Genomic DNA, 144179 nt, shown 5'->3' with positions numbered 1-144179 from the left:
TTCAACCTTTTTTGTAACCCAAAATCCTGTCTTTGGAATGGGGTTTAAACTTATGGTCAACTGATGGTACAACGCTGTCTTTAGATTTCGATCAGTGTGTTTTGCAATTCCATTTCTTGTTTGTTTCGATGATTTCAACTTTTTCAGAGTACAAAATTCTATCATTATTTTTCTACGTTCCTTAATTAGGCCTTTAAACTTTGTAGACAAGTGACGGTACAATTGTATCATTTATTTTGGATTGGAGGGTATTTGGCACCCCCGTTTTTTATTTGTTTAGATGGTGATTTCAACCTTTTTCAGAGTACAAAATTCTATCATTGTTTTTCTACGTTCCTTAATTAGGCCTTTAAACTTTGAACAAGTGACGGTACAATTGTGTCATTGGCCTTTAACTTTGTAGACAAGTGACGGTACAATTGTGTCATTTATTTTGGATTGGAGGGTATTTGGCACCCCCGTTTTTTATTTGTTTAAATGGTGCTTTCAACCTTTCTTGGAACGTAAAATTCTATCATTAGGTCTCTACTTTCCTTGGTCAAGCCTGCAAACTTCTGAACCAGTTATGGTACAATTGTATCATTTGATTCGGATTGGAGGGTGTTTTACCACCCCACACTTTCATTTTTTTATGATGCTTACTCGTTTTGGAATGTAAAATCCAGTCATTGGTTTTCTACGTTCCTTAATTAGGCCTTTAAACTTTGTAGACAAGTGACGGTACAATTTTGTCATTTATTTTGGATTGGAGGATATTTGGCACCCCCGTTTTTTATTTGTTTAGATGGTAATTTCAACCTTTTTCAGAGTAAAAAATTCTATCATTATTTTTCTACGTTCCTTAATTAGGCGTAAACTTTGTAGACAAGTGACGGTACAATTGTGTCATTTATTTTGGATTGGAGGGTATTTGGCACCCCCGTTTTTTATTTGTTTAAATGGTGCTTTCAACCTTTTTTGGAACGTAAAATTCTATCATTAGGTCTCTACTTTCCTTGGTCAGGCCAACAAACTTTTGAACCAGTTATGGTACAATTGTATTATTTGATTTGGATTGCAGGGTGTTTTATCACCCCACATTTTCATTTTTTTTATGATGCTTACTCGTTTCGGAAGGTAAAATCCAGTCATTGGTTTTCTACTTTCCTTAATTAGGCCTTCAAACTTCTGGACAAGTGACGGTAAAATTATGTCATTTAGTTTGGACTGGAGGGTATTTTGACACCCCCATTTCTTATTTGTTTCGATTATGCTTTCAATCTTTTTAGAAATGGAAAATCGTGTCATTGGTTTCCTACTTCTTCTTAATTAAAGCTTCAGAAGTTTGAACAAGTGACGGTGGAAATGTGTCAGTTGGTTCACATTGGAGGGTGGTTTGGCACTCCCATTTCTTATTTTTCCTATGATACTTTCAATCTTTTTCGGAATACAAAACCCTGACATTGGTTTTCTACTTACTTTAATTAGGCCTTAAAACTTCTGGACAAGTGTCGGTATAATCTTATCATTTGATTTGGATTAGAGGGTGTTTTGTCCCCCTCCCCGATTTTTCATTTGTTTATGCTTTCAACCTTTCCTAGAATGTAAAATCCTGTCATTGGTTTTCTATTTCTTATTTGTTTCTATGATGCTTTCAACCTTTTCTAGAATGTAAAATCCTGTCATTGGTTTTCCATTTCTTATTTGTTTCTATGATGCTTTCAACCTTTTCTAGAATGTAAAATCCTGTCATTGGTTTTCTATTTCTTATTTGTTTCTATGATGCTTTCAACCTTTTCTAGAATGTAAAATCCTGTCATTGGTTTTCTATTTCTTATTTGTTTCTGTGATGCTTTCAACGTTTTTTCGGAATGCAAAATCCTATCATTATTTATTCTTCTTTTCTTGGTTAAGCCTTCAAACGCTTGGACAAATGACGGTACAATCGTATCATTTGATTTGGATTAGATGGTGTTTTGGCACCACCGGTTCTCATTTGTTTATATAATGCTCTCAACCTTTTCGAGAATTCAAAATCTTCTCCTTAGTTTTTCACTTTCCTCAACTTTCAGACATCTCGACAAATGACGTTACGATTTTATCATTTAATTTTAATTGGAGGGTGTCTTTGCAACCCCATTTCTCGCTTGTTTCTATGATGCTTTCAACAGTTTGTAGAATGCAAAATCTTGTCATTGGTTTTCTACATTCCCCAATCTTCAAACTTCTGGACGAGTGACGTAACAAGTGTGTCAATCGGTTTGGATTGGAGGGTGTTTTAGCGTAACCATTTCTCATTTGTTGTGAGGATGCTTTCAACCCTATGCAGAATACGAATTCTCATTAGTTTTATGCTTTTCCCATTCTTCCAGACAAGTGAAGTTACAATTTCTATCAGTTGGATTGGATGGTGTTTTGGGAACCCTTATATCTTATTTGTTTCGATAACACTTTTTTTGTCAAAATTCTTTTAAAACGACTGCTGAAATACAAGGACCATTGAACTAGAATGATAATTTTCTTAAGACACCGTAGTCAGCTCATTCAGTAGGAACTGGTTAAAAATCATGCTAAATATTAAAGAGCGCACTGGAACTTTTTATTTAAAATTGAATGAGCTCCCTCCAAAGTTCATTCGACCAGCCTTCCCATAAAAACCTTATATCAAAAAAGGGGCAACTTGCATAGCTTACAACCCTTGCCCTGGGGGATGGAAGGGGAGTTGTCGAAACCTGAGGCATTGTTATTTTGGTCTATTTAAAAAAAAAAAAAACGTTTTAATTGACGAGGGAGCGAACTTTCTCATATACGTGATTGACATTTTGAGGTACAAATTTATTACTTTCTCTTTGGTTGCTCAATTTTGCATATGGAGGAATTTTTTAAGGGGTATTTTCCACAAAAGGGGATGGGTAAACGCCGACTCATGGTGGAAGAGACATGGGAGGCAGAAGAAAACATGGAATATTTAGAGCCGGCCTGGAATCATTTTTGGTTTTAGAAGATATGAGAGGAGACTGAGCAGATCAGAGGCTTGAGCAGGTCAAACCGCTCATGAAAAACAGAGACTCTTGGCACAGCACCATATTAAAGTTGTTGGGTTCCAGGAATTGCTTGTGTTTATGTCTTGCTTCAAGTACAAGTAGTCAATATGAGGATTTAAAAAAAAAATCAACTTGGATGCAACAGGGAAGCCACACAAAAGTATGCTAGCTAATAAATGCATTTTTTTCCCAAAAAGCTTATGTTTTTGTGCTAATGGTTTTGCCATAAAATATGATATTATTATACTTTTTTTGGAAGTGGTCAATAGCTATTGTCCATTTTAGACTATCATAAAACCTTAAATTGCATGTATAGCGAGATAAGGTGGTGTTGAACCGCCTGTAAAATTCTTACTGGTTGCGAGATACGCAAAGGTAAATCAGGTGGGACAAAACCAAAATAAAAAAAAGGTACACAAATAATCTTTTATGGCTGATTGTATCCATAAAAGGAATAAACATATCAAGCTTTATCAAAATCTGTGACCATGGATGTCAGAGCCTGGTTAACTGTGCCAAAATTGTCTATTTGCCCTCCGACAGACAAGTTTAACCTTTGATGAAGCTTCTTTGAGCAGTAAAGTTGGTTCTATTGAAGGATTTTTTGGTCTTCCTTTTGACTTTTACGTCTTCCATGCATTCTTCATACCATCATCACTAGAAGGATTTCTTCCCTGCGAAAACATAAATATTGCATGAATAAGATAGAGCAATTAGCTGCTTTTTAGCAGAGCCTTTATTAGCAGAGTAGTTAAATCATTATCATAGATAAACCATAAATTGCCTCGTTTTAGATTAAATAAAAATAGACTTATTTTTCAAAAGAAATTAAAGACCAACATTATAATTTAAAACGATCAAAAATTGTTCCGTGTATCAGGGGCTCCTCACATCTCACATTTTTCACCCTCCTCAATATTCCGCAAATTTTGACATTCAAAATTTGACATTTAAAACTTAATTAGACAACATTTCAGTTCCTCTGGTGAATAGTCATAGCTCGCGTTGTCGTTTAGGGACAAAACGTCAAACTTTAGTGAGAAGAGTGACGGCTTGAGGAGGAGGCATCTACCCTAATATTTGGAATAACTTCTGATCGTTTTAATTTTTAACGTTGATCTTTACTTTCATGTGAAATTTTTTTTATAACAATAAGACAGTTTAAAGTTTTTTAATGATAATTCCTTGACTATTTTCAGCAATAATGGACCCTAGGCTTTAGAGGCTTTACTGAATCTGTTATTTTCTTGGACTTCTGCCTGTGGTAGACCTGAAAGATGTACTAGATACTTGATACAATTTAGGACTTGGTTTTAGAGTTTTAGGTTTTAGTAACAATGGTTAGTAACAATTGGTTTTAGCAACAATGGACCCTAGGCTTTAGAGGCTTTTTTACTTTTTTACCCACTGAATCTGTTATTTTCTTGGACTTCTGCCTGTAGTAGACCTAAAAGATGTGCTAGATACTTTATATATTTCAGGACTTGGCTTTAGAGTTTGAGGTTTTAGCAACAATGGTTAGTAACAATTGGTTTTAGCAACAATGGACCCTAGGCTTTAGAGGCTTTACTGAATCTGTTATTTTCTTGGACTTCTGCCTGTGGTAGACCTGAAAGATGTGACAGATACTTGATACATTTTAGGACTTGGTTTTAGAGTTTTAGGTTTTAGCAACAATGGTTAGCAACAATTGGTCTTAGCAACAATGGAACCTAGGCTTTAGAGGCTTTACTGAGTCTGTTATTTTCTTGGAAAATAACAGACTCAGTAAAGGCTTTTACTGAGTCTCTTATTTTCTTGGAAAATAACAGGTCTACCTGTGGTAGACCTGAAAGATGTGCTAGATACTTTATACATTTTAGGACTTGGCTTTAGAGTTTCAGGTTTTAGCAACAATGGACCCTAGGCTTTAGAGGCTTTCCTGAATCTGTTATTTTCCTGGACTTCTGCCTGTGGTAGACCTGAAAGATATGCTAGATATTTTATATATTTTAGGATTTGGCATTTTCCTAAGAACTCGGGTGAAATCATTAGAAAAATTATCTGATCCAGTCCAATAGCTTTCCACGCATCGCTTGGATGAAACCGGTCAATATAGAGACTAGGTCGCACAGGGCTTATACAGTCTCAAATTTTCCTGAACATTCATCTTTATTTGACCTGGGAGACATGCTAGGCATTGTCTTTTCTCATACGAGAAAAAGAAAGGGGTAACCTATGTGACAAGATCTGGATCTGTTATTTTGTCAATCAATGGTGGTTCTAGGCCTGGACAGGGAGGGGGCAGTTGCCCATAATTTTTCCGATATCTGATATTAAATTCCTCTTATTTTATATTTGTTACAGTCCTAAGAGCTACCCCCCCCCCTTAAATTATGAAGCCTAAAACCACTACTGGTGTCAATCCTCAAATGTATCATGGTTGCGGCACCAGATACAATCTAGTAAATACCGAGCTCTAAGCTATATTAACCGAAAATTTGGAAATATATTTGAAAAAAAATGTCATATGAATAGTCGAAGCTGACTCAGGAATGGTAATTGTCATTTTGATTAATGTTAATGGTAAAACTTTATTGCAAAAACAAATTATGCAAATTTTGAAAAACATCTTGAAATCTCTTGAAAATGGTTTCTGATTGAAATTGAAAACCGCATTATTCGAATCACCATAGTTAGAAACCTTACATATATTTCTGATCGAAATTAAAACCGCATTATTCGAGTCTCCACAGTTAGAAACCCCATAAAGAAGAGTTTCAGTCCCGCATCTGAAGCAACAGGGAATATCATTTTTTGTGTTTCCTTTTTCATCCTTTTTTTTCTTCCGTGTGGGGGATGAAAATTGCAAAAGGAGCTATTTAATAGCTCATTTGAAAGCTAATATTTATATCTACTTTGTGTCTGTTAGTAACAAAATATGCTATTAAAATAAAAAGGAATTTTCGACAAAACTGTGTCTTCATATATGCAATTATGCACTACACGTATCTTTTGACAAAATATTACACATATCTTCTGAATTCCCTGCAGTTTCTTATGTTCCTTTTGCTGTTGTTCCTTTTACGGGCGGTTTAAAAGTGATAACACTAAATTAAGAAACATTTTTTCGCCGAAAATTTAAATAAAATCATTACCTCTGAAAAATCTTCAGTTTACTAGCTATGCAACTCTCTAAATTAAAAATGACGTCATACTAAAACTTACAATATCATTGGATCATAGTGATCTTAAAAAGTATGATGTCATTTGCCTTATGACGTCATGCACAATATAAAATTATCTGTAAACTGAAACACCACTTATTATTACGTGGTTACACATGAATATAACATGATTGGAATTATATTTTTTATTTTTCTTGGATTATCTTCAGCTGCCTCCATTTATGGACCATCATCAGTGCCTCTGGATGCATCCCATCGTTTTATTGGAACATGGGAAAAAAAGCTTTACCTAAAAGAAATATCTTCTGCTGTGGTACAGCCAGAAGATCCTGTGCCTGAGTACTTGAACCCTCTTGAAGAAATAATGCGGGTGCTCAACGTGGATTTTGATCACACGACTGAGGATATTAAATGCTGCTTAAGAATGCGTTTGCCAGATTCCCTCAGTGTTGAAGAAGAAGTAAATTTGAAAAATTCAATTACCAAGGAAATACAGCCCATTCAAATGCTATTGAAACTTTTAATTACTAAGTACTTTGAGGAGAGAAGAGATGATCCGTTTTTACAAACACGAAAACAGGTTCATTTAATACTTAACGAACTAAGGAAAAAGGCATATTTCCTGGCTTACCTGAATCACCCTCATATAGAAAGACTTTTAGAAGTGAAAAAGGACGGTCAGTGTCCAAAGTGTTCAAAAATTGAGCCTCTTCTTGAATCTGAGAAATATTACGATTTAGAAAGGAAAGATATAAATCTACATATGTATGTACAAACCGTCTTCTACAAATTGGGACGAGACAATCTTCAATTTTATAATGAATACCCTTTGAGGCTAATGAGGCAGTTTAACATGAGCTATGACTACTCGTCAGAAGAGTTAAAATGTTGTCTAAGACAAGCTTTGCTCGAAGGAGATGAAACAGATTTAGCAGAGTTCCTGATGAGAAAAATAGAAGCATTACGACAAAGGCTAAAACCTCTCATTTTTGATGCCTTATTCATAAATAACTACTTGTCACCATTGGCAAAGGAGGTTCAGATGATATTAGAGGGCATAAGAAAAAACACAGACTTCCTTATTTTATTGGGTGAAAACAATATAATGGCGGGCACATCTGGGCAGAGTAATGACAGCTCTTGTTCAAAATGTCAAGGATTCGACCGACCACCAAGTGCTGAGGTTGTATTGGTGGATTCTCTATTCCCAGTGAACGCCACAACTCCAAGCAAAGATGAGAAAAAAAACAATGATAATGTAAATTCTGGCAGCAGTGACATCCTCGATGATTCTATTGTTTTATTGCAGGAAAAAACTCAATATCTTTCAATAGAACATGCTGTCCTATTTGTATTGTTAGCACTACTGCTGTTTGTTGCATGCTTTCAAGTTGTATATCAGATTATTTTCCTTCGAAATAAGAGATTGTCCCGTGTCGAGTACGAACTGCCAATAACCAACTATCGAAGAAATTCAATGGCCAATATGTGAAGGTCCTGAATCACAATTATTTTAAACTTTAGTTTTTATTATTTTGATTCTCCTTTTGAATTGAAAATTATATAATATCACAAGAACATTCATGAATTATTTACAATTTAGTATCAAGGTCAATTTACATGAAGTCTCAGCACTGCATAGAAGCGAATCTTGTCTGGCATGATAAATTTTACTGTCATCCATTTGTAATCCGCTAAAGGGTTCTCCCATAAGGGCTATTACATAGGCAATGTTTTCGCAATGCTTAATTTTTTGGATTTTAGAATGGATATGTTTGTCTTTGAACATGCTCTCTTGTAGTGTTATGACAGAGCACCTTTTTATGCTGAAGAATATGTGCTTCAATACAGAAAAAGAAAGAAAAACAAAAGCGATAACACAGCATAATAATATTTGGGCTTATATATAAACAAGCTAATAATTAAGCTTTAGATCAGAAAAATATGGTCTTTCTTTGCCAAACATATTAGTCTACGTAAGGTGGATAGCGGTAAAATTTCTCAGTGTCTCCTGGCAGTTGTCCTTGAAACTGTAACGAACTATAATGCAATGGTGGTGGACGTAGTTATGATCAGTGAGCGGCTCCCCGTCAGTTGATTGGCGTTTGCTTTAGTTTTATAGAATTCTCATGCTTTTATTTTTTTTCTAAAACTAAACTGACATCAGTTGTCATCGGAATTTCTTCTTGGAATCTTAGAAACAGAGTTCTTGGAATCCACATTTCCTTTTCAGCTTCATTATCATGATTGAACCTCGAACACAATTAGGACGGGACATCATTCTTACCTTTGTACACATATTCTTCTAATCCAATTGATTGACAATGAGAGCTTAAACTGCCTGAAAAATTAAAACTGTCTGAGAAAAAAACAGCAATAATGCAAATTTTACAGCAGATGATTGTATTGTTTGTTACATAACAAACACTTACATAACAAAACATAACAAAACACTTGTTACATAACTGTTACATAACAAAACACTCAATATGTTTCAATAAAACACGCTGCAGTAATTGTACTGTTACTATTACTGCTGTTTTTTGAATACTTTCAAGTTGTATATCTTAGGATATACACTCGAAACAGCAGATTATCATGTATCAAGTATGAACTGTCAATAAAGAAATATCAAAGCAATTTAATTGCCAATAAATCAAAAGATCATAAATCAGAATCTTTTTGAACTTGAGTGTTTATTATTTCATTCTTCTTTTGAATTGAAAATTATATGGTATCACCAAAACGTTTATAACCTGTTTACAATTTAAAATCAAGGTTAATATACATAATCTACAACTTTACGTCGTGTAATCTACATCTACATCTACATCTCAGCACTGCACAAACGAAAACCTTGTGTCGCTTGGAAAATCTTATTCTCATTCGTTTATAATCCATCAAAGGTTTCGCCCTTGAGCGCTATTAGGTGATCAACTTTTTGGCAGTACCTTATTTTGTAAGATTTTAAAATGGATATGATTGTATTTGAATGTAATGGTATGACAAACCACATTTTGATGCTGAAGAATATGTACCTTAACCCTGCTAAGGAAAGAAAAAAAACAGAAGCGATAACACAGCATAATAATGTTTTTGCTTATAAACAAGCTAACAAGTAAGCTTTAGACTGGAAACAGATGGTCTTTCTCTCCAAAATATGTTAGTCAGTGTAAGGTGGATAACCTTGAAATTTTTCTGTGTCTCCCGGCAGTATTCCCCGAAGCCGCGCTGAAATAAAATTTACTGGCGGTGGAAACAATTATGCTTGGCTGCAGCGTGCCGTCAATTGATCAGTGTTTGATCTAGTTTTATAATTCTCTTGCTCTTTTTTTTAAGTTTCATAAACTAAATTGGTATCATTTTTTTTAACTTCTTCTAAGTAAGTTCTTGGGACCCACGATTCCTTTTCAGCTTCATTACCATAACCAAATCTCGAGCAAAACAAGGACGATACATCAACCTTATCTTCTCCTGCACATTTTTTTTTAATCCAATTGGTCGAAAGTAGTAGTATGCCAGTAGCAAATACAGCCGCCACCCTATCCCTTCAATTCCCAGTAGAGGAACTTTCTTAATTTACTGGATATTTGGCAATGTTTAGAAATATTAGAAAAATTTAATTTGTATTTAGAAATAGAAAAAAAGATCATTAAATACGTATTTAAATTACTTGATCTAATCTTTAAAAAATTATTTCCGAAACACTGGGTGTAGTATTGTTGTCATGTCTGCACTAATAAAAATGAATTTAACTTTCCATGGCATAAAAATAATAGTTCAACAGGGAAAATTTTGTTTTTGTTTTACAGTGGAACAACAAAAAATATCTGAATATTCCGGTCGCATATACAGTGACTTTCATGAGAAGATTAAAGTTTATATGCTCATGACGACCACTGTATATGTGATTAAATAAAAACACAAGTTTTTTAACTGAAAGTAAGGAGCAATATTAAAACTCAAAACGAACAGAAATTACTCCGTATATGAAAGGGACTGGTCCCTCCTCAACACCCCGCTCTTTACGCTAAAGTTTTACTCTTTCTGTCAACTCTACTTTTTAAAACAGTAAAAAACTTTAGTGTAAAGAGCGAGGCGTTGAGGAGGTAACAGTCCCTTTAATATACGGAGTAATTTCTGTTCGTTTTAGGTTTTAAAATCGCTCCTTACTTTCAGTTAAAAAACTGGAGCGGGGAGTAGGCCTAGTTACCCTCCAATTTTGGTTATTTAAAAAGGCAACTAGAACTTTTAATTTTTTACGGAAATTTTTATTAGTAAAAATATACGTAATTTACGAATTAACTTACGTAACGAACTTCTATATTCATATGTTTTTATTACGTATATGAGGGGGTTCATCCCCTCGTCAATACCTTGCTCTTTACACTAAAGCTTAAATTTTGTCCCAATTCCTTAAGAATGACCGCTGAATCACAAAGGCCGTAGAATAAATAGTTGAAATTAATAAAATTACTTTAGCGTAAAGAGCGAGGTATAAGGAGGAGGTGAACTCCTCATATGCATTATAATTTCTGTTCATTTTAAGTTTTAATGCTGCACTTTACTTTCAGTTCAGGAAATTTTTTCATATTCGATTTTTCATTTTTCTTTAAAAAAATGCTAAAAATCCTGCGCCCCCTTTATGGAAATTTTTTCCCCCTTGACAAATTCCTCCATGGAAAGTTCACCCGCGTAGCCCCGTCCCCTCAACTCCTCCCTCAACCAAAAATTCCCCCTGAAAGCGTATGTACACTTCCCAATAACCATTACTAAATGGAAACACTGGTCAAAGTTTGTAACTTGCAGCCCCTCCCACGGGGACTGTGGGGGAGTGAGTCGTCCCCTAAGAAATAGTTATTAGATTTTTCAGCTATGTTGAATAAAATGGCTATCTCGGAACTTTGATCCGGTGATTTCGAGAAAAAGATGAGTGTGGGAGGGGGCCTAGGTGCCCTCCAATTTTTTCAGTCACTTAAAAAGGGCACTAAAACTTTTAATTTCCGTTAGAATGGGCCCTCTCACGACATTCTAGGACAACTGCACACGTGATCTGTCTTGTGGCAAAAAATGCAAAATTCCATTTTTTTGTAGATAGGAGCTTGAAACTTCTATAGAAGGGTTCTCTGATACGCTGAATCTGATGGTGTGATTTTCGTTAAGATTATATGACTTTTAAGGGGTGTTTCCCCTCAGGCTCGTAACTTTTGATGGGTAAGTCTGAACTTAATGAAACTTATATATTTAAAATTAGCATAAAAATGCAATTATTTTGATGTAGCTATCGTTATAAAAATTCCGTTTTTTAGAGTTTTGGTTACTATTGAGCCGGGTCGGTCCTTACTACAGTTCGTTACCACGAACTGTTTGATAAATATCGAGAGATTTTTTTGTTGTTTCACTGTCAAATAAAAGGATTTCTCCTATTGAACTGTTATTTGTATGTCATGGAAAGGCAGTGTGGTCTTCAAAAATAACTCTGTTATTTGTTGTTTCTAAGCCCAATAGGAAATAATTAATGACTATTATACGTACGTTGAACCTGTGACCTGCGAGTTATGGTTGGCTCTTAATACATTGAAATATAGCCCTAGCCCTGAATGCAAGAATATTCCAAAATCCTGGTTAATTTGTTTTTACTCTCATCCTAAAATGGTGAATAACAACATATATAACCTCTTGTAGGTCCATAATGATGGATATAATTATAGTGTTTCGGATATTTAAAATAATGATACTAAATTCAAGCTTTCTGTTACCTTTTGTGCTTGAATCTAATGAGAAATTAGGAATTAAAATTAATGGTTGATTTTGAATATAGTATCGATCTGGCTGACGAGTTATAGTTAGCTCCTAAAGCATTGAAATGCGATCCTAGACCCAGATATTAAAGTATTTGGTTTGTTTGTCATTCCTTTCATTCGAAAATGGCAAAGATCAATAAATTTAGCCCCTGGTACGTTCAAACTAAGGGCTAACACTGTAGTGTTTCTTCCATTTAGAATGCACTAGCAATAAATTTAGCCCCTGGTACGTTCAAACTAAGGGCTAACACTGTAGTGTTTCTTCCATTTAGAATGCACTAGCAATAAATTTGGACTTTCTGTTATTAATTGCTCTCTGTAAAGTATCCTCAATGTAACTGTCTCAGCACGAAGAATGATGTTGTTCGTTTTCTATATAACTAGAAGCTTTTACCTTAGTAAAGACACCTACACCACAATAGACATAAAACGAAGCAGTACGATCTCATATATTTAAGATTTTTGCCATTTAAATGGAATTATTAGTTTAAATGATCGTTCATAGCTTCATGTGTGTCATATAACCGCTGGTGTTATCACGCGCTACTCCCCTGCCTGGCTTGTGATTCTGTGGATGTTTGAGCGGGGGGACTGGATTTTTTTCACGTTTTTAGCTCCTTTTTCCCCCTTCTCTTTCCTGGCTGTGGAGGTTTACCGGGAAGTATATTTCGATGTTGTATTTTGTTGATGTAATTCTTTTGGATAATAAAATAATTCAAAACAAAAAGTCTTTAAAGCAGTTCGAAAGAAAAAATGGCGTGTCAGGGGAAGTCCACGTTATAGACTGAAATTGATTGATGACAAGTTTTGTCAGCTAAATATCATAGTCTCTCTTACCTAATCTCACATCTGCAGAAAAAACACAAATTTTTTGTAACGCTTTTATTTTTGCTTCTTTTGTTTAGAGGATTAAATCTTCAAAAGAGATCAAATTTCAAACAATTTTAAATGTCCGATTAAAGTAATGTTTTAATATTCATTTTGTATTATGGCTTTTGGCTATCTGGAGAGAACTTAGGAGCAGTCATCTTACGCTTAGCTCTTTAGAATTAAATTTGAATATATGACATATTTCATATTTTATAACAGTTAAAGGAGGGCCTTCTGTGTCCGGTGTAACGACTTTTTTTTTATCCTTTTTTTTATCCTTTTTTTTTTATCAACTTAGGAGCAGTCATCTTACGCTTAGCTCTTTAGAATTAAATTTGAATATATGACATATTTCATATTTTATAACAGTTAAAGGAGGGCCTTCTGTGTCCAGTGTAACGACTTTTTTTTTATCCTTTTTTTTATCCTTTTTTTTTTATCAACTTAGGAGCAGTCATCTTACGCTTAGCTCTTTAGAATTAAATTTGAATATATGACATATTTCATATTTTATAACAGTTAAACGACTTTTTTTTATCCTTTTTTTTATCTTTTTTTTTTTTATCAACTTAGGAGCAGTCATCTTACGCTTAGCTCTTTAGAATTAAATTTGAATATATGACATATTTCATATTTTATAACAGTTAAAGGAGGGCCTTCTGTGTCCAGTGTAACGACTTTTTTTATCCTTTTTTTTATCTTTTTTTTTTATCAACTTAGGAGCAGTCATCTTACGCTTAGCTCTTTAGAATTAAATTTGAATATATGACATATTTCATATTTTATAACAGTTAAAGGAGGGCCTTCTGTGTCCAGTGCAACGACTTTTTTTTTATCCTTTTTTTTATCTTTTTTTTTTTATCAACTTAGGAGCAGTCATCTTACGCTTAGCTCTTTAGAATTAAATTTGAATATATGACATATTTCATATTTTATAACAGTTAAAGGAGGGCCTTCTGTGTCTGGTGTCCGACTCTTTTTTTATCCTTTTTTTATCCTTTTTTTTTATCAACTTAGGAGCAGTCGTCTTACGCTTAGCTCTTTAGAATTAAATTTGAATATATGACATATTTCATATTTTATAACAGTTAAAGGAGGGCCTTCTGTGTCCAGTGTAACGACTTTTTTTTATCTTTTTTTTTATCCTTTTTTTTTATCAACTTAGGAGCAGTCATCTTACGCTTAGCTCTTTAGAATTAAATTTGAATATATGACATATTTCATATTTTGTAACAGTTAAAGGAGGGCCTTCTGTGTCCGGTGTAACGACTTTTTTTTTTAGCCTTGAATACATTTTTGTGTGTGTGTGTTTGTCTAGAGATTGTGACTTTTTTTTTGTTATTTTTCATTTAATCCTTGAAGTAAAAGAACTTTATTTTAAAAACCACAAAAAGGAAATATGTGGTAATACAACTAGGGCTAGATAAGGAAAAGGGAGGAAAACTGTTATCATATGATGATACAAGTCCACTATATGGAAATACTGGACTTTCCACCTTTCGTAGCTAGTGGAATTAGTAGACTTTCTCACATGTGGGTTAAAAAAAAATAGAGAGAATCAAAATATTAATAAATAGAGTAAATAAATAAATTATAAGTAAAAAGATAATCACAAATACAAATAGTCTAGCCAAAGAGCAAAGAACCGAAGATGCCATGGAAAGGTCCTCAAACCATCAAGGTCGCGCCCCTCCCACTTTGTTCAACCTCAGGCGTGGAGCCCCCTCCCCCTGATAAAATTTGGAAGTCAATCATAATAAAAATGAATTTAATAGTTCATAATAAATTCGGTAATAGTAATAATAATAAGGCTGGTATTAGTAATAAATTTGATTGGTTTAAACAGCAGAACTTTTGTAGATAATGGCTCATGTTGATTGTTGCTGCCAATTAATATTATTACTCAATTTTTACAAATCCTTTTCTGTCAAGCCAAAATAATGTTGATTTTTTAATTTTTTGCATACCCCTCTCTAGAGGGTTACACTTCACACTGTGAGAACTTCTGTCGTAGCCTAAGAACCAAGTAAGAAAAATATGAAACAAAAACAAAAAAAAAATCCTTGGGAGTAGGTATGCACAGCGTCCCAAATCTGCCAATAGCAGAACTCGACAAAATTCTAAAGGCTGGAGACACTAAGCAGCACAACTTGTGTTTTGGCAGCTTTTCTTTGAACAAAAAGTATTTTTATGTGTAAAAATGATATTTCCAGACAAAGTCTGCCAACAAATTGGAAAACTGCCAAGTAGCATGCTACTTTACTATGGCACTTTTTGAACGCCTGCCGGGAAGTTTTAATTTGATCCTTACAAAATACCCTTTGCTCTCTTGTAACGATTAGAAACCAACTAAATATTGGATATAAAAGTATTTCAAAAAATATCGGTATCATTTACTTTTTTTTATAACCAAGCGTAATTGGCTTCATGCTACGGACATTTACCTGATCATATGAATGTGATAATGATTCTGTTTTACAGGCCGGAGTGGTGTGGTTAAACTGCTGGCTCATACGAAGCTTAGACATGCCATTTGGTGGAACCAAGGCAAGTGGAACGGGTCGTGAGTCTACAAGACATTCCATTGACTTTTACACAGAGGAGAAGACTGTTAGCATGAAATTCAAGTAAAAGCGATCCTAATAAAAAAAAAGACTTATTCTAAAATTTTATGAAAATAATAGAAAATATCGTTGCCAAAAATCGCATTGGAATACCACTAATTTAGTTATTTTTTCGTGAATATTTCTTGCTTTTGTTTTGTTTAAAAAGTTTTTTTTTCTTCTTTTTTTTCATAGAAAAATAAAAATCCTTCCAAATTTTCTTTATTTTGAATGATATTTCTTGTACTAATTTTTTGTGCAGTTAATGTCACTGTTACTTACACCACCTGCACTTACTTTTGACTTCACTGCAGTCTCGTCTGACCTCTGTGGCTTTGTTTGGGTCTCTTCTTCTGAAAATTTGATGAATAAGTTGGACATATGCTGGTCGATCTGGCGCTACATGCAATAGCTGGAAGGCTATGCGTCTGGGTCCATCTGTTCTTCACTCATCACTTATCCAAGGGCGTATCCAGGATTTGTGTTCAAGGGGGAGGGTGCAATTTTTTTAACGCTTCAGTTTTTATGCATTTCATTACAATTTTACGAGTCCAACAAAAATTTCAGGGGAGGGGAGAGGGTTTAACCCGTAACTCCCCCCCCCATCTCGTCTGGATACGCCCTTGCATCTATCAATCTTTATTGACAAAGTTAAGCTTGAGCATAGAACGATGACGATTATCATAGTTAAAAAGGTGGACTTATTTCGATAGAGCCTTGGCTTTCCAGTTTGGTTGTAAGCCCTTGAAGCTGGCCAGGCTGTCTTCGCCTGACCAATCTTGAATTATCCTTGCCAGGAGTTAGCAGGCTGTCTAGATATACGAAGGATTAACGTTATCAAATAGCTGTCCTTTCATTGTTAGCAGCATAGTTTTTAATATCGGAGTTCTAGGCACTCATGATCTGGGTTTTATATGTACTAACGGTTACCCCAAACTCTTCAACTACTGATCGTATTTTGATTTTGCTTGAATTAAATCTTCCTCGCTGTAAGTTCGACAGCATCGATATCGCAACCAGTTTTTTTTGTTTAGTTATTAATAGAAATAATTAAATCGATCTGGATATAAAGCAAGTTACTGGAAAATGTTTAGTTTTGTCGGCATGAAAGGGTTGACTTAGTTGGTCTTCTTTGCCACCCAAATAGGAATTTGAAAGTACCTACTAAAGCTGTAATTCATTTGGGTTTATTAAGCCGTTTACTTGTCTATTTCGAAAACCCCTGAAATTCCGTCATAAATTCCGAGCCCATCTTTAAGGCTTATGTTATCTGAGATATTTTGACATGTTATTTTTTTGATCTCCTATGATTATAATATATGAAGGAAAGCCAACAACCTTGCTATCATTCCATAGTTAAGATTCAGCTCTAACCATCTACAAAAATACATTCGTGAAATTTGGTTTGCATGACTGTGTAGATTGAAAATACGACGAATATTAGTTGATAATGGTTAAAAAAAAAACGACACTTTTCCTTCTTTACGTGAGGTCAGACTTTTTAGGAAAAAGCCTATATTAAAATTCTGGCTCGGTGGGGTTGTCACGAAATCGCAAGTTTCAGAAGGAACGAATGATTCACAACACATAATTACCTTAAATAATACCTCAAAATGCATATCCTTAAAATATACCATATAGCTACCCCAAAATACATAATAGCAGTATCGCTGAAAGCTAAAAATTTGCTACTTGCTTTGCTCGCAGTTTCCATTCTACGTCATTACGTTTTAATTGTACGTTTTTATCTGTTGTTCGAAAATTTTTACAAGTTTTCAAATAAGAAATTTCTACAAAATCACATTTGAATAAAATTAAATAGTTAATAAACAATTTAAATGTAATACATATTATCGCAAACGTCAAGTGTTAAATATTCATTTTTGTTCTAAAATGTAAGAAACAATGATCTATGGTAAAAAATACGAGGTACTTGTGTATTATTCAGAGCACACACAAAATATGATGAAAATATAATACTTTATTAGGAAAATTGTAACCTAACCTAACCTTTCAAACATGACCTATTGTTACACTTCCAAAAATGTTCCTTCTCGTAAGAGTATAAAGTTTTGTTGTGGGCAATAACCCCTTATCCTGGAAAAATATAATTGCCTCTTTTTCAGTCTTTGGCAAATCCCAAATATTCATTTCAAAATACATGATCAGACACTATCTTCTATCCCTATGCGTAGCAAACTAAATTGAGTTTTGTCTCTGTGGCTTTGAAACCGGATTTTCTCATAAAATATACCTGCATCGTAGTTTTTTTCACGAAAGGACCTAACTTCACTTATTGAGTGTGTTCTGAATAATACACAAGTACCAAATATGAAGTAACCAAAATGTGCAACTATTTCTAACTGAGAAATAGCAGTATTCGTTGCCAATTGAAATAAAATCAAGTTGGTGGACTACGATAAATAAACAGTTAGAGCCGTGGCTAATTGGAGAAAAGGCTTTTTCAGAAGTGTATAATAATGATCTCATTTCACTTGTTGATAGGTAGTCCATCCATCGTATGGCCAGACTAAGGTAGATAATCATGGAATAAGGGTAAATTCAAATTGTCTATGAGCCATTTGAAGGCAATTGGAGACCCCAAATAAAAGGTGTTCAAAGATTTATGACAGACCATGTCCACAGGAATTTGATGACAATGGGCAACTGAGTTAGTTCTTATATCAAGTTTTGCCTACTGAGAAATTCCATTGGAATTGAAATGGGGATGATCGAGATCGACAAGTCTGAAAAAAATTATGAGGGGAGTTAATCCCTCTAAGAGTAAGCTAAATCTTGCTGAAAAATTTATCATTTTAAGTATTAATGCCCAGTTTTAAAAACTGCTAAGTAATTAAGCAGCAATTACGATTTTACTGGAAGTACCACCTGAACGTCTCCATATTGCATGATTGTGCTCCTATAAGGATTGTCTCTTGGTTCTATGACATACTCACTTTTTTTCTAATTTAACGACAAGAACTACAGATAGTTTGAACACTTGATTAGAAAAAAAACGACTATAATTTATTCTTTCAGAACCTCCTCCCCTTTTATATGAAAATTATATATCTGAGAAGACAATTTGTAGCTAGCGCAAAACCTTTTATAATCAAAATAACGAAATGCCAGAGGCAAACAGAAAAATTTAGAACTCAAATCAGAATTCTTTTCCCCACAGAAAGCAAAATCTTGAATAAACAAAAAATCCCAAATGGAGCGGATAAAAATAAAGATTTATACGGCGTAAATAACAATTTTTCTTAGTGAAATCTACAATACACTTAGTAGTATATGCTAAGTACTAAACGAAGCTTCATATTTTATCGTGATTTAGTTATTCACTATATTAACGTTTTCCTCTGATCTAAATCCTTCGAACAAAATTTTCCCATAGAAGATTAAAAACCATACTATCTGTCGAAAACTTACAAAAACATCAGATATTTAGGTAAAATTCTAGTTAATTGACTTCTTGCTATCTCAGAAAGGGTTTAGGTTAGGAAAATGAAACTTCAGGGATGAATCTACAGACTAAGTATGTCCTGGGAGGGTATTTTGAAGCAACTACATCCACTCCTTCTCCCTCTAGAGGGCCCTGACCTTTGATGACACTTAAAAATATGTGTGTTATAAAAGTGAAACTTTGCAAAATAGATATTCTGCTTAATTGAAGTACAACAAAATTGTTTTCAGCTTCATAACTTTGCTCAATTCTATTTTATAAGGTTTTGAAGATATGCAAATACATTTCCTAAATTTTGGAAAAAAACATTAATATCGCTCAAAATTTTACTCAAATAACAGGAATTGCATTTTCAGAACTAAAGACAGAAAAAAAGCAACTAGTAACTGAAAATTAAGGTAAAATGCTGTTTTGTCAAAATTTCAGTAGGTGTAGACCTATCATGTAGGCACATTTCGGGGCCCTCTAGAGGGAGAAGGAGTGGAGGTGAGTACTTTAAAATACTTTCCCGGGACATACTTTGGTCTGTAGACCCATCCCTGAAAGTTTCATTTTTCCTAACCTAAACCCTTTCTGAGATAGCAAGAAGTTAATTAACTAGAATTTTACCGATATTTAAAAGAGCTACTAATTAATGCTGGTATGACCATCTGAAAGGCCAGCCATGTCTTTTTTTCAGTTAAGTGGCAAAGCCGCGAGAAAATTCTTATACGGTTCAGATTACTAAGAGATGTAACACGTCCACCTCTTTCTACTAGAATTTATCCACAAAGCCTCTGCATTGTAAGGCCTATGAGAATGATATCAGTTGTTGTTGAGTTATTGTTTTGTTCCATCAGTGGCAGCAGCAATGGTTAACTTCTGCCTGTGACAGATGTGCTAGATACTTTAGGACTTGGCTTTAGAGTTTTAGCAACAATGGACCTTAGGCTTTAGAGGCTTTACTGAATCTGTTATTTTCTTGGACTTCTGCCTGTGGTGGACCTGAAAGATGTGCTAGATACTTTATATATTTTAGGACTTGGCTTTAGAGTTTTGGGTTTTAGTAACAATGGTTAGCAACAATTGGTTTCAGCAACAATGGACCCTAGGCTTTAGAGGCTTTACTGAATCTGTCCAGGAAGCCTCTGCATTGTAAGGCATATGAGAATGATATCAATTGTTGTTGGGTTATTGTTTTGTTCCATCAGTTTTTCTTTTTCTTCATTTTTTGTTTCTTTCTTGACTCCTTTTTGACGCATCCTGTCCTAATGGGCAATAAACTTGTTGCTTATTTACTCCTAGATTACTCGTCACGCGTTGCGATGATTTGAAAAGAAAGGGTATGCTAGAAAAATTTCCCCATTGAAAATTCAGCATACGCTTCCCCACGAATTTACAACAATCATATTTTTAAATTTAAAATTTTGCTCTGCGGACAATTCTCTCTCGAAAAATTCCCCCCTCCGCTGAAATTCTCTCCCTCTCCGATAATTCTCCTTCTCTCAGGGATCGAGTCCATAAATCTAAAAACAAGATAATGCACTGAATCGATAAGACACTAATATCTTCTCTTTCTTTCTTTTATATCATGCTTTTCACAATAAAGTTAATTCCAAACTGAGTGAAGTTGTTCTTTGTCCGATATTTTACAAATTACCTAACTAATTTTGATAACACATGCAAAGAGTGAAGAAAAGAGATACAAATCTAATTCATTTTATTATGGAGCCCTCCTCCCCGCACCACAGAAAATAGCTATAACCACAAAAATTCCCCCTGGAAATTATTTGACATGCAAAATAAGGATATTATTTCTAAATTTCGACAGTGCTTAAAAAATTAGGTTGAATGACACATTAATAGAACTGTTGAATACCAAATTCAGAGAAAATACTGAATAAGAAATTCTATAATTCCAGACGTGTATGAGAAAATATGATTAATGGAACCGTAAGAGACTATATTTGTGATGATTGGTCTCTAATTTCAGGCACTGCAAAAATTATGAAGATGGCCTAAAGGGGCTGGGGAGGAGGAAATTTATATCTAAAACATTCGCAAGAATGTAATCAACAACTTCTCAAATGTTCCTTGGCGATCGGATAATGCCTGAAAAACAGACAGAGAGACAGACGTCCTATCTTATATAATCTATAATCTTATTATATATCTAATCTATATTATATATATAATCTAGCGCACATGATGCTGCAGTTGTCATTCTATATTATATAGATCAATAATATCAATAATATTAATATAGATCAATCTATATTATATATATATAATCTACCACACATGGTGCTGCAGTTGTCATTCTATATTATATAAATCAATAATATTAATATAGATCAATCTATGTTATATATATAATCTAGCGCACATGGTGCTGCAGTTGTCATTCTATATTATATAGATGAATAATATCAATAATATTAATATAGATCAATCTATATTATATATATAATCTAGCGCACATGGTGCTGCAGTTGTCATTCTATATTATATAGATCAATAATATCAATAATATTAATATAGGTCAATCTATATTATATATATATATAATCTACCACACATGGTGCTGCAGTTGTCATTCTATATTATATAGATCAATAATATTAATATAGATCAATCTATATTATATATATATAATCTACCACACATGGTGCTGCAGTTGTCATTCTATATTATATAGATCAATAATATTATATAGATCAATAATATTAATATAGATCAATCTATATTATATATATAATCTAGCGCACATGGTGCTGCAGTTGTCATTCTATATTGTATAGATCAATAATATTAATATAGATCAATCTATCTATATATATAAAAATAAGTTGTCTGTCTGTGTGTCTGTCTGTGGATCAGGTGACGTCATGTTTCTGTGTCAGCTGACGTCATGAAGTTAGTTGTCGTCATTTTTGCTATGACGGTGACGTCATTAAAGATATTTAAGACATATGTGTTCACGTAGAAATCTATTAATGTTTCAAGTTTAAAATGACTGATGAACTTACAATGGCAAAAGCCGATGAAGATGCTCAAAGAGTCTATGCCAAAAAACTTGCTGCTGATAGAGAAAGTCAAAAAAGAAAGCGTGCCGAGGAATCAAAAGAACAGCAAGGAAACAGGCTTGAGGCTAAAGAACGCAAAACCGCGCAGTTAGATGAAGATCCACCTGGACAGCGAGAGTCAAAACATATCAAAACTGAAAATGATAGCGATGATGATTGGGTTTGGGATTTTGACTCGGATAAGGTCATCAATGCCTACCAGATTTTAGTTAAAAAAACAAAGGTTCGGCGATATGTATTTCATAGTGAAGCTGAAAAATAAAGAAGAAAAAGAAAACTGAAAAAAGAAAAAATGTAAAAAACTAAAAAATACTAAAAAGAAAAAACACTCAAAGAGAAATTACAGACCGGGACACAAATGACGACCGGGACAGAGGGAATATAAATAACGACCGGGACACTCAAAGAGAAATTACAGACTGGGATACCGGGACACAAATGACGGCCGGGACACAGGGAATATAAATGACGACCAGGACACAGGTATTTAAGAATATCGTTCAAAGACAAATTTTTAATTGTAAGAAGACCGTTGAAAGAGAAATTTCTAATTGTAAAATGACTGAAGAACCTACAATGGCAACGGTACCACCATCGAAGTAGATAACCAGTGGGTTGTTCCATATTCCCCATTAGTGCGAAACGTCAACCCCAAGTCAAATTCGTGCATTGTTTGGCATCATTTTAACAACTTGCTCTCCATCAGCTCCTACAGAGTTATGGGAAAAATATAAGTCAAAAATGTCCGAAGATATACTCCATCGAAAACAGTTAGAGACGTCAGATATGACTTTTGATTTTACATCAGAAATTTATAACTACACTTTAGTTATTATAGAAGATTTGTTCGTACGCATGGCAAACAAACCTTTTCAGGATTTGGGAATGCCTTCACCTAACCGTATCGCTGTTGTTTCGACATGTGTAGAATTGGATCGTGAAAAAAGTTACAGTACGAATGATCTATTGTCGTATGTACAAAATAACATTTCCAAGTTAACGTCGGAACAAAAAGACATTTATGATACGATAGACTCAATTTCAGGACGTATACAACTACCTGCTGATTTCTGTAATTTAGTGACGTCCAAAAATTAATTGATTGAAAAAGTATTTCCGAATATTCTAAAAAATTATAAAAATAATAAATGGCTAAGTGAAAGAGCGATTCTTGCACCCAAAAATATAGACGTCCACGAAATCAACAATATTGTTTTGACCAAGATTCGAGACCAGGCAGTCCTTTACAAGTCAGTCGACACAGTTTTGGAACCAAATGAAGCGGTTAATTATCCATCTGAATTTTTAAATTCCATAGATCTTTCAGGGTTTCCACCACACGTGCTACAACTAAAAATAGGCGTACCAATAATACTTTTAAGAAATATCAACCCACCAAAGCTTTGCAATGGCACGCGACTTGCCGTAAAAAAAACAATGGAAAACCTAATAGTGGCCACAATCTTGACAGGGCCTTTTGAGGGTGAGGCTGTTCTTATTCCTCGCATTCCCATGATTCCAACGGATCTGCCTTTTCAATTTAAAAGATTGCAATTCCCAATTCGATTAGCATTTGCAATCACTATTAACAAAGCTCAAAGTCAATCATTAGAAAAATGTGGTATAGATCTTAATACTGATTGTTTTTCCCATGGACAATTGTGCGTTGCATGTTCGAGGGTCGGTAAACCTGACAATCTATTTATATGCAGCGACAATTGGACAGCAAAAAATGTTGTATATTCGCAAGTTTTACGCAGTTAATTTGTATTGTATCTACCTATCTATCTATCTATATAAAAACGAGTTGTGTGTATGCATGTTTGTTTGTTTGTAAAAAGAGCGTTTGCATATGACGTCATTATTAGTGCATACGGCTTTGTATATGCACAGACAATGGGAAAGCCAAGAATGTTGTATATTCGCAATTTTTACGTAGTTTAACTCCTGCAGACGAAATGAATGCTTGCCTGAAAAATTCTAATTTATGGGCACACGTAAAAATATTAAAATTAACTACAAATATGCGTGTCCGATTGCAAAACGATGACTCTGGTCAAACATTTTCAGATCAATTGCTGGCAATTGGAAACGGAAAGCTCCCAGTAGTGGGAAAGCCAAAAATGTTGTATATTCGCAATTTTTACGTAGTTTGAAATACATATATAAATCTATCTATATTCACAGGTGGGACACAACTACAATGGCGCGTAACTAATATGGCGCGTAACGACTTACGCGCGCGGGGGGGCTTGGGGGGGGCGCGAAGCGCCCCACCAACTAGGTGTTGGGGTGGCGCGAAGCGCCACCCCAACAGCTAGTATTATATATATATAATCTACCACACATGGTGCTGCAGTTGTCATTCTATATTATATAGATCAATAATATTATATAGATCAATAATATTAATATAGATCAATCTATATTATATATATAATCTAGCGCACATGGTGCTGCAGTTGTTATTCTATATTGTATAGATCAATAATATTAATATAGATAAATCTATATTATATATATAATCTACCACACATGGTGCTACAGTTGTCATTCCACCAGTGAAGGCATATTTTCCAGACCTTTTGACAATTCTGGATAAAATTGTTCTTGTGATCTAATACGACGAGGAGTTACAAAGGCATAATTATTGATGATGAATGGAAATTATGGGACTCCTTTAAATTAATTCGCAAGTGAGACTGATATCGTCTGATGTTAATTCACAACATAAAACACTTATATCCTGTAAAAAAAAGTACTCAAACCAATTTGATGCCATTTATTTGCCTTTTGTCATTACATAAAGCACTTTATAAGGGAGAAAATTCCCCCTTTAAAAGGCAAAGGGGTCCAGCTAACGCACAGGAATGTAAAACCAGATGGCATTCAAATTGAGGTAAAACTGGCTTAATAGTTAGCTGTCTGACCCCCCTGCTTTAGAAAAATGTTTACCCCAATATAAATGTAAAAAATTGCAACACGATATTGGTCAAGATAGAATAATACCTCTCCACAAATCCTCAATGAAGATGGCCTTCAAGAAGAAGCATAAAATGATCAAATTGCTCATATTCAATATTAGAAAAACTTAAGACAAACAGAATGTTATTTTTGATTGAAATCTCTACGAGGGCAATTATGAAAAAAAGAACTGCCAAGTCTTTAAAAATATTTAATTTTGCCTAAAATTGTTCTTCTTCTCAAAAGTGACGTCTACACTGAAAAATTGCGAAATCGGCAATTGTTGCAATAATACTAAAATACAAGGAGATCCTAGCGGCCAATACAAATCACAATTCGTTAAACCATAATCATCAACAGGAGCAAATGGTTGTCAGGATAAAGGCAAGCCCAAAGGTGTCATAATCACACCAATGTCTTTTTAAATCACATATCTCACTTCAGTGAGCACCCACTTCTAAATCATAGCACAATTCACCAAAAGAATCAATAATGACTCCACTTTCGGCGTCTGAGAGGCTGGATGTGCTGTCGGTATCAAAACTGGCAGCGCTGTTAAAAGCTGAATGGGTGATAAGACCGCAAGGATGAGAAGCTGATGCATATTTCTCTTCTTCCTTGTATGTGTTTCTGATCATTTCGAAAACTGCAGCATCAGAAACGAAGCCACCTTCCATGAGAGGGTGAAGTTCTTTCAAATAACGCCTAAAAATATTGAAATAAAACCTCAGAAATTGGCCCCTCCAAGAGTCTTCATTCGTAATTAAAACGGACGCTAGCCTTCCAGAAGAAGAAGAAAATTATAATTTCATTAACCAAAGACAAAAAATTGTGCCAAAAAGAATAGTCATTGTTTTAGTTAACCTAAACAGAAAGTAACGTTTAACTATTTGAACTAAAATAAAACTTAAGGTGTATTGACTTCAAAGTCAAAAAGTTCTATAGAGAGAGTAACTTTAAAAAATAAATAAATACTAATTCAAAATCATAATCAAAACAGACGTTAACTTTCCGAAAGGAGAAAATCATGAAATTAACATCAAAGTAATAAATTACGCTAGATATTATATTTATAACTATAATGAAAGAAGAAACTGCCAATGCAACAGCACAAACACATAAATAAACATACACCACAAAAAAAGAGAGGCAGAAGGAGAAAAGGAAGAAACCTTTCCTCCTTTAGTAATTAATATTACTAAAGAAAATGAGGCCATAACCCTACTCATCCATCCAATTACATAGGTCAAACAGCATAACCATACACAATCAACCATAAAGAATAATACATGGACAGGCAGTCGTGTCGTAACTAAGTATAAATCGTCATTTACCAAATATTAAAAACAATAAATTTGCATCCAACATTAATGCCCTTTTCTCAAAAATGGATAATTTACGAATTTGTGTAGCAACCTATGAAAAACTAATCATATACACAATCATCACCACTACCAGACTGGGCCAGATTAGGCAATTCATTCGTCACGTTCAACAATGGCTGCAATAATTTTAGCTTGCTTATGTCTGCTAATTTTAGCATAAAATTTTCGATTTACTAAAAATATTAAGAAAATTCGGTTAATGAAGAGCCGATTTTTAAAGCTTTATGTATATATTTAGTACAACAAAACATAGTCTCTGACTTGAAGCGTAGACTTAAGATAAATCTGAATAGACAAAAATAAAATGAGTCAAACACCTATAACATGAGAAAAGGAAAAGAATCATGTTACTGAAAATAAGATTCGTAGTTTAGTTTTTGTAGGCATAAAAACTTCCGTCTCATGCTTTTACTTTCTCCTTTATTCACCTCTTTTTTATTCTCACTTTTCAGCTTTATTATTGCCATCATTATTGTCACGACTTCTTCTTATTATTTACAGTTAAACCATTAAATTTTAGGTGTTATAAACAGCCTACATATCTCTGTTTTAGTGGTCAGGGGTTGTCATACAAACTTGTAGAGACAATGACATGTTTTATTTTTGGTGGCTGGCGTTTATCCCTCCGGAAACCCCCCCCCCCCCTGTGGAAAATATGGATTTACAAATTTGAGAATTTTATTTGATTTTTTTTTTTTTATTTCCTTATGGGGAAGAAATTTGGTACTTGTGTATTATGCACCACTCACTCAAGTTTACGCTGTGTTTAAAAATCGAGAACAAACCGGTTTTTTGGTTAGTTTCTTCGTTAATTTAGAAACAAATTTGGGCTACAGATTTGCAAATTAGGGGGGGGGGAGGTGTTAGGTATACCGAGTCTGTATGCAAAATGTGTTAGGTACTATTATGCTGCATATTATGAAGTAAGAATGGTTTTGACTTCAAATTGCCCAAATACTTATCCGGTCAATTTAATCCATTTTCTCCCATTAAACTTGGTTCACAAGACATTTCATGATTTTTGAATCTTTCCCAGAATAGAGTATACCCCCATTCCTTTACTCACAAAAATAGTTTCAAAGTGGACCTTTTTATAGCAAAATTACTTCTCTTATCTTTAATATCTATAAACGAACACTATTTTGCACCAATAAATGATCCATAATATAACACAACAAAAAAAAAAAATCCGTTTTCCAGTCTACTGTAAAATTTATGTTATGCATCATACCACTGGCACAAATTGAGGTTTTACCTCTCCTCTGGTTTCAAAAATAACCTTTTTCTTATGGAATTTTCACTGACAAAAACTATCCTCTCTAGACTTTGAAAAATAAATTTGCCCTCCCTTCCCAAACACTTTCATAAATTGGAGCTACTACATCATACCCAAGCCTGTAACAAGGGTTGGTGGTGCCCAACCCAAAGGTGTGATAGTCACACCAATACCTTCTCAAATCACGAGTGTCTACTTCTAAATAATTGCATAATTAATCCTCTACCCCCAAGAAAAATTTATTGTGAAGCAGTAAAGCAGCAGACCGGCCCTAGAAAAAAAAACTCGAAAAAATACATACAATTATTATAGTTATATAGATTTGAGAATTATTCTATATGCAAAGCCATTTATAAGTTTTAGTCTTCATAATGAAAGCAAATCCTAGCTATAAAACTCGAATTGAAAATAAATCGAAACATAAGTTTCTACATAAGAAAGATATTCCTGATTTTTTAACACAATATACTTTTATCTTACCAAGTATGCTCAAAGGCGACTGGAAATACTTTAGCAACATCAAAACCGTTGAAGGTTCCAGCAGCTGCCATAGTATAAGCGCCCATATCTTCCCAAACAAGCCAATCACCAACCTCCAATAATGGATAGTCAACACTTTGGGCCACACAGTCAAGACCATCACACGTTGGCCCCCAGATGGAACATTTATAAAGGGGGCCCTCTTTTGGATTCATAAGCTGTGAATTACAGACAGCGTGGTCGTAAAGGAGGCAATTGAAGCTACCATAAACACCGTCATTGATGTAGTACATATACGATGGTAATGGGTTGTCTTCAGTGGTAACTTCTCGACGGCCGTGTATACGGGTGGCGAGTGTGAAGGCTGATGCCACATAGTATCGACCAGGCTCAGCTGAAAATAAAACACGACTCAAGAAAGCGTATATTCAAAGGACTTAATCATACAAAAGATATCACACACAGCAGAGAAACTCAGTTTTTCTGTTTTGGAAATTTTTTAAGAACAAAAGGACATTTTTCGCAACTCTCTCTCTCTCTCTCTCTCCCTCTCTTTCTCTCTCTATGCACAAACCACAAAACACAGATAAAATAAATACATTCAGTACTGCATGGGTGCCAGGCAACGTTTTTAATGGGCAACAGCTTAATGGGCAATAGATCAAGAGAGAGAGAAAGAGCGAGAAAGGTGGAGACGGAAAGAAATTGAAGGGACACCGAGATCGTGAAATCTCTTAAAATAGATTTTCATTCATACAGAGATTTATAAAGCTAAAACTGGGGAGGGGCACAGATAATTATGAAGGAAGATAGATATGCAATACCAAAAGGTGCGCTTTGGGGTATAGTATTTCTTTTTGATTGCAAGTAAGAGGAGCCGTGTGAACCTATCTCATGGACAAGGAGACACATACACCCTTCTTTCTTTCTGCAGATACGAATTGACGGCAAATCAAGCTCCTAAGAAAAAAAAAATACTGTAACTTTTAAATTCAGCATTTAAAAAAATTAGCATTTTTCGCTATTAAAGAAGGACAATAATAATAATAAAACCGGCGACAAATATTTTAAATAGTTTTAGTTATACAACGCCATTTTTAGGGGAGAGGAAATCATCTTACCAATTATTTGAACGCCACTTGTTTCGGGGAAGAATTCGTCAATGGCTGCGTTCACGATCTTTGCAACATCATCAACTGACGACCCTCTATTGCCGGAGTAACCTCCACCCAAATCCAACAAATTCATCTGGAAGCCCAGCGTTGCAGCATACTCAAAAAGATCCTTAGCTGTTGAAATAGCACGTTGAAATACTTCAGGCTCTTGACAACCAGAGCCAACGTGGAAGCTAATGCCAACAAGATCGATACCAAGTTCATGTGCGAGCCTGATAAGGGCAGGCGCATCCTTTGGAAGGGCACCAAATTTAACTCCCAGTTGGCATTGAGCCTTTTTGGCGTCGCAACGGATGCGGAGTACCATTCTGAAAGAAGAAGAAATTAATTCCCAAGAAGTATTACATAATATAATTGTAGATGACATAGTTATGAAATCGCTATGAGCCAAATTAAAATTTGGTTTATAGGGGGATAAATCACTAACAATTATTAGATCGTTTGGGATTAAATCATTTTAATTATTAAAATATTTGAGACTTACGAAATAGAAGAGCAAGCAAGAGATTCGACATCTGAGACACGGAAAGAAAAGCAAAAGAATGAGAGCTCAGCAAAAGAAGTCTATAGGACAAAAAAAAACAAGGTTTTTTTTTTATCTAACTTTTTGTACAAACTTGTTCCAATGCTAATACCAGATCTTCCTCCATCCTACTCTCTTAAATACCGTCTTTCTTCACTTTTTAAAGAATCCCCAGAGGTTTAAAGTCATTCTCCTTCATTTTCAAGTTAAATCCGGACGTCTGCCCTTTCATATACCACCTTGCAATAAAATCGTTTTCTTCTTTTTTTGTGAGGAATTTTTCAAAGCTCTCTGTCAGAGTTTCTGATTCAGCCAAATTTCTCGTTCCGCCAAACGCACCAGTCACATCTCCCATGACGACGTCGAGTGGTTGTGGTTTCCCTCGACACAATTTAGTGTCCGAATCTATCCTCATAGCTTGCATTTATTGCAACAAACTCATCTTTGCACTGCGCCACTGGAAGCTTCCAACGTTCCTCCTTTCTTTCACTGATTTCAAAGCTGAGGCAACCTTCCAAGAAATTGATTCTGGCCATTTTGAAGTTTTATCCCCGCTAACTTGAAGCATCCAGCGTTTTTCTTATTGCCTTTAGGACTACTTAGTAAGACTACTCAGTCTTTGGTCGTTCAAATGACATACCTCAGTCATCTCAACCTCTCTTTCAACTGAGTGAATTCAAATTACTTTTTTCACAGTCACGTTGTCACCTCATCTTGGAGCTTTATGTACAAATTATCCTTAAACAATTTACCTGAAATAAAGTCTAGCTTTTTATTATATTTTATTTTAGTAATCAGCCTTCGGTGCCGTCCTCAGCTACACTCATTACTGTTACCTTAAAATACTCAAAGTTAACCTAACCATCTATCTTGGCTTTACTTTAAGTAGCCATGGCTCTTAAATTTTTCACCGCTTCCACCAAGCTGATTATAATTCAAAAATCAACAGACTTAGTCTCACCCTCATCTAAATACTTTTATTTTCAAATACGATCGTTTTCAACTAACTTACATCAGAAGATTTATCTTTATACAGACAAAAATATAGATTCACAAGCCTAGGCGTCCTCATAAAAGAGAATATCAGTTTAATTTTGACAGAACACGGTAACCCCCTACGGACTAGCGGACCATTTACCCTCTTCCCAAGTGAAAATTTCTAGCTATGTCCACGAGAGTAACACAAATATAAGGACACTCACCTAGCGTCTGGATGAACTTGTTTGATCTTATAAAGTTCAGTGTCATTATCATATGTCATTGTACGAACACCACTGGCAGCGGCATATCGTATATGCGACATTTGTTTGGCAGGATTGGCAAAAATAATCCTATCGGTGGAAACACCGAGTCCAGTCACCTTGGAGATCTCGGCCTAGAGAAAAAAGGCAATTATTTACCTGAGCTAGGGGGCTGAAGCCCCCGAATCCATAGACATGACATTTTAGAATGATAAATAATTTGATCAATGTATGAAAAGAACATGCAGAAATTGGATATTTTCAAGGTCAGTCCCCTCGTTTTTTAAAAACTACTTTGATATTTTAAACTGTATATTTTAAATTTGTACATATCTTAATTTGTATTGTAATGCAAGTATGAAATGCATACGTATTATTATGACACCGTGATACAAAAGAATTAAGTACAATTAATTTAATTGTTGAGAAAATAAGACAATTCGAATAATTTACGGTTCAGACAACCAAGTTCCATCCAGGAAACAGAGCCTCAGTCTACACTGGGCGGCGGAAAATTTTATCCGGGGTGGTCGTCTACAAGGATCAGTCAGTAGTTGTTTTTTTCCAGCTCAAGGTGGCGTCTATACTGCTGTTCTTAAAGAAATCAATTTTCTCAATTCTGCAAATTAATGTTTATTCACGTAATTAGCGGAACGCTGCATGGTCAATAATTATACTTCAGTAAAAATCGTCTAAGCTTGGAAGCAAAGGCCAAGCTACTGGGGGCAAGGGATTGCCTACAATTGTCTTCGGGCGCAGCATCTCTTGAGGTGCGATTTAAGTGTATAGCTTATGAAATATAGACCCATTAAGTTTTAAGGATAGTGGGCGCAAAGGTAAAATTCCACTTTAGTGACTTCTTGCTATCTCGGAAGGGGTTAGGTGAGGAAAATGGTTAGGTACAATGGCTAGGTAGGTTAGGTATAGGCTAAAGTATGGGCCAGGAAGGTATTTTGAAGTATCTACCTCCACCCCTTTTCCCTCTAGAAGGCCCTGAAATTCACCAACATGACAGGTCTATACCTATTGAAATTTTAACAAAACACCATTTTACCTTAATTTTCAGTTACTAGTTCCTTTTCTCTGCCTTTAGTTCTGAAAATGCAATTCCTGTTATTTGAGTAGAATTCTGAGCCATATCAATGTTTTTTTTTCAAAATTTAGGGAATGTCCTTGCATATCTTTAAAACCTTATAAATTGGGATTGAGCAGTCGTGAAGCTGAATACAATTTTGTTGTGCTTCATTCAAGCTAAAGATCTATTTTGCAAGATTTCACTTTTATAACACAGATATTTTTAAAGGTCATCAAAGGTCAGGGCCCTCTAGAGGGAGAAGAAGTGGAGGTAGGTACTTCAAAATACCTTCCCGGGACATACTTTAGCCTGTAGATACATCCCTGGAAGTTTCATTTTCCTAACCTAACCCCTTTCCGAGATAGCAAGAAGTCACTAAACTAGAATTTTACCGGCGCAAAAACTGATATTGTCTTCTGACGCTGAAAAACCTATCTATGCCTCTACTTGGGAAGCAAGATTTTTTGAAAGTGATGGAAAGGGCTTGGCAGTTGGCAGTCACCATCTTAGTTTAAAAGACTACAAATTGAATTTCACGCTCATTTTTTTTCTTTTTTTTTTTTTTTTTTTAGAAAAGTCAAGGAAACTCGGATAAGATAGTACAATATGTATTAATACAACATGAATTTTACAAGAAAGTAGAAAAACTAACAAATGGCAAGTTATCTGTACAAACCTACTCTGATATCACATTCCCCATTTCCTAACTATTTCTATGAGCGAGAGAAGAGTAAGTACAACGTTCGAAAAAAAAATACGTCTAAACATTTCAAGAGCCCAATAATATGAGAAAATGAATACAAAAGATTGATAAACATCGCTTAATTTAAGGTTGTCAACCTAAGTCACGGAAACATCTTTAGATACCCATTCCATATCTAAAAATATTTTACATTATGGCAATGAACGCAAAACTTGCATTTTTTTTTTCGGACATATTGGAGGCTCATCATGTTGAGCATACGATAAACGCATACTGAAATACAATATTAATGACCACTGAAGAAGCAGTTCATTCTTTTTAGCCGAGTGTTGAGCCCCTCCCCCCTTCAAAAAGCCCCCAAGGGGCTTTGAGTCCCTGCCCCCGCAACATTCTGCAATTACGATCCCAAGTGTAAGATGGCAAACAAGCCACCCATCCCCTCTTCTTACTTGCCTGGCCATGCGCCTATGCTAAGGTCTTTGGGTACCAACATTTATTAGGTATTATATAAGTTTTTAAACCTTGTAACCGCGTTAAAACTATTAATTTGGCGGAGGTAGATAACCTTTTCTCTAGTACGATTGAGGTTTAGATTTTGATACGTAATATAAAAATGGAGTGAAATAGTTCCAAAATGTATTTCCGGAACTCAGAATACTCCTCTTGTTTCAATGGGAGACAAACTGAGCATTTCTAACGTTGAAATAGAACTCAAAAATTAGCCAAATTCCAGACAGCAAACTTGTATTCAAAAGACACAAGATAAGCATTTGAAAGAATAAGAAAATAAATGATATCCTATCTACATATTTTTTGGGGGGAGGGGGCAGGGGGAACTAAGAAAGATTTTTTTACGTTATTCAAATAAAGTCTTTCTCACTCATTTAGCTATGTGGTGGGGACATTGATCCTGTACCGAATAATGTATCTTCAAGATAAGCGGGAAATATTTTAATGAATGTAAGCAAACAAATAAAAAGACGTAACGAAAAACATAAAATTACTGATACCCACAGGTTTTTAAATGAAAATTTGAATGGACTGTCTACTGCGTAAGATAGATTTATTTGGGCAGTCTGAACAGTTCTTTTACGGGTTGTGTCGTTACCATATTTTCCCTGGAGTGGCAGAACAGCTTTACAGGGCTAAATATTGCTGGGAATGCACTATAGCTTTTCACCAATTTAAAGAAACATGTTTTTGTCTAAGTCCTGTTCTCTGAATGTATCCGCGGGGTGGGTGGGATGGCACTCCCTCTCCTCCAATGGTTTCCATTCCAGATAAGCATAGATGTAACACATAGATAGGAAAATAAGATAGGACTATATAAATACCATAATCCTAACATGTTACCTAGAAATGCCCTGTAAAATGAAAAGGAATGGAGAAAATGAAGAAAAAATTGAAAAAAAAAGATGAATACCTTTGAAGCACAATCAAAGTTAGCGCCCAGTGAAGCAAGAACTTGCAAAACAGTTGAGTTATCATTGCATTTGACCGCTAGAAAGTGGTAAGACAGCATTAATGACGTACAAACATTTTGACATAAATATAAAAATACATACCTCGTCACCGCAAAAAAACAGAAATCCCGAATGGATGACGCACCAAATGAAATTGCTTTAGTTTTTATTGGAAAATTATGAAAATGGTGCCAATTATAATTTGTGTCAATTTACAATTACAATTAATAACTATAAAAAATTTGTGAAGGATTAAATCGACCATTGATACTTAAATATATACGGACCAAATTAAATATAATATACAAGGAACAAATTTAGGATCTACTAAAAATGAAAATAAAACCGTATTGAAAAAGCCAAACGCAAAAATTCTTCATAGTCAAGAATAAAAAGTGTACTTCAAAACAAATTCTTTTGAGTTGATTAAGTGTGCGAGAATGTTAGAGCAATTTTCCATGAAAAGAACGGATTTTTTTTTACTTTTTTGTTAGCTTTGAGATTTTTTAAACCAGCACCGCCAACACAACAGCTATAGCCAGTCAAACAAAGAAGAACCGAATCGCAGGTCAATTTCTCCCCATAAACGCTCCTTAGATATATGCTATCTTTTACATTTTCGAAAGGAAATTAAGAGAGTGATTCCCAAAGAGCTTATTCGCCATAGAAAATTATAGCCTTCATTGCTAGCTGGCATCAGGGGCAGATCCAGGGGGGGGGGACTTTGTTCAACTTTTGAGGAATTTAAACATTTACTACAGTTACCATAAAATATCCCTGTCTTTCAACCTCAAAATCTTATTTGTCAGTTCGTTAACGTCTGATTGGCTGATGATGACACAATGATGCAATCTAACAGGTTTACACTTAATTCTCGAATTTTCGCAATGCCAAATTTTGAACCTTTCAAAACAAAATCCAAACTTACTTCATTCACTTTGTTATTGAATTTTAACAAGGACCTTTATATTTTCGTGCTAGACACGCCATATTACCCATGTTTAGCATAGTATATATGGGTGTGCTCAAAAATCATATGCTATTGGACTCCACATGTCGAAAATTAATGATTTCCTTGACCACTTAGCCTTTCAATTTACGGTTTAAATGAAATATAAACCAAAATGTGAAATCGAACAAATATTAAATGCCAATGAGACCAAATTCATTTAAATAGACATTCTCCTCAGTTTCTAAGTAATGTGGCTGCATTACCCCCCCCCCCAAAAAAAAACAACAGAATTTTGCACTTTTTGTACATAAAGTCACAGGTAAAACTTTTAATTAAGAGAGAATATGGAATAATATATATATATATATATATATATATATATATATATATATATATATATATATATATATATATATATATATATATATATATATATATATACTAGCTGTTGGGGTGGCGCTTCGCGCCACCCCAACACCTAGTTGGTGGGGGCGCTTCGCGCCCCCCCAAGCCCCCCCGCGCGCGTAAGTCGTTACGCGCCATATTAGTTACGCGCCATTGTAGTTGTGTCCCTATGTCCCACCTGTGAATATATATATATATATATATATATATATATATATATATATATATATATATATATATATATATATATATATATATATATATATATATATATATATATATATATATATATATATATATATATGTTTTTAACTACGTAAAACTTGCGAATATACAACATTCTTTGCTGTCCCATTGTCTGTGCATATAAATAGATTTTCAGGTTTACCGACTCTTGAACATGCAACATATAATGGTCCATGGGAAAACAATCCGTATTCAGATCTATACCTCATGATTCTAATGATTGCCCTTGAGCTTTGTTGATGGTGATTGCTAATCGACCATTCCCTGAGTCGCCATCGTCATTTATATATCCCCCTGTGCACCCCGGCGTCCCCTTTGTAGTTATGTCCCTGTGTCCCGGTCGTCATTTATATTCCCTGTGTCCCGGTCGTCATTTGTATCCCGGTGTCCCGGTCTGTATATACATTCGTTTTTTAGTTTTGTTTTTCTCCTTTATTTTTTTCCTTTTTTCTTTTTTTTTCTTTTTTAGTTTATTTAGATTTTTAGATTTTTTAGTTTTTTTATTAGTTTTTAGTTTTTTTGTAGTTTTTACCATTTTTTTAGTTTTTTTAGTTGTTTTTTTTTACTTATGTCCTGGTCGTCATTTATACTCCCTGTGTCCCGGTCGTCATTTGTGTCTCGGTGCTTTGTTGATTGCTAATTTATATTATATTTATATTTTTTATATTTATTAATATTTTTTTAGTTTTCTTTTTCTCTTATTTTTCAGTTTTTTCCTTTTTTTTAGTTTTTTCTTTTTTAGTTTTTAGTTTTTTTTTTTGTTTTTTACCTTTTTTTAGTTTTTTTAGTTTTTTAGCTTTTTTAGTTTTTTTATTAGTTTTTAGTTTTTTTAGTTTTTGCCTTTTTTTTAGTTTTTTCAGTTTTTTTTTAGTTTTTAGTTTTTTACCTTTTTTTAGTTTTTTTTAGTTTTTTAGCTTTTTTAGTTTTTTTTCTTTTTAGTTTTTTTTTGTAGTTTTTACCTTTTTTAGTTTTTTTTCTTCTTTTGTATTAGTGTGAAATAATTCAGACGTCATATGCGGACAAACACGACGTCACTCGACAGACAGACAGACAGACATAACCCACAAACAACTTATTTTTATATATATTTATTCATATTTTTTTAGTTTTCTTTTTCTCTTTTATTTTTCAGTTTTTTCCTTTTTTTTAGTTTTTTCTTTTTTAGTTTTTAGTTTTTTTTTAGTTTTTTACCTTTTTTTTAGTTTTTTTTAGTTTTTTTAGTTTTTTAGCTTTTTTAGTTTTTTTATTAGTTTTTATTTTTTTTGTAGTTTTTGCCTTTTTTTATTTTTTTCAGTTTTTTTTAGTTATTAGATTTTTACCTTTTTTTAGTTTTTTTTAGTATTTTAGCTTTTTTAGTTTTTTTTTCTTTTTAGTTTTTTTTTGTAGTTTTTACCTTTTTTAGTTTTTTTCTTCTTTTGTATTAGTGTGAAATAATTCAGACGTCATATGCGGACAAACATGACGTCACTTGATCCACACACAGACAACTTATTTTTATATATATAGATATATATATATATATATATATATATATATATATATATATATATATATATATATATATATATATATATATATATATATATATATATATATATATATATATATATATATATATATATATATATATATATATATATATATATATATGTATTATGTTTTCTCGATAAAAGCTCCATATTCTTTCGGGAAAATTGGCATCCTGGGATATTCTGACATAAGAAAAATGATCTAGATAGGTCAGAAGTTTAAGAAAATTCGTTATGAGCCTTAATTTTAGAAGAAAAAATTAATTGAGTGACGTCATTTTTACATACATCAGTATTGCGATGACGTTGTCACACTTGTCACGATTATCAGGAAAATTTGAAGACTTTCATGCATGTAAAAATTTCCATTAAATTGCTTAAAGAGCAAAAACCTGTTAATTGCAAAAATAATTGTACATATTTTGACAAGGGATTGCAACAATTCAAAAATCTTAAAAAAGAAAACCGAAATTTGAAGCTTAGTTTACATAGAGCGCCAGATCATCCTATTTTCACTTAATAGTCCTTGAAAAAATTTTTGAATTAAAAAAAGTTAAAAAAAAACACCTCTTCAAAATCTATTCATTCTAAAAGGGAAAAAAAAATCCCGTTCAGCACTGCTCAGAGTTTGGCCCTCTTGTTGGTTCGTCAGTTCAGAATCGCTTAAGTTTTTATGTAAACCGCAAAAATATTTATGGTACTAGAGCAATAATCTTAACGTTTTAGTTCAAACATGAAAAATGCCTGAAAATTATTAAATTAGTTTTTTATTAGATAAAAACAACTCACTACGTGGGACGCAACCAGTTATATAATGTCAGTAGGAAGGCCTAAAATCGAAAATTTGCGATTATCACAAATGATGGTTCAAGCAGCAGGTATAAGCAGGAGCTTTTTCAAAAAATGTTATGACGGCTCAGACGAAAGTATTGTTGTTTATCAATGTTTGAATCGTTATTTGCCGGAGTGCTCTTGGGAAATTTTAAGTCTACTACTACTACTACTAATAACTCACTGCAGCACCAAGCCGCCTGAGGCCAACACAGCTACGCACGCTCCTCCTCCAACCTAATCTATTTAAAGCCTCCCTCTTTACACCCTCCCAGGAAATTCCCATTTCCTTTAAATCTTTATTTATGACATCCTCCCAATCCAGACAAGGACGACCTGCTTTCCGTGTAGCCCCAGACGGTTGGCCAAAAAGGACAATCTTCGGTAATCTGTCATCCTTCCTCCGTAGAACGTGGCCTAGCCATTTCAACCTTTCTTTCATTATAGCCCCAGAAAGCGGGATTGAACCACACTTTTCGTACAACCTACTGTTTGAAATACGGTCAGTCAGCCGGGTACCTAGGACAATCCGTAGGCAATTTCTCTGGAATTTTTAAGTCTGACCCGTTTTATCATTCTTATGAAATTAGATATTCTTCAGGGATAGTGTCTGAGGCTCGGAGTACTCAACGAAGATCTTTATTTCCGCATTTTGAAGGGCCACAACTTTGGAATTCTCTCCCGGAGGGTATAAAGGAAGCTGATAATGTTGGCCAGTTCAAGAGCGGATTGAAACGCTACCTTCTGGGAAGTTGTTAACGATTTTTTTCTTTCATCAGACAATTAAATCTATTCAGTTGACTTTTTTCTTACAAAAGAAACAGTAAATATTAGGTTTTTAAATCCCCAGTTTCTGCAGCTGAAAATATAGACCTTTTCTTCTATTGGCCAATATTTCTGAATTGATTGAAAAATTTTTAAGTAGGACTAACTTTTTTCGAGTACCCAGAGGAACTCTGGAAAAACATTTATTTAATTTATGAAAAACTTTCATGTACTTTTCTGACGTCCTGTGAGCCGGCTATAACAAACCTGGACACAGTTTATATTCATTTACTACTGCTAGAGCACTTGAGTGTTCCTTCATACGTGTTCATTTGCATGTCTGATTTAAATTACTTTTCTAGTGTAATGTCTGATCAGGTATGTGTCTCCAGACATATCACATGCACACGTAGCATTTGATACGAACATGAATTCTGAAATTGGTTGACAATTTTGTTTTAAATTGAATTTAGCCAGGCCGAGTCCGGTTGGAAATTGGTAATAGACGAATCAAACAGAACTTCATAAAAAATTACGTTCTAAACCAAAATGAGCAAAATTTGGTTGAAAGTTTGGTTCTAAACTGAACTATGCTTAACTTGTTGGAAATTTGGTTCTAGAATGAATTAAGCTGATTTTTGTTCTAAACGGAAACTAGTTATCATTCAAGCATTCAGTTATCATGCTTGACACTTGGTAGATTGCAAATTCAGCCGATCAGGAAGTTCCGCTTGCAATTTTATCATTCGTGCTCATATTTCATATCAAGCAAAAGTTCATGTGTATGCATATGTGGACTTTAATGCTTAGATAGATGTCTGACCAGATGTAGCTAGGCATAGAAGGCAAGCAAGAGATGTATCAGAACAGTTCTTTCAAGTTTCGAATGCTGGGTTTCATAATATTCCAATCTATTTAATTATTGAATAGCATTTATCTTGTTAAAACTAATAGGCCTAATTCGTCAAGCTAATTTGTCAAATGAATAGTAAAACAGGCATTGTGTATTGTCAAAAATTCAGGAAAATCAAATGCGACCTTGAGGGAGATGCCCATTGAGAAAGACAGAAGGGATGAATTCCCAGAAGCAGACCCTCCACTGACTTCACTAAGAGAACCTCGCATATTTTAACAAAATCCTCATATCTTCCCTCTTAGCACAAGCGGTTTTAGCGGAAGGAAGGAGGGACTTACCCCGGGCGCAGAAATTTTAGGAGCGAAAATTTTCAAATAAATACCCTAACGGTTACAATTATTTTGTAATTTTTGAACTTTTATCCTTACCAAAATAGAGTAAAGATCACGGTTAATAAACATAAATAATTAATAAAATATAAACTAACTCATAAAATAAATAAAAATAATAATTATTAACTAATTGATAAACTGAAAACAATTTTGTTAATAAATTAAAATTTCGTTAAAAATTTGGCGTGAAATTAGTTGTGAGAAATAGGAGGGAGGAGGGGTGCTATTCTAGGAGGGGTCACTTAGGCACAAAAGAGGACAGAGCCGCCACTGCCTCTTAGAGATAATCTTCGACAAATCAATACCTTCAGCTTATACTCCTTCTCAGACCAAACTGGAAAGTAAGTTGTTCCACAGTACGCCTGCGAATGCACTCTACCAAAACCCTTCTGCCTCTGTTGAGCCCCTCATCAACCAACACTGCACATTTAATCAGAACATTGGCGAAACACTCGACCATTTAGTGTTTACATGCAGGCACCCCGCTATCAAAGCTCATAATTGAGTTAAAAAATTAACCCAGCTTTTTTCAAGGTGTAATCTCACACATTCAAAGGGTCACTAAAATATTTACAAAACCCAGACGAATAAATACAGATATACAAAATCATTTTTTGCGTCCTCAAAAGCCTCAACCTCTATCACATCACTTAGCTTCAGAATAGCATGAAGCAAAACACAGAGGACGTTAATAGATTTGTTCTCGAGCTGCATAAAAAAAGAGAGAAAAGAATAAACAACCTCTACACACAAAAACTTTCCATAAACCATATTTACCATAAAAGGGTGTAACACGTGGCAGCTTCAATTTCCACTCTTTGTGTTTGCGAACAATGTCGCCAACATCAAGCACATAAAATGCTTCTTCTTGAACCTGAAACAAAGATTGAAAATTAAAAACAAGCGAAGTTGATTAAAAAAAAAAAAAAAAAAAAAAAAAAAAAAAAAAAAAAAAAAAAAAAAATCAGCGTTCCATATTTTTTGAAGCAGGCGACCATTAATGAAACACAATGTGGATATTCTAAGATAACGAACCGTAGAAGAGAAAGATAAAAGGAAAGGATGCGATACTAGACCCTTGAGGTCCGAATCGGCGGCGCTAATCTCCGTCCCAAGGCCCTTCAGCCAGGAAATGCTATGGGGGGATGGGGGCCAACCTTCCAGTGCTTTCACATACCCTTCCTGTTTACCTTCCTCAGGTTTCTCCTGGTACCCATTTAGAGCTGATTCGACTCTGGCTAAGCTTACAGAGTCACGCCACTGATCTCTGTCCCAAGCCAAATAGTTGGGTACAGTAGGATTCAAACTCTCCAACTGTAGATGAAAACTAATTGAACCATTCGGTCAATTAGTATATCGCAAGTTGAATTTTACCGTTATTCTATTGTTTTGTTTTGGCTGAGGACGGCCATTAGATATATGTCCCGAATGTGCAATTACCTCTCTTCTACGAAACACTGTCTTTAAAACTTCCTCATTGCGTTATCCTCTTTACTGTTTGTATAAAGGAAAGGTAGTGCGGTTTTCGCCGTTATCAAACAGTTCGTGGTAACGAACTGTAGTAAGGAGCAACCCGGCTCAATAGTAACCAAAACTCTAAAAAATGGAATTTTGATACCAATACCTACATCAAAAGAATCGCATTTTAATGCTGATTTTAAATATATAAGTTTCATCAAGTTTAGTCTTACCCATCAAAAGTTACGAGCCTGAGAAAATTTGCGTTATTTTAGAAAATAGGGGGAAACGCCCCCTAGAAGTCATAGAATCTTGACGAAAATCACACCATCAGATTCAGCGTATCAGAGAACCCTACTGTAGAATTTTCAAGCTCCTATCTACAAAAATGCGGAATTTTGTATTTTTTGCCAGAAGGCAGATCACGGATGCGTGGTTATTTGTTTTTTTTTTTTTTTGTTTTTTTTCCCAGGGGTGATCGTATCGACCCAGTTGTCCTAGAATGTTGCAAGAGGGCTCATTCTAACGGAAATGAAAAGTTCTAGTGCCCTTTTTAAGTGGCCAAAAAAATTGGAGGGCACCTAGGCCCCCTCCCACGCTAATTATTTTACCAAAGTCAACGGATCAAAATTCTGAGATAGCCATTTTATTCAGCGTAGTCGAAAAACCTTATAACTATGTCGTTGGGGACGACTTACTCCCCCACAGTCCCCGTGGGAGGGGCAACAAGTTACAAACTTTGACCAGTGCTTACATATAGTAATGGTTATTGAGAAGTGTACAGGCGTTTTCAGAAGATTTTTTTTGGTTGGGGGAGGGTTTGAGAAGAGGGGGATATTCTGGGGGAACTTTCCATCGATAGTTTGTCATGGGGGAAGAAAATCTCCATGAAGGGAGCGCAGGATTTACTAGCATTATTTAAAAAAAAAAAACAATGAAAAAATAAATATGAAAAAGTTCTTTCAGCTGGAAGTAAGGAGCAGCATTAAAACTTAAAACAAACAGAAATTATTACCCATTTGAGGGGCTCACCTCCTCCTAATACCTCGCTCTTTACGCTAAAGTATTTTTAGTAATTTCAACTATTTATTCTACGGCTTTTGTGATTCTGGGGTCATTCTTAATGAATTGGGACAAAATTTAAGCTTTAGTGTAAAGAGCGAGGATCTGACAAGGGGGCGAACCCCCTCATATATGTAATAAAAATATGAGAATACAAAAGTTCTTTACGTAAGCTAATTTATAAGTTACGTAAATCTTTTACTAATAAAAATATTCGTAAAAAATTAAAAATTCTTGTTGCCTTTTTAATTAACCAAAAAATTGGAGGGCAACTAGGCTTCCTCCCCCGCTCTTTTTTTCTCAAAATCATTCGATCAAAATTATGAGAAAGCCATTTAGCCAAAAAAAAAAAATGCAAATTTTGTTTTAATTATTCCTCTGCGGAGAGCCAAAATCAAAACATGCATTGATTCAAAAACGTCCAGAAATTAAATAAAAAAAAACAAGTTTTTTTTTAACTAAAAGTAAGGAGCGACATTAAAACTTAAAACGACCAGAAATTACTTCGTATATGAAAAAGGCTGCTTCCTCATCAACGCCCCGCTCTTTACGCTAAAGTTTTTTACTGTTTTAAAAAGAAGAATTGAGAGAAAGAGTCAAACTTTAGCGTAAAGAGCGAGGCGTTGATGAGGAAGCAGCCTCTTTCATATACGAAGTAATTTCTGGTCGTTTTAAGTTTTAATGTCGCTCCTTACTTTTAGTTAAAAAACTTGTTTTTTTATTTAATTCTTTAAAGCAGTGGGGTCTTTGGAATTTGTCTCGGGCTAGCAGCCCATTTATCTGGTAAATGTTTAATTTTCGAGAATTGTATTCCGAAGACTCTTCTAGAATAGCACATTACCGACCACTCCCATTCAAATGTTCTGTCAAACTGAACACAAAGAAAATTTGAAAATTAAATCTTCAAGAACAAAATTGTACCTTATAAGAATAGCTACTCAAAAGTACATGTTCACTCAATATTTTATTGAAAGAGGCCCAAAAGATTCTACGATAATTACAGGCGAAAGAATTAAACCTTAATGTTGTTGACCAATCTTCAGAACTAATCATGTATCTGGACAATATCTTGTCACTAGTAAATATTCTTTATATTACAGGAAACCATCATATTCATTTAGTTTGTGATAATGTTTCGAACAATGACTACATGTTTTAAGAATAAATGGGAATCAAAGACTAGATCTATTCACGAACTAAAATGATCTATTTACGAGCTATGTTTTGTAGCTTGTCTGTCAGTTATTTTTACATTGATTCTTGCTTTATTTTGGTTACTTTCTACATTAAACAGAAGGAACTCAAGAATTTTATTTTATTTCTCAATTTTGATTTTACATTGATTCTTGCTTTATTTTGGTTACTTTCTACATTAAACAGAAGGAACTCAAGAATTTTATTTTTATTTCTCAATTTTGATTTTACACTGATTCTTACTTAATTTTGGTTACTTTCTAGATTAAACAAAAGGAATTCAAGAATTTTATTTTTATTTCTCAATTTTGATTTTCCTTTTTCTATCTTGATGATCTGATTAGTCCGCTTCTCGTAGTTTCAATCTTAATTTTTATTCTTCTTCAGTTTGCTGAAGACACCTTAATGATAACAGGCGAAATATCTACGGTATATATTTCCCCTGTGAAACAAATTACCCGCAGACCCGATCTTTTTTTCTCTTTAGAATTTTTTCATTGTTGTTAAGTTTAGGCTTATATATTATACTCGCGTCGTATTCATAAAATTGTAATAAGCTAATTGCTATCAGAGGTATCAATCCATGGAAATTGACAGAGGAAGGCGGGGGGGGATATCTGTCCCTTTTTCAATTATTCAATTCAAATAACAAGTAAGGTATTTTTTCATAAAAATACCACAAAAAGGTATTTTTCCAAAGTCTAGGGAGAGGAAATAATCTTGAAGTGAGGGGGGGGGGGAAATGCCCTATCCCAATTAACACTAGTCGCTTGCCACGAGTAGAAGCATATCATGAAGCAATTGATGGTACCACAAATCTTTCTATAAAAAAAAAAGTTTGACCTTTTCAATACTTACATAAGGAGTAGGGACATTGGATCAGTACCCTCTCAAAAATACTAATATTTTTCCAATTAATCCTGTATTTCTGATATTCTCCATGACGTTCATCTACATTCCAAATTTCTAAGCTACCCCCCCCCCAAAAAAAAAAAGAACAAATATCACCTAGGCGACAGATTTTGAACGCATGTACTTTACAAATAAAGACAAAAAATATTTATCGTCAGATACCAATTTAAAAAAAATTATAAGGCCTATAAGACTAAGGCGCAAAAAAAGGAAAAAAATGCAATTTTAATTCCTTTATACTTCATATATTTAAAAGGGTTGCATTCAAACCAGAATAGGGAACAATCTACTACAAATTTCTTCTAAAATTTATACATTTTTCTTAATGCAACTCAAGGTGGAATAAAAAAAATATGTCCAATTCTTTTTCTTTGGCATCAATAGCTTTGAAGCGTATAATTTCTACCACTTTTCTACTTCAAAAGTCTAAATAGGAAAAAAATACAGAGAACATGATCCTGTCTACAGTACTTACCCCAGAGTCCGCAATTTCACGGATCATATTGATGATATCGCATCCTGGCTGCAGGACGTAAATAGGGTCAAGGGTAGATGTTCTAACGGGGTTGAACACGTCGGGTTTCATTTTCAATCAGACAAGACCAAGAACCGTTTCCAAAAACTTTAGCAGGTCAGATAGTCAACAAGTTCAGTGAACCTACAAAAAAAAAAAAAAAAAAAAATGACACCTCCCCTGTTCATCTAATTCAGCTTAATACCAACGCGTCACTTTTCTGGTAAAAAAAAAAATAAGCAAAAAGATGGGGCATTAAGGAAGAATGAAATAAAAGTGCCAAAGGACTCGACATCTCAGAAGCGTTTTAATATACTACGTAGTGTGTGCAAGCCTATGTGCATACGTTGAGTTATATGAGAGATAGGAAGTAAAATAAAAAAAGGGGAAAAATGGATAAAAAGAAACAGTCAGACTGACTACTACCCAAAAGAGGATTTACAGCCCGATCCATTTGGAACATTTTCAGGGGCATCGGAAAGGACAAAATTCAGCGAAATACCAATGCGTTACTTTTCTGGTAAAAAAGAAAAAAAAATAAGCAAAAAGATGGGGCGGTAAGGAAGAAAGAAAAAAAGTGCCAAAAGGACTCAACAACTCTAAGAAACTTTTTAAATTTTGACCTTTCACTAAACTTTTTTTTACCTGAGAAGCAAGAATTTATGCAAAAACATAAACGAGGTCTTCCATAAGTTTTCTTCTATCGGTAGATGGATAGACAAGCCTCTTGTTGCGATGTATTCTGCTATTGATTCGCTAGCAAGATCCAAACCATCTTTTCTTTCGTTTTCGCATTCATGCCTGAGAACATTTTTAGGATCAAACTAAAATCCTAAACCTATTCATTTGGTCAATTGCTATAAATATTTGGTCGTGATTAGCCTAATACGTCAAGAATTACTTACTTCAACTAATATTTCATTTCAGACATCAAATTAAGTATTCTTATATTAAACTTTCTACTGTTCAAGCAAAAGAGGGGAAGTATTTCAGGTCATGGCTACGTTTATCCAGAAACATACGAGCGCCCAAGATGAAAAAAAGGTGTTATTTTTGACATTCTTTTCATTTACATCAAAAATTGTATTAAATCAAAAAATTCTTGATGTACAAAATTACGTGGGAGGATCTTTCCATGGAGGAATTTATTATGGGGGAAGGGAATTTCCATGAAGATGGCGCTGAATTGCTCAGCATTATTTAAAAAAACAATAAGAAAATAAATAAATAAAACAAGTTTTTTCATATGAAAGCAAGGAGCAGCATTAAAACTTAGAACAAACAAACTATTACGTATATGAGGGGGTTCGTCTCCTCCTCAATACCTCGCTCTTTACGCTAAAGTACTTTTAGTAATTTCAGAAGAGCTATTTATTCTAATTAAACGGCCTTTGTCATTCAGGGGTCATTCGGGCAACTAGGCCCCCTCCCCCACCCTTTTTTCTCAAAATCGTCCCATCACAACTTTGAAAAAGCCATTTAGCCAAAAATAAAATTAATATGCAAATTATGTTTTAATTATTCATGTATGGTGAGCCAAAATCAAAACCAGCATTAATTCAAAAACGTTCAGAAATTAAATAAAAAAAAACAATTTTTTTTACTGAAAGTAAAGAGCGGTAAGTACTTACGGTAAAGTACTTTTAGTAATTTCAGAAGAGCTATTTATTCTAATTAAACGGCCTTTGTCATTCAGGGGTCATTCGGGCAACTAGGCCCCCTCCCCCGCCCTTTTTTCTCAAAATCGTCCCATCACAACTTTGAAAAAGCCATTTAGCCAAAAATAAAATTAATATGCAAATTATGTTTTAATTATTCATGTATGGTGAGCCAAAATCAAAACCAGCATTAATTCAAAAACGTTCAGAAATTAAATAAAAAAACAATTTTTTTTTACTGAAAGTAAGGAGCGACATTAAAACGTAAAACGAACACAAATTATTTCGTATATGAAAGGGGCTGCCCCCTCCCCAATGCCCCGCTCTTTACACTGAAGTTTGACTCTTTCTCACAACTCTACTTTTTAAAACAATAAAACTAGCGTAAAGAGCGGGCGTTGAACAGGGGACTACTTACTTTCAGTTAAACAAAAAACTTTTTTTAATCTTATATAGCATCGAGGATCATAAACACATTATCAAAATTGACAAACAGGCAAATAATACAAAAATTACGAGGAAAATACAAAATAAAAGAAAACAATGGAGAAATTTGTGAAGACAGTAAACAGCTGATTTTTTGCTAATTATTAGGATGGGAAGGAATTTATTTCATCACGATTTTTGTACTTATGCACGATTTTATTTATAAAATAATGTCTTCGTCATTACTTAGGAGAAAAATCGAGTAACTCATGAGATTCTGGCAAGGAGACCTGAACCCTCCTTCCAACATTTTTGCTTTTCCTCTGAAAATCCCTCATTTCAGTTTTTTTCCAGTTCTTACTTATCAGTTTTCTCCCTTGTCTTATTTCGCCAGACTATAATTTATAGATCGTGCTTTATATTCAAAAACTGTCCTTTAGAACTTTCGTCAATGAACCAGTTTTGAGTGCGTTCCTGAATTCAATTCATCACTAATGATCCTTAATTAAACTGGGAACATAGTTCTTGTTCAAGAAATTTATTTTCTATCCAACTTTTCACGCTGAATTCAAATTTGGAATCACATCCTTTTGTCATAGCCCATAGTGTCAATGAAGTTCTAAAATGCTTTTCACTAATCCGGAAAGGTGTTTTGCCAGGTCATTCAAACTTCAGGAATCGATACTAGAGTCTAGGAGACTGACATGTTTTAAAAGACCCAACACCGCCCCTATCGAACTCGAGGACGACACTGATATTTCAAGAACTTGGAAATTTGTTGCTAGGTGAACAAACAGTGCTTTCAAAAGGGTGTACAACTCCAACAAGGGTCCGGGGAAGGGCTTTCTGGCCATTATCTCCATTCCTTCCCTACTTGCAGCGTTAAAAAGACTCGAAGTAAATATGTCCTAATTTGTAATGAAAATTCAAATCTGGCTTAAGATCTCGTTCAAATCCTGGGAACCGCCATGCTAAGGCCTACAGTTCAAAACAAGCCTCTAAGACCTGAAAAATGTATTGAGAGCCTCCAAGAAAGGAAGTGGCAGGAGCTTCCCTACTTAAATGGCTTTGAGATCCTGTCGTAATTTGAAAAAAATAATGGGATTTTTTCAAGTTGGGAGAACTTAGCCTGCCTTACCTGGGCTCTCGGTTTGGGCTGGGTTGTTACTTTAACTTGATCTTGGAGTTTTATCTATATCTGAGTTTTTGTTCATAGCTATGAGCCATTTTTTAGTTTTTCAAACCTTGTAAGTACGGAAGGAGTAGTGGCATGAGGCTGAAAATACCCTCTGTGCCTACATTTGAGCTGCAGGTTTCTTTTCTAAGGGTTGCGTTCATACAGCAGAGTGAGTTTTTTCCATGTTTCTGAAGTCAGCACCCTCGAAGGGAGGAAGAGGTTGAGTTAGGAGCTTGAAAAGAAATATCGGGCCCTAACTTGTATTGTATATCTGTGTCTAAATCCTATTCACCTAGCACAGCTACTTAAATAGTATTCCAAAAGCCAATCCTCTACACTTCTGATAGACATCTTTTTCGATGGTTGTCATTAATGACAAGAAAGAAACGTAAGAAAGTACCAATCGGAAGAGGTTGCGAAATGTTAGAACAAAGTTCGAGAAATAATACAATCCAATCAAATAGCTTCTCATCATCTATAAAAGGTATTTTCAACCATCACCAAATCCATTTGAAAGCAAACATTTTAGCAAATTCTGGTTTCTTGTTCAAATTATCAGCAAATCTCAGGAAAATGACATTGGAATTATCAATGTAAGATATGAAGGAATTGTTCAAAAAATACATCTAGAGTTAGTAGAAATTCTACAATCAGCATAATCTTTCGAAAAATATATATATATTGTCAACTTAGTTTCGGTTCAGTTTTACTAAAACATTAGAGGGCACGCTCCATACTAAACTATTTTCCTTTTGTTCCATACTAAACAATTTTGTTTTTCAAGACAGAAGAATCAAAACCTCTGGTTCAGTTTTTGACAATGGTCGATTTAAGGGTTCACTTTTTACCTAGATCCACTGTCATTTTCTAGGAGTTTCAAGCTCTTTTCAAAATTCCCAAAAATCTGTTTTCGCAACGAACTTATACTATTATGATAAAAATGTATAACAGTTAGCATTACCTTAATCAAACAATTTCTCTCACTAGATCGTTTTTTAATACCTTTTAAACTTCCGGTTACTATGGGCTGTGGTTCACTCTTTCCTACATTACAGCTATTGCTGCAACCCCGATTAACTAATCCCCGAGTAAGCTCCACCCCACTTTTATGACAGTATCAACAAATACATACCCTAGCACGAGCTGGCTGGGAGCACCAGGAAGTTAAAAGCAATTGTGGATTGGTGATAACAAAGAATAAATTGAATCACTGAAAACAAACAAAAAGATGGCAAGATTAAAATAAATAAACAATCTATGCTTAGACTAATATAACTATAGACATATTATATGACATAACAAGATACAAGAGTTCATGCACATTCTATTTCAAGAGATTCTAGAACAATCTAGAAATTCTACTGCAATCTAGAAATTCTATTACAATGCACCCGGCTGACTGACCGTATTTCAAATAGTAGGCTGTATGGAAAGTGTGGTTCAATCCCGCTTTCTAGGGCTATAACGAGAGAAAGGTTGATATGGCTTGGGCACGTTCTGCGGATGAATGATGACAGATTGCCGAAGATTGTCCTTTTCGACCAACTGTCTAGGGCAAGACGGAAAACAGGTCGTCCGCGGTTAGGGTAGGAGGATGTCATAAAGAACGATTTAAGGGAAATGGGAACTTCCGGGGAGGATGTAAAGACGGAGGCTATTAGATTGGGATAGAGAAGGAGCGTGCATAGCTGCGTTGGCCTCGGGTGGCTGGTGCTGCGGTGAGTTATCAGTAGTAGAAGTAGGAAAACAAGGTAGAAATCTCGGTGGTGATACTATAGGCTATACACTATAGACACATCAAACTGACGATATCAAGTTAATGCGGCACAATGAGTGTTGAAAACATTCTAATTTCTAAAAAAGAAATGATAGCTTTTCTTTTATCATGTTTGTACCCTATAGTATTACAGTAAGTAGCTTGAACCTATATAGTAGCTTAGTAGCTGAAAGAGGTTATCAAGTCCCCAATTTTAATTTTAGTGCTACAAAATAAGAAGTTTGGTATCTTCTTTTATTATGAATACAAGCCGAAACGGCAAGATTAGGGCTTGTTTTTCGTCCCCTCCACTCACTCGGGCCTTCAACCCCGCAAGCTAAGCTCAGCAGTTCGACCCTTTGGCCCTTATAAATAGATCAAACAAGAATATAAATTGATCAAACAAGATAGTTTGATCTTGTTATTCCTAGTATTTGCTTAAAATCAAGGGAACTGTTTTAGTCCAAAATACAATCAAGTAAAAATTTTGTGAAAGCAAGTCAATTTAGAATTACCGAAAAGCTACACTAGGTCTCCCAGTTTGAGTTCTGAATGCTAGGCAATGGCATATTCGCTCGTAAGGATACATATAGTCCATAAGAAATAGACGGTTAAAAAGGACAAATTTTTAAGTTTTATTTATAAAACTGATTCGATGGAGGCTTAGTAAAATTGAAAAACAGCGGTTTATATTTTTACATCTGCTATTGGGGAGGTGAGTCAACTGATCTTTCTACAGGTGGGCATGGGTTGCCTTAAACTTCAAAAAATATGCTTAAGCCCTAGTATCCCCAACTACCATGAGGTTTCAGATAAATATAGAACGAAAAAGAAAGGCTGAACTCGCGTCACCTCCCATAGCTTTCTCTTGTTCCTAAAGATAACTTTGGATATGTCTTATTGCAAAACTAGTCCAAGTGTAAACTACAAAAAATGGCATTTTTTAGACGATTCTTTTATTTATTACATAAATTATTTCAAAAAATTTACATGCAAAGATAAAAATTAGATAAAAGAGGAAGTCAAAATCAATAAAACAACTAATGAGATATTATCAATTTGTCCATTTTCTTTTATACTTTTACTGTATACATCAGAAGAGAAGAATTTACCTGTTTATGCCAATGTCAGGTTCGCTGTCGTAACCACGGAGGATCCCGGTTTAGAGCAGAGACCCAAATACAGCTCTGCGCCCGACGGTATATGTGAAGCTGCCCCGAGTTGCAACCCTATAAAGGAAAAGAACATAAAAAATGATCACCAATTTTCAAATGCATAGTTATTTATTTGCTGGAATATATAGCTTTGTAGCTTTGAATAAATTGGAAATTAAGGTATTTATGTCTTATAGCCACCCCACTCAAGAAGTGAAGTTAGGTTAATCCTAATGAAATATTACACAATAACAATATTGTGTAATAATTTGGGCTTTATATTTACACATTAACGGGGGGTACAGTTTTGGACAGCACCCCTAACCTACCCTGCCCCATAATGTACAAATATTTAGTCCAAATTATACAGTTCCAATGCATTCTGTGTAAGTCCAATGCATTGTATCATCTGTCACTTGGTTTTGTAGCTATGAAACCGGTTTTCTGAGATGTAACCTAAGCGTCATCCTCATATGAAGGGCTTGAGTGGGCTGGCTTTAAGACAAAAGTACCGAAATTAATTCTAATTGAGCCATAAATTTTGTGCCATGCAAAACTCACGCTACCAAACAAAAACAAAATTAGGAAATTTGTTACAAGATTATCCTTCTAAGCTAACTAAAATAACAAAATCCTTGCTTCATTCTTACCAGAGATACTTTATTTTTCATTAAGTTTCGTAATCACGGTGAATACCCCCCCCCCCCCCCCATTGATATAATCCAGGCCAAACTTTAAGCTTGCCATCTTTTTCTCAATTAGGCATTTGGAACCAACTATAGAGAACTGAGCACAAAAAAAAGGCAGAAATAGCCACACTTTTTGATATGCTACAAACCAGGAATAGTAGAAGCCTACCATTAGATTCTTTATTTTACGCTATTTCCCAATATATTGGTCGCTTCTCAGACAATACATCCCCCTTTGCTGGTCTCAGGTGTCGCCGTAATAATGATTCTGCGTTACCTGAATCTTGTGACGTCATAGATTCTTGTTCAAACGGGTTTCTGCAGTCTCAACTTAATGAAATTCAGCTTCGCCTGAGAAAATCACTGATTTTCTCTGCAAAATTCTTGAGTGTGTTCTGAATTGAATTGAATCAACTGAATAATGAACAAATACCAAATACTTCATTAAGGTGTACCTGCATCGTAGTTTGTTTAACGAAAGAACCTAACTTTAGTTATTGAGTGTGTTCTGAGTAATACACAAGTACCTATGTAATTTAGGCTATGTTTTCAAATTAAGGGGGGTTACCCCTCCCCCTAATATGCAAGTATATAGCTCAAATTTGTTTATAAAGTATTATATTTTCATCATGTTTTGGTATTTTCCATTAGGATTATCTTAACTTCACCTCTTGAGTTTTGGCGGTATAATACATAAGTACTGGTATTTAATGTTTTCTGAGCGGCCCGCTTCCATAATTTTGTTACTAAACTTATATTTTCACCATTTTGGAACATTTCAGTATGAATATTCTGAACTCAATTCTCGAGTGTGTACTGGCTAAGGTGCCTGGCTAAGGGAAGGACCTATGTATTTTCTTTTTGTGTTTCCGTTTCTTGGTTTCGTCACAGCTAATTTAAGTTACGGGTACAAGGGTTGAAACAAGAGTGATCATGTAAAAGGAAAGGGAAATATATAATCTGGGCTAAATATTTGCACATTTGCAAGGTTGGGTTGTAAATGTGTTGAATACAATTTTTGGTAAATATAAGACTGTACATATTATTGACTTACCAATAAAGTTTCCATCGCAAATTTAAATTTAAGCACTTTTTGACCTAACCCAACCTAAACTAACCTTATTATAAATAATTTTGGCACTGAGAAACTGTAGTATTATTTGGTCAAAAACGACCGAGAAAATGGCGCTGAGAAAACGCAGTATTATTTTGTCGGAAAACGACCGATAACTCATACTTTAATTGAAAATTTGTCATTTTTAAGGGCTCAAAAACTGGTTAAATATGAATTTTGCGATAGAAGCGATTATTTTATTCGTAAAGAGCATTAAAAAAGGTATTGGTAAGTCAATAATATGGACAGTCATATATTTACCCTATTTTTCTGCATATTATAAAGCAAGAATTGTTTTCCTAACATGTTTCCTTCTTACCAGCCGCAATTCTAGACTTACGCCTTCTTATATATTCCTAAGGTTTTCTCTGTAACTACAAGGTCTGTAGGCCTACTTGTATTTGTTTGGCAAATTTTTGAACTGGCAAACCACAAAATAATTAATATAACCCATAGTTCAGAGCAGGACATCAATTCAACTGTTACCAAAAGTTGTTTATTTTTATCTTATTTAAGACTAAAGAAGGGTCTATTCTTCTATAATCTTTCGGGGTAAGTATATCACAGTTCATATTATTGACTTACCAATAAAGTGAACATACCACTCAAAACGACCGATAACAAATACTTTAATTGAAAATTCGTCATTTTTAAGAGCTCAAAAAGCGCTTAAATTGAATTTGCAATAGAGGCGATTATTATATTCGTAAAGAGCATAAAAAAGGAATTGAGGGATATGTTCACTTTATTGGTAAATCAATTATATGAACTGTGATATATTTACTTCTTTCGGACTTACAAGCAGCGGAAGAGTCGAGTTATAGGGCCAAACCCAGCTTCCCAGGCCCTCGCTAGAACCGTATGTCCGCTGCAGCAGTTTTATCGTCATAAGACACAATTTTTGACGTACGTGAATAGTCCAAGAGCCCTGAAGGGGTGCTCGAAAACCCCTACGGTCGCTAATACTGGTTGTACATCTAATCCCCTAGCTCAACCAGTTTCTGAATTAACGGAAGTTGTAATTTTACCTATCAATTAAATTACATGAGCCGATGTAAACTCGTAAAATAATACCTTTAGCCTGCCTAAGGCTTGGAGCCGAAGAGTTCCCCAATATGTAGTTGATCACACAATGAACAGAGAAGAACTGACGAAAGCTTTGCCGCAAGAATTTTATTCTTTTCAATGACAACTTTTCAACCAATAAGAAGGGAGTTAAGATGGCGATAATCAGTTTGGGGTTTGGGAGAAATGATTCACTTAAAGATTGCATTAAGCTATGCATTTTATCAGGTGGGTAAGATTATTTCTATGATTTGGATAGAGGTGCCATTTTCATTTGTCTTTGGAGAAAAGGTTGACAGGAGACTGGAAGACTATTAAAACTAAAAAATGAGGGTAAAATTCTAGTTAATTGACTTCTTGCTATCTCAGAAGGGGCTAAGGTTAGGAAAATGAAACTTTCAGGGATGGGTCTACAGGCTAAAGTATGTCCCGGGAAGGTGTTTTGAAGTACCTACCTCCACTCCTTCTCCCTCTAGAGGGCCCTGACCTTTGATGACCTTTAAAAATATGTGTCATAAAAGTGAAACCTTACAAAATAGATCTTCTGCTTAATTAAAGTACAACAAAATTTCTTTCAGCTTCATAACTTTGCTCAATCCCATTTTATAAGGTTTTAAAGATATGCAAATACATTTCCTAAATTTTGAAAAAAAAAACATTGATATGGCTCAAAATTCTACTCAAATAACAGGAATTGCATTTTTGGAACTAAAGGCAGTCAAAAGCAACTAGTACCTGAAAATTAAGGTAAAATGTTGTTTTGTCAAAATTTCAATAGGTTAGACCTGTCATGTAGACAAATTTCAGGGCCCTCTAGAGGGATAAGGGGTGGTGGTGGGTACATCAAAATACCTTCCCATGACATACTTTAGCCTGTAGACCCATCCCTGAAAGTTTCATTTTTCCTAACCTAAATCCTTTCTGAGATAGCAAGAAGTCAATTAACTAAAATTTTACCAAAATGAGCTTATAGTGCCTCTAACCAGGACCCCCCCCCCCACACAAATCTAAAATTTGAAAAAAATAATCAAAGACAAAAGTACACAAATTCCTGAAAAAGGAGTAATCAGAGTTTTCGACATTAGATACAGCAACAAATTTTGTAAAACCAGATGTACAGCTGGAGGGCCCGAGGTATCTCATTTTGCAAAAATGTATCCAAAATACTACAGAACTTGATACCGTACTGTCAATTCTGTCAATTTTTATTTGTGCTTAAACAAAGATCGTATAAATTCTGATTTGTAGTTACAAAATACATATTTGACTAATTATTGTCTTCAATTACACTCTTTTTTTTTTCTCTAAAGACACGTTTAAATGTATACATTTAAATCTGAGTAGATATGTAATAACATGTAATAATAAAGGAAATTTGCTCATTTGTGCGCAGAGGTATTTATAATCTTATTAGAACTTTCAAAGTGATCTCACTTTCTAAGTATTTCGTCAAAAAAAAATTGACTAAGTTCTACTGTACTGTCTAATAAAAGTACGTATCCTCCAGTCTTGAAATTCTTCTTTTTCTCGTACCAGGGAATTGCTGAATACGTGCCTACATAGTTTGTTTATACAGAAGGAACAGAGGTAACCCAGGAGGCACATACAAAGAACAAAAGTTGGCTCAGATCAGGGGGGCGTCAATCTGAGGGAGGAAGATATTTGACACCTAAAATTTTGAAAATGAATTCCCCCCACCCCCGAATTTTCGTAGATTGACACCAGTGGCTCAGACGGGGGGAGGGACATTCAGACTTGGGGGACTCATGACGAGGGCTCCATGGAGTATAGAAATTTCCAAGATTGTTTTCATAGTTTCTTGCATTCACTTAAAACTTACTTATTTTTGTATTTTATCCCATTCTGGACCCTTACCTGATTTCAGACCCTCTATAAAATAAATGCATATGCAGGCCTATGTCGTTATTCTGACGTAAACAATTTCCGACACTTTCAACAGATATATCACAGCCTCGTGAATTGGAGTGATTTTATTTATTTATTTATCAATATATCAAAGGGTAAGCAATATTGCTTGTTGCTATAGAAACAATACAAGAAATAAATTAATTAGCAACACTAACAACACTTATAAATGTTAAAAGAAGAAAGAAAAAAAAGAGCAACTCATATCCGAAACTCAATTCGTAAACTCAAACAAAAATTAATTGGAGTGATTTTCTAAAGAAAGTCTTGAACTTGCTATTCCAGTTTAGGCCCCAAAACTTCCCCTGAATGAAGTTTGCAAGGCAAAACAAGCACAAAAGCACATTTGTGAGTTGGAAGCTAGCAGAAAGGGGGGCTATTTAGAAAAGGGGGCTAGCAATTCGATATTCATCGAATTGCTTAACAACGGGAAATTATACGAAATACAGATGTTAATGAAGAAAATGGTAAAAAACATGTAAAAACATGGTAAAAAAATGGTAAGGACCCCGACCTCTTCCATATGCGGCCAATATTATAATTTCTATTATACTAAACAACAAATGGTAAGTACATGCGTTATTTAATCTCAAGTTCCTAAGCCCTTGTAGAGTTAACGGTACATATCTGTTAAACAGAACATTCTCAAGCATTAAGTATATTTTGCTCGATTTTAATATCAAGGAAAACCAGTTCCACACCAACAAAGACAAATGACTTGTCACAGAATGCATTGGACTTGTATAATTTGGGCTATATATTTACAAATAAGGAGAGGTTTGGGGTTAGGTTGCTTCACCCGCTCCAGTCTCCCTAATGAGCAAATTTATAACCCAAATTATATTATTATATAAACTAAGCATTTTTTATAAAGTATTTCATTATGACTATCTAAATTTAATTTTCGAGGGTGTTCTGTTTAACAGACAAGTACCGAATTAACTGTGTGATGCAGTGATTATGCTTCCAAGTTCCTACATGTTGGAGAACTTGGTTCGAATCCAGGGAATAAATCTTCGAGTGGGACTAGCAACCTTAGAAACTAGTATTTAGCAAGGTGGCTGTCTATGTCCTCAAACTCAAATGGTGTTTATATTTCAACAAGATATATTTCTAACCTTAAGTTGTTTGCATCCCAAGAGTGAGGACGATAATTCCTTCGAATTTTCCTTCGAGATACAAAAGTCGAAGCATTTAGGCTCGGAGACAGGGGGGGGGGGATAATTGTCCTCCGCCAAAAAAATTTGCCCATTCCTAGATTCTGAAATTCCCTTTTTCGTATCTTCATTGAAAACAACTTTTTGGAGATTTTCATAGAAGAATTGAAAAACAAATTGCCCCCCGCCCCCATATTTTGAAAATTATATTCTTGCCCCCATCCCCCTTATTTCCGTGAATTGCTACCACTATTTGTAAATAGATGGATTCTACAGTCGCCATTGTAAACCTAATTTGCATTTTTCAATGAAAATACCAAAAAAGCCAATTTTTAACGAAAATACGAATCAAAATCAAGGAGAATATACCCCCTAATTGCAACCATAATTACAACACCCCCCAACTGAGATTCCAAATTACTCCCCCCTCTCCGCCATATTCCCGTGAACTGACCCCACCGTCTTAAATAGATTGATTCTACAGTCGCCAATGCATACCTATACCTTAACTGGATGCGCATGGAATATCCGGCTGAATCTAGTTTCCGTACAAAGTATAAAGACAGCGATCAATATACTATTTCAGCAAATATTTGTAGCACGTGCTAGATAAAAACGTGGTAAGAAAAAAAATCCCCAAGGAGTAACTCCAAAGAAGCATTAGGCACTAAGCGATGTTCACTGTCAAGCCCACTTACACAATTAAATATATGCTGAAGTGATCTGAATTCGATTTGATTTCCAAAGAGGACACATAAGTCCTTAGGAGGGGGGATCTGAACCCCTGATGAACTTCGTATGGATAATTTTTTTTTCATTTAGAGTCAATTAGTCACGGGAAAAGGGTAATGGTTGAAAAATTTTTGTTTGGGACTTGGGGACTTGCAAACTTGACTTCCGTGCTTAGCAAAAGACACTCGCTTATGTCAATAAACAAAGTTGTTGGCAGGGGCGTCGTTGGTAGCCCCCCAAATAATTTGGAGAAAAATAATTATGTAGCCCATGCCCCTTGACTATCAGGATACCCCTTCCAATAAAATGCCGAAGCTAGGCCCCTGGTTTGGGTGCCAACTGCCAAACATGACTCAATTAATAAAATGATGCAATCCTACTCAATAAATGCATCATGAAGAGTAGCTCAGGTGGGCTCCGAAGTCCTCTCCCCCCCGAAAAATTCTTACGACTTATCTAACAATTTTTTAATTGATCTTTTTTTATAAATCGAGTTTTTTACAACGATGGTAGAGACAAGTAGTATAGTTTTCTCTATAAATATAACTTAGAGAAAAAAGTATTGTCTCTGATGGTTATGAGTGAATATTAGTAAGATAATATAGTCTAGGCTATATCTAATTTTTTAAAGAAAATGTTGTATGTTATTGTTATTTAAATAAAACATCTGCAAGATTTCCCAATTTCGAAACTCAATCAGTGTGAAGTCAGACAAGACAGTTTAAGAACTTCGTTTGGTAAGTCTTCAGTTTTTCACGGAGCTAGATAAGAGTGAATATATCAATAGATGCCTTTTTCAGGCTTTTTCATAATTCAATAATCCCTTCTGGGAGAAATTATATTAGTCAACTTAACCTTACCTAGTTTTTTAAAGAGCCTAAAACCCCTAAAAAATAAATAAAAGCAAAACTGACGTCCTTTTGAGGTGTTTCAGGCTCTGTAAAAATTTCTGCAAATTTGTTTCCGTAATAATATTTTACATTAACGAAAATAATATTACCATCCCATAGCCAGCTGAAAATGGCAATTACTTCTCACAGGCAATTTTTCTAAGAAATACATTTCTAAACTTTTGGTTATTATATGGGCCGTTTAGTTTTAGCCCCTTTAAGGGCTCAAAATATAATTTCCCAAAGAAACCATTATTGAACTATGAAAGAGCATATAGATTATAAAGAGCATTCAGTGATGTATTCAATCTCATCCTAGCTAAATTATGTGCAGAATTGCAGATTTGCCCATCATTTTTAACATGCTATTTTAAGGTCAAGGTAATAGCACCGATAAATGTATTACAGTTCATATAATTGACTTACCAATAAAGTGAAAATACCACTTGATGCCTTTTTTTATCCTCTTTACCAATATAATAATCACTTCTATCGCAAATTCGAATTTAAGCACTTTTTGACCCAACCTAACCTAACTATAAGTATTTTTGGCACTGAGAAAATGTAGCCTAGTATTATTTTGTCGAAAACGACCGAGAAAATATAGTATTATTTTGTCGGAAACGACGGATAACTCGTACTTCAATTGAAAATTCGTCATTTTTAAGAGCTTAAAAAGTGCTTAAATTTGAATTTGCGATAGAATCAATTTGTAAAGAGCATAAAAAAAGACATCGAATGGCATATTCAAAGTTTGAAACTAATGTTTTAAGCCTTTTTTATACCTCATATTTTGGTCATTTTCAGAGCTCAAAAAGTGCTTAAATTCGAACTTGCGGCAAAAGCAATTATTACATTCGTAAAGAGCATAAAAAAGGCATCAAGTGATGTGTTCACTTTATTGGTAAGTCAATTAAATGAACTGTGATACATTTACCAAAGCACCTACTAGCCTAATACCGAAATATCAACTTTTAATTCCGGATTACAATACCCCAGAGTCTTGGGAGACAGGTTCTAATTCACCTTACCTTTTCACTTGAATAATACTTGCCAAACGTTTCTCAGAACACGTCATGTTTACTCAATTAAAGCATGGTGTTTCCGTAGCAACTACATTAACAAGGAACATTAGAGCCTTACCCCTTCCCCACCCGATAATTTATAAAAACTAGAGCTTTATTGACCAACAGAACTAACCCATTAGCCATGGTCTTTTAATTGGTAAATTATTTCTTTTTTCTTGCTAGCCAATGATTATAATTTTACATAGTATCATGACTACAGTGATAAAGAAAAGGCAAAGGTCTAGAATTGGGTCCTAACCTAAACCCTTTCCGAGATAGCAAGAAGTCAATTAACTAGAATTTTACCCATAGGCCTACTAATATATGAAGACTGATTAAAACAAAAGATCAAAATGGGAAAAAACAAGGAGATATGATTCATTGGTACATGGTGCATATTATAAAGTAAGAATGTCACCATTTTTTGGTGAATTTCTGTATATAAACTAAGGCTATACTAGAACATTACAGATGGAATGAATTGTCATAAAACTAATTAATCTATAAACATGAGCATAAAATCAGCAGTCTAAAAGTGTCTCTTATTGTTCTAGCATGTCTCCTTCTAAAGAGGCCCTGTTCTAGATCTTTACCAAAGACAGGATTCCATGGGTGAGAAACCACAATGGCGTCTCTAGTTACGCAAACGCTCTAAATAACCAACACAGGGAGCTCCTTAAGGTAGTATAAGCCTTCTATAAGAAAAACAAACATAAAAGAAGGCTAAATAATATTACATACCTTAAAAGGTTGGCAGCTGGTGCTTATTTCCTTTTTGCGAGCGATTTTCAAAACAATTTTCCAACCAATATGAACATCAAACTCAGTAGATCCTCACTCTTTGGAGTCTGTCCAGTAACTGTGCCGGAAACGTGTTTCTAGCACAGTCTTGAATTTTTGAGACATACAGTGGCGACGCCAACAAGATAATGAAATTTTCTTATCGTTTTTTTCATCCATTTTTTTTCTACGCTTTCGTGAGAGCGATATGTGACTATTTAACTAATGATTATCAGCCCAAGGATACATATTTTGGCGAATGTCAATGACGTTTTGACATGCTGTCCATGCGTTTTAACTTGGTACTTTGACACCAAACTGGAGTAACTATTTATTTGAGAACAGTAGCGTGGCTAGAACGAGGAGGTATCCTTGTCCTCAGTCACAAAATCTTTTAGGTAACATTCAGTTATATTGCATAAAAAACACAACCACTTATATAATGAACAGGAGAAGGGGGAGGGGTTGAAATTATTCCTGGGCACAAAAACGTATGTATCTACACCTATGTTGATAAGGACGCCGCCAAGTTATAACCCCTATTTTCCAAGTTTAATGTTTTCTGTCTAATTTTTGCTGGCACGCCTGTGAAGATTAGACAGTCTTTGGGTAAAATAAATAGTGTAATATTTTTTTTGAAATATTACAAAATCTCATGATAGATGTGGGATTTTAATACTGCAGGAGAGGGGTTGCCAATACCCCCCTCCCCATCTTTTCCTCCTGTAGAATCCCATGGAAGGAGACAAACATATGATGCTCCGCTATTCTTCATTCAAGCAAATGTACATGGCTGGATTTAAGCCTTTGGCGCTCCTAGGCCCAAGCGTTTGTGCCGCTCCGTTGTTGCGAGATTTTCAGGAAGTCTCTGAGAATTCGGCGGTAGTGGGGATAGTGGAACAGAACGCATTGATGAGCCAAAAGTAATGAAAGAGAGAGGTGGTACCGAACTCTCAGCTGCCATTCTGATTCCTCTTAGGAGGAGTCAGACAGTTTATACGTGGCCACGGAATTCCTATGTTGTTATAAAATCATTTTTCTGTAAAAAAAAAAATGCGACATGGCAGCTGAGCGTACCCGGCACTTTGACGATAAGTAGCATTGGTCCAGTTTTTTTTTTTACGAAAAGAATCACTCAGTGATAATTTATAGCACCCCCTGGCATTGTGTGGCCCTAGGCCCGGGGTTATTGGTAAATCCAGACGTGCAAATGTCATTATAATATGATACTGTCATTACTATACCATATACTTATAGTTTTCAAAGCTGATTATCTTGGTTAATACAACATACTATATAATAAGCATAAGCATAGACGTCCAAATGAAGGAGCATCGGCTACCCCAGCGTCGCCTAGAATACTAGAAAAATTATCCAATGTGCGAATTTCAAGACAATTTCTAGTCTTATAAAAAACTCCTTTTTAAAACTTTAGTCTTCCTTGGAATTTTTCCCTTCATTGGAAAATATTTTTGAAGTGACTTTGAGTCTAAAAATCCAAACAAATACCCAAGTCACATGGAACTAATCGGGACATCTACTCGAATATTGGAATTTCAGTTCTGAGCTTGGGACCTTGGGAAATGAATAGCCAACACACTAAGCATGAGCTCAGAAGTACTAAAAAGCTATATCAGTTTCTCCCGGTTTCAGACGTCTTACTACCACATGGCGCCACATTTGTGGCACCATTAAAAGTGAATAGTTTGGGCCAAATTTTTGGAATTTTTTGGAAGATTCTTCCAATCAATGTAGAGAAGAAATTCATCCTCTGGGATCCTCTCATTTGGAATAATACATTTGAACTAAGCACGTAATATGGATGCTAAGGGAAGTAAGGGCCCCTGTTATTGCAGAAATATTTTTATTGTAAATAAAAAATACGTTTACATTACACTATTTGGTTCTTAGGGAGACACCTCAGGATGAGTATGGTACACATGGAAAGTCTTAGACCATTGTTTGCTAGTTTTTATCTAAAAACCTATTTATGTTGATGAGATGTTGAATTATCATTTTTATTTGCTGCTTTGTTTGTCACAACGGAGCGGTTACTTTTATGTAATTAAATAAAAAAACAAGTTTTTTTAAATGAAAGTAAGGAGCGACATTAAAATTTAAAACGAACAGAAATTATTCCGTATATGAAAGGGGCTTTTCCTCCTTGACACCCCGCTCTTTGCGCTAAAGTTTTTTATTGTTTTAAAAAGTAGAGTTGCAAGAAAGAATCAAACTTTAGCGCAAGGAGTGGGGTGATTTGATGAATTTGATGAAACTTATATATTTAAAATCAGCATAAAAATCTGATTCTTTTGATATATCTTTTAGCATCGAAATTCCGTTTTTTAAAGTTTCATTTACTATTGAGCCAGGTCGCTCCTTACTACAGTTCGTTACCACGAACTGTTTGAAAAAGACAGCAACCGCAAGTGCTTTCCATAAGAAACTGAGATTCGAAAATAGATTTTATTTCAAAGATTTTTTTTAATAAAAAAAATATTGGCAAAACTTTAGTTTTATTTAATAAAGAGGTTAGTAAAATATCATTATTTAAAAATATTTTTACTCGCTTTTACTCTGCTACTATACCTTGTTTTCTATGATGACAATTTGGTAATGGAGAGCGATACTAGATGGCCCATAGATCGTCCCATTTCACCATTTTGTCACACATCATTACATATAATTTTCAATTGTTAGAATTTTTTTCTTTATGTTATAATTAGAATTCCTAATTATCAATGTTTGAAACAATGTAATACTAATGAATATTGAAAATGCATAATATACAACTGTTGAAGAACACGAACAGGCTTTCAATCGTGGTCAGAATTGAGGAAAAATATATCTGCTGCAAAAATCACAGAACTTGAAACAGTAGTTGTTATAGCTTCTTTTTGCTTGTCATATGAATATAGCTGTAGCGTAGTTGTTCTCTTTTTTATTAATTGTGCGCCCTTTTGCATAGAGGGACTTGTGCCGCAGGATAGGCACTTTGGCATTTGTTTTCATTTAATGATCCAATTTAAAATAGTCTACTGTATTTAAATTTATTCCAAACATTGCCAATTCGGTAAGGGTGCAGGAATGCACAGGAATACCGTTCCCGCTCTTGTTTTCGACGAAGATATCCGTTATTAAGACAAAAAATATATTACACCATTTTACTGCTATCAAAGGAAGCTGAATCAATCTTAGTTTGAGTCTTTGTCTTGGGATAAAGAAAAGGAAAAATTCATTGAAAAACGCCAATAATAATAGATGCCATTGCAATACTATGTGCAAGGCATTAGTAGAACACATCAAGCGCTATCTATATTTTCTTTAATATGCTTATACCTTTATAACATATTTTACGCAATAAGAGGAGGGATTGAAATTCCGGATAAAAATCAATACTTAAAAGAAAATTCCTGGCCAAATTCATGTTTTTGGAGAATTAGTAGGTTGATAAAGCGGGGAAACTTTACAGAAAGAATTGCAACTTGTGGGAAAGAGCTAATAAATTGAACATATTCGACTTCAAAACCGCTATAGTGATCAACAACCCCCTCTGTGAACTAATTTTATAAGCACCCCTTTTTTCCTGTCATCAATGGCCACCAATTTTATATTCAACTTGTGGAAAAAGAAAACTTTGTTTCTAATACATGAACAAACAATGTTCAAAAGAAAAGGGTTTTTCTTCTCTTTGCGACAACTCTTGGTTCTAAAGTGTTGAATTTAATCCTCGATATTTTTCAATTCTTATGATGATACGAAGGGGAGGAAGTTAATCTAGTATAATTCACTAGTGATGCCAATCTCGTCTAGTCAATTACTCATCGTCAAATAAGCAACTGTTAACATTTATCAACTAAACTATTTTCTTGTGATTTTGTCTTGTTTTTAAAATTTGTTAGGTAAATGTTTAGTTTCGTTCCAAGTGCTCTAAGCTGGAAACTATGCTACGAAAGAGCATAGTTTGCAGTTTAGAGCACTTAGAAATGCTAATTCTAGAGGCGCATCCATTTCTGGTTGAACCTCTTCCTCCACGAGGCAAACTAAAAATGCGTAAAGTGGACTTGCTTACAGGTAACATTACCTATAGAGCGAAGCATATTAGTCTATGAGCCCCGCGGGCAGCGGGGTAAAGTCTGCATTCTATATTTATTTAATAAGCCTCGTTTGAGGTTTTTGTTTTTGAGTTTTATCACTCTTTGTTGAATAATATAGAATACAGACCTCACCCCGCTGCCCGCGGGGCTCATGGACTAATACGCTTCGCTCAAAAGGTAATGTTACCTGTAAGCAAGCCCAATTTACGCATTTTTAGTCTCATTGGAGGGGAATTTTAGAAACCTAAAAAATGGATCCGCTTCTGTAATAATGACAAAGAAACAATATGCGATGATCAGAATCTTGCTATATGCAGTACGCACTTTAGAGCACTTGGAACGAAACTAAATATTTACCATCTTTCGATGCACACGCTTTAAACAGGGTGCGATGGAAGGAGTGGTTACCAGTGTGTCAGTCTTAGCCAATCTGCCACTATAACAAGTTTATAATAACAGTGTAATAACGTTAATTGCATTAACGCACAATGAAACGTTAAAATCTTGATCACTTGTTCAGTAAAACACTGTTGTAATAGAACAATAAAATATTGATTGGGGATCACTAGTTTAGTGTAATCTTCAGTGTATCCCATCCGGGCTTTTACCCCTTACCCATCCAGGAAAAGTTAAATAGGCTCAAGAGAAAGATGAAGTGCCATCTATGTTCACTGATGTTCTTAAACAGCACAATAAAACGTTAAAGGTGATGATATGGTTAGTGTGTAGATGTCTTGGGCTTTTAATCCCCCCAAAACAAAAATAGAGGTTTTTGCTATAAACAGTCGCAATTATGACATCATATACTCAAGACTGTCAAATGAGCAGTTCTAGCTCCCCCCCCCTCCCAATGCCTAACAGAAACAATATCATTCGACTAGCATTCCATAAAAAAAATGAACATTGACTGAAGTTACGGGCTTTTGAACTTTTTGTTTATTACGGATAGTTTTATTCGCCACTACCCCTATCCCCACTTTCTACTCAGAGCTATTGCGCAACATGTGGGTTTTAATCTTTCGGTTAGAAAACATTTTTTTTTTCTGAATAAAATTGTCGGTTCTAAACTTTTGAAGAAGTCACCGTCTTATAAACCAATTTAACGATCACAGTCTGTTTATTGAATTGCTTAGTCTTCATATTGGAATTCTGTCTACATATTGAATTGGCCTATATGAGGAATCAGCATACCCATGGAGTCTTGGCAGTCTTGTTCTGTTCATATAAATTTCCTTTATTTCGACTTTTCAAGTCATCCTTTTGACTTTTTGATATTTTTTACCCATTTTTAGACTCACCTTCGATTGGTCTATTTCTTCGGTTTACTGAAATATTCAAGTTTGCATCCACTGTAACTACCTCTTTCTTTTGAACATCGACTGAATTGATAACTTGAAAGAAGCTGGGAATCTATAAGTTCTCTCATAAGTAACCACTCATTGCTTTTTTTCGAGGGGGGGGGGTGACTTGTACCAGCCATAAGGAGTTTTCCTTAGTTAGAGGGGGCAAAGGCTTAATGTAGAATTTTCTAAAGATTTAAGAAGAGACTTTCTTTTACAGAAAAGCCCTTTTCCTTTACCCTTTTTTCCTGAATGATATTTTTTTCGCATTTTTGTATGCTCCCCTTACATAGCGTAGACGAAGAATGAATTGCTTGTGAAAAGCAAATGAATCAGAAAAAAACATCGATTTTGGTTGGGAACGAGTTATGACGCGTGTATGTAGGACTTATTTTATGTTGACGGCGGTGGGGATTGAAAAAGAGGAAACATCATAAAAGATATATAGGATTCCCCTTATCTAACTTTTGCTTGAAAGTATTCCTCTACCTGATTACATACTATTTCTTTCCTTATTCGAATACTTAACTTTCATTAGAAGTTATTTCCAAGACGCTTTCTTTTAAAAAAAACAACTTGGTTCACCGCATAAATTTCAATATACGGGGCTGCTATTTGGGATTTCGAAGCGACCTCTCAGCACCCTTTAAGGCTACTAAGATTTATATTTACACCTTTTTTCTTTGCAGCTAAAGAACATTTACACAATCCAAATTTTCGTCCATTAATTATTTTTTTATGTAGATATTCAGCCTTGTCAAGGCACAAAAAAACAACAACAAACAGCAAAAAAAAAAAAAAAAAAATACAAAAAAGCCATTAATCGAGGTTACTATTACATAGCTTTTTGGCAGATGAAAGGGAGGCTCTAGTACACAGGTTCTGCAGCTTCTTCATTTGTCTGCACCCCAATAGAAAATGAGAGACAAGAAAAACGCAGAAGATTTACTACAAAAGAACTTTTACTACAAATCATTACCACCTTCTTCTTTTCTTGGACTTCTATAATCATACTCAAACAATTTGGGATCTCTATCACATAGCTTCTTGTAAGCATAGCAGATTCTTCCAAATTCTTCAACATCCAAAAATATAGGCCTACTAGCAGGAGATATGTCAGCCATATTCAGAGCTTCCGTAACCATTTGCTTCCTATTTGGCTCAGGGAATAAATTCCTGTAAAATAGTTGACATTACTTCACGGGATGCCATTTAAAAAAATGGCGATGGCATTTCCAACGGTGATACGCACTTTTTTGAGTATGTAAAAAAAATGGCAGCAATATATTTTCAGTTTTAAGACTGCTTCGTTTAAAACTCCAAAATAAGTATCCTGTCTTATGATACTAAGTCAACGGATATGCGTGGTATATGCAATAGCTCTTGAGATAATAGAGTTCGTACTGTCGGTATAGATAGGATTCGATTTGTCAATCGTACACTTGGTATTTGGTAGATCATACTCGTACTCGGTAAATCTATCTGCCCAACATAGATAGGTATCGATAGATCGGTAATGATCTACTAAGATTTTAGTTTCCTCTTTCTTATTGCAGGAAAAGTAGAAAAAAAACTTATGAGGTAACATATTTAGAATCACTTTCTAGAGATTAAAAAACTACTTAGTAATTAATTTCAATTTCTGAATTTTGCATTAATTTCCACTTGCTGAAGTCTGCAAGGACTTTCCAATCAGTATGATTGATGGACACGGAGTGGGCCCTTATCCCCTCCAAAGTCAAAAGATGTTAAGTGGATATCTCACTAAAGGTGCTTGATTTCTACTAATGTTGAAATTTAGAAATGAGCTTGCTGATTTACCTGAGGCAATCATCGCAAAATAGAAGCACATAGTTAAAAATGTTCAATGCATATTTTCATTCGCTGGGTGAAGATAAGCGAGTATTGACGAAAGAAAACATTTACTATAATTATTTTTTATATTCTTGTAAGCTTTTTTATTTTTTGTAAATTCGGGTAGTTCTTTATAAGTAGCTCCCACATAATTTGGTAATCTTGTCATTCTCTAATCTACTCCATCAACTCTTTAAAATTGTAAGCCTGATCTTGGTGTATTCTCTTTGACTAATGTATGTATATTCCTGTGGTTACTACTTAGATGGCTTTGATCAATATCACTATTTTTATTAAAAATCCAGGAGTGGCTATGATAATGAATAGGCTCGAGGTCTTCATTATCCTTCTGAGAATAAAATATTATATGTGCTGTAAATTGAACTGTTTAACTATCTTCATCGTTCATTCTATTTTTTAAATCTCTAACAACAGAGTCAAAAAGTGGTCCAGAATCTGCTCCAGTTGAATTTATTGAAATATTAACTGTAAGAGGGTTTTCTCTAATTCATTGAATACTTGGATTATTATCGGATTCATCTTCTACATATATACTTTGGGATATCTAGAAATGTTGAAATCTTCGTTTCAGACGATATTGTAGTATCGAGGTCCAGCATCAAAATGCGTTAAGTAATGCGTTAAAATAACTTAAATACTTGAGCATGTCCCCTTAGGGATGCCGTTTAATTTAACGCAATTAAAAATGCGTTAAAATAAATGCTAACAACATTTGCATTTATTTAGCAAAATATTGTTTTATTTACACCTAAGGGGACATGCTCATTGACGAAAATGGACATGCAAACTTTACAATACAACATACAAAGAAAACTTAAAAAAAAGCATTAAAAATCTATTTATATCAATTTTTGTCGCGTTTTTACCAGTCGGACAAACATTAGGCCTACGGCGGGTGGGGAGGTCAAACCCCTTAATCCCCCCGATACGGCCTCGTTCAAGGGGACGGATGGCTTACGTCTCACTCTTCAATCTTTACAAAACAACACTTTACAAACTTTACAATATAAAAGGTATTAGCAGTTCCACCAAAATTGAAATCTTAGTTTCTGATGATATTGTAATATCAAGGTCCAACATCAAAATGCGTTAAGTATTTATTTTGCAAATGTTGTTTTATTTACACCTAAGGGGACATACTCACTGACACAAATGGACATGCTTTACTTCTTTTGAGCAATGTTCATTCAGGGGTTATTAAGGGAGTAATTCTAAGCAAACTTTTAATTTATGAACAATCATACGTAAACAAACTAAAAATATAAGAGTTTTTCCATCGTCAAAACAAAAAACTGATAGCTAAGTATTTTCCCAACAATAGTGTTTCTACAGTTCAAAAACTGTTAGCTAACATTGTAAGTGAATATCTTTAACAAATCGAATGCTTGTTGAAGAAAATTGAAGGAGAATTTATTTTTGTTAGCTAACAATTGTATTTCCGCCGTTACCTGTTAGCTAACATTGTTAGCAAACAGTTGGACGGCGAAAAACCCCTTATATTTAACAATTGGAGTTTCATTTCCACCAAAGTAAGCATCTAATGCTTTCGGACCTGGCTGATTACCTGAGGTTATTATTGAGGCATACACATAAAAAGCAAACACACTAAGCACAAGGTTCACAAACAGTGGACTTATTATGGCTTTTTGGAATCAGTCATACTACAATTTCCAATCTTAAGACCCAAAGTACCACTCTTCAGCCCATCCCAGGTCCAGAAACTATCCCTACCCCAAATATTTGAAACATGCAGACATGTTGTACCTCTTTCGACTCCTAAATGATTAAATATGATTCATTATAAATTACCAATATCAGAGTATGGCCATCCTAGATAAAACAACTCTTAGCACGTTTGATTTTAACCTTAGCGGGTATTTAAGGATGCCCGACCTTTTGATTACAAGTATGAGGTTAATATTGCCAAATAGTAGTTCAGCATCCACACACCTTAAGCACATATTTCACAAAGCGCGTTTGATTTTTACCAAATAGGTTCTGTATTCAGTATTTTAACATTTCTATGCTAAGGAAACTCAACCATAGACCGCAACATGTATACTACTTCCCCCCCCCCAGCTATTCACTTTTTGCCTCATTTATTATATCTTCATGAATTGTTTTTTAATTTTGTATTAATAAATATATTTCTAAAATTTGTTTTCTGTGTTTTCTGAAAATTCTAAATACCCAGATTTCAAGAAATGCTAACTAAAAAATTTTTGCTTACAGACTAAGAGTGATTACAAATTTTACGTTAAATTTATATAGTATAATCTACTGTTTTAATTCTTAAGCAAAACAAGAGCTAAGAGCTCGTATGGCACTTGTGACGAGGTCGGAAGAGCCAAGAGCTCATATGGTACGAGCTCTAGCAAAATTCTAAGAATCAATAGATTGCTTTAAAAGGAAAATCAGAGGCTTAATGCCGGTTGGGATTTAAAAAAAGAGCTCTGAGTCACGAGGTCCTTCTAAATATCATAATTCATTAAGATCCGATTACCCACTCGTAAGTTAAAAAATACCTCAATTTTTCTAATTTTTCCTCTCCCTTCAGCCCCCCAGATAGTCGAATCGGGGAAAACGACTTTATCAAGTCAATTTGTGCAGCTACCTGACACGCCTACCAATTTTCATCGTCCAGCACGTCCAGAAGCACCAAACTCGCAAAAGCACTGAACGATGTCGCTGGATCTGGTCAGTATTTAAAATGAAAGTTCTAAAGCACAATATCCTTCTAAATATCAAATTTGATTAAGATCTGATCACCCGTTCGTAAATTAAAAATACCTCATTTTTTCTAATTTTTCCGAATTATTCCCCCCTCCCGACTCCACCAAAGAGAGCAGATCCAGTTCGGTTATGTCAGTCACTTATCTTTCTGCTTATTCTTCCCACCAAGTTTCATCCCGATCTCTCCGCTTTAAGCGTTTTCCAAGATTTCCCCCCCCCCCAATGACACTGGATCCGGTCGGGATTTAAAATAAGAGATCTGAGTTACGAGGTCCTTCTAAATATGAAATTTCATTAAGATCCGATCACTTCTTCGTAAGTTAAAAAACCCTCATTTTTCTAATTTTTTAGAATTAACCCTTCCTCCCCAACTCCCCAAAGAGAGCGGATCCGTTCCGGTTATGTTAATCATGCGCCTAGGACTTGTGCTTATTTTCCCCACCAAGTTTCATCCCGATCCTTCCACTCTAAGCGTTTTTCAAGATTTTAGGTCCCCCCCACTCACCCCAATGTCACCGGATCCGGTTGGGAACTAAAATAATAGCTCTGAGACACGATATCCTTCCAAACATCAAATTTCATTAAGATCCGATCACTCCTTTGTAAGTTAAAAATACCTCATTTTTTCTAATTTTTCAGAATTAACGTTCCTCCCCTAACTCCCCAAAAGAAAGCGGATCCGTTCCGATTACGTCAATCACGTATCTAGGACTTGTGATTATTTTTTCCACCAAGTTTCATCCCGATCCCTCCACTCTAAGCGTTTTCCAAGATTTTAGGTTCCCCCCTCCAACTCCCCCCAATGTCACCGGACCTGGTCGGGATTTAAAATAAGAGCTCTGAGACACGATATCCTTCCAAATATTCCATCACCCCCCCCCATCCCATCACCCGTTCGTAAGTTAAAAATACTTCAATTTTTTTCTATTTTTTCCGAATTAACCGGCCCCCCACTCTCCCCCAGATGATCAAATCGGGAAAACGACTATTTCTAATTTAATCTGGTCCGGTTCCTGATACGCCTCCCAAATGTCGTCGTCCTAGCTTACCTAGAAGTGTCTAAAGTAGCAAAACCGGGACCGACAGACCGACATAATTTGCGATCGCTATGTCACTTGGTTAATACCAAGTGCCATAAAAAAACCTCAGGTGTTCAACCATAAATTAGAGTAAGAAGATATTTCTTTAAAAAGAAAAAATAGTTTTCTAAGGAAAAATAAGTGCTATATTAAAACCTAAAATGAGCACGGATAAAATATAAGGACAAGCATGGTGGCAGTGTCATCTTCGTTAATATTTAAATAGAAGCAAAGTTATACAACAAATCAAACTTATAACAAAAATGCTTGCTAAAAAAAAAGAACCGGACTGCCACCCCCTCAGACCTTCTAAAGCTAGAGTGTTACCTGTGAATTACTTGAAAACAGTACACATTTTGAACAGCTTTTTCTTTTTTTTTACTTATTTTTAATATTTTGACAGAAAATATATTCTAGTCCATATTTTCACTTTTAACCACGTTTCATACAAAAGAATAGAAAACTAAGAGCCAATACTACTATTACTAACTACTACTACTACTACTAAATACTCACTGCAGTGCCAAGTCGCCTGAGACCAATGAAGCTACATGCACTCCTCCATCCCAACCTACTTAACACCTTCTTCTTTACACCCTACCAGGAAGTTCCACTTCCCTTGAATCCTTCCTTATGACATCCTCCAACCGCAACCGGGGACAACCTGCTTTTCGTTTGGCCCTAGAAAGCCAGTAGAAAAAAACAGCCTTTGGCAGTCTGTCATCCTTCATCCATAGAACGTGCCCTAGCCATCTCAACCTTTCTATAATTTATATACCTAGAAAGCGGGATTGAACCACAATCCACACATCTCACTGTGTGAAGTTCAGTCAATCGGGTACCCAAAACAGTCCGTAGACAATTTCCCTGGAAAAAATCTAGCAATTCTTCTTTTTTTGGAGCGCCCATGCTTCGGAATCATACTTTACCACTGCCATCACTGTAGCTTCCAATTTCCTAATCTTGGTTTGGAGACTTATCTTCCTATTCTCCGAACGTTTATCAACTGTGATAAAAAACTTTATCAACTTTATCGACTGTTGGCCGAAAGGACAATCTTTGGCAATCTGTCATCCTTCATCCACAGAGCGTGCCCAAGCCATCTCAAACTTTCTCTCATTATAGCCCTAGAAAGCAGGATTCGACAGCACTTTTCGAACAGCCTACTGTTTGAAATGCGGTCAGTTATCCGGGTACTCAGAAGAATCCGTAGGTAATTTCTCTAGAAACACCCAGCAAATCTTCATCCGCTTTTCGAAACGCACATACTTCAGAAATACATTTGACCACTGTCATTACTATACCTTCCAATATTCTAATCTTGGTTTGCAGACTTGTCTTCCTATTCTTCCAAACTTTATTCAACTGTGAAAAAACATCCTGGGCCTTGGCTATTCTACTTCTACCATTTTCACTGCAACCACCGTCTTTACTAATAATACTACCTAAGAAAGTGAAGCTGTCCACTTGATCGATCCTCCTGTTACCCAAAATCAAACTTTCATCTTTACTTATTCCTAGTTTAACATTAATTTTCAAATCTATTCTCTCACTCTGAACTCACAAAACCTCTAAAAGCTCATTCATTTTACTCAAACTTTCATCTAGGATGCATAAATCATCAGCATAATCTAAGTCCAGGAGAGTTTGCTTCCCCATTTGATTCCGTGTTCTCCCGTTTCATTTACTGTGTTTCTTAAGACTGAGTTCATAAAAATGATTCTCATGAAAGGGGACAGAACGCAACCCTGCTTGACTCATGATTTATTACAAAACCAGTTACTAGCCTCATTTCCTACCTCAACTGCAGCAATGTTATTTTCGTACCTAGCACTAATTACTTTAGTGTATTTGCCCGGAATACCATACAGGATAAGACCTTCGCTAAAACTATTCTATCGGCTGAATCAAAGATTTATCAGTTATTAATCTAAGAAATAAATTTTGGTCGATACATCCTCCTCTCTACCTAAAACCACACTGTTCTTCTCGTAAAACTTTATATGATGCATCTCTCATTCTAGAAAGTTCATTTTCCTCTATATCATTTCTTGTGATTCTATCCTGGTTTAGAAAATTCTCAATATGTTCTGCACATTTCTCTTAAACTCTATCCTTACCACTAATTGTGGCACCGTCAGCAAATGTGGCTTATCTTTAACTGGGGCAAGTCCTACCCCCTCTCAATTTATTTAAAAGTTCGCCCTCTTCATCCTATTTAGATTATTTGAGAGGAGATGGCAGTTCAACTCTTATTCATGATAATTTGTATTAATTTTGAGCTGAACATTGTTCTTCATTTTACTTTTTGTTGCTTTTAGACTTTATTTACAGTCATAATAATTTCTCTCCTTTGATGTTTGGCATACTGTCTGGATTTAATTTCTACTCGTCCTAGGTTTTAACATCGCTCCTTATTTTTTTTTACCAACATCGCTCCTTATTTTAAGCTCAACATTGTTGTTAATTTTACTTTTTGTTCCCTTTAGACTTTATTTACATTTATAATAATTTATCTCCTTTGAAGTTTGGCATATTGTATGGACTTCAATTCTACTCGTCCTAGGTTTCAACATTGCTCCTTATTTTTCTATGAAAAGTTTTTCCTTAAAAACATCATTAAATTAATATTTGTCAAAAGGCGTCCTTCCTCAACACTTCGGCTGTTCTCCACAAATCCAGTATCTGCCGATAAATTCAATCTTCAACTAGGGATGGACCGCCCCCAATTTTAAAACAATTTAAGGATTTTCTTTTATTTGCTGTACTTTCTGAGACGAGACTTAGTATTTAAAAATGTAAAAACACCGGTCTTTTCCGGTTCTATAGGAAAAAACCGGTTTCACCATTTTCCTCTGCCCAAAATTTGCAGGGACATACTAACACTAAAAAAACCTAGTATTTACGTCCGACAAAAAACAGAGTTAAGACAAAGGGAAGAAAACAGACTTCCGAAAACCTAATGACAAAATTCCGTATCTTCATCTTTTTCTTCCGTTCCAAAAATGAAAAAAAAAATTACGATTCTCTTGAAAACTTAAAAAATGCAGATACTTAGTTTTAGCAGGGCATAGCTGACTTCATAATTGTTACATATTTCCAATAGAACAAGATAAACTCACCTTAGGCAATTGAACATGATTTTGTTTTTAGTGTTAAAAGTCTCACGAACAACTTTCTCAACAAGGGGAAAAGGAAGTTTGATCAATGGCTCAACCCTAGGGAGAAACTTCACAACTCCCACGTCGACGTCAGGGGCGGGAACAAATGCCTTTCCTGTAAGAGAAAAGTTATAGCTCTTCAAAATGTTTTTTTCTGCATTAGGGTTCAACACTGAAGCAGTCTCCGTAAACAATCAATATTATAAAAATACAATAATATTTGCGTTCCAGTGCCAAATTGAAAAGTTTTGCAACATATTTCTCTAACACAAATATTTTGATATTAATTGATTTTACGGGACAGTAAATACCTCAAGGGTAATTATATTTCAGATGGAAAAAGAATTAAATAGAACCAGTCAACACCAATGCTTATAACTTGACTAGAGCCTTTTGGATATCTTCCCCACAGCAACACCACGTACACTTTACAACGTACAACTTCACTGGAAAAGAGACCTTGAATATATTCCCCGCAAAAAATTAACCGTACAAATTTGCGGGTAAACAGGCTGTTATATGTATTCTTCATTAACACAGCGTAAATTTATACAGTAAAACTTCGCTAGGGAACAGGTTTCTGGATAACAGTACACGGCACACCATGTAATATACAACTTCCTGGTATAGTGGTTTTTGAATGTATCTCCCTCAGAAACTCGACGTATACTTTACAGCACAAAACTTCTGTGAAAACAAGCTTATCTGTTATATTCCTCTCAGCAACCCAAAATACATTTTAAAACATGCAACTTGGTTACAATTTAATTTTTATGGCACTTGGTATTAACCAAGTGACATATAGCAGTCGCCAATTCTGTCGGTCTGTCTGTCGGTCTGTCGGTCCCGGTTTTGCTACTTTAGGCACTTCCAGGTAAGCTAGGACGATGAAATTTGGCAAGCGTATCAGGGACCGGACCAGATTAAATTAGAAATAGTCGTTTTCCCGATTTGGGAAAACGACTAACCATCTGGGGGGGAGTGGGGGCCCGGTTAATTCGCAAAAAATAGAAAAAATGAAGTATTTTTAACTTATCAGCGGGTATTTGGATCTTAATGAAATTTGATGTTTGGAATGATATTGTGTCTTAGAGCTCTTGTTTTAAATCCCGACCGGATCTGATGACATTGGGGGGAGTTGGAGGGGGGAAACCTAAAGTCCCGGTTTTGCTACTTTAGGCACTTCCAGGTAAGCTAGGACGATGAAATTTAGCAACCGTATCAGGGACCGGACCAGATTAAATTAGAAATAGTCATTTTCTCGATTTGACCGTCTGGGGGGGGGGAGTGGGGGCCCATTAATTCTGAAAAATAGAAAAAATGAAGTATTTTTAACTTATGAGCGGGTGATTGGATCTTAATGAAATTTGATGTTTGGAATGATATTGTGTCTCAGAGCTCTTATTTTAAATCCCGACTGGGTCTGATGACATTGGGGGGAGTTGGAGGGGGGAAACCTAAAATCTTGGAAAACACTTAGAGTAGAGGGATCGGGATGAAACTTGATGGGAAAAATAAGCGCAAGTCCTAGATACATGATTGACATGATCGGAACTTATTTGCTCTCTTTGGGGTAGTTGGGGGGGGGAGTAAGTCTTAAAAATTAGAAAAATGAGGTATTTTCAACTTACGAACGGGTGATCGGATCTCAATGAAATTTGATTTTTAGAAGGATATCGTGTCTTAGAGCTCTTATTTTGAATCCCGACCGGATCTGGTGATGTGGGCGGGGAGTTGGGAGGGGGAAACCTAAAACTTGGAAAACACTTAAGAGTGGAGGGATCGGGATGAAACATGGTGGGAAAAATAAACACGAGTCCTAGATAGATGACTGACATAAACGGAACGGATCCGCTCTCTTTTGGGTAGTTGGGGGGGGGGGGGTTAATTCTGAAAAATTAGAAAAAATGAGGTATTTTTAACTTACGAACGGGTGATTGGATCTCCATGAAATTTGATTTTTAGAAGGATATCGTGGCTCAAAGCTCTTATTTTAAATCCTGACCGGATCTGGTGACATTGGGGGAAGTTTGGGGTGGGGAGACCCAAAATGATGGGAAACGCTTAGATTGGAGGGATTTGGATGAAACTTGGTTGGAAAAATAAGCAAAAGTCTTGCATACGTAATTTACATAATTGGAACGGATCCGCTCAATTGCGGGGGGGGGGGGGTAATTCTTAAAAATAAGAAAAATAACGTATATTTAATTTACGAAGGAGTGATCGGATCTTCATGAAACTTCATATTTAGAAGGACCTCGTAACTCCGATATCTTATTTTAAATCTCAACCGGATCAAACGTAATTGGGGGGGGGGCAGTTGGGGGGACCGGAAATCTTAGAAAATACTTAAAGCGGTGAGATCAGGATGAAACTGGATGGGAAGAATAGAAACCTGTCTAAGATACGTGACTGACATAACTGGACCGGATCTGCTCTCTTTGGTGGAATTGGGAGGGGGGAGGTAATTTTGAAAATTGAGGTATTTGTAACTTACGAAAGGGTGACCAGATCTTAATGAAATTTGATATTTAGAAGGATCTTGTGCTATAAAGTTCTAATTTCAAATTCCGACCAGATCCTGTGACATTCGGGGGAGTTGGAAGGGCGGATCCGCTCTCTTTGGGGGAGTGGGGGCGAGGGTTGATTCTGAAAGATTATAAAAATGAGGTATTTCATTAGGTTCTTTAGGATTCTTTAGGTTTTGACCTTCTCACAAGTACCAAATGAGCTCTTGGCTCTTCCAACCTCGTACCATATGAGCTCTCGGCTCTTCCGACCTCGTCACAAGTGCCATATGAGCTCTTAGCTCTTGTTTAAATATGTTCTTTCCAACTACGCAACGTACACCTTACAGTGTACAACCAGACTGAAAAACAGGTTTCAGGATAAACTCCCTTGCCAAGCCAGTGTACAATGAAACTAAGCTATTAACGGTTTATTTAGCACGGCGCATTTGACACAAATAGTATATTTGTCTAGTATATTTATCTACATTTAAAAGCCATATTAAACCAATACAGATTTTACAAAATAAAGCCCTAAGAATCCTTAAACTTTTTATTCCATCACCTATTGAACTTCCAGTCTTCTACTGCATCTTTATATACTTATCTAGATATACTTCCAGTCTCTCAACAATTTGCTTTTGGAGCAATTCTTTTCAAAATTAATTATGACATTAAGAAATTACCCCCATATTACCTCCATCAAAGTTTGTTCTCCCAATCACAAGATTTACATAATTATAACACTCGACAAAAAAAGGACATCTACATTGACAAGTATAATACTGAGAGATCTAAATTCGCTCCGTTTGTGTCAATAGCTCGGTGCTGGGATGCTCACAAGGCTCTTATTGATAAATTTTCCTCTATCCATTTAATAAAAAGGAACCTTAAATTTCATTTAGTTCAGGATTATTTTTAATTAATTAAGTATCTTTTTAGTAAGGCAAAGTTTTTGTATGGTTCGTTGCTCTGGGTTATTATGGGCCTCTCAGCTATCTTCCAGTATTAATTTATATTTAATAATATTACATTCTTAATTTCTTCAGCAGTATTGAATGATCCTGAGCTAGCTGCTACTTTCATACTATTGTTGTGTTATTGTATCTTTGCCGTCATGTTTATCTTTGTATTGTAGTGTGTTATTATTTTATTCTTTGTCTAGGCCTAGTTTTTCGAGCTTGTCTCCCCATGGGCCAATGTCATATATATACATGTATGTGCGATTAATAAATAAATGTACTTGAACTTGAACCTTTCCCAATTTCTATAAAAAGCGATAATTACAATTTAAAATACTTAGAAAGATTATATAGTCTACCCCAAATGAAAGGATACATCTCAAATTGTCGTAATTTTACAGGAGGGCAGAAATAAAGGTTTAATCTTCTCTTGGAAACCGTTCTCTCCTAGAGGATTTGTACGGGAATACATTCGCTAGTATTACAGTGCGTAATTGAATAATATAGCTCAATTTTGGTTCATAACGAATCAATTCAATTTTCAAGCGGAAATGTGTAGAAGTTGCGGTTTAGCAGCGCTTTGAAAAATGCGGTGATTAAAAAGTTCAATCAATACCAACAAACCTGAAAAGAGCATCTAAAAAGAACAAACACGCCCATTTGGCAACTCTATATCTAATTATTTTAACTAATGGTTAAACTAGAGAACATAAAAAAAAGAAAGAAAAAAGAAAAATATTTAATCCCAATCGTGGCTTGTGTCCCATACCTCCTATTACCTAAAAAAAAACTAGTTTTTTTAACTGAAAGTAAGGAGCGATATTAAAAATTAAAACGAACAGAAATTACTCCGTATATGAAATGCCTCACTCTTTACGCTAAAGCTTTTAATTGTTTCAAAAAGCAGAATTGTGGCAAAGAGTCAAACTTTAGCTTAAAGAGCGAGGGATTGCGGAGGGGACAACACATTTCATATACGGAGTAATTTCTGTTCGTTTAAGTTTTAATATCGCTCCTATAAAAATAGTTTTTTTTATGTAATTTCTGAACGTTTTTGAATTAATGCATGTTTGATTTTGGCTCTCCACACATAAATTATTAAAGTGAAATTTGCATATTAATTGCTTTTTTGGCTAAATGGCTTTCTCTTAGTTTTGATCAGACGATTTTAAGAAATAAGGGATGGGGAAGGAGGCCTAGTTGCCATACAATTTTTCGGTTACATAAAAAGGCAACTATAAATTTTAATTTATAACGAATTTTTTTATTAGTAAAAAATATACGTAACTTAAGAATTAACTTACGTAACAAACTTTTATATTCTTTAATTTTTATTATGTATATGAGGGGGTTTGTACCCTCGTTAATACCTCGTTATTTACACTAAATCATAATTTTTGTCCCAATTCTTTAAGAATGACCCCTGAATCAGAAAGGCCGTAGAATAAATAGTTGAAATTACTAAAAATACTATAGCATTAAGAGCGAGGTATTTATCTCCTCCTAAATACCTCGCTCTTTATGCTAAAGTATTTTTAGAACCCCTCATATGCGTAATAATCTCTGTTCGTTTTAAGTTTCAATGCTGCTCCTTACTTTCAATTGAAAAAACTTTTCCATGTTTATTTTTTCATTGTTTTTTTATAGTAATTTTAGAAAATCCTGCGCATTTTCATTGAATTTCTATTTCCCCATGACATATTTCTCCAAGGAAAGATCTTCCCACATAGCCCCCTCCCCTCAACCCCACCCCCAAAACCAAAAAAAAATCCCCTGAAAACGACTGTACACTTCCCAATAACCATTTCTTCACAATAATTATATGTAAACACTGGTCGAAGTTTGTAACTTGCAGCCCCTCCCCCAGGGACTGTGGGGGAGAAAGTCATTCCCAAAGACATAGTTATTATGGTTTTTGACTATGCGGAACAAAATGGCCATCTAAAAATTTTCATCTGTTGATTTTGGAGAAAAATGAGCGTGGGAGGGGGCCTAGGTGCCCTCCAATTTTTTTGGTCACTTAAAAAGGGCACTAGAACTTTTAATTTCCGTTAGAATGAGCCCTTTTGCGACATTCTAGGACCACTTGGTCGATACGATGACCCCTGGAAAAAGAAAAACAAAAAACAAACAAACAAATAAACACGCACCCGTGATTTGTCTTCTGGCAAAAAATACAAAATTCCACATTTTTGTAGATAGGAGCTTGAAAATTTTGCTATAGGGTTCTCTGATACGCCGAATGCGATGGTGTGATTTTCGTTAAGATTCTGTGACTTTTAGGGGGTGTTTTTCCCTATTTTCTAAAATAAGGCAAATTTTTTCAGGCTCGTAACTTTTGATGACAAAGACTAAATTTGATGAAAATTATTTTATTTAAAATCAGCATGAAAATCTGATTCTTTTGATGTATATTTTAGCATCAAAATTCCGTTTTTTAGAGTTTCGTTTACTATTGAGCCGGGTCGCTCCTTACTACAGTTCGTTACCACGAACTGTTTGAAACGCCAGTATGCCTCTGCAAATCCGACACCTCATCAAAAGACAAAAAGAATCTTCCCCAAGTTTTAACTCATTAAGAAAAAATACTTTCTTTGGGGGTTACGACAGTGTTTTGAGTTACTATTGTAATCCCCAAATTGGCCACTTTCGTTAGTGATACTGGTGTACCACTCGACATACGGGTGCCGCAAGGCTATTGTTTCTTCAACCAAGATGAATCCATCAGGGTATTGTTTCTTCAACCAAGATGAATCCGCCAGGGTGTTGTTTCCTCAACCAAGATGAATCCGCCAGGGTATTGTTTCCTCAGCGAAGATGAATCCACCAGGGTATTGTTTCATCAGCCAAGATGAATCCACCAGGGTATTGTTTCTTCAAACAAGATGAATCCGCTAGGGTACTGCTTCTTCAACCAAGATGAATTAAATATGGTTTGCCCATCACAAGAAAACAGACTTCTAAAACTTGTAACATAGAAAATTATACTTTAGCCTGTTTGGAGAAGTAGGCAAAATAGGTAAAGATTCAGGCCTCAACTTGAATGCAAAGCACTTGAGACAGGCTACAATGAACCATAATATACAAAAAAGACTCAAGAGGCAAGCGGGGTCAATGTTTCCCATGCTTTCTATTTATTAATTTTTATTTTTACCAGTAAAAGAATCTTTCCCAAGTTTTAACTCATTAAGAAAAAATATTTTCTTTGGGGGTAACGACATTGTTTTGAGTAACTATTGTAATCCCCAAATTGGCCTTTGGTACGAACTAGTTTATTTATATAATATATATAATACGCTAGTATATAATATAATATTAGTATAACTACGTAATCATATAAGCCTCTATTCAAACCAAGATGGTTTCTAAAATACTTTCACCTTTCCATCCACCTGTAAAAAGAAGTTCTAAGGTTAAAAGATGTATCGCAGCAACACAAGGTGGTTATATAATCAGATAATCTGCACGAAGTCAAGTGTCCTGGACCAACAGACAGAAGAGCGGGAGGGGGGGGGGTCACAGTTTGGGGTGTGACGTAGTTCTAGTGGCCAAGTTCAGCGATTTTGACTGATTTATTACATAAAATAATGGTGTTTAAATTCCTATAGCTTTCTATTCGCCAACGAAACAATTTTTGCGGAAAAATTAGTTTAATTTGTCAGAGACTGTCCTGTTATCTATCGACATAAATATAACTCCTAGGAAAGATTTCTGTTTGATTTCCCTGTTTACTTTCCACTCAATTCAATGCTTCCATTCTTATCGTCTATGTTTTGGCCAAAAAAAAAAGAAAAAAGAAAAAAAGACCAATATAAAAAAGAGGGCTATATTACTACTGCTGCTTATAACTCATTGCAGCACTAAGCCAACTGAGGGCAACACAACTGTGCACGCTCTTCTTCCATCCCAATCTATTCAAAACTTCCCTCTTTACACCCTCCAAAGAAGTTCTTATTTCCTTTAAATCCTTTCTTACGATCTCTTCCTACTCCACTCGGAGACGACCTGCTTTTTGTTTGGCCCTAGATGAATGGCCGAAATGGACAATCTTTGGCAATCTGTCATTTTCCATCAGCAAAACATATCCTAGCCATCTCAACCTTGCTCTCTTTATAGCCCTAGAACACATTTTTATACAACTTAATGTTTGAATCCAATGTTATCGTCTATTTTGGCACTGCTATACAAATCAAACAAATCGACAGAACGGAAAAAAATGCAACAACAAAAAACAAACGAACAACCAATTACAAATTTTTAGAGCAAGATACGGACATATTATTTGACAGACGAATAAATCTGCGAAAGGAACTAGTTCTGTTGTCTGAAAGTTATGCAAAGAATTCTCTGTTCATTACCTTATAAGGAGAGAATTTCGAGGGATTCACATCCAAAGATATACAAATTTAAAATGGAAGAACAAGGAAAAATCGAGTATAAACGGAATTTTTATTACATAAACACGTGGAAATATTAAATTTTTTAGCTTTTTTCATATTTTCTAGGTCGATTCTGTCATTGTTAGCTACAAATTTGGATGATATCCTACCCCTGAGGGTTAAGATATTGAATTGCTGTTTTTTCGCCGATTTCTGCTGATGCCCGAAATCTGCTGATGCTGATGCCCAGCAGAATAGTGAATGGACTCAGAAATGAACAAGGCAACTAAGTATTACCTGGTATGGTAAATCTATGCGAAACGTGACATAGATATTGACATATGACGCTTAGTCGACTCCGCTGATGATCGCCTATTTGTGCAACGATCCGCTCTGCAACTTCTTTTTGAAACGTCAATGTCATCGGAATACGGCCGTAAGACCAAGCGTTTGAACTGCAAAATATATTACATTTCAAGGTTATAAACAAAATAATAAATAAAAACATCCAAAATCATGAATTCAACACAAACTGAACATTACCAATGCTTAGCAGATGAATTAAAGTTAGAATTGGACGCGGGGATGCCATGGATATTCTGTGGTTGGCACAACACTTGACTGGGTAGAGAATTTAAAGTGCCGAAACCCTATAGGCAAGTGTATTCTCCTGATGAGCCCTTGTGTTGGATTGTTGCCTCTGAATTATTTGTCCTTATTGTTTTTATTGTTTGGTGAATGACGACTTATACTTATTGACGACATGACTGCCTATCCATGGATTATTCTTTATGGTTGATTGTGTATGGCTATGCTGTTTGACCTATGTGGTTGTATGGATGAGTAGGGTTAAGGCCTCATTCAAGTGCTGGTCTATATTAACCACTAATTTAGGAAAACAGTTTTCCCTTTCTCCTTCTATCTCTTTTTTTTTCTTTTCTTTGTGTGTTTGTGCTGTTACATTGATGATTTCTCTTTTCATTATATTATATACTAAACAGCTCTATAGCATTTGATATAGTTATCAACAAACCAAGTATTAAAAACGTCCTCAAAAACCCTATGCACCTTGTACATAATGTTTTTTTTTGCAAATTTATAAATAGTCAGTGGTCCAAAGCCTACTTAAATAGAATAATCTACTTCTAATCTGTCCTATTTGGCCGAACAACAAAATTTTGGGACAGTCTTAGACTCTTTCAACAGCTTTTTTGCACTCAAACTAGCATCTTTACCCACTCTTGAAAATATTTGAAGGGATATTCAGATATATCAAATCCTTTCTTTATGAATATAAATGACAATTTGATTAAAAAGAAGTTGTCTACCCAATTTAGGTCAATTAAATTTTGTTTTACCCTTTTATGTAATTACCTACTGAAGTTTGGCGTTAGTTTACCTACAATGACGTAAATATCATCTCTAGACGAATTAAGCCAATCAAATCAATAACTTCCTTCTTATCTTACCATTTATCTTACCAATTCCATCTTACGCTAACATATGCCTATGCCTGCCTATTCAGTGCCTTTCATGTTCCAACTGGCTAAACCTATGACCAAATTGAGCATTCGGTTTCATTCTATGCAAAAACGTCCTTAGTGAAAAACATAATGAACTGATTCAGAAAAGTAATAAATCTGATTCAAGTTAGTTTGCCAGTGACATTTTAGACTCGTGGTGCCAAACAGTGAGACTCCGGGGCAACACAAATCTGACATTCAAGACCCAACTCTATTTGTCAAATACGGATCAGATTAGTATTAATAATAGACTACAGACAGCCAGGGTTTGATACGGTAAAAAACATATGGTATTAATCAGCATCAGCTTAACAAGTTTTTCTAATATCTAAGCTCCCCAAGAATAAATCACGGTTATTGTCCTTCCCCATTACAACTAAAATCTTGGCTAAATCCATTTAAAAAAAACTAAAAATAGTAGAAGGAATAATGGAAGTTAGCCTTGAATATCAAACTTTCATAAATTTCAACTCCAAATTTTCCTAGAATGGTGGTGGGTCTGCAGCAAATCTTCTTATCCTTCTGCACATCGTCCTCCTTACCCTCCTTTTCCTTATCCTGTCCTGGTAACCGACACAGACGATTTACAAGTTCTCCCCTTTGATTCGAAGGAATTTAATTCCAAAGGTGCTAATTTAAGCTTTCGGTACAATTTTATTTTGTGGTAGTTACGGAGCCGTAATATTTAAGAGGATTCAGGTTCAAAGAGATTTATTTTCATTTGCGTAAGATTTTCTTTTTTAAACTCTAATTGGGAAACCGCGATCATTGAAGCTGATATTTAACATTTCACAATAATAGTGAACTTTTTGTATTGTTGGATGCAGCTTATATTACTTTAATCCGGCCAAAAAAGGGGAGCGGTTACAAATGATGATCCAAAAACCCATAGTATTAAGTTTCATTTTAACCTTTAATCTAGGGCATTCTTTAAATACATATAAGGCTTATTTGAACTGTTAAGAGACCAAGTGCATTAACTCCATAAAAGAAACATTGGAAAAAAAAACTTTACTTTATTCTGGATTTGTTTGGGTGAGCTGGATTAATGTGTTTGAGCATAAAAACATTTTCAAAATATTCAATATTCTTCAGTTGGCGAAAAATCGCCAAATTTGGTTCCAACGTAATTATTTTATATACTAAGGCTAATTTTTTTCTTTCTTTTACATCCATACTTATATTTAAGTAGTACCGTAGAAAGGGGTAACTTCGAACGTTAGGGGTTTGTTTGGACAATATCAGTAATGAACAATCGGCGTTCTCTTCCTGACAACAGCGGAACTCCTCGACTGAATTTCTTACTAGATCATTTACAGATACGAGCTGAATCAGTTGACAATTCTTGTATTCAGGTCAAACGAAATACTAGCTTGCTATTTGCAAGAGAATTTCAGTCGTCCAAAATTGCCTAAAAGCGCTAAATGTAAGTTACCTTTTTTTTATTTATATGAACTAAGCTAGGACTGATATTCTTCTGTAGATGAGGATCTGAATGATAAAGTTTTCAGCTGAATCATTTTCCTAATTCCATAGATTCAAGATGGCAGCAGTGTTCTAAGTTTCTTATATTTTTTTTTTTTTGGGGGGGGGGGAATAACTTCGAACATTTGTTCAAGTTACCCTTGACTTCATACAGTCTGGATTTCAGTGTTCTGTACTTGTCAACTGTTAAAAATAGCACTGGACTGATCTTCATTTTTTTGTCCAGACCTTTCTGAGACCACTTGGAATCATTTGGTAAGAGGAAGGTGCAAATCAAGCTCATCTCTTTTGCTAATTTTTCACTACTGTACGCATTTTGGACCATTTCTTAATTATTTCAGGCCTACTTTTCTTTCTTCTTGGGGTTAAAGTTAGTTAGCAATCAACTGGAGAGATAAAGAATTACATATCAGGATAATATGGAAAAAATAAAGAAAAATGCGATTTATTTTTTATTGAAGGGCATTTATGCTGGTCTTTATGGAGTAAAAAGAAAAGAAATGAAAGAATAAATTTTGATGTTCTTAAAATTCATTAGATAAGGAAGTAAAATTTTAAAAGTAAGTAATGAATTTGAGAAATGTTTTGAATCTAGTTTTTATTAAGTTTCTTTCTTAACCTGAAGTTTTTAAACAGTTTTTGAGTAGTCAAATTGATGCAACCACTTTTTGAGCAGCAGCTTCTTGACATCTTTTTTGCTCTAGCAAAAAAGCACAGAGAAAAAATACAACTGATTAAAAAATGGACAAACGGAAAACGGAAAAGAAATCTCAAGCATGGCAGTGCTTATCATCTTCCAGTCATCCAGGACTATCCACTTTAAGGCCAGCAAACTCCTCAAGAGGTTGCAGACAACGTCAGTTAAGACTTATTGTATCTACCGCAAGCCCACAGATTTGAAGCCTGAGGAATGTTCGGCGCAAGCGCACCGGGGAAAAGAATTGGAAATACAGGGGATTCAAGTTTCGAGTCTGACATATCAGAATGCGAGAGTAAGTCTGAAACTGAAATTGATAAGTCAGCAAACCCTGTTTCTTCTATGGTGTCGCGTGAGACAGCAGCCAAAACAGGTTCAAATTACCCACCAACATGCGTGAGTGGACGTTGGTTCATTGCAAAGTACTTCACGGGTAGTATTTACAGATTATTTTTTTAGTGTTGGAGTTTTTTTCAGTGTCTTCTCGACGAGAAAACCGAAGCTGGTAGGACCTAGTTTTGCCAATACGGGAGACTTCTGTACAGTTAGTTATCATGTTCTGCAACTGACCGTCAGTAACAGTGTCAGGTTCTTCTGTATTTGGTGGACGTTGGATCAGTGCAAAGTACTTCACGGGTAGCATTTACAAGTTTTCTTTTTCAGTGTTGGAGGTAGATACTTTTTTTCTGACAGCTTGCTGAACCAGACATGCCTCTGGAGAAAAAAAGGATGGATCCATCTATTTTTCCAGGATGAAAAACTCAGCCTCCGTCCGTCTGTACTTGGTAAAGTGAAATCTTTCACTCCTCAGACTCAGTCAAGGCACAAAATTTGTGATTGGTCCTGATTTCGGTCACATTATGCTACAATATTTTGACTGTTCTTTTAGAATTAATACTGCATTTCTCCCCCTCCCCCAAGCTTTTTTTCAAACGCCAAAATAAATCAAAATCCTCCAGCTCCTGTTCAAAGTATTTTAATATTAAAGTTTAAACACCACTAGAAGTAACTTTGAATACTATTTTTTGATTGATATAGCTCTCACTGAATAGGGATTAGTAGTTTGTTAAAGCTGTCAATTGATGCAGAAGGACGTATTTCCAAAATCCCAAAAATAATTTCGAGTAAATACAAGTTTAAAGAACAATACCACACAATAATCTTGATTTTTTACAATTTTTTGTTCGAAGTTACCAGTTCCTACAGCACCCAATCGAGTTATATAGCCAGAAATACGAATGTGTCTAATCAGTAGACTTAGCAGTAATATTCAAATTTAAACACCACTGGAAGTAACTTTGAATAAAAAAAAAAAAACAAGAGCTAAGAGCTCACATGGCACTTGTGACGAGGTCGGAAGAGCCAAGAGCCAAGAGCTCATATGGCATGAGCTCTAGCATATTTTAAGAATCAATTGATTGCTTTAAAAGGAAAATCAGGGGCTTAATGCCGGTCGAGATTAAAAATAAGAGCTTTGAGCCACGAGATCCTTCTAAATGTAAAAATCCATTAAGATCCGATCACACATTCGTAAGTTAAAAATACCTCAATTTTTCTAATCTTTCCTCTCCCTTCAGCCCCCCCCCAGATGGTCGAATCAGGGAAAACGACTTGATCAAGTCAATTTGTGCAGCTCCCTGACACACCTTTCAATTTTCATCGTCCTAGCACGTCCAGAAGCACCAAACTCGTCAAAGCACTGAATCCCACCCCCAAACTCCACCAAAGAGAGCGGATCCAGTCCGGTTACGTCAATCACGTATCTACGACATTTATAAGCGTTTTCCAAGATTTCCGGTTTCCCCCTCCAACTCCCCAAATCTCAACAGATCTGGTCGGGATTTGAAATAAGAGCTCTGAGACATGAGTCCTTTCTAAATATCAAATTTCATTAAGATCCGATCACCGGTTCTTAAGTTAAAAATACCTCAATTTTTCTAATTTTTCCAAATTAACAACCCGCAGCTCCCCCAAAGAGAACGGATCCGTTCCAATTATGTCAATCACGTATCTATAACTTGTGCTTATTCTTCCCATCAAGTTTCATCCCGATCTCTCCACTCTAAGTGTTTTCCAAGATTTGCGGTTTCCGAGATTTCCGGTTCCCCCCTCCAACTCCCCCCAATGTCACTGGATGTGGTCGGGATTTAAAATGAGAGTTCTAAAGCACAAGACACTTCTCAATATCAAATTTCATTAAGATCTTAACACCTGTTGGTAAGTTAAAAATGCCTCATTTTTTTTCTAATTTTTCCGAATTACCCCCCCCCCCCAACTCCACTGAAGAGAGCGGATACGGTCCGGTTATGTCGGTCACTTATCTTGGACTTGTGATTATTCTTCCCGCCAAGTTTCATCCTGATCTCTCCGCTTTAAGCGTTTTCCAAGATTTACGCCCCCCCCCCAATGACACTGGATCCGGTCGAGATTTAAAATAATAGATCTGAATTACGAGGTCCTTCTAAATATGAAATTTCATAAAGAACCGATCATTTCTTCGTAAGTTAAAAATACCTCATTTTTTAAATGTTTCAGAATTAACCCCCCCCCCCCCAAAGAGAGCGGGTCCGTTCCGGTTATGTCAATCACGTATCTGGGACTTGTGCTCATTTTTCCCACCAAGTTTCATCCTGATCCCTCCACTCTAAGCGTTTTCCAAGATTTTAGGTTTCCCCACCCCAACTCCCCCCAATGTCACTGGATCTGGTCGGGATTTAAAATAAGAGCTCTGAGACACGATATCCTTCCCAACATCAAATTTCATTAAGATCTGATCACCCGTTCGTAAGTTATAAATACCTCATTTTTTCTATTTTTTTCGATTTAAGCGCCCCCCCCCCCACTCCCCAACAGATGGTCGAATCGGGGAAACGACAATTTTTAATTTAATATGGTGTGGTTCCTGATACGCCTGCCAAACTTCATCGTCCTAGCTTACCTGGAAGTGCCTAAAGTAGCAAAACCGGGACAGAGAGACCGACAGAATTTGCGATCGCTATATGTCACTTGGTGTTTGCCAAAGTGTTTGATTTTTTCTTAGTGATTGCGGCTCTTGTCTATGGGATTGCTAAATGCATATCTAAATTTTATTAGACAATCTTGCTATTGTGTATTAAATTTTAATGTTTATTTTTTTTTTCTAACGCGTATGCCTTTTGTAATTATCGAGTTATATGACCAGAAGTACAAATGTATCTAATCAGTAGACTTAGCCACTTGCGCTTCTGGGCCGTCTTAATACCCATATTTTAGCTCATTTCTTATTTTGTCTTGATGGTTTCTCAGAAAGACCTCATTTCAGTGGGTAGGGGTGGGGTTTAAATCGAAAACTTGAGCAAATATATTATATCGTAGATATAACATTTCTTCCATGAAAATAATAAGAAACTCAGGCAAAAATCGCAAGGACCTTGATGTCCTCTGGAGATTCTCAGAAGCCCCCCTCCCCCCTCAAACCATGGTCTAAGTATGAAAACACAAAGCAATTAATTGTTAATAATCTAACTGAATATAATTTTTCATATTTCAGAAGGAATGATCAACTCCACCTTGGTTCTTTTCTTTTCACTTTATTTCTTCTCAACAAATTCTAGACACCACCAGGGAGTGTTGTACATGTAGTGACGCCTAATTAAATCTGACTATGAAGAACTATACAAATATATATTTCTCATACCAAGTCAGCAAGACTGAGAACTCTAGTTCAAATCCAACTAGAGAAGTGGAAACATTGCCAAATCTCATCCTCTGAATACACAACTATTCTGGCAAACCTAACACCATTCTACGACTCTACAATCTCACAAAATGTAATATTAAAAAAACAGACCAAGGTTTTTCAAGTGAAAGTAAAGAGCAAAGTTAAAATTTAAAACGAACAAAAATTACTGCTTCGTGGTTTTTGCAATATATTTTTTAAAAACCGTTTCAAATAAACTGCCACGTGATATTTCCCTATGTTTGTAGAATTCTGAAAAAACTAGCACTTTACTTAAAAATAAGCTTGCTCGAGTTTTCTTAGAGAATTAAATTGTGCAGTAAAATTTATTGATTTCATAACCGGTGAAACACAATTGAGAGCTTTACAAGTGCGTCTTTTATTTTATGCGGGCTACACAAGTTTTGTATTTTAATTATATTGTATAATGTAAATCGAACAGCTCGTGGTAAGGAGCGACCTAGCGCAATAGTAACCGAAATTCTAAAAAATGGAATTTTAATACCAATAGTTACATCAAAAGAATCGCATTTTAATGCTGATTTTGAATATATAAATTTCATCAAGATTAGTCTTACCCATCAAAAGTTACGAGCCTGAGAAAATTTGCCTCATTTTAGACAATAGGGGGAAACACCCCCTAAAAGTCATATAATCTTAACGAAAAGTACACCATCAGATTCAACGCATCAGAGAACCTAATTGTAGAAGCTTCAAGCTCCTATCTACAAAAAATGTGGAATTTCACATTTTTTGCCAGAAGACAGATCACGGATGCGTGTTTATTTGTTTTTTTTTGTTTTTTTTTCCCATGGGTGATCGTATTGACTCAGTGGTCCTAGAATGTCGCAAGAGGGCTCATTCCAACGAAAATTAAAAGTTCTACTGCCCTTTTTAAGTGACCAAAAAATTGGATGGCACCTAGGCCCCCTCCCACGCTCATTTTTCCCCAAAGTCACCGGATCAAAATTCCGAGATAGCCATTTTATTCACCATAGTCGAAAAACCTAATAACTATGTCTTTGGGTACGACTTACTCCCCCACAACTGCAAACTTTGACCTGTGTTTGCATTTAGTAATGGTTATTGGGAAGTGTATAGACGTTTTCAGTTTTTTTGGGTTTGGGGAGGGGGGAACTTGAGGAGGGGGTTACGTGGGAGGATCTTTCCATGGATGAATTTGTCATGGGGAAAGAGAATTTCAATGAAGTGGGCGCAGTATTTTCTAGCTTTATTTAAAAAACAATGAAAAAATAGATACGAAAAATTTTTTCTACTGAAAGCAAGGAGCAACATTAAAACTTAAAACGAACAGAAATTATTACGCATATGAGGGGTTTACCTCCTCGTAATACCTCGCTCTTTACACTAAAGTAGTTTTAGTAATTTCAACTATTTATTCTACGGCCTTTGTGATTCAGGGGTCATTCTTAAGGAATTGGGACAAAATTTATGCTTTAATGTAAAGAGCGAGGTATCGACGAGGGGTGAACCCCTCATATATGCAATAAAAACATACGAATATAGAAGTTCGTTAGGTAAGTTAATATATGTTATATTAATATTAATTGTTAGGTAAGTTACGTATATTTTTTACTAATGAAAACGTTCGTAAAAAATTAAAAGTTCTAGTTGCCTTTTTAAGTAATCAAAAAGTTGGAGGGCAACTAGGCCTGCTCCCTCGCTCCTTTTTTCTCAAAATCTTCCGATTAAAACTATGAGAAAGCCATTTAGCAAAAAAAAATTAATATGTAAAGTTTGTTTTAATTATTTATGTGCGGCGAGTCAAGATCAAAACATGCATTAATTCAAAAACTTCTAAAAATTAAATAAAAAAAGTTTTTTTTTAACTGAAAGTAAGGAGCGACATTAAAACTTAAAACAAATAGAAATTATTCCGTATATGAAAGGGGCTTTTTCTCCTCAACGCCCCGCTCTTTACGCGAAAGTTTTTTACTGTTTTAAAAAGTAGAGTTAAGAGAGTCAAAATTTAGCGTAAAGAGCGAGGCGTTGAGGAGGAAAAGCCCCTTTCATATACGGAGATGGCGATTACAAAAGTACACTTTTATTTTGATCCCATACTATTTTCGAGGGGTTTCAAGTTCTTTTTCAAAATTCCAACAAACTTTTTTGTAATGGCATTTTACTATAAGGATTAATCAAGATAATAGTTTCCATTCCTGAATCAGCTGCAAATGGCAGTTTTTTGTCACCAAAAAGTTTTTTTCGAAATTTGTTTTTTTGAATCTTTGGTTACTATGAGCCGTGGTTCGCTCTTTACTAGGATGCAGCTAGCACTGCAGCTGTGACGACTTCAGAAAGATAGAGGGGAAAAGAGAGAGTGAGATACTGAATAAAAGACAAAGAGAGAGAGAGAGAGAGGGAGAGAGAGAAAGAGAAAGAGAGGGGGGGGGGAGAAATTTGTTTCTTCGCAAAAGCATTTTCATGTGCCGTACTATGTCAAAAATGCAAAAAATAAAATAAAAACAAAATAAAAGAAGTCAAATACCGATTCGATATGCACTCGAGCCACTTGATAAGAAGAGGCGTTGCCACGTTGAAAGGTAAATTTCCAACAATACGAAGTTGTGGTATCTCTTCTGATTCCCATGGAACAGCTAGATTTTGGTCAAAAAGAGCACCCATATTGTATGAAAGAATATCACCCATTATCACAGACATTCGACCATCGGCCGCCTCAACCAGTTGCTAGAATTTTAATATAATTTTAATGGTAAAAAGGTAGCAACAAAAAACTTCAAATTGAAAAAGATTTTTCATTTCACAGGTTCAACTAGTTGGTGAGGACCAACTAGGCACAACTAAAAAATTAGCCACGCAATACAAATTACCATAGTCTAGGGTATATTTTCTATGCTAATTACCAGATTTAAGAGATAAATGAAACCCAGTACTACGCCACCTAACAGTATTTGTCTTTGATTATTTGTTCAATTACTACAGTATTGAATTGCAGGTAAAATTTAAATACAAATATTGACATTTGAATATATTGTAATCTACCCAAAATACACAGCTTGAAACAACAAACAAACCGATCTTCAATCAGAAGTGTTTTATAAAGTTTTAATCATAATGCATTAAAGCCTCTAAGAGAGCTCTCTTATTCCATGATTTGTTTTAGGCCCCATCTAAGGCTGGGCTGCATGGATCTTGATTCTATCCCCTATTTCGTTGTCCAAATCTCATGCGCAATTTAAAAACAATAGGTATACCAATAGTGGTAAACAGTAACAGTAAACTCTCAAACCCCCTCGCTCAAGAGTACTCAGACTCACCTCAGCCACAATGCGAAATATTCTTAAATGTTTGGAAATAGAAAATGCACCTAATAGAAGCATAAAGTAATTTATTAGAAGTAAGAATAATTATCATCATCTGAAAAAAGTAAAATTTACTATTAAAATCACACATTATTTATTTAGGCAACTGATCTTTCAAAAAAAGAATAAGAGGCGTTTTCCCCCCAAAAAATTTTAAGTTATATTTTTCATTAACACAAAAGCATCAACTGCATTTACTGTTCTATTCAATCTCCTTATCGAATTTATATAAATCACTCAACGAAGTTTATTCATGTTCATAGCCTATAAGTTTTATAATTTTCATAAACTAAGTTTATTCATGTGTCGACTAGCTCAATGGGTTACAATTTAAATATAGCTTATCTTCGATTTAACGTGCAACACATTAAAAAGTACCAAGTTTTTTTAACAAAAGAATCTTTCAATAATGGCTTTACAAAGAGCATGTTGTATCATAAGTATATGAATACACTTTATAGAAACGCTGCTAGGTTTGCAAGTACCATAGTCTTTCTCCCTTTAGTAGTGCTTGTTAGAGAAATATTTTGCTCACTTATAAATATATAGTCACTGGCTTAATATTAATAAATTATTGTTTTCATCATATTTTAGTTACACAAACGTAGTGGGATAATTTCTTAGGCCAACCTTATAGTTGGACATAAATTGAAGAAGCCGTTTGCACCTCGTTTGATCTGGAATTGTACAAAGATTTTCAGTTCATATAATTGGACAACAATAATGGTCAAGAAAGGTTCCAACGCCATTCCCACAACCACCATTCAGCACAAACATAAACCTGCTCCATCCTGTTTCAACGGGCTTGTCAAAAGATTTCAATCTGGTTGACAGGACGACCAAAGCGGGACCATGTCCCTCTCCTCCACTAGCTTTTTTAGTTTAGAGTTGGATATGTTACAGCTTCTTTTTTTTTAAACTAGAATCATATAGGAATTTCTATCTATACTAGAAGACAAAGGTGGATCTATGGCTCCTCCGACACTCTCCAGCCCTCTCCTACAATTTTTTGGCAGAAGATATACCTGTTACACTTTGTTTAAATCAAATATGCGCATTGATTTTTTTTTGGCTTATTGGCTTGTCTCCAAGGCTAATGACAAATACGAATTTTATTGGTATTTTCCCCTTCTATGGCCTCCAAACTGGTTGCAATTTATGAGGCAAGTAATTTTGGTCAATAAAAAGAAAATAAAATGGATTATCAGAAACCTCCAACACTTCTGAGTTGCACCTAGTTTTGGAACCAAAGTGTTCACAGTCACTTCAAATTTGGCCAGGAGGTAACCTACACCCCTATAGACATCAATCAAAAATTTCACAGTGAATTCTACACCCCAGGCTATAGCAGGCCCTAGATTTTCATTGTTTGGGACTTTCTCCCCTTCTCATAAAGAGTGACTTGTAAGCAAGATTTATAAAGCTTCTTTTTCGTCAGGGAAAATAGGATATATATTTTTTACTAATTGGTCTACCTTTTAGTTGGTTTCTGATACATTTTATGGCAGAAAATTTGTCTTCGTGTAGATGGCTACACAAAGATTATAAGCTATAATGCAACATAATAACGCAGTTTGGATATTATTAGTAAAGTGTTTTACGTAGCAAACTGTCAGTGATAAACATAAAACCAGATTATTTTAATATTGGTTGGATGTCAAGAAACATAAAATGAAGTTGGTTATAATAATACAGTGTATTTTCAGACCACCTTTGAGGATTTTCTTGCCTCTTCATTAAAGAAAAATTCTTCTTGAGACATACCGTTTTTAAATATTTAAGGAGATTGACAAGGTTGACTCTAGTTCGGCATTGTGGAGTGACATGCATGAGAGGTGTAGCATAAGCGGGAGATGATAACAACGGCAACGAAGGGGGGAAAATAAATGCCATGTTTTTCTTCTCACTTAATTGAACTATCTGTCTTGGCTTTTTCTACAATTAGCCATAACTTGACTTGCCCATAACTATTCCATTTTTAATTCAAAATTCAATTTTTTATTCAAAATTTAATTCAAGATTCAGTCGATGTTGAAGAAACAAAATAAAAATATTGCTCCCACACAACTTGTCAGCAAAGGTGACTAAAGCTTGCTATAACACTTCTCGTTGTCTTAGCAATGAAATTTACCTCTATGCTGCAAAGAATCAGGACTTGAAAGAAAATGTACTCTAATATGACTGTTAGTCAATTTAACTGAGCCGGGACAGATATTTAGCGTGAAAATGAAGAGCTTGAATCTGTCACCTGAAAATGAATCTAATCCAAGTACTGCAAGATTAAAGTTAGATTGTCATGCCCACTAACTCATAAATTTTTTTTTGGGGGGGGTCTTGAATTTAACGAAGGATGTTACTTTAAATCAAGGCCTAAAAAAGAAAAGTTGATTTTTTTAGCACTTGAAAATCTTTGCAAACCTTACTAATCTGTAAAAACCAATCATTTCTTAGCAACAAGTATGCAGGCAACTACCAAGTCTTTTATGATTTTTTATTTTTATTTTATTTTTAGAGAGCAATGAGACAGCCAAAAAAATACAGAAGATACAAGCTTCCTTAAATACAGGTATACATTTTGGATTCTTTCTAATAAGATTAAAAAAAAAAATCAGAAGATAAAAGCTTGCTTAAATACAGGTATACATTTTTTCTAATAAGATAAAAAAAAATACAGAAGATAAAAGCTACCTTAAATACCGGTATACATTTTGGATTCTTTCTAATAAGATTAAAAAAAATGCAGAATATAAAAGCTTCCTTAAATGCAGGTAAACATTTTGGATTCTTTTCAATTAAAAAAAAAAAAAAAAAAAGAAAAAATACAGAAGATAAAAGCTTCTTTAAATACAGGTATACATTTTGGATTCTTTCCAGTAAGATTTAAAAAAAAAAAAATGCAGAAGATAAAAGCTTCCTTGAATACAGGTATACATTTTGGATTCTTTCCAATTAGATTAAAAAAAAACACACAGAAGATAAAAGCTTCCTCAAATACAGGTATATATTTTGTATTCTTTCCAATAAGATTTAAAAAATGCGGAAGATAAAAGCTTCCTTAAATACAGGTATACATTTTGGATTCTTTCCAATAAGATAAAAAAAAAGAAAATGCAGAAGACAAAAGCTTCCTTAAGTACAGGTATACATTTTGGATTCTTTCCAATAAGATTAAAAAATAAAATGTAGAAGACAAAAGCTTCCTTAAATACAGGTATACATTTTAGGTTCTTTCCCGAAATATTTAAAAACCCACAATTCAAAAAAGCCCTAGAGTGTTACAGGACCCACTTCCAAAACAATGCAGCTTTAATATTTGCAAGTTCAATAGTTTTATTTATATTGTTTTACAATTTTACTTGTAAATCTTTTGATCCAAATGATTAAAGCTAGATTCAGGTGTCTACCAATTAATAAACTTGGGGAGGGAGTGAACATTAATAAAGAGTCTTGACTTAAACCAAACGTCAAAAAAGAAAAGAGGATTATTTGGCAGTTGAAAATTGTGCAAACTTTGCTAGTTTGTAAGAACCAATTGTAAATTTGACAGCAAAAAGTATTCAGCCCCCTGAAAGAGCCAAGAACCATTCAAATGACAAAAGTTAACTTACTTCTAACACAGGTATAAATCTTGGATCCTTTTCAATAACAGTTAAAGAAACACATCCACGATTTAACAAAGCTCTGGTAATTGGTCCAGGACCAGGTCCCACTTCACACACATGACAATTTCTAATATTTGCAATCTTCACTATTTTATTTGTAATTTTTGGATCCAATAAAAAATTCTGTGACAATCGTTTGGTTGCTTTTACATTATATAATTTTAACAAGTCTCTAACAGAAGGAAGGAGGGGTAAACGAAAAACATCAGCTGATACACTCATTTTGGTTTATTCTAGTTCATCTAAAAATTTTTCTTGTTTCACAGCAAACATTGAGTAGCCATATATACCAAGAACGCATGTAGCAATTACTCCAGCAGTTATATAATTATTTCTTTTTAGACGTTGTAATTCTGTAACTCTCAATGCATTCAATTTTTCTACCAGTCGCATATGGTCCAATTGGGCTTCAGAAAATTTTGGTCTGTCTTTTGCTAAATCAACTTTGGGCATTTGGTCATTTCCTGCCATTACAATTCGCTTTTGAATACAAGCTGAAAAGATAGATAAACTTAAGAAACCTGTTTATACAAGTTATTGACACAACCAGGATTGAATATTAGAAGGGGAATGGTATGTCAGAAGCTTGAGTACACATTTGCCCAACACTTGGAGGGGAAACATCATAGATTTTTCAGGCCCAAATTTTTAACTGGAATATGGTTCTTTATTGAGTGAGATCTTTCCTGTAAACAGCAGCTTTCTGTTTGACTATAGGTAGAATTACTATAGTTTAGTCATGAAAGTGGTTTGATGAATTTAAGTAGACCTACCGACTTTCAAAGACTTGAGCAGTGAATTCATTCAGTCAACATAATTTGTGACCAACTACTTGGGTATACTACTTTTAACATCTTCACTTCACCCATCGCCTTCACTAATAACACTACCCAGGTAAGTAAAGCTGTCCACTGAATTGATCTTCTTATTACTCAACATCACTTCTTCACCTTCACTTATTCTAAATCTTAGCAACTTAGTCTTTGCAACATTAATTCAGAAATCTATTATTGCATCCTGAACTCGCAGAACCTCTAAAAATTTATTCCTTGTGCTAACATAATCATCTAGGATGCTTAAACCATAAACATAATCTAAGTCTAGAAAAGTTTTACTTCCACAATTAACTCTGTGCTCTCCCATCGCCTTTGCTGTGCTGCTTAGGACAAAGTCCATCAAAATGATATAAATGGGGATAGGGTGCAACACTGCTTAACTCTTGATTTGACATAAAACCTGCAACTAACCTTATTTTCTACCTTAACCACAGAAATGTTATTCCCATACATAACATTAATCACTTTAATGTATTTATCTGGTATACCATACAAGGATAGGACCTTCACTAAAGCTCTTCTATAAGCTGAATCAAATGCTTGCACATAATCGCTAAAACTGAGTGACAATTAGGTCAACATTTCTTCTACCCTTCCTAAAACCACACTGTTCTTCTCTTAAAGCTTTATCTACAGCATCTCAAAAGTCAAACATTTGCCTGTTTTCTTCTTTTTCTGTAATTGATGGATGAGAAATAAAATACCAATAATTGGATTCCCCTTGAGATTCCAAGCTGCTGAAACACCTAAACTTCCAAAATAATTCTGTAATTCTTAGGTCGTAGAACCTCAAAAAATTCATTCCTTTTGCTAACATAATCATCTAGGATGCTTAAATCATCAACATAATCTAAGTCTAGAAAAGTTTCACTTCCACAATTAACTCTGTACTCTCCCATTGCCTTTGCTGTGCTGTTTAGGACAAAGTACATCAACATGATATAAATGGGGATAAGGTGCAACACTGCATAACTCCTAATTTGATATGAAACCTGCTACTAACCTTATTTTCTACCCTAACCACAACAATACTATTCCCATAAATAACCCTTATCACTTTAATGCATTTATCTGGTATACCATACAAGGATAGGACCTTCACTAAAGCTCTTCTATAAGCTGAATCAAACGCTTGTTCATAATCGATAAAACTGAGTGACAATTATGTCAACACTTGTTCTATGCTTCCTAAAACCACACTGTTCTTCTCTTAAAGCTTTATCTACAGCATCTCAAAAGTCTAACATTTGTCTATTTTCTTCTTTTCCCGTAATTCATCGTAATTGATGGATGGGAAATAAAATACCAATAATTGAATTCCTCTTGAGATTCCAAGCTGCTGAAACAGCCAAACTTCCAAAATAATTATGCAATTCAAAGATCTATCTCAAATTCTGAATGTCACCATCATTTCAAGAAAAAATGTAAATTTGTGTGCAATTGAGCTAGGAAAATTCCAACTGTAATCGAAATTTAATTTAACTTAATTTTATTAAACAAAATTTGGTCATTTTAAAGAATAGCAGTCATGCTATTGAATTACAGGTAGTCTAATATTATTTTCAAAATTTTGGAGCACACCAAATTCGGCTTCTTCTTAAAGACCAATATACATTTCAAAGGCATTTTATAATTTATATAAAGATATAGAAAAATAATCTTTATGGCTCTAGGTCTATAGTTACTGCCCATTGATCCATGAATGTGATGAAATGATTCTTTCCTGGTTTCTTCAGATCCTGCATTTTTTTCTTTACCAATTATATCATTGTGTTCTTCTTTTTCTACATTTGATAGATGTGACATAAAATGCCAATTAATGAATTTTCATCCAGACTCCAAGTTGGAATCTTCCAACTGAGCTTACCAAAACTTCTGAAAATAATCCTACAGTTCCACCAGACCTTTCTTAAATTCGGAACTCGATCAACTTTTCATGAAAAAGCATAGATTGCCATGAAATTGAGCAGGGAAATACTTGGAAAATTCCAATTGAAATTGGATTTCAATTAAATTGGATATTATTTGACAAAATTTAGTTAATCTGAAGGATAGCAGTCACATTATCAACCTACAAGTAGCTGAATGTATTTTCTTTCAAATTTTAGAACACAGCAAATTATATCTTCTTCTTAAAGACTGATGCAATTTTCAAAGGGATATAAGAAATTGTGGAAAGATATATAGAGATAGAAAAAGAATTCTATGACTCTAAGTCTATAGTTAATGTCCATGGATCTAGGAATGTGATGACTAGAGTTTTTTCTAATTTCTATAGATCTTCTAGCATTTTGAACAAAGAAAGCCATTTATTTTATAATTGCATAATAAGATGAGACAAAACATTTAAGACAAAGAGCATGAAAAAGTGAAAAGAGAGTTTGTATTTGGAATAAAGTGTTTACTCAAAAAGTAAAGCACACCAGGACTACCTTGGGCAGGGTATACCCTACCAGGAATACTTGAAAACTAGTTTCACCCAATGATCTGTTGCAATTTAGAAAGACCTTCTAACATAAATAATCCTGGAAAATCTTTTTCTTGAAGCATTTAACAGAAGGCATAATAAAAATCCCAAAAACAAAAATTGAGATAATAACTAGTATTATGTCATCACTCTTGATGAGAGCAGTGATGCTTAAAAAGATGTGCTAAATAAACAAAGAACAAGGTGCTCCTAAAAGCCCAAAGTAGCAATTGTGAGGGTAGAAATTAGTAGCCTACATTCAGAGAGAGCATTAAAAGGTAGACTAGGTTGTGTGTTATCTTCTAGCTAGTGAATTAATTGAGATAAGATAAAATGCTAAACCTGAACCACAGGGGCCCTTTTGGACAAAACGCTACAAAAATCACAAAAATTCAAGCACATTTCTTCACTTTATCCCTGCCCCCTAATAGAGCAACACATAGCCACTACAGTAAATAAGTTATATATTCCCACTATAATCTGCAATAGGCAAGGCCTACAATTAGATTTTTTATGCTATCCTCTTTCCAAATTTCATATTTGTATTTGTGACAATGCACCCCAGCCTCCTGAGAGTCCAAGATATAACACTAGGGTACATACAAAACTAACAGAAAACACAAAAACAATGAAATGCTTGCTTTATAATATGCAGCATGCCTATTAAGTTTCCTTCTATTGTTAACTATATTTTAAAGTTATATATTTATCCAACTGATCTTAAATTCTTTTGCAAGCAGATAGGCCTAATAGTTGGCTGAGAATACAGATAGAAACCTATTAAAAAAGAAGAAATATATCACTTGGGACTATATCTCAGACCATCAGGGAAGAGAGTCAACTGTCAGGAAAGCAAAGATGATAAAATAAGGAAGTTAATAGTACCTTTTTTATTTCATTAACATGTTTACTACTAGGGAGGCACTAAATCCATTGTAACAATTTAACTAAGATAGCGTTTTTGAACCAAATTCTAAATAAAATTCCAGACTACAATAAAATTAGACCTAAGGCTTTTTTCTGTCACAAAAAAACTCTTAGCTGACAATTTTTCAAACGATTACAGTTCTGCTGTCTAAAAAAACTAAAGTACTCTAAAGTACCACAAATAGTAAAAAACGAAATCTGAGTCTTTAGATAGATTGAGTCAAAACTTATGCCAAAAACTTAACCAATTTAAAAGTGAAACTTAAACCATATGCCTTAAAAAGTTACAAAAACCAGGGAAATGCATTTTTAGTTACCTCTACTTGCAACTATGCTGTTTTGAAACTTAGCAGAAACCAAGGAACATGGATGAAAAATGAGCAAAAAAAATACATCACCAACGAGCTCTAGAAAGTATAGCTTTCCTGATTGCTATAGCAACAGACAAATACTGCCATTAATAGGCAGTAAACTAGAAAAAAAATTAATGAATAAAATTATGTAAGAATCTAACCATAGCATCTTGTAACCAAATGGAAATGAAAAAGAAATGTAGGCAAGCACAACTCTTTTCGGTGCCAATGTAGAATTACTCCTCCTAAGAAGGAAACGCTATAAAATTCTGAAAACAATTTTAAGAAATTCTTAAACACTTTTATCACACCTAAAAGTATTTCACCAACAAACTCCCTTCCCCCTAATGTGCAAATGTATAACCCATACTATATATTTTCCAAGCATTTCTCCATATGTTACACTTTTCTTCAAATACATTTAACAAGAAAGAAGCAACATTGATCAAATCAAGAAATGAAAAAGTGCACAGAGAAAATAAATAAAATTTTGTGTAAAATTGTGTAAAAATGTAAAATTGTGTGTCTGTAATTATATGCAGGGTCACCCCTCAAGGTAAAAATAAATAATTTTTGTCAAAAATTACCAGAGAAACATAACAAGACAACTCAACAGGGAAAATATGCTCAATCCAGCATACTGAACACATCCATATCTATCATGCAAAGCAACAGAACAGTGGTAATTATGTCTAGCACCTGATTGGAAATAATTACTAATCAAGAACTAACAGTTTTTCCCTCATTGTCCAAGCTTTCCTTGGTACTCTGGAAAATCACCACTTTACCTTAATCCATTTGAGAGTTTTAAGGTCCTCTAGACTCCCAGGCAAACCTCTACTGTCCCTTCTCTCAATCCTTGTCAAGTTAGTATCTGAAAGACTGGGTGAAGGAAGCACTAAAAGTTGAGTCCTTTGGTTCATTCCAATGATTTATGACTCCTGAAGTCATGTCAATATGCCTATGCTGAAAAATGGGTATTGGGAGGTTAGTAGATTGTAATCTACTGCAGTAGGGCTGACTGCATAAACTGTCAATACATTTGGTCGCTCTCCTTTGGATACCTTCAATGAGCTGGACATAGCTCTTGTAGGAAGGACCAGCAAGACATGTTCAAAAATCCAGGATTGGCCTGACCACAGCTTTGTATAGTTTCAGAAATACTGTGGAGGAACAACTACAGACTTTTCTTTTCAGGAGTCCCAAATTTGTGTTTGCTTTTAAAACTGCTTGGGTGGTGTGCTTCTAGAATTTTAAATTGTCATCCAACAGGACTCCTAGGTGTCTAACACTACTAGAAGCAGGAAACAAGACTGTCAATGACATTTTGCTGTCATACAGGGTGTACTGGTGCTGTGGATTGCCAAAGCTGAAATAAAGAGTGATGTACTTTGAGATGTTGATGGACAGAAGCCACTTATCTGCCTGTGCTTGAATTTGGTTGAGATCAGCTTGTAGGATACTGTTGTCCATTATACCAAATAGCTTGGAGTCACTGGTGTAAAGAGTCAGGTGGTTTTTTCTTTCAGCTACCAGGTCATTGCTGTAGATGAGGAATAAGGTCAGTCCAAGGACAGTTCCACGTGGGATGCTTCTCAGAACTTGGCAAGGTATTGAATAGACCTTCTCTCTTTCTGTGATAAAGAGCCAAACCTTTTCTGTTCTGCAACCAAGGAAGTCCATTAGCCAGTCATTGTTGTGCTTTTAATTATTATAGCTGCTTCTATTGACTTATCTCACAGAGACTAATTTTAACCTGAAGATACACAGCAGTGGTGTTGCTATATGGGGTATATACTCCTATATAGGGGTATATACTCCTCATGTGAGACCAAGTATGCATCTATGGTAAAAAATGGAGGTGGTGACTTCATTTATGTCAAGAGCTGTTAACCATATTCTTATCTGAATTTTATAAACTGAGCAGGCATAAAGCTCTGTGCTTTAGAATGACTCTTCTTAACAAGTCTGTGATCATTATGACTGCATTTTACCCTTTAAGATGCCAGTAAACTAATGTAAAATATAGGGGGGTTAGCCTATAATGGACAATATTGCTTTACTAAAGAGGGAATGTGCTTCTTCTGATTTTCAGAATGAGAGAGGGGTTTCTATATGTAGTTGGGAATCAATATAAAACTCTAAATACAACTTTAAAAAGTCCAAAAATGCTTATTTATATGGTAAAATTCTAGTTGTGTGATTTCTTGCTATCTCAGAAAGGGTTTAGGTTAGGAAAATGAAACTTTCAGGGATGGGTCTATAGGCTAAAGTATGTCTGGGAAGGTATTTTAGACTACCCACCTCCACTCCTTCTCCCTCTAGAGGGCCCTGAAATTTGCCAAGATGACAGGTCTATACCTATTGAAATTTTGACAAAACAACATTTTACCTTAATTTTCAGCTACCAGTTGCTTTTCCTCTGCCTTTAGTTCTGAAAATGCAATTCCTGTTATTTGAGTAGAATTCTGAGCCATATCAATGTTTTTTTTTTCAAAATTTAGGAAATGTATTTCCATACCTTTAAAACCTTATAAATTGGGATTGAGCAAAGTTGTGAAGCTGAAAACAATTTTGTTGTACTTCATTAAAGCAGTAGATCTATTTTGCAAGGTTTCGTTTTTATAACACCCATATTTTTAGGGTCATCAAAGGTCAGGACCCTCTAGAGGGAGAAGGAGTGGAGGTAGGTACTTCAAAATATTTTCCCAGGACATACTTTAGCCTGTAGACCCATCCCTGAGTTTCATTTGGTAAAATTCTATATAATTGACTTTTTGCTATCTTGGAAAGGGCTTAGGTTAGGAAAATGAAACTTTTAGGGATGAGTCTACTAGCTAAAGTATGCCCTGGGAAGGCATTTTAAAATACCCACCGCCACTTCTTCTCCCTCTAGAGAGCCCTGAAATTTGCCTACATGACAGGTCTATTACCTATTGAAATTTTGACAAAACATCATTTTACCTTAATTTTCTGTTACTAGTTGCCCCGGTTAAGGTAGGAAATGAGGTTAGCAACTGGTTTTGTATTAAATCAGGAGTTAAGCAGGGTTGTGTTCTATCCCCCTTTATATGGATCATTTTGATGGACTTCGTCTTAAGGAGCACAGGAAAGGCAATTGGAGACCATGGAATCAAATGGGGAGGAAGAACGCTCCTGGACTTAGATTATGCTGATGATTTAAGCATATTAGATGAAAGTGTGAGCAAAATGAATGAATTTTTAGAGGTTTTACGAGTTCAGGGTGCTAAAATAGGCTTGAAAATTAATGTTAAGAAGACTAAGTCACTAAGGTTAGGAATAAGTGAAGATGAACAGGTGACCTTAGGTAACGAAAAGATTGATCAGGTTGGGAGCTTCAGTTACCTTGGTAGTATTATTAGTAAAGATGGTGGGAGCAGTGAAGATGTTAAAAGTAGAATAGCTAAAGCTCAGGGTGTTTTTTCACAGTTAAAAAAAGTTTGGAAGAATAGAAAGATAAGCCTACAAACCAAGATTAGAATATTGGAAGCTACAGTGATGACAGTGGTCAAATATGGCTCTGAAGCATGGACATTCTGAAAAGCAGATGAAAATTTACTAGATGTTTTCCAGAGAAATTGCCTACGGATTGTTCTGGGTTCCCGGCTGACTGACCGTATTTCAAACAGTAGGTTGTACGAAAAGTGTGGTTCAATCCCGCTTTCTGGGGCTATAATGAAAGAAAGGTTGAGATGGCTAGGCCACGTTCTACGGATGAAGGATGACAGATTACCAAAGATTGTCCTTTTTGGCCAACCGTCTGGGGCTACACGGAAAGCAGGTCGTCCTTGTCTGGGTTGGGAGGATGTCATAAATAAGGATTTAAAGGAAATGGAAACTTCCTGGGAGGGTGTAAAGAGGGAGGCTTTAAATAGATTAGGTTGGAGGAGGAGCGTGCGTAGCTGTGTTGGCCTCAGGTGGCTTGGTGCTGCAGTGAGTTATTAGTAGTAGTAGCAGTAGTAGTAGTTGCTTTTTCACTGCCTTTAGTTCTAAAAATGCAATTCCTGTTATTTGAGTAGAATTTTGAGCCAAATCAATGTTTCTTTTTCAAAATTTAGCAAATGTATCTGCATATCTTTAAAACCTTATAAAGTGGGATTTGGCATAGTTATGAAGCTGAAAACAATTTTGTTGTACTTCAATTAAACAGAAGATCTATTTTGCAAGGTTTCACTTTTATAACACACATATTTTTAAAGGTCATCAAAGGTCAAGGCCCTCTAGAGAGAGAAGGAGCAGAGGTGGGTACTTCAAAATGACTTCCCAGGACATACTTTAGCCTGTAGATTCATCCCTGAAATTTTCACTTTCCTGACCTAAACCCTTTCCAAGATAGCAAGAAGTCAATTAACTAGAACTTTACTGTTTCTTTTTCCTAAACTTAGCCCATTTTTGAGATAGCAAGAAGTGAATCAACTAGAATTTTACCATTTATATCACTCTTTTAAGCACTGCACTTTACTTTCATGTCAACAAAATCAAGAAATAAAAAATGCATAGGAAATACATAACTTGGGCTTTATGTTTACACACTGGAAGGGTGGGATGGGGAGTGGGTAAATCAGTTTTTGGGAATGATTACTAAGCATTTTAGGCTATTTTAAAATTGTTTCCAGGATTTTATAGTGTTTTCTTCTCAGCATCATCACCTGTACACTGATACCAAGACAGGTAAGAATAGACCTAGGCTATATGATTCTTTTAATGCAGTTTCTGAATTTTTATGGTTTCATAATAGAGCTTCTGTGCTTCAGTTTAACCAGGAAAATTTACTAAATAAACAAACTTTAGTGTAGCCTCCACTATACTTTCTCCTCCAAACCTCTTTAATATGTAAATATAGGCTATAGTCCAAATTATATAGGCCTAGCATATCACCTATGCGTTTTTCACTTCTTAATTTTGAGACTATTGATTCTACTCACAAGTAGGCCTATATGGTGTCAAACAAGAGTGACACATAGCACAATGCATGAATAATATATAGTTAGGGCCATATATTTGTAAATTAGGGGTAGGAAGTTAAAGTGAGTCATAGCCTAGTGGAATCCAATGGTGTCGCCCATTTATTTAGCTGATTATTTTACTTGACCTATGCCTAGGCAAGTAGAAATTTACCCTGAAACAATGCAGTGAACCATAGCCGTCATCAGGTCTGATAATCACAAATAAATCTACTCATAATAAAATTTCATTCATCTTAGATAACTAAAGTATTTATTTTCCTTACTAATTATATCATTTGCCTATTTTCTTCTTTTTCCATAGTTTGCGGACGTGAAATAATGTGTAAAAAATAAAATTTTCGTCAAGATTGCAAGCCGTTGAAATCACCCAAACTTTCGAAAATAGTCCTACAATTCCGACGTAGACCTCTATTAAATTCTCAATTCAACCGTCAAGAACTTTTCACTTTTCAAGAAAAAACATAAATTGTTGTGAAAATGAGTGAGAAAGTAGAACTGGAAATAGGAAATAGAGTGAGGAAATAGGAAACAACTTGACTAAAGAACCTATACAGGGTCAATTTGCCTTAATTTGCAGGCTTTCTCTTTCTAAATGTCAAAGGCGGTGATTGTTTAGTTTTGTCACAAGCTGTCTAAACTGGAAACTATGCTGCAAAGCAGCATAGTTTCCATACTCTAGCACTTAGAAATGCTAATTCTAGAGGCGCATCCATTTCTGGTTGACCCACCTCCTCCATGGGGCAAACTAAAAATCGTAAAGTGGGCAAGGTTTTGAAGCCGAGGGAAAAGTTGGAATTGTATAATTTGAATGAAATTATATTTTGAATACTAATTTCAGTGATCACTGGTAATTTCTGTAAAGTAGGAAGTCGAAAGATAATTAAAAAACTCATGCATCCATTAATGTTAAATCCAAGATAGCTCACTTTTACTTTCGAACAAAACAAACGTCCGATTTTGCTTACGGGTAACATTGCCTATAGAGCGAAGCGTATTAGTCCATAAGCCCCTCAGGCAGTGGGGCGAGGTCTGTATTCTGATTGGTTGTATTGTTACTTGATGCTTATGGACATCACCAAACGGCTTTTTTAAAGCCACAAATCACTAAAAAGCTCTTTTTTCTTCATTTTACTCTTTGATGTTCCAGGCCAAATAATTATTATATAAATATAGGATACAGATCTCACCCCTTTGCCCGCATGGATCATGGACTAATAGACTTCGCTCTATAGGCAATGTTACCTGTAAGCAAAATCGGACGTTGCAGTACCTACTTTCAAATCAACGGAATATAAACGTATTATTTAACTAATCGCTCTAATTCGCCGGTTCAAATTTCGTCACAGGTAGTACTGCAGCTAGTACTGCGGTACAACAGCTAGTACTGCAATTGTTCAGAAACAGATGGATAATTTAAACTCGAAAGTGAAAGTGAACTACCTTGGACATTAGCATTAATGGAAGCGTGAGTTTCTATTTATCTTTCGACTTCCTACTATACAAAAATTACCAGTGATCATTGAAATTACTATTTAAAATGTAATCTCATTCATATTGTGCAACTCCAGCTTTTCCCCCGGCTCCAAAACCCTGCCCACTTTACGCATTTTTAGTTTGTTTCTTGGAGGAGGAAGGTCAACTAGAAATGGATGTGCTTCTAGAATTAGCATTTCTAAGTAATATAGTATGAAAACTGTGCTGGTATGCTGCACAATTTTCAGTTTAGACAGCTTGTGACGAAACTATATTTTACCTCAAAGGCTGCTGGTTTAATGGCTTCGTTTCTAATTGTGTGCTACAGATCCTGCAATATTAGAAACGAAACAATTGACCATATCTTCACAAAGGGTATTGAATTCGAAATATGCACTTTCTATTATCCAGTTCTGAGAATCTAGGAAAATAAGAAGACACATCATGTGAAAAAAAGAAAAGGAAGAGGGCTAAATAATACAAACTGCAAAGCCAATATTTTGTAATGGAAGAAGAAGATAAAATACTTAAAAATTAAAATTAAATTTTAACTAAACTGGATAATAGTAAACCTAATTTAGTGATTTTAAAGAGTAGCAGTCACCTTACTGAATTGAAAATTGTCCAATATTATTTTCAAATTTTAGAGCACAGCAAATCATGCTTCATCTTAAAGACTGACATAAGTTTCAAAAGCTTTCGAAAGTTTGTGAAAAAATATATTAAAATAGAAAAAGAATCACAGCGGCTCTATGTCTATAATTACTGCAAACGAATCCATGAATGCAACAAATAGACTATTTCGGATGTCTACAGATATTTTATAGTTTTGAACGATGGAAGCTATTTGTTTTACAATTACTCAATGAGATAGAACAAAGATTTTAGAACAAAGGGTATAGAAAACTGAAAAGAGTTAATTCTTTTTATTGGGGTAAAGTTTTACTCGTCAGTGAATACCTAATCAAGACTGTTTACCCTGCCTGGAATGCTTGAAAAAAAGTTTCACTAGAGAGCTGTCGCCATTTGGAATGTCTACCAATATAGATTATTCTGGAAAATTCTTTTCTCCGTGTGTTAAAGAGAAGATATAATAAAAATCTTGAAAACAAAGAGCAAGGTGATTACCAAGACTAGCAGCATCTCATCACTTGTGAAAAGAATAATCAACATCATTAAACCTTATTGAGCAAAGTTATTATGTTCAGAGATCTAATTAGAAAAATATCTTATTTATTTTCACTTTTTCTTTACCTTTAAGAAAGCTATTTATCAAAAAGGCCCAATAGGTATGTCTATGTATGTGTCTAGTTTTTAGAAACTAGTATAACTCTAAATTTAGTAATTTGGCCATAACTATTTTATCTGAATGCAAAGTCAAATGTATGTGTTTATATGTCTGTCTGTATGTGCCAGGTGCATTACTCCATTGTTCATCTAATAAACAAGAAACTTTAAAGGCTGTTGAATACCTCTTGCAATACTTTTAGGTATAAATTTTTTCACCCCCAAGGTCATCTTATTAATTTTTTAATAAATAAATAATAGTTTTTTCGTACTGACTGAAATTAGAGACCTCTCAACATTAATAACTGAAAATTTATTTGGTCAGAATATTCATATTTATTTTATATTCAATTAACTGGTTAGTTATTTGTGAATTTGGTCATCTAACGCAATTCCAGAGTTATAAAATTTCTTTTTAAGTAAACTCTCTGAATTTGGTATTCAATAATACTTTTCAAATTTGAAAAGAAAGCCAAATTTTAATCAAATACAATTAAGTTTATTTTTTTTTTTTTTATTCGTCTGGGTAATATTACCTTGTATGCAGTGCTAGCAGCTTTAATTCTGATCGAACTTATTTTTAAATATTTCCCATCTTATTATTCCTTATATATATATAACAAAAAGAGAAATCATCAATGCAACAGCACAAACACATTAAAAAAAAGAAAAAAAGAAGAAAAAAAGAAGAAGAAAAAAAAGAAAAAAAAAGAAAGGAGATAGAAGGAGAAAGGGAAAACTGTTTTCCTAAATTAGTGATTAATATAGACCAGCACTTGAATGAGGCCTTAACCCTACTCATCCATACAACCACATAGGACAAACAGCATAGCCATACACAATCAACCATAAAGAATAATCCATGGACAGGCAGTCATGTAGTCAATAAGTATAATTCGTCATTTACCAAACAATAAAAACATATATATATATATATATATATATATATATATATATATATATATATACATATATATATATATATATATATATATATATATATATATATATATATATATATATATATATATATATATATATATATATATATATATATATATATATATATATATATATATATATATATATATATATATATATATAGATTCTGGAAAGGTTTAAAGTTGACTAAGTCAATCGATATGCTGAAAATTTTATTTCAGATTATGTGAATAGAACACATTTTCAATAAAGGTACGACTTGGACGATTTTTGTCTATTGCTACTAATGAATCATTGCGCATTTCACGCATGACTATAAAGCCTCTCTAACCCAAACAGTATGAAGAAATCTGAATTTAGTTTTTAACTCTCTTTGGCTCTACGAGAGCTAACAGCAATGAACTGTCAAAGTTTGTTATGTTCTACTAGTATATATGTTAGAATCACGTTGTTAATTTTTTACACTGTGATAGTGCTATTCGGGATATGCTTAAATGTTGTTTTCTTAATGGTTGTCCAAAAACAAGTATATATTAAGAACATTGTGAATTCTGGGGTTATTTTACATTCAGTCATATGTGTATGGGGACTAATTATAAGCATTATTGTCTGTGGTTCTTTGATATTGTTCCCGGATCTTTTTCAAAAATTTAACTTATGCTTAAGCTCGTCTATTTTGCAAATATTAACAGCTTCAACGATCTTCCATGTTGCTTTGGCTATTACAATTTATAGGTCAATGTTAGTATTTTGCAACCGAAAAATAAAAAAACTAAAAGCTAATACTATTCATTTTGTGGTTTTTATATTTTCAACTGCATTTTGTGCACCGCTTTATATGCTTCCTTATGGATCGGCTGGTGACCCCTTTGCTACCTTCTGCTCGGGTGCTTTCGCCCCTCAAAATAAGTTTTTCACTAAAGTAGTGTTACCTCTAATATTTTTAATCCAGGTTGTTTTTATTATTGCTAATATTGGGATAATCATACAAGAAAAATTGCAAAGGACAAGGGTATATCCATCTTTTCGGAGGGGCGATAACTTCACAAAAAGGGTGAACTTAGTAACAGCAAGAGAACAGATAAGTGCTCAGTTGCTAACTATTTTTATTTCATCAGTAACTCGAGTTTTTTTCCGGTTTATGCTTCAAAGTCAGTCTGACGTGTCATACGCGAATACCCTTATTTTTTTCTTTTTATGGCCAGCCTACTTAAGTCTTTATATATTTCCCACTTTAATAATTAGTTATGCAAATAAGAAAATCCTAACGAGGATGAAAGATTTTCTTGCATCTATTATAATCAAGGAACGAACTATTTAACTTTAGGCTTGTACCAAGGAGAAGGGGAAGGTAAAAGCTTCCCCCAATACCCCTTCAAGAATGTAAAAATTGAATAATCACATTCACCTGGCTGAGTAATGGCTGTAACGGGCATTAAAAAACCCTCTTTATACTTAGCCCTCCACTGTCAAAATTTTGTTCTCCTCAACCCCGATCGAAACCCTTGGATAGCTCCCCTTAACTTATGTGTCTTTATTTTTATTAAAATTTTTTACAGTCTTTGAATATGTGTGCAAACGGTTTGATTATTTGTGTGTGCATTCAAAATGTAAATTTGTATATATTAATAAAGATATTGAAAAATATTAATTCCTCTTTGAGACACAGAAGGTTTTTTTTATTCCAACTTCCATCCGTACTGACAAGAGCACTAATCAGGAGAGGGGAATTGACACTCCTGATTTTGAAAAATACTTTTTTTGGCATCTTCATTAGAAAAACTGAAAACAAGCGTTTTCTCCACATAAATTTTATTGAAATGACATCCCTGTATGCTGAGCTAGAAATAAAATGTCTAGGAATAACAATCAACCAATCAATTTGTTTCACCTTTCATATAACCAGCTCTGATAGATCCTAGGCGGTCATGGCTAGAAATTTGCAAAATCCAGATTTCATTCGTGCCACAAAATTCCCATAAAACTTAAAAGGAAGAAGAAGAATGAAATATAAGCACTGTGAGATAGAAAAATTTTGATAGAAGAACATATAACAATTTGAAAACTGAACGTGGTGATTCTTCTAATTTATGCTTTAACTCATTGATGTCTAGCTGAGTAAACGCATGAATGGGACCTTAGCAGCAAGAAAAGTGAATAAATAACAGCAAGATAAAACTTGTTTGATGGTCGTATTGATTTATTAATTGTGTATTTAGGAGAAGAGCCTATTATGGATTCAAGGTGCTGTTTTTCAAGAGAAGAAAGTGTAATAGTTCAAAATAGGGACGAAACCTTTTAATCGACATTGAAAAGATATAAAATTTTTCACTGGATATTTCGAACACATATACAGTGTTCATCATCAGCAGTAAATATCCAGTTAAAATTTTTATATCTGTTCACTGTCCATTAAAAGTTTTCATCCATATTTTGAATTGTTATAATTTCGTCATGGAAAGTCAGTGTGGTCTTCGAAGTTATCTGTATCAAAAGAAGAAGAAAGGTAAAGTATGGAATTTCTGGATGAAAGTGGAGAAGCTTGTAGTTTGTTTTTAGGGGTTGACAATTTAGTTGTTATAGCATCAAATTTTTGATAATACTTGGCTTTTTAAAGGATTTGGCTATTAAAGGTTCTTATACAGATGGGCCAGAATTTTCAAAACAGAGAGAGAGTTCGGAAAATTCATCTGCCAACACCAGAAGTGGCATTAAATCTCTATGCAAGTCTTTAAGGGATTCAATATATCCGTATCATAAATAAAAGGAACACGTAGGAAAATATAAATAAAAAGAGAAGGTAAATGACAGCATTGAATAAGCAAAAAAGTATGTTTAATATTTCGTCGGTATATGACACAAAGCAATTTTGCAAAATTTTGCAAAGCAATTTTAAATCCCAAATCCCCCTGAGCTCTAATATTGTGTTAGAAAATGGGACTACTTATTTTATTTTTTAGCCAACACTGGGTCTGCCAACAGCAAGACAATTATAAAAAATAAGATGTTGCATCAAATTAAATCCCAAATCCCCCTGGGCTCTTATCATTTTTAACCCTTTTTGTACTGTATCTAATTCTTCCTCGCAAATAAAAATTTTCTTCGCTTCCAAAGTGTCACATGCTTTTTCATTCTATTATGTATCTTTTCCTATAGCTTTATCACGGTTTAGGACATTACTCAAAAAGCCAATCTCCCTTCATTTATTTCCATATCATTAATTGAGACCCCGTTCACATCTTTAAGTAGGATAGGTCCATTTTGCCTATTAACATATCAGTACACTATTTTACAATTGTGATGCAATTTCGTCAAAATTCTGGGGGGGGGGGCAAAGCTGAAGCCAACTTTCCCAGATCAAGTGAAAATGACAGTGAAAACTGAAAAAAAAAGAGTCATATATTACCATAAAGGCAAAGATCAAGCAGTTCCTGGTAACGATCTGTAAGTAAAGAGCGACCCGGCTCAATAGTAACCAAAACTCTAAAAAATGGAATTTTGATACTAATACATATATCAAAAGAATTGGTTTATTATGTTGATTTTAAATATATATGTTTGATTAAGTTTAGTCTTACTGATTAAAGGCTACGAGGCTGAGAAAATTTGCCTAATTTTCGAGAAAACGGGGAAACACCCCATGTGAGTATTATAAGCTTAATGAAAATCACACCATCAGATTGAGCGTATTAGAAAACCCTACTAGATTGGTTTCGAGCTCCTATCTGCAAAAATGTGGATTTTTTTTCAAATATTTTGTGGTAACGAACTGTTTACAAGTAAGGAGCGACATCAAAACTTAAAACGAACAGAAATTATTCCGTATATGAAAGGGGTTGTCCCCTCCTCAACACCTGGCTCGTTACGCTAAAGTTTGACTTTCTCACAACTCTACTTTTTAAAACAATAAAAACTTTTGCGTAAAGAGCCAGCCGTTGAGGAGGGGACAATCCCTTTCATATACGGAATAATTTCTGTTTGTTTTAATTTGTAATGTTGCTCCTTACTTATAGTTAAAAAAAGTCGTTTAAAAAAAATTTAATTAAGAAGAAAGATCATAGATGCGTGTTTAGTTTTATTTATTTTTTTCCCAGTGGTGATCGTGTCGACCCAGTGGTCCTACAATATTGTGAGAGGGCTCATTCGAACGGAAATAAAAAGTTATAGTGCCCTCTTTAAGTGATCAAACAGATTGGAGGGCAACCTGGCCCCCTTCCCTGCCACTTTTTCTCCAAAGTCATCCGATCACAATTTTGAAATAGCCATTTTTCTCATCTTGAAAGGCCCAATAACAATGCCTGGATATAACATGCCCCCCCCCCTTCACAACCCAAGAGGAAAGTTCGTTAAAAAGGTCTTTAAGGTTTTAAAAGGTTTTAAGAGGTCTTTAAGAGGAAAGAAAAGGTAGCGTGGGGCCCATTTCTTACGCATAGCATTTGCTATTGTGAAGTACTTATACATTTTCGGGTAGAAGGGCAAATTTTTCGCTGGGGGGGGGGGGGTTTTCCACACGTGAATTTTCTATGGTGAGGTAAGTTTCCAGGGGGTGAACTTATCAGGGGAAACTATATACCAGGGGAATTTTCCAGAACTCGTATACAAAGTTCGTTTTAAATGTCTTCCTTTTTCTTCTTTGTCTCAATTTTACGCGTGGAGCTGTTAAGGTCAATTCTCCTGTGTAAATTTTCACCGGGATTGAATTTTCTAGATGATATTTTCATTGGGAGGGGGATTTCTCCAAGGACGTGGGAAAGATTTCTGGCATTACTTAGAAACGACCAGAAGTCAAATAAAAAAACAAGTTTTCTCAACTGAAAGTAAGGAGCATCATTAAAACTTAAAATGAACAGAAATTATTGCATGTATGAAAGGGATCGCCCCCTCCTCTACACCTAAAGTTACTACTCTTTACGCTAAAGTTTCAATCTTGTCTCAATTCCTTTAGAACGATTTCTGAAACACAAGGGTCGTTTAACTAGAGCAATAAGAAGCTTTTTTAAAAGGACTGAAAAACTCTAGCATAAACAGCAAGGTTTTGAGGAGGAGGCATTGTTCTTCATACAAGTAACATTTTCTGTTCATTTTAAGTTTTAATGTTGCTCCTTGCTTTCAGTTGAGAAAACTTTTTGAATTTATTATATTGAAGAAAACTGACCTGTTTCTCTGGATACTTGAATTATGCAGGCTTGTCTCAATTTTAAGATGATTTGTTATAAAAACAAAATTTCAGCCGGGGACATGCTGAGGTCTGGGGGGCAAACTTGGGTCTGGAGGGGAAGTTGTCTCCCCTTCCCCATAGCAAATTACGCCTCTTTTGTGAAGTCTGGCAGTAAATTCAAGATATTAAGCAATTTTATCCAAGCCTCCACTTCACACCTCCTAATTCATGCTTCAATGCTTTTTCTACTTTCCTTCCATTCTTCTTATTTCCATATGGTTTATAACTCAAATGCTTATTGTACAAACCCCTCCTCATTTTGTGCAAAACTTAAAGCGTTTTCATTAGTATTTCTAGCTACTTTTCTAACTTAGCTTTCTATGACACCATCAGCTTCTAGAGATAAGACAGCATCCTTTTATTCAGATATTCAAACCCCTCAAAATCTCTTTGTCACCAAAGTAGTTCTACCATTGTTTTTTTTTTTTTTTGGCTTGAATTTCCTTATTTTTTTTTAATGTAGCGATAATTATAAAAAAAGCGGAACAAAATAAGAGTTTGCCCCTCTTTTCGTAGGTTAGGTGACTTTAAAAAAGGGCAACTTTGGCTACTTCTAGGCAGTAGATAATTATTCAGTTGCAAGTTATGATAATTTCCCCATAGACACGAGAATTTTTTTTTAATTTTGCTGCGTAATAAGTCTAATATCTCAAGCATAAATTCTCTAATTTTTGTTTTTGTACTATTTTTTTTGTATCTGTTTTTGTATCTACATTTTCCAACTTTAATCTTTGGTTATTCTAATGATAAAATTTTGCTGAGAGTGAAATATATTTTAATATCCTGTATCAACAGAAAAACATGGACCGGTCTAAAGTATATGGGTGCATTAATGATATTACCTCTAGTTATTTTAATGCTAATATCAAATAAATAATATTGCACCTTTAAATTTTTCTGTGTTTACAATTCTTAGTACTAGATTCTATGGTGGATACACCACGTGCTCTGGTATCTGATTATAGAAAATCAACTTTTTCCAACTGAAACTAAGGAGCAACATTAAAACTTAAAATGAACAGAAATTTTAAGTATATGTGGGGGTTTGCCCTTTCGTCAATACCTCACTCTTTAAGCTAAAGTTCAAATTTTGCTCCAATTCTTTAAGAACTACCCCTGAATCACAAAGGCCGTTTAATTAGAATAAATAGCTCTCTTGAAAGCGGTAAAAAAAACTTCAGCGTAAAGTGTGAGATAATGACGAAGGGGTGCCGGATCCCCTCATATACCTAATAATTTCTGTTCGTTTTAGGTTATAATGTTGCTCCTTACTTTCAGTTGAAAATATTTGTTTCGATTCAATTTCTGATCGTTTTTAAATTATGCCGTGAAATCCGGCACCCTGTATATGGAAGAATCCCTCCCCGTGAAAAATTCCTCCATATAAAGATCATTCTACGTAATAGCCAATGCTATATGTAAACAATGGGCAAAGTTCATAACCTGCAGCCCCTCCCCTGGAACTCTGGGGGATTAAGTCATCCTCAAAGACATAGTTGTTAGTCTTTCGGTTGGTGCGCTGGATTTGGGATCCTTTGTCTGAAAGGACGCCGGTTCGAATCCCAGTGTACCCAATTGTTCAGTTTGGAACGAGAGTCAGTGGCGTTCTGTAAGCTTAGCCAGAGTCGACCCAGCTTTAAATGGGTACCTGGAGAAATCTGGGGAAGGTAAACAGGAAGGGTGTGCGAAAGCACAGGATGGTTGGCCCCCAACCCCCCATTGCACTTCCTGGCTGAATGGCCAAGAAACGGAGATCAGCACCGCCGGTAGGGACTGTAAAGTTTAATGCCGTACCCTTTACCTTTACCTTTTTTTCAATTATTCTGAACAAAATGGCTATCTCAAAGTTTTGGTCAGGTGACTTTGAGAAAAAATGAGCGTGGTAGGGGTCCTAGTTGCCTAAGGGTCCTTCAGTAAGTATTTTGATTTAGTTCTAGGGCTTCTATGGACACCGAGCCATAGAAATGTCCTCTGTTTGTATGGTCTCTTACTTGGACATTGTAGACTCACCATATCATATGTATTATTTCCTGTGAAACTTTCTACTCTTTTACTGAAGCCGGCACACCCTACACTGTCAGTGGCACTAGTTGTTCTTTTCTAACCCCTATTTTCCCATGCCAAAAAGCCCAATATCTATTTTTTACAAGCTTCCAGTTTAATTTTATTCTAATAATAATAAAGTTCCTAGACTAACTTACAATTATTTAAATTATTAAATTACAATTACAATTATTATCTTTATCCTTTTATTAATCCTTTCCTAATTTGCATGTCTCTTCTCTTCTTGTAAAATCATTTGCAGCTATATGTTAAATCTCCTTCTAAATCTTCTATCTGTTAAATATCCTGTCTGTTCAATGTCCTTGTCTTGTTCCAGTGTTTTTTTTTTGTTTTGTTTTTTTTGTATATATTTTATAATTGTGTTTTATTCATGTTATCTGTGGTCCATTACAAGCAAAGCTTCTTGGGCCTAGTAACCGCTTTACTTTTGTAATAGTTTTTTTTCTTTTAGTATCAATAAATTGATTGAATGATTGATTGAATTAATTGTGTTGCGAGAGAACACTTTGGTTTTGTCGTGTTTTTTCCCTTAGCACCCCGATTTTAGTTTATTTCTAGAAAGTGGTAAGGGTCTAACCTCTGTAGTTTTTGCGGAAAGTGTGGATCTTAGGCCGAATTGATGAATATGACAGCACTTTAAAAAGCTTCGTAGAACTCTTGCCTGGGGCCAAAAATCTATTGTGTCTACCCATTTCTGTTCGTGATTTCAGTTGAGTTTATCGTTCAGTTTTTCGCACTTGGGATTGCGATAGAGCAATGGTATCATATGTACCTCTTGAACTTTAAAAGTTATCTTGTTGCTAAAGAAATTCGAGTTTATCTTTTGCTCCTTTCTAAGGGATGACGTTAGAAACTTGGCCTGCGGCAAAAAAGTCAACTTTTGAACTAAGACTGTTAGATTTTATTTCGACTACAGTTGATAGCTCTTGATGAGCTGATCAAAGTATATTTCATCCATTTTCTGGTAGAAAAATTCCTTCATGAGATATATCAGTTTGAAAGTTTAAAGGGGTTGACAACTTCAGTAGTAAGGTACACACTGAAGCCAAAAATAGGTCGATACAGAAATGGTATCATATGTGCCTTTTAAACTTTAAAAGCTCTCTCATTGCTAAAGAAATCAGACCTTATCCATTGCTCCTTTCTAAGTGATGACGTTAGAAACTTGGCCTGCGATAAAAAAGTCAACTTTTGAACTAATACGGAAAAAAAGTCAACTTTTGAACAAAGACAGATAGATTTTTTTTTTCGACAGGAATCGATAGCTCTTGACGAGCTGATCAAATATATGTCATCCATTTTTTGGTAGAAAAGTTCCATCATGAGATATACCAGTGTGAAAGTTCAAAGGGGTTGACAACTTCAGTAGAAAGGTACACACTGAAACCATAATTAGGCCGATACCAATTGTGAGACATATAGGGGAGTTTAAAGCAATAGTCGGCTGTTAGTTCATAATAATCTTGGGCAATGAGGGGTTCGTAACTTTTTCTAGTTGGTGTACCTATTATTTGTTTTTGGTGTATTTGGTGGTAAGACTAATTTGGTTCCAGTGGCAAGACATGTAGGGGACTTGCAAGTAATAATCAGCTGTTAGGCGACAATCATCTTTAGCGATGAGCGGTTTGCAACTTTTGCTAGTTGCAATGAGGGGTTTGCAACTTTTTCGAGTTGTTGTACCTAGTATTTATTTTAAGATCCTTACAGATTGACAACTTTAGCGTTTAATCGAATAGAGGAAACGAAACCAAAGTGTTGCTCTCGCAACACTTTACTCGGCGAAGCCGAACAAAGTAGGCCGCAACACCTCACGTTGCCCATGCAACGTAGATCTAGTTAGTACTAACTGGTACAAACTTAACACTAATTACTAGTCTACTAATAACAAGATACGGAACAATTTATTGTAAATACATTATTAGTGCATATATCAAAGATGCAAAATATATCATTTTATCTCCTTTGAACGAAGAATTAAATATAATTGAACAAAAACACAGAAATACTGAAACATAAACCGGGTTTGAATGACTAAATGTGTAGCAATATGGGCACTGATATGAGCCACAGACTTCACAAACATCTAAAACGTGCAGTGGAGCTGCGTCAAACATTATCATCTCGAAGTTTTCTAGAAAAAAAGAAGAAATTTATTTACATCGAAGTGTATAACTAATACTTAACTTTATTGGTAAATTTTATATGTATAGTTCATTACAAATTTATGTATGTTTAGATTTATATGCATAATTTTAAGTGGAAATTCCCAGAAAAATTAAGAATTGCGGAAGTTCCCTAAAGGAGAATTCAAAGCAGAAATATGTCTTATATTTTACTTTACATAAAAGTATTTTTCATTATGCAGAAAAACAAACAAACAAGAAGGCGTCCTAGTAAAATTTTAAAACTTCAAGTCCCCACGAACAAACCCTTTTGTAGCCCTAGGAGAAATCAGTTCCAATTTCATTCTAGACAAATTCACAGTCCTGTTACTGTGTAAGAAAGAGCCACATTGGATATTTAAACACTGCTTTTTTGTATTTTAAAATGACTTTGAATAGTGAAAGGCGGCATCAACAATTTTCCTTCCTCTTATCACCTCTTAGTGATGCAAATGAAATACATTTCTGTCTTAGCCTTTATCTTATTGATAAAGATATGTTTAAGTTAAAAAAGAACATCCGTTCTTATCATAAATAATTTCTTAGACCACACTGCTTTTCCATTTACGAAAAATTGATTGAAGAAAAAACGGGTTTAAATTCTATAAAGCAACTACTGCTTTGTAGAAATTAAACCCGTTTTTTCTTCAATCAATTTTTCGTTCTTATCATATTTATTACTAAATCAAGTTTGCACTGTAAATTTATTTTTACTCACACCTATAATTACTACAGCAAGCTCAACTTGGTATGGTATATAAAACCCAAAAAGCCTCTTCAATAAGTGCCGCTATCATCTGACTCCATAGTATTTCGTCTGTCGTTCAGGGCGTTTCTTCTTCGACAAAATCTAGTGAATGAAAAACTAATTTTCTCTGTTCCCTACCCCCTTCCCATTGATTTAGAATCTTCAATGCATATTTGATTTCACTCATCGTCAGTACAGCTTATTGTTCTAATGATGTTTTCCTCTAGTGATTGAAGTAAACAAATACAAGAGATGAATAATTATTTTTGAGAATACCAAATGGTAAAGTTCCAGAACAGAGCAGGAATTGACCTTTGAATCCACAGAGGAAAAATTAAATTTTCACCCACCCCTCCGCCTAGGATGGAATCCTGCGAACGTTCCTGGTTTCAATTGTTGCTATTGCTTTTCTTCCCTTACGAATTTTTTTTTGAACTTTCAAATTTCGTTATGAATTCAAAACCAATTTTTGTTACGAATGTTACCGTTTTTTTTCACGAATGACGTAAACAGACACAAGAGATGACTAAACAAGTTTGAGGCTATCAGAAGGACGAATATTGCAACAGAGCACGAGTCAATCTTTGACAGCAGTGATGGAAATCTTTTAGCTCCTCCCTGCTCCAAAATAAATTTTGCTCTCGTGCTTGATCTCACTTATCGTTGCTATAGCTTTTTTTCTTGGACTTCTACCTTTATCAGTTATAAATGCAAAACAAAATTCCAGCAGCAAATTCTATCCCCTTTTCTTAATATTAAAGTAAACAAACATGACATTTGAATAAATAAGTTTCAAGGAATTAAAGAGTAAAGTTTCGTGATAGAGAATAAATTTTCAACTTTCTCAAATGACTTAAAAAACAAGAACAAGGGGTTAATTTAATAATTAATAAAAAATAATAAGTATAAATTAAAACAAAGTAATAAATTAAACCAAAATATGTTAATTGAGTCTTCAAAAAATCTCAGTGGAAAAAATATTAATAGAGTTTTCAAAAAATCAAGTTAAAAGGGCTGTCATAATGTCTCTCGTCGATGATGCCCTAAAGATACAACCAATATAACTAAAATGATTTTTTTTTAAACAGTCCCAGCATCCTTACTTCAGCGAAGTTCAACCAGGGCTGACAAATAAATTGTGATGAAACGAGGCAATCCATTGAAATGAAAGAGAATGATTGAAAACACGTTTTTAGTACTAATCTTCTTTTTTTGCTGCTGATCTCATATGTCTATTTGTGACAGGTTCTGTGTTAATATCAATTGGTGTTTTTATAATATCTTGTAAGATCGTTTTTAACTAAATTGTGTATAGAGCATTTAGTTAATATTCTCCCAAGTCCTTATTTCAGGAAAAATTATTATTAATCTTAAGTCTGATTTCAATTGCTTCTCGAACTACTTGGTTTATGCCAAGGTCATCAAACAGTTCGTGGTAATGAACTGTAGTAAGGAGCGTCCCAGCTCAATAGTAACCGGAACCCTAAAAAACAGAATTTTGATACCAATAAATGCATTAAAATAATTGTATTTTTATGCTGATTTTAAATATATAATTTCATCAAGTTTAGTGTTACCTATCAAAAGTTACGAGCCTGAGAAGATTTGCCTTATTTTCGATAAAACGGAGAAACAGCCCCTAAAATTCATAGAATCTTAATGAAATTTACATCATCACATTCAACGCTTTAGAAAACCATACTGTAGAGTTTTCAACCTCCTATCTGCAAAAATGTGGAATTTTGCATTTTTCGCCAGATCACGGATGCGTGTTTGTTTGTTTTTTTGGGGGATGATCGTTACGACCCAGTGGTCCTAGAATGTCAATAGAGGGCTCATTCTAATGGAAACTAAAAATTCTAGTGCCCTTTTTAAGTGACCAAAAAAAAATAGAGGGCAACCAGGCCCCTCTTCCACGCTCATTTTTCCTAAAATCATCGGATCAAAATTTTGAGATAGCCATTTTGTCCAAAAGAGTTGAAAACCAAATAAATATGTCTTTGAGGATGACTTAATCCCCCACAGTCCCAGGGGAAAGGGCTGCAAGTTATTAACTTTGCCCATTGTTTACATATAGTATTGGTTATTGACGAAGTATAATGACGTTTTCAGGGGATATTTTTTCTGGTGGTCGGGGGGAAGGGCGGGGGTTACGTGAGATAATTTCCATGGAGGAACTTATCACGGGGGAAGAGAATTTCCATGAAGGGGGCACTGGATTTTCCAGCATTATTTAAAACATCGATGAGAAATTAAATAAAAAAATAAGTTTTTTCAACTGAAAGTAGGAGAAACATTAAAACTTAAAACGAACAGAAAATATTACATACATGAGGTGGTCGTCCCCTCCTCAACACCTCACTCTTCACGCTAAAGCATTTTTGGCAATTTTAAAAGAGATATTTATTCTAATTAAAAGCTCTTTGTGGTTCAAGCATCATTCTTAAAGAATTGGAGCAAAATTCGAACTTTAGTGTAAAGAGTAAGGTTGAGGAGGCTGTCTCCTCCTCAACGCCTCACTCTTTACGCTAAGGTTTGACTCTTTCTCACAACTCTACTTTTGAAACAATAAAAATTTAGCGTAAAGAGCGGAGCGTTGAGGAGGGGACAATACTTTTATAATCGGAACAACCCCACCCCTATGAATAATAAAAATATACGAATATAGAAGTTCGTTACGTAAGATAATTTGTAAGTTACGTATATATATATTACTAATAAAAATATTCTTAAATAAAGTCAAGAATTCTAGTGGCCTTTTGAAGTAGCCAAAAAAATGGAAGGCAACTAAGCCCCCTCCCCCGTCCCTTTTTTCCTCAATATCGTCCGATCAAAACTTTGAGAAAGCCATTTAGCCAAAAAAAGTAAAGTTAATATGCAAATTCAGTTTTAGTAATTCAAAACTTAAAACGCACATAAATTATTCCGTATATTAAAGAGGCTTTTCCCTCCTCAGCGCCCCACTCTTTACGCTAAAGTTCATTAACTATTTTAAAAAGTAAAGTTGAGAGAAAGAGTCAAACTTTAGCGTAAAGAGCGGGGCGTTGAGGAGGGAAAAGTCCCTTTAATATACGGAGTAATTTCTGTTCGTTTTAAATTTTAATGCCGCTCTTTACTTTCAGTTAAAAAACTTGTTTTTTTTCATTTAATTCAAACAGATGGCTGTCTAAAGCTAAATCAAAAGAAACAGAAGCAATGTTAAAATTTAGAGCTTCGGTAGCACCGCAAAGCACCGCACTTTTCCCTATAGATTTATTCCTTCCATGGGAATGAAAATCTATATATATTGTATCTAGGACTTGTGCTTAATTTTCCCACCAAGTTTCAATTGAAACAGAAAAGTTCCCACCAAAAGAAACAGAAGCAATGTTAAAATTTAGAGTTGGGAGGGGGAAACCTAAAACTTGGAAAAAACTTAGAGTGGAGGGATCGGGATGAAACTTGGTGGGAATATTAAGCACAAGTCCTAGATACAATATATATAGATTTTCATTCCCATGGAAGGAATTAATCTATGGGGACAAGTGCGGTGCTTTGCGGTATTTTGACCAAATTTGCGGGAATATTAAGCACAAGTCCTAGATACAATATATATATAGATTTTCATTCCCATGTAAGGAATAAATCTATAGGGACAAGTGCGGTGCTTTGGGGTATTTTGACCAAATTTGCGGGAATATTAAGCACAAGTCCTAGATACAATATATATAGATTTTCATTCCCATGGAAGGAATAAATCTATAGGGACAAGTACGGTGCTTTGCGGTATTTTGACCAAATTTGCGGGAATATTAAGCACAAGTCCTAGATACAATATATATATAGATTTTCATTCCCATGGAAGGAATAAATCTATAGGGACAAGTGCGGTGCTTTGGGGTATTTTGACCAAATTTGCGGGAATATTAAGCACAAGTCCTAGATACAATATATATAGATTTTCATTCCCATGGAAGGAATAAATCTATAGGGACAAGTACGGTGCTTTGCGGTATTTTGACCAAATTTGCGGGAATATTAAGCACAAGTCCTAGATACAATATATATATAGATTTTCATTCCCATGGAAGGAATAAATCTATAGGGACAAGTACGGTGCTTTGCGGTATTTTGACCAAATTTGCGGGAATATTAAGCACAAGTCCTAGATACAATATATATAGATTTTCATTCCCATGGAAGGAATAAATCTATAGGGACAAGTACGGTGCTTTGCGGTATTTTGACCAAATTTGCGGGAATATTAAGCACAAGTCCTAGATACAATATATATATAGATTTTCATTCCCATGGAAGGAATAAATCTATAGGGACAAGTACGGTGCTTTGCGGTATTTTGACCAAATTTGCGGGAATATTAAGCACAAGTCCTAGATACAATATATATAGATTTTCATTCCCATGGAAGGAATAAATCTATAGGGACAAGTGCGGTGCTTTGGGGTATTTTGACCAAATTTGCGGGAATATTAAGCACAAGTCCTAGATACAATATATATAGATTTTCATTCCCATGGAAGGAATAAATCTATAGGGACAAGCACGGTGCTTTGGGGTATTTTGACCAAATTTGCGGGAATATTAAGCACAAGTCCTAGATACAATATATATAGATTTTCATTCCCATGGAAGGAATAAATCTATAGGGACAAGTGCGGTGCTTTGCGGTATTTTGACCAAATTTGCGGGAATATTAAGCACAAGTCCTAGATACAATATATATAGATTTTCATTCCCATGGAAGGAATAAATCTATAGGGACAAGTGCGGTGCTTTGCGGTATTTTGACCAAATTTGCGGGAATATTAAGCACAAGTCCTAGATACAATATATATAGATTTTCATTCCCATGGAAGGAATAAATCTATAGGGACAAGTACGGTGCTTTGCGGTATTTTGACCAAATTTGCGGGAATATTAAGCACAAGTCCTAGATACAATATATATAGATTTTCATTCCCATGGAAGGAATAAATCTATAGGGACAAGTACGGTGCTTTGCGGTATTTTGACCAAATTTGCGGGAATATTAAGCACAAGTCCTAGATACAATATATATATAGATTTTCATTCCCATGGAAGGAATAAATCTATAGGGACAAGTACGGTGCTTTGCGGTATTTTGACCAAATTTGCGGGAATATTAAGCACAAGTCCTAGATACAATATATATAGATTTTCATTCCCATGGAAGGAATAAATCTACAGGGACAAGTGCGGTGCTTTGGGGTATTTTGACAAAATTTGCGGGAATATTAAGCACAAGTCCTAGATACAATATATATAGATTTTCATTCCCATGGAAGGAATAAATCTATAGGGACAAGCACGGTGCTTTGCGGTATTTTGACCAAATTTGCGGGAATATTAAGCACAAGTCCTAGATACAATATATATAGATTTTCATTCCCATGGAAGGAATAAATCTATAGGGACAAGTGCGGTGCTTTGGGGTATTTTGACCAAATTTGCGGGAATATTAAGCACAAGTCCTAGATACAATATATATATAGATTTTCATTCCCATGGCAGGAATAAATCTATAGGGACAAGTGCGGTGCTTTGCGGTATTTTGACCAAATTTGCGGGAATATTAAGCACAAGTCCTAGATACAATATATATATATAGATTTTCATTCCCATGGAAGGAATAAATCTATAGGGACAAGTACGGTGCTTTGCAGTATTTTGACCAAATTTGCGGGAATATTAAGCACAAGTCCTAGATACAATATATATATATAGATTTTCATTCCCATGGAAGGAATAAATCTATAGGGACAAGTACGGTGCTTTGCGGTATTTTGACCAAATTTGCGGGAATATTAAGCACAAGTCCTAGATACAATATATATAGATTTTCATTCCCATGGAAGGAATAAATCTATAGGGACAAGTGCGGTGCTTTGGGGTATTTTGACCAAATTTGCGGGAATATTAAGCACAAGTCCTAGATACAATATATATAGATTTTCATTCCCATGGAAGGAATAAATCTATAGGGACAAGTGCGGTGCTTTGCGGTATTTTGACCAAATTTGCGGGAATATTAAGCACAAGTCCTAGATACAATATATATAGATTTTCATTCCCATGGAAGGAATTAATCTATAGGGACAAGTGCGGTGCTTTGGGGTATTTTGACCAAATTTGCGGGAACATTAAGCACAAGTCCTAGATACAATATATATAGATTTTCATTCCCATGGAAGGAATAAATCTATAGGGACAAGTGCGGTGCTTTGGGGTATTTTGACCAAATTTGCGGGAATATTAAGCACAAGTCCTAGATACAATATATATAGATTTTCATTCCCATGGAAGGAATAAATCTATAGGGGCAAGCACGGTGCTTTGCGGTATTTTGACCAAATTTGCGGGAATATTAAGCACAAGTCCTAGATACAATATATTTATAGATTTTCATTCCCATGGAAGGAATAAATCTATAGGGACAAGTGCGGTGCTTTGCGGTATTTTGACCAAATTTGCGGGAATATTAAGCACAAGTCCTAGATACAATATATATATATAGATTTTCATTCCCATGGAAGGAATAAATCTATAGGGACAAGTGCGGTGCTTTGGGGTATTTTGACCAAATTTGCGGGAATATTAAGCACAAGTCCTAGATACAATATATATAGATTTTCATTCCCATGGAAGGAATAAATCTATAGGGACAAGAGCGGTGCTTTGCGGTATTTTGACCAAATTTGCGGGAATATTAAGCATAAGTCCTAGATACAATATATATAGATTTTCATTCCCATGGAAGGAATAAATCTATAGGGACAAGTGCGGTGCTTTGGGGTATTTTGACCAAATTTGCGGGAATATTAAGCACAAGTTCTAGATACAATATATATAGATTTTCATTCCCATGGAAGGAATAAATCTATAGGGACAAGTACGGTGCTTTGCGGTATTTTGACCAAATTTGCGGGAATGTTAAGCACAAGTCCTAGATACAATATATATAGACTTTCATTCCCATGGAAGGAATAAATCTATAGGGACAAGTGCGGTGCTTTGCGGTATTTTGACCAAATTTGCGGGAATATTAAGCATAAGTCCTAGATACAATATATATAGATTTTCATTCCCATGGAAGGAATAAATCTATAGGGACAAGTGCGGTGCTTTGGGGTATTTTGACCAAATTTGCGGGAATATTAAGCACAAGTTCTAGATACAATATATATAGATTTTCATTCCCATGGAAGGAATAAATCTATAGGGACAAGTGCGGTGCTTTGGGGTATTTTGACCAAATTTGCGGGAATATTAAGCACAAGTTCTAGATACAATATATATAGATTTTCATTCCCATGGAAGGAATAAATCTATAGGGACAAGTGCGGTGCTTTGCGGTATTTTGACCAAATTTGCGGGAATATTAAGCACAAGTCCTAGATACAATATATATATATAGATTTTCATTCCTATGGAAGGAACAAATCTATAGGAACAAGTGCGGTGCTTTGCGGTATTTTGACCACTTAAACGGGGAGGCTATGAAAATAGCATCTTCACTGCTCCCACCATCTTTACTTTTAATTCTACCAAGGTAAGTGAAGCTGCCGACCTGATCAATCTTTTCCTTACCTAACATTACCTTTTCATCTTCACTTATTCCTAGCCTTAGTGACTTAGTCTTCTTCACATTAATTTTCAAGCCTATTCTAGCACAGGGTTAATATCTATTGGTTTTTAATAATATTTCGTAAGGTCATTTTCAATTAGATCTGTATATAGAGCATTTAGTGAATATTCTTCCAAGTCCCTATTTAAGGAAATATTATTATTAATGTTAAGTCTGATTTCAATTGCTTCTTGAACTACTTGATTTATGCCTAGGTCATGGCTAATAAGGGTGGATTCCTCAAAAAGTTTTTTTGGCTAGGATTTTCAAAACATGGCTGCCTAAAGTAGAATCAAAAGAAACTGCAGCAATATTAGAATTTAGAGCTTTAATGATATAATCTTTATGTTGTTGTGGGCGTTTCTCTAAATTTTGGTGAGTCCTCCCTACACAGAATTTGCCACAAGCATGGTATTTGATAGACTCACTCCTCTTTGGCGAGTAACTGGAGTTTTATCTTTCCCAGAATTTAGGAGATTTATGATTTTCAATTATTGGTAAATACAATATACTGATTATTTTTGTGTGCATACTTTTTTAAGATTCGTAGTGATTTTTGGGATATATGGGAGGTAAATTACGTCTGAAGGTTTATCAGGATCCTCACAAGGTAAATTACCATTGATTTTACGGGAGTGTTTTTCCAGTCTACGGTTAGTTGTATTATTAATAAATAAAAGAGGATATCCATTTCCAAAAAGTTATTCCCTGATTAATTCAAGTTCTGCTGTGATATAGGAGTCAGAGCAAGTGTTTAGGGCATGATCGATATGAGACATTATGACAGCTCTTTTAACTTATGGGGGGTGGTTTGATTTAAAATGTAAATATCTATTGTTTTTTGTTGACTTTCTGTAAATAGTAAAAAAAAAGAAATACATTATAGTTATATTTATTGTATCTTGTTATAAATTTTTCTTCTTATTTATTTAGGTTTTGCTGAGGACAGCCCTTGGACATAGGGCCGAAATATTCACTCTAATTAGTTTCCCACTGTCTTGCGAAAAGAATTCTCAATTGTTGTTGTTGGTGTTTGTGATGGAAAGGCAGTGTAGTCTTCGTCGCTATTTAGTTTAAATACAATACTCTTTATAAAGTTGCTGATGTCAAGTATACATACATTACATATTCGTCAAGTTCGAAAATATTCGTCATATTCGTCAAGTTCTAAAAGATTAGAGGGAAACTGTGTTGCTCCACTCCAATTTTTTCACGGCTTCACTCTCTGCATCAAAATAGTACAGATGCTATATTCGACATGGCCACAGTTAAAAGATAGTACAAGAAACTGATAAGACAGGAAATTTGGCATTTGAGCATGGGTTTAATACAAATAAAAACTACTTGTACCAGTGATAGAACAGTGTTAATTACCCGAATAAAAAAAAACAACTAAAGTTGATTTTAACTTTTTATAATTTGGATCTGTTTTCCACCTGAGATTTCCTGAAAGTATATAGATTTTTTCTTTTCTGAAACTATCTTGTTTCATTATAAGGTAGTTAAAAGTTGTTGTTTATACTGTTGATACCATGCCCATTTGGTAAAAATGGTTCTTTTACCTTCGTATGAATGTTTAAAAATGGGAAAGTAAAAAAAAATTCTTTGGATCTTTATAGCTACTTAATAATTTTGTTGGGTATCGATAGATGGTGTGGTTGTTTCAGAAGACGAACTAGGATTTCCTCTCTTATACTTTTTTCATACTCTTTGATTCTTACCTGGAGTATAGACTTCAGATATTTTGGCACTTCTATAATGAGTTAGATTAGCAACTGCGTGCCATCTTCTTAACTGATATTGTATACAATGAGACACTTCTGGTACCTGAAATATATTTCCATAATTATTTACTAAAACACACTTTAAGAGATTCCTATCTCCAAAATATTGAACCTCCAAATATTTATGCTATATGCTCCAATAATTGAATGCTGTACTAACATAAATTTTAACAGTTGCATATTCAAAATATTGAGTCTCCAAATATCTCCACAATATATTGCAATAACTGATTGATAAAAATACAATTTAAGAGGATTGCGTATCAAAATATTGAATCCCATTATATTTCCTAAATACATTCCAATAATCGATTATTAAGACTAGACTTTGGAAGAATAATCTTTAAAGAATGCAAGGTGATTTATTTTCTGTAGAGCAGTGGTTTCCAGCTTGTATGGACACAAAACCTCGTCTTTTCATCTCCAAATTACTCACGCCCCTCCTCACTTCTGCAGTGGTACATAATTCTTATTATCCTTAATTGCAATCTAGGAGCCTAGAGAAAGCAGGATAAATAAAATTTCCATGCCTCTCCGTGTGCCTACCCTAGGGATTGACGATGTAGGTATAAAGACAATTTGTCTTATAGCCAGGCCTGGATTTACTAATAGGCCCACTGGACATGGGCTTAGGGACGTACAGTGTCAGGTGGCGCAATAATTTTTTCTCAACAACAACTGGAATGATGTGAATTATCGTCAAAGTGTCACGTCCACTCTGCCGCCGCGCTGCCACAGAAAAGTGATTTAAAACAACATAGGAATTTCGTGGCAATTTATAAACAGTCAGGTTCGCCGAAGTACAGCAGCTTAGAGTTCGGTATCACCTCTCTCTTTCATTATTTTTGGCTCTTCAGTTGGGTTAGCGCTTCCACTATCCCCGAATTTTCGAACAAATAAACATTCAAATGGGGATAAGTCCATTTATGAGACAGTAAAAGCAGATACAAAATTTTAGATTTTAGGAGCTGAGCGAGAATTTCGTCTATTCCTGGTTTTTTGTGATTACTCAGCTATTTTATTGATTGTGTAGTCTCTTCCCTGCTGGGCGAGTCATTGCAAACTCCCTCATAGGCCTCATCACCTAGTGTGTTCCGACTGGGTCAAAATTGTTGAGTCTGAGGGTTTAGGTGGTCAAGCTTCGGGAGCTCTTAGGAACGAGTTTAACATACCTTGATGCGGTCTTCACTACTCATTAGAAGCTTTTGTCAGCTGCTTTCAGAGAGGGATGAGTCATTTGCTTTTTTTTACCGGTGCATCCCCAAGTAACTGGTACAGCTTCCGTGCATCATTACACGAGGTAGCGTTTTCCGTATTGGTAGCAATATTTGATCAGCATTTCTTTTTGTTAGTTCATACAGACCCGTGCCATAGCCACTGTAGCGCCTTATAAAAGGCAGATTTTTTGTTAGTCATCTGTTTCTTCTCCGCAGAAAGCTCAATCGTTCTCGTAGAAATCCACTTTTTGTGTTTCCGCTTTACCACACCCACAGTTTCAATGGCAGATTCTTTCACGTTGTCTCTGAAGCTTCCCCACTTCTGTTCAATCCCCGTTTCCGGTCTTATCAATCTCATTCAGTCATTAATCCGTTAGAACCATGATCATTCTCCGTAGTTTTTTGCAGGGCAGTAAATCGGTTCGACAGCTCAAGGATGAAACATTCTTGGTACTCATAATAATAATAAAATAATAATTTATTTATAACCCACAAAGTACATTAAACTGTGGAGTAAACACACAAAAAAAGAAAAAAACAAGACAAAAAACATAACAACATAAATAACATAGCAGCATAACAACATACAACATAAGTAAATTACCTCGATTCAAAAAATGGCCAAAGAGGGTCAAAAACGCCAATCATTTGCCGAGTTTTAAGACATATATCTTTAGATAAATATTTCAGTCGCGAGGGCGCATCAACGATGTCAAATTTAGAAACGACGGTATGATTCCGATACCACCGAGGCAGACGCAGCAAATACTTGCAATACTTAAAATATCCTGAGCATATTTTCTTTGTATCCTTCTTGCGAAGGAGGAAAGCAAAACCAGAAAGATAAAAAACAGCAGGGGCGCAAAAACTAGAATAAAGACTGCATAGTCCTTTTTGGTTATACCGACCACGATTTGGTGAAATTTTCGCGTATCCAACCCGCATACTTTTCAGTACGCTGTACGTAATAGCGGAGCAATTAGACGAAATTGACGTGGAAAAAGAGAGACCCAACCATTTAATACTTGCTGAACATGGTATAGTTGAAGAACCCAAGCAAAGAGGTGATGCTGATGGAGGACTCCCAAAACACAAAAACTCACATTTGGAGGCATTAACTGAAAGGCCTACTGTGGATAGTGCGGCTGAAAGCCGGTAAAAGTTGGTAATTAGACAATGTTTTGTCCGGCTAAGAAGCAGAACATCATAAGCGTATGCAACGTGACTAATGCCTAAATTATCATTGTAAAAAATTGACGGTTGAAGACGTTGGAGACACGAAGCTAAAACACATTTAAATATGCTCGGGGATAACACGGCACCTTGCCTAACGCTTTTTTTAACAGGAATCTACTCCCCTACACTACCATTCCACATCACCCTAACTGAAGAATTAGCATACCAGACGGAAACAATAGAAAGGTTAACACCTGAGGCTGCTAGAGAAAACAAAGCATTTGAATGAATTACATTGTCAAAAGCACTAGATATGTCAACAGTGAAACAATACAGGGGACTTTTTTGAGCAACAGCTTGTTTCATTAGCCGACCCACAATATGGTGAGCTTGAACGCAGCCCATACCTTTTCTAAAACCAAGCTGGAAGGGTGTAAAATTGCACTTGGAGTTAATGGCCGGTAGCAGTACATATTCAAATAGCTTACTAACAAAACAAGACACAGTGATAGGACGGTAATTAGAGCAAACACTGGGGTCCTTACCCCTCTTAACTATGGGAGATATACAACCGGACAAAAAACTATCTGGGACAACGGACTGTGCTAAACACATCCGAAGCAATAACTGCAAATGCTTCAGCAGTTCAGGACAATCATAAGGAAAAAACTTGAAGCAAAGACCATCACTATCGAGAGACTCAGACTTATTCACTTGCTTAAGAGCTCGGAGTATAACACCAGATTCCACCGACAACACTTGAGATTGGTTGATACGAATTGGGAGGATTGAGTTGACAAGCTTTGTAAAATGATTTTGGAAATTAATATTAAATGAAAGCAAAATATTTTTATAATGAGAAACGAAGTCACATAGCCGAAGAGACGAATTAATTGGAGGTGAACACTTTACACTGTTTATAACACGATCCCAGGATTTTTTGTCACAAGGACCATGCCAGGCATTCAGTCTCGCTCTACGCAGGGAATATTTGTACTCACGTTTGGTTTTCTGTTTTATTTGATGTACTGAACCAGAAGAAGGACGATCACAGGCTATCAACATACGGAGCCAGAACTTAGCTTTTTGTTTAGCCATCTTCACTTTAGGATCAACTTTCCAAAATGGATTGCGAGTACCCGTTCGCACGCACTCGGAGGGAACAGCTTTTTTAGCAGCAGACTTTAGACAAAACACTATTTGCTGATAATACGAGTTAATATCTATCCGAGTTGAAGTTGTAGATACAGATGTTTGCAATAAGTGGAAAGGCACTTTAATAGATGATAATAACTGGGAGAATTTCAATACATAAAGTGGAACATTGGGTATTTTCCAAATTTAACTTTGAGAACCACATGGGAGAGTTACGTTGCACAGAGCTTGCCACGGAGCAAAATAGTTGGTACGTGACTGGTAAATGATCGTCGTCGATTTTAGAGTCGTCCACATGAACTATTGATGAAAGTAGAGTTGAATCTGACACAATTACATGATCAAGGTTGGAAGTAAGACCACCACGATTGTGAATATAAGTAATAAGAAGATCTTTATTAGCAAGATGGAATCCTCCGGGTAGTGAATCGAGAAAGATTTCAGATTGGTCAGAATTAGATAATAAGTCAGTGTTCATGTCGCCGGCGAGAACCCATTTGGTACTTTGTTTTGAAAGGTCGCTAAGTAGTGTTCGTAGGCGATTACATGCTTGTGAAAAACTAGACAATGACTGCACAGTCTTTTTTATTACAGGGGAAATAAATGTTTATAAATGCGCTATCACCACATTTTATCGCTAAGATGTTAGCGTCGCTTTGCAATAATATCGGCTGAGTCTTGTGTCTGAAATAGATGGCCAGACCTCCTGATGGTCTACCACGGGTTTTCTGGGCGGCTCTCAAGAAGGTATAATGGGTCCGAAAACGCTTTAGGCTATCAACATTCACTTTAGAGAGAAGGTGCTCCTGTAGAAACACAATATCATTTTCAAGCAGCTCACTAATCAGTAGATCCTTGTCTTTTGTACCATTAATATTAAGGGACACAAAGCTAAACGGAGTTTGAGCATTCATTTATTAGCGTTGTTGAGAGCCGATCGGAGAACTTTGCATTTCAGACTAAAACTTACGTGTTCCATAGTGCAATTTTGCACATTTTGGCGAGGCTTGGCAAGGGTTTTCCTTGGAATTCACATAAGGGCGTGTCAAACTGAAGACTCAGGTGTCTTCAGTTTAGCGACTCCTATTTTCTGCCTTAGCGTACGAGTCCTCTTTGAACTGAGGTTGTACTTCAGTTAGTCCTCAGGAGAAAGTGGTCTGACTCTTTTCTGGAAAATTTATTAGCTTCTCTGAACACTCTTGAATCTTCCACCATCGACTTCCATCGGCGGGATACAAGCGGATAATCAATTTCAGCTTTCACCCCTCCTTCTCTGCATTCCCATGTATATGTTTGGCACGGTTTATATCTGAACCACGTGTTAGCCACACTCAGGTTATTGTGCATAGCAAACATCAGCAATCGGTTTCCATTTGCGCAACTATCACCGTGGCTGTGATTACCAATTGCCTGCTCCGATACACTGAGCTTTCGACCAAATCTGGCGTTGGAGTCTCCTCCAATTAAAAGAACGGCTTTACGTGGTATTCTATCTATGACATTCTGGACATTACTATGGAACTCATTACTAGTCATTGCTATAAGGACACTACTAGTCTTTTAGGGGCTCAGGAGTATCGTGAGTGGGGGCGTGTAAACTGATAACTGTCAAACTATTGGTATGGCCTTGAAGTCTTGCCCGTAAAATTCTTTCCGATACCGGTTCATATTCCAGAAGCCCTTTTGCCATCTTTGGGTATAAAAGGAAGCCAACTCCAGCGAGTCCAGAGCTGTCTAATGGTCCTGAATATAGAGGATAGACTTTTTCCCAGAGGATGCTTTTGGCGTCAAAATATCACGTCCATTTAATCAATTCTCTGAAACATACACGATATCAAGGTTGTACTTATGAAACTCTTCAGCCACGAAGGCTTGCGTAACGGAACAATGGTTCCAGCAGCCGATATTTAGGCCTTGTCTCCTTGACAAGATGGCAGCTAGCGCACTTTTCGACGAGGGCTTCATTCTCGTCAAATCGCAAAAAGCCTTTTCTCTGTTTTCTCTTCATTATCACTAGACGTTTCTTGGGGATACATTTGACTGCAAGGTCCCCAATATTACAGTATTCGGAGTGCGCTTGCCACCACCTTGCTCGGCACGAAGCTTAGTAGAGTGTACACACCTTCACCACTTTGAGGCGCACTGGCGGGTTTCCTCTGATGCTTAGAGACGCAGGGTGCAGCCTCCTCACATGCAGCTCCACCAACACCGTGAGAGACAACATGCTTAGCTTGACTCTTATTCTCACTTAAATTTAGCAAGAGGCTTCAGGAAGGGGGCAGTGCATAATAAATAAATAAAAGAATAGAAAGGCTACCCTAATAAAAATTAAATAAAAAAACAACGTTTTTCAACTAAAAGAAGGAGCAACACTAAAACTCAAAACGCACAGAAATTATTCCGTATATGAGGGGGTTGCCCCCCTCTTCAATACCTTGCCCTTCACGCTAAATTATTTAGCACATTTGAAGAAGCTTCCTATTCTAACTATACGATCCTTGTGTTTCAGGAGTAGTTTTTAAACAAATTGCGACAAACAGTCAAACTTTAGCGTAAAGAGCAAAGTATTGAGGAGGGGGCAACCCCTTCATAAACGAAATAATTTCTGTTCGTTTTGAGTTTTAATGTTGCTCCTTCTTTTAGTTAAAAAAACTTATTTTTTTTATTTGATTTCTGGTCGTTTTCCAAATAGTGCCAGTAAATCTGCCTCATCCCTACGGAAAGGGGAGGGCAATATTTTAAATGCCATTTCGGGCTTTAGCAACGTCTATACGAGATTGGTGGCGTGTTTGCTGACTTTTGGGAAGATGGGTGTAAGAGCACAACTGATGAGCCTCGCTCTTGAAGCCCTGTTGAAATGACAACTCCTGAAACGTTCACAATGCCATCAAATACTAATGGTAGACCGCAATTAAAGTTGTTTGAAATACGAGAGGTCGTTAAAATATCAAATGAAGGGGGGGGGGGTAATATATTAAATGCCATTTTGGGCCATAGCAACGTCTATGAGAGATGGGTGGCGTGTTTTCTGACTTTTGACCGATTTTTGAACCAAAAAACTGTTTCAAGGGAGAATTATATCCTATACCATAAAAATCTCATTGTTTTTTTTTTTAATTTTATTGCTATAGGTGAAAATTTTGACTAACCACTGAACTCCTAAAAGAAAATTACTGTCAAAGGCTAAAATTTAATTTTCTTGAGTTTTCAGAACGGGGGTTGAAAGCTCCTTTCAAAAGATCTATACGATGACGATACCTGTGGTGTTTTCATTTCCATCTAACCAGCGTTTTTTAAGATTTCACTCTCTTGTTCTGAATTCCTGTATTGATTTTCGTAGTAAACTTATAACGTCAAGATAAACATGAAATAATAGTTACCATTTCTTAATTCCCTTTAAATAAATGCATTTTTATCACTAGACATTTCTTTCTTAAATAGGTTTCGAGCTTACGGTTACAATGGAATGTGAATCGCTTTATGAGCAGGGGATTATGTTGAATGAATAAGATGATATGTAAAACTATTTCGAGGCCCTTTAAGAATCGGTTAATAGAGATGGCTCGATAAAAATCAGAACAATGATATGAAAAATGTATTAGCATTGCTGGAGGTGACACAAAACAATTGACGCAAAAAAAACTTTTTTTTTTTTTTTTTTTTTTCCTAGACCCGTGACTTTTTAGCCAACCCTTATTTAGAAAGATGATACCAATAAAATATTATATTGACACGAAAAAAAAGGAAACAGAACTTTTTATATAAGTTGGATACACATAAAGTCGGTTGTATATGTAAATTGGAATTACAAGAAAATTGACAGAGACATACTGACTAATTGTACCTAAATGGACTAAATTAATAAAGTCGGTTGCACATTTCTATTTTAGACTAAATTGTACCTAAATGGACTAAATTGACTAAACTGATAAAGTCAATTGTATATGTAAATTGGAATTGTAAGAAAATTTACAGAAACATGCATTTCTACTTTTGACTAAATTGTACCTAAATGGACTAAATTGATAAATTCAGTTTTATATGTAAATTAGAATTACAAGAAAATCGACGGACACATTCATTTCTACTTTTGACTAAATTGAATCTAAATTGACTAAATTGGATAAAGTCCGTTGTATCTGTAAAATGATAGAAACATATAGTTTTAGTTTCTACTAAATTGTACCTAAATTGACTAAATTGATAAAGTTGATTGTATATGTAAATTAGAACTACAGGAAAATTGACAGAAACAAACATTTCTACTTTTGACTAAATTGTACTTAAATTGACGAAACTGATAAAGTCGGTTCTATATGTAAATTAGAACTACAGGAAAATTGACAGAAACGTACATTTCTACTTTGACTAGATTGTACCTAAATTGATTAAATTCATTAAGTCAGTTGTCCATGTGAATTGGAATTACAAGAAAATTGACAGAAACATACATTTCTACTCTTGACTAAATTGTACCTAAATTGATTAAATTGACTAAATCTGATGTAGAAAAAAGGTCGAATTTTCTTTTCTGCGCTTGACAGTGGACAATGTGATATATCACATCTAAGCTTAGTTAAGTTTTGTCACTAAAATAAATTCTTCATCATTCAAAGCGAAAATTGTTTTTAACATTCCTAGTTCTTATTGTAAATGTTATAATAAGTATTGTAATCAATTATGTGCTTTTAAACTTAAATCTAGGACATATTTAAAGTAAGATTAAGCAACATAAATTAAGAACAAATCATTTAACAAAACTCAGTGAACGGATCAAAGATAGCATTTTCAGTTTGTGTGTCAGTACACGCGCTTGTGTGTGTGTGCGTTTTTTGGGTGACGGTTGGGAGGGGGAGCTGCAAAAATTTGCGAATTAATTTGAAAGTAACAGGAAAATCTAGCTTCAATTCATTCTTAAGGAAAACTGCCCCTTTTTACCTATCTTCTACGTGCATATAGAATTAAGTGTGAAGACTCAAAAAATAGGCAAAAGTAATCAGGGCTGAGCCAGCGCGTGGAGAAAACAAAATGACGGGGAAGACGGATCTTTCTATCAGTGCTATATGATCCCAAGTTGAGAATTGTTGATGGAAAGGGGAACATTTGGCTCTAATCCATATAGCGTTCTCAACTGCGCGTGCTAAAGAAACAGTGTAAGCATTTCAAAAAGCTAAACATCCACTAATCGATATCTTCCAGCATTGTTTTGTTAGCATCAAAAACACATATTTCGCCATAACAATAAATAAGGTCAGACAATTATCAAGGACAGGGGCCTGGGGCCCGTCCTCCCCTTTAAAAATGTTTCTATTTTTATTCTTTCCATATAATTCGCCTATTCACAAGTTAAAAAAAAAGTTGCTCCCTCCTCCACAAAAAACGTATTTACCCAGATCAGAAGTTGCGAGTTGGATTCTAATCACTGTTTGAAAAGGAATGAGTATCACAACCAAACAAACATCTAAACTAATTCTTCAAAATAAAACAAACAAACAGGTACTTGAGATTAGATAACACAAGACTATGAATTCATGAAACAAAATATCAGTAAAGCATGAGGTACAAAGTGATTGGGACTTTACTTTCTGTGTCTTTTATTTTATTTATGCGGACATTTCAATATTCATATTTTTATTGGAAAATTTATGACTCTTACAACTTTGGAAAAAACCTGGTCAACTCTGGAATTCGTACTGAACATGCTTTCCAATATTTCCATTCTCAAGATGAGGAAATTTTACTTTGCGATGAACCTAAATTAGTATTGACAATTACAGCAACCAATAGGAATAAAATTTCTAAAAATTATTATCTAACTCAGGTGGCGAAAGAGATACATTTCCAGTTAACTCAGTGTGGTGAAAGATGTCATAATATTATACCGATTATATGTGACGCTAGTGGTGAATTCAATGAAGAAGTAGATTATTTATCTCGTTTTTTTCACAAAGTGGAAATAAATTCGAAAAACCAAAACGGCAATATTTTTGAAAAAGAAAAACGCGACTACATAAATTGCCTCTCTGAAGCTCTTAAATATAGCCCTGAATTTATACTTCAACTGCAGGATGATGCCCTACCTAAGCCAGGACTGTTTGATTATATTAATTATTTAATGATGTCGAGCCATGTCAAAAAAGCCTTGTATGTAAAATTATATCACCCTGAGAGATTGCAGAATTATTTCCAGCCAGAACCAGCCAGATGGCTGGAATGGACTGGCATATCTTTTTTAATTTCCTTTTCATACAATGCTTTTTATTACTATAAATCAGGAAGGACATGCACAAGAAATTGGATATCACTATTTTTACTATCAGCAATTGCCCTTGAACTTATAGGAAGACCTTATTTAATTGAGCTTAGAAGAGTTCATCCAAGTTTACTGTCGCTTGCGCCTGCATCAGAATGTTGTGCACCAGCGATGCTTTATCCAAGAGATGGAGCCTTACGGACGGCAAATTTACTGAGTGAAAGTGTTTCAAGTAAAGTAAATCCTTTTGACATAGCTCTTTATCATTTAATGAGAAAAACAAAAGCATCAGCATATGTTATTGAGCCAAACCTTGTGGAACACATTGGTTTTGTTTCATCTATAAGAACGTGGGCACACTAATAAAATACTATAATCACAAAAATATTTTTGGTTTAAATTATAAAATGGAACCTTGTGGAACACTGTGATTTTCTACCACCGTACCACTGTAAAACAGGCTCTACTGCTGAAAATGCTCGTACAGGAAAACAAATTTTCAGTTTATTAACAATTTATAACCATGGCCACCGAAAAACGTTTCTGGGGTATTGTACAATTTATACGATTAAACTATTTAACAAGTTCTTATTAAATTGAGTCTCGGAGGATTCATTCAAACTTACTGTCACTTGTATTCGCATCAAAATGCTGTGCAACAGCACAAGTTTATTCAACTGATGGGCCTTCAAAGATGGTACACAATTGTGGCAAGTAAAGTAAATCCTTTTGATAACTTGCTGTTTATCATTTAATGAGAAAAACAAAAGTGTCAGCATATATTAACGGGCCAAACCTTGTGGAACATATTTGTTTTGTTTCATCTACAAGAACATGGGTACAATAATAAAATACGATAATCATAAAAACATATTTTTTCTAATTATAGGATGCGATCTTGTAGAACACTGTGATTTTCTACTCGTACCACCGTAAAAGTACGGCTTTTTTGCTGCAAATGCTAATTTAGGAAACTACATTTTTAGTTTATTAACAATTTATGACCATGGCCACCAAAAGAATTTCTGGGATATTGTGCAAATTTATATGATTACGCTATTTAACCAGTTCTAACTCGATTGAGTCTCGAAGGGTTCATCCAAGCCTACTGTCATTTGTATCCGTATCAAAATGTAGTGCAACAGTAAAACTTTATGCAACAGATAGGGCTTTACAGAGGATACACTGTGGTATCCTCTTTTTACTGGTAGCAAGTAAAATAAATCATTTTGACATGGCTGTTTAACATTTAATTAGAAAAAAGGCGTCAGCATATGCTGCAGAAGCACAACTTGTCGAAAATATTGCCTTTGTTTCTTGCATTAAATCCTGGGCGTACAAATAGAATACGCGTGACTGTTGATATTACTTCATGCTTGTTGGATCATAGAGCAGGAGAGTAGAGCCCTTAGCCAACTCTCTAGAGGTTTCTAATAGCCTGCTAGCGATGGGAAAAAAGAGACACAACAGCGCCATGAATGTAAAAATATGATTGTATTCGTTTTTAAAAATGAGGGACATTAAATTTCTAATCCAAAAAATTTAGTTGGTTTAATCTAAAAATGTGGTCATGGTTTAACCCCCCTGAAAATTAAAATCCCCCCATTCTCCTAAGGGTTAAACCTGCGTTTTTTAATGTAAAGAGTTATCTAAAATAAATTAAAAAAGTGTTAATAATTAATAGGTTAATTCTAAATTAGCACTAGGGCAATTAGAAGAATGCTAAACCACCTAATAAGCACTAGATAAATTCTAAATTTCGAAAGCAGTAGGCTACTTACATAGTCAAAATACCAATAGACAGCTTTTTCCGTTGGTTCTACGTCAACCAAAAAAGGTAAGTTCTGGTTTTCAATAGACTGGTATGCTTCTGAATGTAATATTATGTATCCTGTGGGAAGTTCGACTTCCAGCACTGCTGGTCCACTGTTATTCACACTAGCCCACCTGTTGAAGATTAAAGGCATTAGAGACCGGACCAGACTTACCAATATGAGGAGTAAACCATTAGCCCAATATTCACTGATATCTTGGGGCCTAGTGCAGTTGAAATGCTTTATTTGAACGAACCCTTTGATGAAGAAAGACATAATTACGTTACATCAGCTATATAATTACAATATGTATCACATAGAACATGCAATATTATAATTTACACTATTATAGTATATTTTTTTCTTTTTTAGTTTTTTTCTTTTTTAGTTTTTTATTTTTTTTTTTTATTTTTTAATATCTTTTTCAGTTTTTTTTTAGTTATTTTCTTTTTTAGTTTTTTCTTTTTTGTTTTTATAGTTTTTTTCTTTTTAGTTTTTTTTCTTTTTTAGTTTTTTCTTTGTTTTAGCTTTTGTCGTTTTTCTTTTTATTTTCATGTATTAAAATGAAAGCTTTATCATATATAGATATATATTGAGGTCATACTTAGTGACGGACAGACTACATTTTTATATATATAGATTATTTTTATATATATAGATATATATCAATTAAAGTATTAGATATGTAACATCAAATCAGAGGCTATATTAAAAAAAACAACTTTTATTAGTTACACTACATTTGGGAATAAATACAAATATTTAGTGACAATTCCTAGTCCCAGTTCAAAACAAATGCAGCACTAATACTAGTTTTTTTTTCATCTTCAGTGTGTTAAACTTATGGTTAACTTATATTATGTTTGATAATTATTAAATTTATTAACCATCAGATAATAAAGCTTTTTATTAATTTATTCATCCTGTAGCTCTATTTACTTGGAAACTTGCTGGGCTACCAGTAAGAAATTTAGCATGCATAACCGACTATATAGCCTCCCTATTCCTCTTAGACAAATTGGACGGAACTAATACCCGTCCCCTTATTTTGAAATGGATATTTGGTATCATATTTCAAGGGGAATCTCTCTCCTACCCTGTAAATTTGATTTAAACAGAATAGTTGTGGGCATCAAGTCATGGCTAATTGTAGAAAAAGTCAAAACAGATAGTCCAATAGAGTGAGAAGAAAAACCTGTCCTTAATCCCCCTCCCTCATCGCCGTCGTTAGGTTATTTTTTCGTGTATAATTTAAGGAGAAACTAACATTCCCTGAAATAGATTGGCCATTATGGCTGCTAGTTTTACAGAATGCTATACATCTCGGTAGTACACTTTCCTGGCCCATAAGGTAGTTTATAAATGTATATTTGGTGTCATATTTCAAGGGGAATCTCTCTCCTTCCCTGCAAATTTAGGTAAACTTAATGTAGTAAATTATAACAATTTTTTAAGCTATCTAAAGAAAACTCTCTGATCAAAGTAAAGTCCAAAGAAAAATTCCGAATTAAGTTTATTTAATAAATTATCAAAATATATTATCTAAAATTTATCTAGAATTTCTAAAATTTATCTAAATAAATTATCGAAACAAGCCGTTCAGATTTCAAGAAGTCATTTTAACCCCTCAAATTGGCAATTCTCAGTTTAAATATACTAATAGCAGTAATGTCAGAATTTGGTGAATAATATGGATAAATTTTGAACTGATTAAGTTTGTGATACATGCATACAAAAAAAAAAGAAAATTAAAAAGTGGTTGGATAAATCCAAATATTTTTTAGACACATACAGAAAAAAAAGTTTAGAACTAACTTTCATCATTCCCTTACTTAGCAAAGTTTCTTCTTAGTTGCAATTGCAAAAATATAAAATATTAATACCTGAAGCAAGCATGTACTTCTACATGCGATTTGTTCTGGAATTCTGAATATTTTTCCCATACAGTCAGGTCGAAGCGCTTCTCTTTCGGTGCATCTAGGTAGTCTGGCCAATCAACACCGTAACTCAGTTCCGCTTGGGCTACTGCCATACCCGCCCCTTTTCCAGTCACAGAAACGAATCCCCAAATATTATCGATCTAAAACAGCACAAAAAGAAAAAAAATAATTAAGTGAT

The 144179-nt window shown here is 34.9% G+C and overlaps 4 protein-coding genes across 9 annotated transcripts in view; 1 reads left to right on the top strand and 3 right to left on the bottom strand.

Moving 5' to 3' along the window:
* Positions 1-24765: 24765 nt before the first annotated feature.
* LOC136032908 (ornithine decarboxylase-like) lies at positions 24766-61125 on the bottom strand. 4 transcript variants are annotated; one of them, XM_065713354.1, is made up of 10 exons: positions 60952-61125; positions 51529-51645; positions 49793-49870; positions 45361-45543; positions 41037-41133; positions 34244-34320; positions 31004-31176; positions 29225-29586; positions 28104-28497; positions 24766-25667 (listed from the first exon to the last, which is right to left on the bottom strand). In XM_065713354.1, the coding sequence occupies exons 4-10, from the start codon at positions 45469-45471 to the stop codon at positions 25403-25405; spliced, it is 1479 nt and encodes a 492-aa protein (XP_065569426.1). In that variant the 5' UTR covers positions 45472-45543; positions 49793-49870; positions 51529-51645; positions 60952-61125; the 3' UTR covers positions 24766-25402. The 4 variants fall into 4 exon arrangements, with proteins under 4 accessions (XP_065569426.1, XP_065569425.1, XP_065569424.1 ...); XM_065713353.1 differs by lacking the exon at positions 60952-61125 and adding an exon at positions 54448-54571; XM_065713352.1 differs by lacking the exon at positions 49793-49870.
* A 6232-nt stretch (positions 61126-67357) lies between these two features.
* LOC136032907 (dimethyladenosine transferase 1, mitochondrial-like) lies at positions 67358-107508 on the bottom strand. Of its 3 annotated transcripts, none has more exons than XM_065713347.1 (6): positions 107387-107508; positions 97499-98046; positions 93056-93255; positions 83421-83578; positions 75237-75390; positions 67358-67603 (listed from the first exon to the last, which is right to left on the bottom strand). In XM_065713347.1, exons 2-6 carry the CDS (start codon positions 97772-97774, stop codon positions 67393-67395), a joined length of 999 nt encoding a protein of 332 aa, XP_065569419.1. In that variant the 5' UTR covers positions 97775-98046; positions 107387-107508; the 3' UTR covers positions 67358-67392. The 3 variants fall into 3 exon arrangements, with proteins under 3 accessions (XP_065569419.1, XP_065569421.1, XP_065569422.1); XM_065713349.1 differs by having other exon boundaries at positions 107275-107414; XM_065713350.1 differs by lacking the exon at positions 107387-107508 and adding an exon at positions 102297-102315.
* Positions 107509-119989: 12481 nt separating this feature from the next.
* Positions 119990-144179, bottom strand: part of LOC136032560 (CD109 antigen-like) — a 211190-nt gene continuing 187000 nt past the window's right edge. The window contains exons 25-28 of the mRNA XM_065712830.1: positions 143945-144141; positions 142029-142194; positions 130384-130489; positions 119990-120238 (exon numbers count right to left, since the gene is read on the bottom strand). Coding sequence (XP_065568902.1) covers positions 120009-120238; positions 130384-130489; positions 142029-142194; positions 143945-144141 — 699 coding nt within the window. The 3' untranslated portion in view covers positions 119990-120008. The remainder of the gene's footprint in view (positions 120239-130383; positions 130490-142028; positions 142195-143944; positions 144142-144179) is intronic.
* LOC136032906 (post-GPI attachment to proteins factor 4-like) lies at positions 139554-140834 on the top strand. The gene has a single exon (XM_065713346.1). It carries the CDS (start codon positions 139600-139602, stop codon positions 140608-140610), a length of 1011 nt encoding a protein of 336 aa, XP_065569418.1. The 5' UTR covers positions 139554-139599; the 3' UTR covers positions 140611-140834.

Source organism: Artemia franciscana, chromosome 11 (assembly GCF_032884065.1).
Source record: "Artemia franciscana chromosome 11, ASM3288406v1, whole genome shotgun sequence".
NCBI classification, from domain to species: Eukaryota; Metazoa; Arthropoda; class Branchiopoda; order Anostraca; family Artemiidae; genus Artemia; species Artemia franciscana.
The sequence above is the reverse complement of the archived record's forward strand: the minus strand, read 5'-3'. Positions and strand labels throughout refer to the sequence as shown.

Excerpts from the sequence above, each read along its gene's own strand:
- LOC136032908 (XM_065713354.1), bottom strand. The coding sequence starts at position 45,471 with ATGAAACCCGACGTGTTCAACCCCGTTAGAACATCTACCCTTGACCCT. Across the intron at positions 41,134-45,360 it reads GTGAAATTGCGGACTCTGGG|GTTCAAGAAGAAGCATTTTA; the intron begins GTAAGTACTGTA and ends TCTTTGTTTCAG. Across the intron at positions 29,587-31,003 it reads CAAGTTCATCCAGACGCTAG|AATGGTACTCCGCATCCGTT; the intron begins GTGAGTGTCCTT and ends TTCTTCTTTCAG.
- LOC136032907 (XM_065713347.1), bottom strand. The coding sequence starts at position 97,774 with ATGAGTGTATCAGCTGATGTTTTTCGTTTACCCCTCCTTCCTTCTGTT. Across the intron at positions 93,256-97,498 it reads GATTTATACCTGTGTTAGAA|CAACTGGTTGAGGCGGCCGA; the intron begins GTAAGTTAACTT and ends TTAAAATTCTAG. Across the intron at positions 67,604-75,236 it reads ATCATGTTCAATTGCCTAAG|GAATTTATTCCCTGAGCCAA; the intron begins GTGAGTTTATCT and ends ACTATTTTACAG.
- LOC136032906 (XM_065713346.1), top strand. The coding sequence starts at position 139,600 with ATGCGGACATTTCAATATTCATATTTTTATTGGAAAATTTATGACTCT.